A 144179-nucleotide genomic window follows, 5' to 3' on the forward strand; every position below is an offset into this window, starting at 1 on the left:
GTCACTCCGAATGCACACTTTTTTGGATTTAATCAGAGCTTGAACTTTTCCATTTTGTCAAGTATAGGACCTAACTCTTGAATATGCGTTGATCTTTTCATAGTCTTCACTAAGGTGTCATCAACATAATCTTCCATATTCTTATGCATCATGTCATGAAAGATAGTTGTAACTGCTCTTTGATAGGACGCCCCTACATTCTTTAACCCAAATGGCATAACGTTCCAGCAAAAGGTTCCCCATGCACAAGTGAAAGCTGTCTTTTCTTGATCTCTAGGAGTGATTTTAATTTGATTGTAGCCGGAAAATCTGTCCATTAGTGAGTAAATCTCATACTTAGCTGTCATGTCGACTATCATATCAATAGTTGGCAATGGAAAGTCATCTTTTGGACATGCTTTATTGAGATCTCTAAAATATGTACAAACTCTGATAGATTTATTTACCTTCGACACAGGTACTATGTTGGAAATCCATTCAACATAATCTATTGCTTTGATAAATCCAGCTTTGAGTAGTTTCTCTAGTTCAGCTTTGACCAATAGTGCGACATGCGGGTGCATCTTACAGAGTTTTTGTTTGACTGGTTTTACTCCTGGTGTGATTGAGAGATGGTACATAATGAGATCAGGATCCAAGCCTGGCATATCAGAGTATGTCCATGCAAAATTTATTTTCTTCTCTAAGAATAGCTGAGTGAAATCCTTCAATTCCTCTACCGATAGTGATTGAGCTACGTGAATAATTTGTGGTGTCTCTTGATTCCCGATATTCACTGGCTGAGTTGGCTCGATCAATATGGGAGACCGCTCCTGAAAATGACTGGGCAGTATACCAAGTATCTCACCTTCAGGCACCTCTGAGAGGTTTTCACCTTTAGGTACGTCCTTTATTTTCTCTTTTTTAGATTCTGACATCGCCACAATATGGTTTTCTCCATCAGATCTTTTATTTTTATTTTTCTTGTTTTTGCGACTAAGATACTTGATATCCTCTTCAGTCATATTTTCACTCCATTCACTGGTGGAAGAGTTCATAGGTTCGACTGCATTGAGATAATAGGATAATGTATAGTCATTGGCAAAAGTAGGTATATCCATGGGTTGATTATGTAAAGTACAGTCAATCAATTTGGGATGTATTAAGGACAAATTTTGGATAGGTTCAAGAGCATTCACGGTATTGTTATCACAACTATGGATCGAAAAGTTGAGTTCCAGAATGATACCTTGCGTAAGTGTCTCAAGACTAGGAAGAGTCGGATCATGATTATTAAAGTTCACGTTAATATTTAATCAATCTAATCCAATAGACATACTTGTAACATCATTTACTACACCAGACTGGACGTCATATCATGGTTTAACAACAATAAGACTAGTAGGCAACTTTTCATTGTTTGTATTAGATGATTCAGAATTTGAGGCTGAGTGGATATCATCATGAACAAGACTGTCATCAGAGTTATCGGGTGAAGTTTCCAAGTCTCTTTCAGGTGATTTAGTAAGAATATGTATGGTATCAATACTAACATCTTTAATGCTACAAATTCCTTCATATTGTAGTTCATTTGTCATTTGTATCTGACACACCTGTTGACATGATCTCAATGTTTCTGTGATTTTTTGTCGTCTACTCCATTCAGCTTCTTCTGGACTGATAACTGGTTCTTGTTCTGCAGCTTCTAACTCTTCCTGTGTAGTGCTATAACTGATTTGTTCTCTTTTAGGATAAGGACACATAGATGAGAAGCTTTCTGGTATTGTTCCTTCTTTCAATGCTTGTTCATAATTGGTTGCCTCTTTTGTCTAATTTCTTGTATTTCCCTCTCTAGTTTTATGCGCATCAGCTCTTGAGTATCATCAATGACACCACTAGATTCTTCTGGAGTTTCTGTAGTGGATGTGTTTGAAAGATAGTCAGGACACCATTCATACTCGTTTGAATTAGTCTCCGAATCATCTACTTGTTGCCTGCCGGTATATGTGACTGGAACTTTTAATGGTGCAAACAATTCTCTGATTCTCACAACTTCATCTCTTATATCCTTAGGAACCTCAACTTCTTGTATTATTGTAGCTGATACTGTCGAAGCTTGAGCACTGACTATTTCTTCTTTCTTGACCATTGATCCTCTTTCTCTTTTCTACACTCTACTTTTTGTTTGTTTAGTGTTTGCTTCATGTAATGTTAAAGGTGATATCTTTTTCAAGCCTTTAGACTTAGAAACATGTTTTTGTTCTGATGTCTTTTTAGGATTATATCCCAGTCCAGCCTTATCAAGTGTGGATTTGGTTTGTAGTTGAATTGCTCCAGTAATACCTTCTTTTTGTTTTCCCAAAGAACCAGTACTTGAGTAGCCCATGCGCTGAATCATTTTGTAACCACGACCATATTGGTTTGAGGAAATCTCACAATGTCGTACCTCCTCATTTGGACTATCTTCCTTAAATAGCCAGTTAAGCACAACATCCTCTTCTATTTCATCCACCAAGGAGGTAGAAGACTGTATGAAGAGACCATCATATATAGTATTCGGAGCCAAAGTTTGTGTCCTCATAGCCTCTGATGGCTTGCCCAACTGTTTTGGCGATGGAGGGAGAGAAACCATTGATAGTACCGGTTCTATCTTGTAGCCATCCATGTCGGTATCTGTAATCTTCAGTATCTTTTCTAAGTCTTTCATCAATGTTTCTGGATCTTCATTTGGAGAGGCTGCCCTATTATGAGGCACAAAAGTATCTGCACCTTTTGTTAATGCATTACATATGACATTTGTATCACCAGGAATATTGACTTCAACTCTATTATAAGGAAACTTTAAGCATTGGTGATATGTTGATGGTACTGCCTTCATTTCATGAATCCATGGCCTGGCCAGTAATATATTGTATGACAATGGAATATCGAGAACCTGGAAAAGGACATCTCTCTCTACCGGTCCCACTTTGATTGGTAATTATACCAAACCTTTGGAGGTCCTCTCTTCTTCATCATAGGCTTTAATTGTTCTTTTCTTGCATGGATCAATGACATTTTTAGAGAATCCTAGTTGTGTAAGCAGATGATAAGTACATATATTCAACCCCGCACCTCCATCTATCAAAACATGTTTAACTCTGTGTTTGTGGATCATGGCTTCAATATGCAATGGTCTCTTAGTAGTGCATTCGGAGTGACATCTGGTAAACTACTTGGCTACATCATTTCAAAGAAGGGCATCGAAGTTGATCCTGAGAAGGTCCAAGCTATAATGGAAATGCCACCTCCAAAGAACATCAGTCAAATGAGAAGTCTATACGGACATCTCCAATCCATTAGAAGATTCATTTCTCAACTAGCAGACAAGGCTCAACCTTTTACAAAAGTATTGAGAAAAGGAATAATATACAACTGGGATCAACAGTGTGAACAACATCTTCAACAGATAAAAGAGTACCTATCTAACCCACCGATATTGATGCCACCTATTCAAGGTGAGCCACTAATCTTATATATATCAGCAATTGATTCATCACTGGGGGCACTTTTGGCGCAACAAGATGGCAACAAAAAGGAAAGAGCTATTTATTACATCAGCAGGACATTGGTGTCTTATGAAATGAGCTATAGTATAATAGAAAAAGCATGCTTGGCATTAGTCTTTGCATCACAGAAACTGAGGCACTATATGCCCGCACATTCAGTCAAGTTGGTGGCCAAAATTGATCCACTCAAGTATCTTCTTAATAAAGCAACACTCACCAGACGATTGACAAAGTGGGTAATGATCCTTACAGAGTTTGACATTGAATATGTGGAACACAAAGCCATAAAAGGATAGGTAATTGCTGATCAACTTGTTGAAGCTCCACTTGAGGATACTCAACCACTACACATTGAGTTCCCAAATGAATCAATAATGCATCTTACTCAACAACCCTGGAAGATGTTCTTTCATGGTTCCTTTACTCAAAATGGTTCAGGTGCTGACATACTATTCATTACTCCTCATAAGTACTCAATTCCAAAGTCTTATAAGATTCTATTCCCTTGCACAAACAACATTGCAGAATATGAAGCTTTGGTGAATGGAATAAAACTGGCCATTGAATGGAAGGTTGCTGAATTACATATTTATGGAGATTCTTAGCTGGTCATCAATCAAATCAACGATACATATCAGACTTGAGATGAGAAATTGATGCCTTACAAGAGGATGGTAGATGATTTCAAGAAGTATTTTGCTTTTGTATCATTCCAACAAATTCCTAGATCAACGAATAGAGCAGCAGATGCTATGGCTACCTTGGCATCTATACTTGAGCTACAGAAGTCCAATTTTTGTTTTGATTTCCTGGTGGAAGAGTTATATTACCCTGCTTATGATTCTCCTGAGACCCAAATAGTTTGTTCTATTATTGGGCACGACTCATCCCGATACAGCCACATCTATTCCTATCTATGTGATCAAATTATCCCTGAAAACCTTACTCGTAACGAGAAAAGAAACCTAACTCGAAACGCTTCGCGGTATGTTATCATAGCTAACGATTTATTTAGACGAGGTTTGGATGGTACTTTGCTTAGATGTCTAGAAACTGAAGAATCTAAACAGGCATTATCGGAAGTCCATGAACGTATTTGTGGATCTCATTTGAATGGTTTTACTTTAGCTCAGAAACTATTACGAGCTGGCTACTACTGGCCAGATATGGAAAAAGGCCATTAAATTTGCTAAGACTTGTGAGAAATGTCAGCTTCATGGAAATCTCATACATGCCCCGGCAAGGGACCTCATACCATTTATAACACACTGGTTTGTGAGTTTTCTAGCAACCTAACTGGTTTTTGCAGAACAATTGTTGAAGATTACGCTTGCCAAAGCTTCATTTCATCAAAACAACATGACTATTAACACATCTGTTTTGCAGGTTGCCTAAAGAAAATCAATAAGACTTTATGTATTCTTAAATTTTCTAGGCACACTTATTTTGCTAATGGTAAATGAACATCTTGTTTTCTATGCTTGAGAAGTTGTCTAAAAGGTAGGAGAGTATGCTCTTGTCCATTTGGACAATCAGAAATCCCGACCCTTGAAGCGCTTCTATGTTTGAGATTTGATTACCTTTAGAGGGCTTGTCATAGTGGGAAATAATAATCACCTTGTGAGAACGACGCAAGTGAGTACAGATAGACCTAAGCTTTCTGACTCACTCTAAAAAATAGGTCTCTCGGGATTAAAGTCTCGGAGGATGGGATTATTTGAGTTTTCTCTTTTGAGATCTCTCATATCGTACATTTAGTAGGGCCTCGTGGTCTCAATCATGCTTGCGTGACTACTTCTTGTTTCAGTACCTTGTTGGGCTATAGGCCTCAATCAAGCTTGCGCGACTGCAAGGGGTAATTTCAAATGGAAACCCTTACTACAAACCCTAAGATAGAAGCTACCCGATTCATCTCCAAAAGGGGGACAATCTTTGTACAAGAGAGATAGTAACTCTTCCAAGACACTTGCCATATCATGCCCCCATTAGTGTTTGGAGTCGAATAATATGGCGTACATAGATATCCAACATTTGTAACAAGTATCCAAATCCACACAACCCAATGTGACCTCTATGTGCGTTGGATAACTCACGCACCAATCTCATCGTCGACGGATATGTACATCGAAATTGAATATCAGGCAACTGAATCTGCAAAATCGAACACAAAACTCATCAGTACGTGATCAAATTTGCGCTAAGAATGTGTTAAACATGCTAAAGAATCCAAAATTACAACATCAAAAAACCAAAATTGCTCTTTGGACATTTAAAACTACTTGTTGTTTTCCATACGAGTTACCACAGTCAAGAAGCAACTCGTACGAGCAAACGTTACGACCTGAATGAGTACACACTCTGATACGACAAATAGTAACATGTCGCACGATTATTAGTCTTTGAAGAACACTCTTGTACAATACCAGGGTGGACCCCATATGACAAACCCTATATGACTATATGACAAACCACAAATTCCCAGATACTCGTACAAGAAACATTAAGGAACCACACGATTAAACGACACAACACGACTTCAAACAAAATTCAAAATAAAAAATTCAACAAAAATTTAAAAAATTAGAAATTCACATGGCTTAAGATCGATCACTTACTGCTGGGGGATAGTTCCACGATTGATTATGTCATCTTTGGCACTCGAATCGATGCTCTTGAATAGGAATTGTCATTTTTCTTCGCAAGAGATTTTTCAAATTTTTAAACTTTGAGAGGCAAAAATGAATTGACAATGACACATTGAACCCCTTATATAGCCCAAACCCTAATTTTCAAACTTGCTCTGATGGAGATTAAATTTTTACCCTTGCCTAAATCAACTGTCCCGAGTCCATTTTTGGGATCATAATCGAAATTTGACGTCAATTTTCTAGTCAAAATTTCACGATGTTGACCACTTAGCACTTTCATCCTCAAGTCAATTTTCGAATCATTTTGCGCTCAATTGAACTCTGATCTCAAAATTAATTCTTACCTCAATCTTCGTGCTCAAATAATTATCATCGCTAATTTTTTTTTATCTTCTCAAAATGCCTAAAAATCGTTGTACCCTCGCTATATTTCGATTTTGCTCCCAAGGGGGCATACTCGTTACATATTTTTAGTGATTATCATTATTATTCAAAGTCGAGAATTTTTTTCAAATCTTCATAAAGTCGAGCAAAAATCTTTTCAATCAAAGAAAATCAACCAAACCTTGTTACTAGGGGCATCTTAACTAAATCACGTTATATTAAGTTGAGATTCTTCGATGTCAAATAAAGCAATCTCTAGGGGCATATCAATTTTTGTCCTTATCTGAATCAATATTTAAATCGATGTTCAATTTCATCACATCTAATCAAGTTGGACATTTTCTCTTGCTAATCAGTTCTTGTTCAATAAAGTTCGGAATCGGTTTTATCTCTCTCTCCGTCGATTCTTGTTCAATCAAGTTCGGAATCGATTTCGCTTTGCTTCGCTCTATCTAGTTCAATCAAGTTCTATATCGATACTTGTTTCTTGATCAATCAAGTTCAAGAATGGTATCTCGCTCTATATCGGTCCTAGTTCAATCAAGTTCAGTATCGGTATCGCTTTAATCAGCCTGTTCAGTTTCATTGCTTCAAATCAAGTTGAACATCTCGATCTTCATCGGTTTTTGATCCATCAAGGTTTTTTCTAAATAAAAATCTTGAGTAAATTAAATAAATGTGCATGGAATCAACTAATTTTATCTCAAGTGCATGGAATCAACTAAATTTATCTCCAATGCAAACTCAGACTTATAATCTGAACGCATTAAATCAAGCTATAATTAGAATCTATCTCAAGATTAACAGAATCTGATCTCTCAATTATTTCAATTAACCTGGATTGTGCTTTTTCTTGAGGAAATTCAACCACTCATTGTTAATCGATCTTGACCGTCAGTCTTTCTTTTGAGTCTATAAATTCAGCCCTTCATCTCTCATTCAAGACACCCTAGAGATTTATTGTTATTATGCAGTTTTTGCCTTCCAGAGTTAGAAGAAAATCACCATCATACCTCAAAAAGGGGGCTCATAAGAAATATTCTTCAATTTGAAACAATTGGCTTGATGAAGATCATTGGTGACAAAATCAGGTTTAAAAATCCCAATTATAATTTTGAAAATACAATGGTGTAAATTGGGTTTATAACCCCGAGTTACACTTAGGAAAAAATGGATTTATAAAATATGTTGGTGTAGTTCAAGTCTACAAATCTGAATTACACCTTTATGGCATTTCAAGAGCTTGGTGTAGTTCGGGGTTGTAACCCCAAACAACATCATTTTAAGATGTTGCAATGTGTTTGGTGTAACTCAACATTACAACCTTGATTTACACCAAAAGATAAGGGCCTAGTGTAATTCAAGATTGTAACCTTGATTTACAACATTTAAAATGATTGACAAATCATGGAGCTCTATGTAGTTCAAATTCACAACTCTGAAAAGACACCATTTAAAAATTAAATAGTGATTTGGCGTGGTTTGAAGTTATGGCTCCGAACTACACCACAACGTTGGCAATATTTTGCAATGTGGTGGTGTCATTTGGAGTTATAACTTTGAACAAAACCTTACTATAGTGTTTGTTTTTAATGGTATCGTTTGGAGTTACAACTTTGAATGACATTGCTTTGGTGGTTCAAAGAAAAAGTATGCAAAGGTATTAAGTTCATAGTAAATAACAAGGATGTAATTCGAGCTTATAATTCCGAACCACACCATTTGAAAATGAAACACAAATACAACAATTTTGTTCAGACTTATGAGCCCAAACAACATCGTTTAGGGAAGATCATGCAAACAAAAAATTGAAATAATACATGGTCGATACAAACTCAAAAACCCTAAGCAATAAAAACTAGGACACAAATACATACATTGTTTTCAAAACATAAATGAAAACAAATGAAAAGAAGGAAAAACATCTTACCCAAACTAACAAGCCAAAAATTGGTTTGAAAGAATGATTTTGTCTTCCGCCAAATCATAGGGGCTAGTGTATTCTTTGGCAAGGAGGCACGAATGAAGAAGAGAGAAGAAAAAATGAAAATAAAAGATAAAAATGGAGAAGAAAGACTCTGATTGAAATACAATCACTTAACAATTAATGCAATCGTGCCACATACATGTGCATTTTGGTGTTATAAACCCGAAATACCCTAAGATGTGTATTTTGGGTTTATAACCCTAAAATGCAACTTAGACACAAACAAATGCAAAATCAGAGTTAAACTCTGAAATTTTACTTGAAAAATAAAAAACTAACTTTTCAAAGAGAACTTAGTCAATTTTAAGAATTGATGACCTAGACTCAAATCAATATGTTTTCATGAGGATCAAAATGTAGGCAAGAGGAGTGAAAATTTACCTCGATTTACAATATTAGAGCACATTGGCTACAAATTTGGACAAAAAATTGTAGGGGTTATCCCATGTTTGTGCCATAGATGAAAATAGGGATAACATAATGTAAGGGTGGTCCCAAGTGAAGTGTTGGGTGTAAATTTTGTAAATTGATGAAGGTTCACATAATGTGTGTTTCACGACAACACTTGGGATAATATCTCTTAGAAGGCAAGATATGATCCCTCCTAACTATAAGGGAAGGCTCCCCCTTTTTACTGCAATTCCTTTCTATTTTATCTACCTGCTAACTGTACACTAATCCAAGGTACAATAACAACTTAGTTCTTTTTTTCAGAACTAGTTCTATCTAATTCTCTTTTAAGAACATATTTCCCTTAACTTAAACAACTCCAAACTTGCAGTAATATTAAAAGTAATTTAACTAGAAAGTAAAGTGTTTGTGAAAGAACAAAGTCTTTTGTTACTTCCCCTTTTCTTAAAATGACCCAAGGATGGGAATTATGCACACCTAAGAACTCAAAGATTCTTTTGTATATTGAACTCCTATCAATCGCTATAACCCAAATATGTTGTCAGCTCAAAGACTTACCAATATATTAACAAATCTTCTACTCTAACCAGATAATCCATATAGCACAAAGACTCTACTTTTTATTTTTTAGATAAAGATTCTAGAGATAACTTGTAAAATCTCAAATACTTAAAGTAATCTTCTCTCAACCAATTTCAAATTCTTGAATTTTCAAAGTAACTCAAAGATTACTTGCAAAGACTCAAAAACTCTTCAATATCTAGCACCAAAACTATATCAAACTTTAATAATTCAAGAAAATATTATACCAATGACATAAGAACATGCATACTGCACATAATATTGAACTCAAAGCAAAGTTTGAATACCAAGATTACCTCCTTCTCGATTAAATTGCAAATTTACAACATGAACATCAAGTCTTGATTTGTTCTTCACTTTGGCAAGGTTTTGTTGCATAGAAAACGATGGGAAAAAGATCCTTATTACAATAGTAAACCTCATATATATAGAAGAGGGATGCAATATGAACATAGGAAACTATAACTAATTCTAATACTAATTCAAAAGAAGAGTTTGATTTGACTTAGGACTTGTACACTCAATAGGTGCACATGAGGAACTGCAAAATGGCACATGAGGTGTTGATTGACATTATCAAATGGAAATGGAAAAACATGAAAATGAATAACCTTAAGTTGAATCTCTCTTTTAGAATTCCTTGAACTTCTATAGAGCATTCTTCATTTGAACTCCATCGGGTCCCTGGGTGTTGCCAATGATGACCTTGACCCTAGTAATGAAATCTTCTAAGTCGGTGCAACATTTCTTGTGTCTTTTCAGAAGTGAATCCAGAAAATTCAAGATCAAGTAATCTATCAATCGAGGGTAAAGAGAAGTCCTCCCTGTCAATCTCAATAGTAACAAGCAAGCTAAATTCTTTGATGATTTCATCCACATCAAGTACTTTTTCATTCTCATCGAGGAAAGCACATGGAATTTCAAAGACTTTAGCAATGATCTCTTTCTTCTTATCTACACATTCTTTCTGGGCCTTTCTCATATCCTTGACTAGGAGCTCTAGGATATTCATTTGATGCTCTAATGCCTCTCACTGCAATATACACATTCACCACAAAGGGATAATGCCATTTTGGATGAGATCATCCAGATTATAGTTTTCAAACTTCAACCAGGCTTCAAAATCCTTTTCTTGTGTTTCAAGTTCCTTGGAGAAATACTCTATGTCGCTATCCACCTTTGTTCTCATGACATCGATATTGCTAACAATGGTGCAGGTTGAACTTAGGAGCCGCGTACCTCAACTCAACATTCTATCCATCAATTCGCCTACAAATCTACTTCATGATGCTGCTTGCTCAGCTCTTTTCACAACTTGTTTGTCAAAAGATGAAACCATTGGTTCAACAACTTCCGAGGACTTAGTCACTTTGATAAGAATTGAGGTGAGCTGCTCAATTCATTCCTTGAGTTCATCCTTTTTTTTCTTTATATTCATCATATATGGATATTAGGCCCTCCAAGGCTGACTGAGCATCCTGTGCAGCAGAATCACGAGTTTTCTTTCCCAAATCAATCCTCTAGATGACATAGTCTGAATCCAGGATCTCACTAATAACTGAATCTAAAGGGGGAATAGAAAATCCAACATACTTATTCCTATTTTTGTCAACCTTTACCCTCAAAAAAGTTTTAGCTTTCTTGACAATCTTGGGTTTGACAGGGCCAAGTTGGCTGGAATCAAAATATTTAGGAAAAAACTTCATGCTTCTTTCTCTTAGGTGCATTAGAAAACAACCAAGGTGGTAAAACTCAATGATCATCCTATCCTACTACCACATCCTACAAGGGATTGATAGAATACTGAACGATGGTGGTTATGATAAGAGATGCCATTGTAACAACATAGGTAAGATTTTTAAGATATAATTCATTAGATCTAGGAACAAACTCATTCATGAACTTCTCAAAATCATCTAACATAGTTGTTGACACTTCAAAAAATGTGGGAAAAGTGGAGAAAAAATTCTCAATATTGTCTTGAGGAGTATCTAGGGCAGAATCACTAGCACTCGTAGAAGATACATGGATAACATTTGTGGGGGAAATACAAGTGACCACACCTGCCACTTGTTCATCTAGTACTTCAGACTCTTGTGTCTCATGAACATTAGAGGCCGATGGCTCTCCTTGGTCTTTACCTTTCTTAGTTCCAACTATGAATTTCAGTTTGGGAGCCTTGGTTGGGGTGGCAAGATCCCGCTTGTTCTTAGTTCTAATTTATGATCTTCTTCCCATTGGGCCAGTAGTGTCATCATCAGAACTAGAGGAGAAGGGTTTGAATGGAATACCTTTGCTTGAAAGTCACACATTTGTATTAATAAGAATACTTTGAAACTGATCTTTGATTGAAGTGAATTCCTTATGTGACCATTGGATGAGATGTAAAGGAGTAGATGAAACTTTGTTATCTACATAGACAAGGTTTAAGACATTACTATTCTCCTTTAGGTCATTTGGAGTGTCAACAAGGTCAAACTCCCCGATTTGATCAATTGTCAACCAACAATAGTTAAGCTTTTTGATATCATGATCCGACCTGCAATCAGCCCAAACATCTTCAATTCGATGCACATGAACATATGCCTTCTTCAACTTATTTCTCATTCCTCCGTAATCGAAGTCCTTCCTAGCCTCAAAGAACCTCATAGTAACTCTTCTTATTTCCTCTTCCATTGCACTGAATTTGAAGATGGATTTGATAGAATATCTACCAATGGTGAAAGCGAATTTCAAACTTGTTTTATGAGAACTAGATTGGGCCTCATGTACTGCTACCACATGATGAGCTAGCTCCATTAACACAATTTTGTCAGAGGGATATCTAGGGAGCATGAAGGGCTTGCCATTGAAACAACCAACCCTGAGATATGTATAGGTTAGAAATTGCACGAACATGCATCCATATTGGTTCACCACCACCCAAGCATGATCAAATACTCTCTTATTATACAAATTCTTATTCAACATAGCCATGTAATATATGAAGAAAACATCATTCACTCTCCATAAATGATTGTGGCTATTTTTTAGTATCAACTATGAGTGATACTCATGTACTACAACTTGCCTTCTATCATCTGATGTAGATGGACCTAGAAAATGTCTCATTGAGGTTGCAACATATACCAAGTATGAGGTCATGTAGAAATTTAGTATGGCAGGCACCTTGGTGAGTTGCTCACAAATGGCATCACTAATTTGTTTTACCCATAATATCTTCTCCTTTTTTTACCCGATCACATGGATATATTGATACATCCATTTATAGTAGGTGTTGGAGGTGGGAATAACTTTCACCCTTCTCGAAAGTCATCAAATCATTGACTTTTTCAGTGAAGTCACTTCTTGGAAGAGTCTCTAGTCATCTAATAATGGTAGGCCTTGGGGTCTTATCCAATTATCATTCATATTCCACCTACACTTGTTAGAATTTCTATCAAAGTAGGCTATAGTTGATTGCATTGTAATATCAGAATACTTCTCAATATTGGGACACTTGAAGATACTGTCAAAGAAATCTTCATCAAGTCTGATCAACTTCTTTCCAATTTCATCTTTTACACTTTTACTAATTGGATGAAAATGGTTTTCAACTACCATCACGAACTCGGGGTCCTGAGCGAACATGAGGAAAGAAACCACTAGGTGGATGCTATTGTTGATGATCGATTCCATTTGGATGTAGGAAGAAGGTTGCTCAACCCTCTTTAGAAACTCAGATAGGTCAACATGACTTATTTTTGTATCTCTTATGTGATCTATGTTTGATGTGACTAAAGAAGGCAGGATGATCGGATGGGGGTCTTTCTTATTGAACTTCATTGCCCTATTGATTGGGGAAGCTTATGTCTTTTGTTTGATACTAACACCGAGAGAAGGATAATCATCGGTATTACAGTGGTACAACTGATCAATCATTTTGATAATCTGAATTGAACAATCTTTAAGAAATGATGCATTTGTAGCCATTAGGGTTTCCAAAAACCCTCTTTATAACTTGATATGTTTGAGTTAAATCAATTTACGTGCGTGATAAGTGATATTTGAGTTTATAAGCTCAAAATATCATTTATGAAAAAGTGTGATGATCAGGTGTAATTTGGGTTTATAGACCCGAATTATGCTTGAGGAAATGCAAAAAACCTCGTGTACTTTGGGTTTATAAGCCCAAAATACACATGAGAAAAGAATAGAAAACAAGGTGTAAGGCAGGGTAGTAAACGTGCCGCACAACTTGATAGATCTACAAATTGATTTCAAGAGGTTTACAACCCCGCCTTATTCCTGGGGGGAAAATCATAAATATTGGTGTATGGCAGGGTCGTAGACCCGCTATACGCCATACTTTACTGCATGGTAGACCTACGACCCTTCCAAGCACCAAACACTTGGTATATATTTTTGAGTATGACGTTGCACATGGTGTGGGGCGGGGTCCCAAACCTGCCATGCATCATCGTAGTATGTGGTGTGTAGCAGGCCTACGACCTTGCCCCACACCACTAAGACAAATTAGTGCAATTAAAATAAAAGGTATACTTGGTGCGGGGTGAGATCATAGATCCGCCACACACCATAGTGAATTGTGATGTGTGGCGGGCCTAGGGCCTCACTCGACACCACAAAAAGGGAAGTGCAATAAATCAAACCAACTATGTTGCCCGGGACCATTGAACCATACGACATCACAAATGTGGTGTCATTTAGGCTGATGATCCCGAGCAACATCACATGAAGGGATGCTAACACTTCATTCAAATCGAACGATAAAAAGTATGCATTTAAAAATAAAAAGAGTATTGAAAACCTAAATAACTGGAAGTAGAAATACATACTTGAATGGGAATTCAAACAAATCCTTCAATTTTGACTTCAAACAAGTTCAAACAGATAAAATGCAAACTGAAATGATGAAAAAGACTTAAAATCAAAAGAGAAAGACTCTTATTTGAATAACACAAAAAAGACATTTAATAACTTGGAGTGCCATAAATAGGTGTGAATCGGGTTTATAAACCCAATTTGCACTTGCTAAGGTGTAAATTGGGTTTATAAACCTGATTTGCACCTAAAAAACCATACTTGGTGTAAAACGGGTTTACAAATCCAATTTGCACCTAAATTTCACACAAGTTAAAAAGGGACAATCAAGGGAAAAACATGCTTACGATGATGACGACATCTTGTAAAGCATTTATAAAGCTTTAGGACCACAAATGGGCAAAAAATTTGTGGGGTACCCTCAATTTTCACAATGCAAAAATTGAGGATAACATGAAGTTAGTGGTTTTATTAACAATCAAGATGTTGAAGCCCTAATTTCCCACACCGTATAATTGTTGATTGTACAAGTTTGAGAATTTTTAATAAGACATGCCATTAAATTTGGAGACATTAATCAAGGTACTTTTGAACAATTAAATTAATTGAATGTTAAGTATCTTCAAATTTCTACCTCTATATTTATGATTTTTGTTTTCATACATTATAAATGGCAATATGAAAACTGTAAACTTCCTTGCAAATATGTGCAAACTATTGTTAAAAAATAGAAATCAAATTAAAAAACCAACAACAAACTAAGTTTATAGTGAGTAGCTAGTTTAATGTTCTTTACCAGTGAATACATGACAACTATTTGGTAAAATTCTTACATTATTGAGTGGGTAGAAAAAGTGTGGAAAATTTTATTAGCAAATTGTCATGTGGAATTACAAATTGCATATCAATTGTTAATTGATTTTATTATCATTAACAATTGTATAAAAGACATTAATAGCACAGATCAATTCCATTAGTGTTGCCTTCCTTCATTGTTTGATCTTACACTTTTGTATGAGCTTCATTACTCATTGTTCTAAATCCAATAGCCTAGTGAGAAGAAATTATAGACTCATGACTTCCGATGAGTTAAACATTGAGGGTGTTGAGCTTGAGTTGGTTACTTATTCCCTAGGACCTTGGGCGAATCCTCTTCTCTTAATCCAACACCTACCATGCCTAACATTGTTGAGAATCCTATTTTTCATGCTTCTCATGATGATGATGACTCTTTAACTCACGTGTTTATTGTGAAGCTAGGGAATATTGACAAGAAATTGGAATATCTTCAACAATTTATGAGTTTAGAGAACTTGGGTGGAGAGGCAATACCCTTGTTTGAAGGTTTAAGGAAGTTGATTCAAAATGATTAGCATGACATGGATGTTTCACATGGTATAGCTCACATATCTGATGAAAACACTATGAAGTTGGTTATTTGTATTGAAGTAATTTGACATTCCATTCCTCCAAACCAAGTTGAGATTTCAATGGCTACACTTACATTTCTATATAATGCACCTAAATACATATATTCCATCATGGCTATCGCTACATAAAATGGTAATGCTACACTTGCTAATAGTGGGGTGAACCTATCAATCAATATGCTTACATTCTAGCTTCAATCGATCCCCCATTTATTTCTCAACCATCTCCCCCACCTACCTAGCACAATGTTCCACCTACCTATCATACTACACATTCAAACTCTCCATCACAATCCGACCTTTCTCAATCCAATTCATTGACCAAAGCTATGATAAACCATTTTGTTGAAAAATGTTTCATCTTTATAAAAACAATTGGCTACTGTAACCCATTCCAAATTCAACATCCCCACATATCATCGTTTAGGGAAATATAATGGACATGGTGACTCCCACACTAATGTGAAAACATTTTTCCAATTTGTGTAGTGACTTCTTCTATGATAAAAACTCCTTGCAAAACTCTTCCCTTGTTCTTTAAAGGATGAAGCTTTGGAATGATTTTTCTCCTTGCCTAGTTATTGAACTCACTCTTTTCAACAAATAGCTAATGCGTTCATTAAACGCTTTGAAAATAATATTGGACTACAAGTTACTTTTATTGATTTAGTGCATTGTAAATAAGGTGTTAAGGATACAGTAGCTGATTTCATTGATAGATATAAATATTTGTGTTCACAAATTGCTTATCTTGTGCCTATAAGTGATGTTCAAAGGATTTTTCATTAATAATTTGCAAATACATAATAGAGATAACTTCTTGTTTTTTGAATTCGTATCTTTCACACGATTGTGTACAACACTTAATAATTATTAGATTCAAGTGAGTCAATATGAAGCCTCTTCATCTTTGACTTCAGTTGATAGGAATGGGGATTCTCATGAAAAATTCAAAACTTCAGAAAACATAACAAGAACTTTATCAAGATTAATGATAATAGTTCTTCCAATCACATTGATTCCCAAGTTGTAGCCACAACCCCCCTTGTTGTAGCTCACTTTTCTTCAAAATTCAAACATCACAAACTAACTCTTCTCTGAGTATTTGCAAGCAACATTCTTAAATTGGCTAATAAGAATGTGACAAAGCTTCCTCATGTCTGTCCTATAGATACTTCCAAGCCTTTTCCACCTTCTTTTGATTCAAAAGCCTTTTGTCAATACCATTTTCAACCCAAGCATGCCACAAAGAAATGTATATCTTTGAAACATGAAATCCAAGACCTTATTGGTTCTAATGCTATAGTGGTGGATGGTGTGAATGATAAAGGAAATAAATATGTGGCACCTCATTAAAATTTGCAAACCTTTACCAATCATTTGCCTTCCCATTCTACCAATGTTGTTGAGCATAATGATAGAGGCTTTATAGCTACTATTGATATATCTAGTGAAGCCAATAATGTTGTGAACTTAATTGAGTGACCTAAACCTAAGTGCGAACCTTGCATTACCTTTGACTCAAGAGATATCATAAAAGAACCCGATGGTACATTATACATTATTGTGAAGATTAAAGGCAAGCTTTCATGTGGAATGCTCATTGATCTGGTATGTATGGTGAATGCTATCACAAAAGAACATCACTACACATAAAAAATTCATCGAGATACATATGATAAATATGATATTGTGCTTAATATGCATGATGGTTTCACTTGTCCCACTATAAGTTCCATCACCCTTCCTATCAAAGTTGGTTCTAAGTGATTACCTTTGCCATTATCCCTACCTTCGACCAATTTTGTGTGAAGTTGGGACATCCTTAGCTTACTTCCATGAGAGCAATTACTGAGCTACCATTTATAATTTTTTGAAATTCCCTCACAATGGGCAAGTTATAATGATCAATCATAGTATTTATCAACCCTTATCTAATCGCGAGAACTTCACCCTTGATTGCTTTTTGCCTCAAAAAACTCAACCTTTGAAACCTAGTCCAGATGTCATCTTCCTTTCCTATCAACAGTTTAAAGCCAACAAAATAAATGCTTTAAGTAAAACGTTAGGGTTCACCTTGACTACTCTCCCTAAGGATCCCTTGTTGTCCATGGACATGGAAGTAGTTCATCTTGCTCCACATCTTGGACCTAGGCTCCTTCCTACTCCTTTAATTCCTTTTATATATGTTGTGGTTCCACCTCCCAAATCCTATAAAGGACAAAGAGAAAAACACCCATCATCTTCTACATGTCAACCTAGTGTGGTTCATTGTGTTTTTTGAGAAAAGGAAGCAAAGGAACCAATTTTGAGTGATACCCAACCTTCTTCTACACAAGATTAGAGTTGTAACAAATAAAATCATAGTACAACAGAATGCCTACAAAGGCGTTGTGCCAACGCTCGTGAGATTGCTTCTAAAAATGATTCTTCTCCTAAGTAGTCCAATGTTGATTTGATCCCAACTTCCCAACCTTCACCTAATCCCAAAGAGGAGATTTATCTTGACCACCCTTGCCAAAGGTTGAAGTCATCGATGCAAAATTATTCTCCTTCTTATTCTCCTCCCCTCGCATGAGATATTCCATTCAATTCATTTCTTTCGCTTAGAAAATTGAAGTGTGAGCTAATCTAGAATCCAAAGATACATAAACCAAGTAAAATAGATTCGTCAATAGTTTTAGATTTATAGTCTTCTCCTAGAAAACAACAAGCTACACAAATTTGATTAGGAGCCAAAACTATAAACCTGGTTAGCAAGAAAGATATCAATGAAATTTGCATAAACTTGAATAATTATGTTGAAATAGAGAATACATGCTCATAAGTGTGAACCAATTACAAAAAAAGAAATAACAATTGTGAAAGTATACTTATTAGTTATGTAGCAAACCCTATCAATTGCATTGATAGAGAACAATTATGCATGAATAGTACTTGCACACCAAACATAAGATCCATAAATATAGGCATATAAATGAAGGTCAATAACACAATAACAAAGATCAACTGTGTAGGAATATGAAATCAATTACACAATAAGATGATACATATGCTTAAAAATAGGTGTCAATTACGCCAAAATTGTGAATGATTGTGTTAAAATAGGGAATAGCTGCGTTAGTCCATACTTGTAGGTTTAAAAAATGCTAAATTCTCACATAAATGTTAGTAGATTGGGATGTGGGTCTCACCATGCATGCAAGAATGTGGATAAAAAATAAAACTAGATGCAAATTATTAAAGGATTTAATGACAAAACCCTTCACAATCACGAAAAATTCTAATATAAAAATGAAGCATGTAAAGTGAATGCATGAACAATGAATATAACCAAATTATACCTTCACATAAAACAACTTGCTTATATCCATTACTTCTTTAATCTCTCTTTGAATGATAATACTTTTGCTCTCAAATATTTGCGCAAGCACATGTAGCAATATGATTATATGAAAACTCAAATATTTGTTTCAAGAATGATGATGAATGAAGATTGAGTTTTTAGATTTTTGTTGATATCAACCAATGGTGAAGTTTGATTGAGACAGATTTGAAGATCAATGGTCAAGAGTTGATGAGAGGAATTGAAGGCTAAAGATAGGAGTTAACTGATTGCTTATTTTAGTGAACTAATTGCATGAAATAATAATTGATGAGAGAAATGAGAGTGATTGTTAGTTGACCTAAAGAAGTGGACATGAATGAGAGATAAAAATAGAATTAAACAAATAAATTATTTATTTCCATGTGCATAATGGAAAAATAAATTAAATAATTTTTATTTTTATTTAAAAAAAAATTATATTTAAGAAAAGGACTAATCAAATAAATTAAAACAATTTTTTTATTTATAGAAGAGTAGCTAGCTAATTAAATAATTAAAATTAATTATTTAATTATAGTAAATTAAAAGAATAAGTAGAAAGTAAATTAATTAATTAATTAAAAATTATTTAATTAAAGTGCAAGTGTGAAAATTAATAAATAATTAAATAATAAAAAATATTTAATCAATATAGAAGAAATGAATAATTAGTGACATAATTAAATAATTACCAAATATTTAATTAAAGTGAAAATGGAGGAAAAATTTGAATTTCACTGATGAAAGAAAAAATGATGTTAGCTTAATTAAATAATAAAATTATTTAAATGATTTTAAAAGAAGAAATAATGTAAAATTATGTGGGAATGCATTAGCCATTTTTTAGTGTATACACGAGCCATAATAACAAAATAAATAAATAAGAGAGGATCATATGACTAAGAGATACATGAACATGACGCTCAAATGATATATTTTCCTTGCCACTCTTGACAAATAGTGTTTTTACGTCTAGTTTCACGATTCCTTAGAATCTAAAATCTAACTCTTTCACTCATTTGTTGTACCTAATCTTCTTTATGGACTAAAAATTGGGTGCCTTACTTTACAAAAGCCAACCAAAAGTGGATTTAAAGAGTGCTCACTTATGTGTCATGAGAGATCTTCATGTTAATAGATTACTTCTTGGAGACATCATTCTTCCAAAATATGATACTACCCCATTTTTTCAAACACGTGGTCATTTCTTTTGGCTAACTTCTTTAGATAGTAATGTTAGGAAATTAAATCCTCTATGATCTACTTTAGTTAGTGGGTTGAGTCTTCTTGGCCTTGGCCTTGGCCTTGTCCTTTGCATAGTTTTTCAATCGATACACGAAATATTTCTACAAAGAAGATAAACATGGCATTATAGATGAGATTTATAGAGCCTACACACGGTTTGAATTATTAGAGAATATATAAGCTCTTTCTTCAAAAGCTTCAATATCAATACAATAGATATCTTCACTTTGAGGATGAGATCATCCAACCTCTAGTTTACACTAAGTTCCAATTGTCTTGCAATTTGAGGGCACCTTTGACATAGTTTAGAGTTTGTTCACATCTCTTCACATCTATATTGATCACTTAATTTATTAGTTACAATATATTTGATTGTTTGATGGAACCTAAGATTGAGGATGGTTTTATTTGTAGATGCTTTCTCTACTATGAGATTATGGTATATGAGGATCAAAGATGCTTGGATCTTTTCTTTTGAGAGATCTTTGATCTTCACCAATGTCTAGCTAGAGACTCTTCTTTGACAATTCTCTACATTTGAAGGATTACTTCTTTCATTCACCTTATTCCTTTTTTAATATTGAGTAGGAACTAATCATGACATGATTAAAGATATGACAAGATCTCAAGGGGCTGAAGGGTACGATTTTTTTCTTATACTTTTTCTTTAATGCTCACTCCTTTATATTATTGCCATATGGGTTTGCTAGAAGTGCTTACACTCTATTTTCCTTATATTTCATTATAGTTATAGAGCCCCATTTTTGTCTTTTATGAATATTAATATCATTATCATCATTCCAAGATCAAATCTACCTTTACATTTAAAAATATTGTAAGTACACTATTATAATGATGAAACTAAAATATCCATTTAGTTTTGTACCCATCTTGTTGGGTACATCTCAGTGCAATAGCATATCAATAAGTGACACTCTTTATATTAAGCTTGGCTCATGACTTGATTGCTACCCAACATTAGTTCACTCCAATTTGTACTTACTTCTATACATTCACTACCTATTCATTTCCATCTCATTCCCAATCATCATATTCCCATACATTCACCTGTCGCTTCAAGATTATTGCCTTACCCCTCCAATTCATTTCCAAGTGACACATGATTAACCTAGTTCAATCCCAAGGAGTGCAAGACTAACCTTGAAATTCAAATATTCAAATTTAAGTTTCAACTTCCCCACTCTCTTCTACTAGTTGTTATGAGACAACATAGCATACACTTGTGCAACATGTTGGTATGCTGTGTTATTTAAGACATTTAATGTGCAATTATTTCATGAAGATACCACATGTTGGAATCATTAGAGCACACTTTGATTTTTGAATGATGACAAATAATTAGATTTATATCATAATTATCACATCAGCCATTTGCATGTCAATTTAAGATCTTCAATATCACTCGTTACCATTAATTTGACTTATGGATAGGGTTTGACCTAGGAGAACTTGTTCACCTATTAAGTTGACAAGATCCTCAATAGTGTCTCTAGACAAAACCTAGATGGATATTAAGAAAACAAAGGCAAATGGTTTTCTAGGTGCACATATTATTAGTTCAATTACATGGGGCACGTATCAATTCCACATGGTAGATTATGTTCACGATAGTCAAGATCGAAATCATGACACTCAAGAAGGATCTTACCATTTTCTATACCAATTTACATTCTAAGATAGTCATCAAACCAATGTTGTTAATTTTCTAGAAGTGGTGAATCAATTGAACACATCATCAACATTGTTCTTCTAATTTATTTTCGAAACTGAACACCTAAATCTTTGTTCAATTATCAGTTTAGACTATATTATTTAAATTCATTCATATACTTATTGATTGCATTTATGACTAAAATTTGATGGTCAACTTTATCTATTAAACCAATATTTTGCAACAACTATCCATTCATAATTACCTTTCAAATATGAAAATATATTTTCCTAAAATTTTAATTGTATTCATGAAAAATATACCCAATACGGCCACATGACCATCAAATTTAGTGCGTGATTGCATTTATTTATTTAACTAGACCAGGTAAGGTAATTTAAAGTATTACTTTTCCTTTCAACGGCTGATACAATTCTGAAGTGACGGAATGCAATGAGAATTAAGGAAGGGACTGATAAATTGGAAATAAAATGATAATTATTACCTATGTATTTTGTGAGTAATTTGGTCAACAGGCTGTGGATATTGTTCAGACGCCCCTCCGTTGGAAGGAGAAGTGGAAAGAGAAAGCATGGCGAGCATGACGTTGACTGCTAACAGAAGTTGGGTGTGCAAATTCTCAGTAATCTCCAATCAGAACAATGGCCACCTTCAACACAGGAGGAGAAAAATCAAGTTTGCAGTGGAGGCAACAAGCATTAACTCTTCCAGGGAGGGTGAGCTGGAACGTCCACGCTGGACTGGAGACACGCCCACCTCTCGTTTGGTGGCAGCCCTCATCGCTATTCCCTCGATATATAATCTCATGAAGTGGGGTGCCAGACAGGTCCTCATCAGGTCCGTATGCATCTGCATTAATCTCTATCACTCTACTGGATTTTTACGCTAGCCGAACTGCAGCTCTTGAATTTTGTATCAAATTCATTAGCTATGTGAATATAGAATAGAAAATTAAGATCATAAGATTTTCACAGTGTGCAGTGTAACATGCAAGCTATTCGGAAAAAAACCGTGTAAGTATTTTTAACATCAAAGTTTTGGATCATTCAGAATGATAAACTACAAAATTCCCAATTCGACTCTCATAGAATACCTCAAATAATCTATATTTTAAGATGTGCAACGGCTAGTCGCATCTTGAAAATGGTACATCGACATTCCGCTTTTGCAGCTATCTGATATGTGCCTCCTCTATACCGGGTTCAATCCTCCACTCATTAGACTTCCTATCGGAAATTTTATTTATATGACGAAATCTTTCAAGTTGTAGCATTCTTTTCACTTTGCATTTAGCTCTACAGCATTGCTTGAGCTCAATATTGTTAGGAATGTGAAGTCCAACGGATACATGAATCATATTCTTCATCTCATATTCTTCATCTCTTCGTTTCATAACTGAATATGTTTGTATAAATAGCTGAGTGCAGTCTATGTATGGTGTATTGAGATATTGATTAATAGAGAAAATTCTCTGCTTAAGAATGAATGTAGCTTTTATGGTGAACCACTGTAAATCTTGTTGTCTCGTGTCTTTTGTTTGTGTTATTTTCTTTGCTATTTTGTGTTGTTTATAAGTTTTTCTCTACTTGTTTAAATTAACAAATATAAAAGGGACGGATGGTTTGCTCCAACTCTTTTCCCCCTTTAATGGTGAATGGTGAACTCGTGCTCATCATCTCCTAGAGATGCAGAGATTCAACCGTTATGATTGAAACTTGCCATCTAGGCTATGCATTCTTCTGCCAGGAAGGTTATTTCTGGTGCAAGGGAGGGCAGAGAAAAGATATTAAATTTGTCAGCCTATCAACTCTTGCTTCACAAGACGTTTTGGTAGAAGAAGAGGACAATATAGAGACAAACTTACAATTAAAAACTAGAAGAGGACATCAGGCATAGGAGTGGGAAGGAAGGAAAAGGACATAGGATACTTGAAGAATCTGATGCAGGGGCATCCACGTGGAGGAGTGGAAGCTTCAAATTTGAAATTTCAAACTTTCTTTCAGCAGGTGTTAGATTTTGATGTTTATGCTTTGACCAGCTCTTTAAGGTTCCTAATTTGTAGTCGCGGGGAGTTTAAAAATAGAACCATATGCTGCCGTAATCCACCATTGTTGCAGGTCTATGATTAGACCCAAATATGACTGGAATGATGTAATAAGAAGCCAATAGGCTTGGCATGTTGTTATGTAATCATATTGCAAGTTTCAATAAATTTTTCATTTTCCCTAGTTTTGCTTGCTTAATTTTGATGTTGAAATCATCTTATTTGCCGTAGCAAATCAGATTGCTTTGAGTATTTGAAGTGTGTTTTAGGTGGTTATTGAGGGGGTTTTCATCCCCTTACATCAAAATCTTGCATGGCGTCTATTGGAGCTTGTAATGTCCTCATTTTCGTGAGCATCAGAGTTCGAAGGATTAGCCTATCATTTGACTCTCATAGGCTAGTATGGTGGATTAGAGGGTCTAGTTTGGGCGTTATGGAGAGGGTTCAGTTGGAATTGAGAAATAATGATTAATGATGGAGTTATAATGTTATAATTATTATTAAAGTTATACTTTAATAATAATTAAGTATTAAGTGCATATCATTGATAAATTAAGTGCATCTCATTGATAAATTAAGTGGACTTTATTTAAAAGGGAGATTTAAATGTTTTAAAAGTATACTTTATAATAAGTGATAAAGTGTTATTTAAAGGGGAGATATAAGTGTTTAATAAAATATACTTTATACTTTAATGTTGTGCACCAAAAGGAGGGAAAAAAGAAATGAAATTAAAGTAAATTAAAGGAGATGAAGACAAATGCAAATTAAACATTATAAAAGGGGATTTGGATTTCATTTCATTCATTCTGGAATCATTTCAACATTTGTCTATTCTGAAGAAGCTCTGGCTTTGAAGAAAAACCTAGGGTTTCGCTGTAAATTCAACCTTGGAAAATGTAGCCTCTCTTCCATTGTGCTGGTGGCTTCACAGGGAGGTCACATTTGAGTTTTATTGGAGGAAATATCAATTGTTTCACAAGGGGTTTTGAAGTTTATTCTTGGCAGATAAGATAAATATTTATTGAATACATTTAATGCTGCTTTGTGCTTGCTTCAACATTGGAGTCTTCTTATGCTACATTATTTAGGTGGAGACATTAATAAGTATAGCAGATCGATAATGGATTATCAGTCATCTACTCTGCTGTTTCATTTCCAAAATTTTGGTAATCTTGTTATCTTCTAAATTCCGGGTATGCTTTGGTATTGTAAAGGCTTTAAAGAGATAATCAATAGATTAAAGGTTGCATTTTAACTGTTTGACAAATTATCCATTGCTGTTGACGAAGATTTCAGTCTTGAATATGCATGCCAAGTGTTTGTAATAATGTCCCTTTGCTGTAGATGAATATTGTAGTCCTTAGGATGCATGGTAAATGTTTGTAGAATTGCTTTAGTGCTGTAGCTGCATACGCATCATCATTCTCAATCATATGCTTGCACTTCAAGTTCATTTAGTAGCTGTAATCTATTTCCGGTCATCTCAAATATATTTTCAAGTTATATCAGCATATCAAATCACATTCAAAAACCAAAAAAACAAATAAACAAACAATCAGGATCAAGACCAGATTGTTGGCAAAGTGTTTGACAATATTCCTTGAGCCTTTAATCAGCAAGTTGAGGCCAGATTAGTCAAGGGATACTACAGAGCTCTATTTTACATGCCTCAAATTGCAAAAAAATATTAGGTCCTCTCCCACTTTGTTGTCGTTGCCTTGCTCTACCCACCATTTATAACTGATCTAAGAGAGTCTAAGTGCGTATTTCCTTAGTCAAATTTTGCTTGAAGGTTGCCTTTTTCCACCCCACATTCCGAGCATAAGCTGATGTTCTAAAAAACCAAATATTTCTAAGCCACTGTTAATTTTCTAGAGTTTCAACTAAGTTAGGTGCAAAAGTTGCAAAGTTTGTGGGTTCAAAGGAAAGTGTCAAAAAACAAGACATTGCAAAGTTTGTGATTTTATGAACTTTGCAAAATTTGACAAAGTTCAAAATGTCACAAAAAGTATGACAAACTGAACAAGGAAAGTGAAATAAGTTTTTTGAAGGTTTGAAGAGTTGCATGGTTCATGATATCACAGAGTTTGCAATTTTGTGAAATTTGCAAAAGTGCGACGTTGTTCGCTAGTTTGCAAAAAGTGCAATGATGAGAACAAAGAAAGGAAGATACAATAAATAAAGTGATAAAGTTTCTCATGTCGCAAAGTTTGCGAGTTCACATACTTTGTAAAAATGTGACAGGCTTTTTAGTTTACCAAAAGTTCATGTGTTGAATAAAACACAAAGAGAAGGGACGAGAATGAAAGAAAAGAAGAAGAAAGGGAGTAAGTTCTAAAGTCACAGAGTTTGTGAATTTGTGAAGTTTGGGAAATTGCAAGTCTTGACTCCCGCGTTTTTCAGTGTTTGTTTTGCCAACATTTTTGCTTGTCTAGTAGTGCTATTAATGATCCAATTTAATCCTATAACTTCCAAATAGGATTTTTCTTGCCTGTAAGTGGCTATTCAATCCAAAGATGTACATTTCCTTGCACTATTAGTAGTGAAGAAGAAGAAGATGACTCACACAACCATTAATGTAGCAATCAGATTTTCAAGTCCCGATGCCTCTTAAACAACCTCCTAGTCATTGTTTTAATGGATTTCTTGAGAATTTTCTTGGCTTGCATGATAAGATTTGGTGGTTGCTGGTGTGAGAAGATAAAATGTGATTTTCTCTAACAAAATATTGCAATGGCCAAATCAGAATCATGATTTCCCTATGAAGAGTTCACATTTCCACCTCTAGGTCATTTTTTTGGCGATTCATCTTGTGACTTTTGATTGACCCATGTTACACATGTAGAGAGGTTGCTTTTGTAGTCTCTTCTATATAAGAGATGAATTTCCTCATTCGTAGAGGTTGAAATCATGAGGAATCAAAAAATTTGTATTGTACATTAGAGCTATTTTTGTAGCAAATACAACAAATTCAATATTTTCTATACAATTTGTAATGATACAAACTTTTGTTGATTTATATGAATGTGTAATGTCCCCTTTTGTAAATGCCCTTGTTTTTGCCCTAAAATCACAATTTCCAAGTAAAACAAGAAAAGGGAGGACATTACCTTAATCATACGATATACATAATTTATTGATGGAATTCAACCGTAGGGAAGCTAGGGTAAGGTGACTTGATAGGGTGTCTTAGAGATCCTATACCCTAGGCCCAAGAGTGGATATACCATCCCTCTTGGCCTCATGTGGGCCGTGCCATCCATATGAGGTGGTGTACCTAGTGAGGTGCCCTATGCATGTTCCCCCTCATCTTGCTATCCATTTCCCACTTCCTATGATTGAACTTCTTGGTGTGTTAATTGACCATGATAGAGGGATGAGGTGTAATCACAACAGGGTGCCTTGGAAGCCCATCTCTTCTAAGCCCAAAGGCAGTACCCTTTGTACCCCCTTGGCCTCATGGGACCATTTGGTCACCACCATGAGGTGCCGTACCTAGAAGAGTACCCCCATCACCATACCCCTCTTGTAATCCCTCATTTCATTTATATTTACTTTGTCATGTATAGAAATCTCATACCAAACGATTGTATTGAATCGAACTGCTGTGCATTTAATTATTAATATTCAATCTAATTTGTCATATTCGATGATATTTGTACGATTGATTGTTTGATTCAATGAATTACTTTGATTGGATGATTTTTGAGTTATTGGTGAGTGATGACTAAGTGATTGTTGATTAGATGATTTATGAGTGAGTGAATGATCCTTGAATGCTTGAAATGATCTCTCCTTTATACTTTATTGGGGGAAGAATCACCATCTTTCATAGGAATTGAGGCACCACCTTTCATAAGAATAGAGTCACCACTTTTCATTGCTGCCTTTGAGAATAATATATTATTCTCCAAATTGGTCTCCCTTCCCTCTCTTCCTCAAATGAACCTTCTTCCCTTTATATTTTCCCATGCGAGGGATAGGAGGTCACATCTCTTCATCATGCCTGCCCTTTGGCAAGAGACACAACCTACCACAATATCCACCCTTTGAAATAGTACAACCCTTCATAATCCTTGCCCTTTGGAAGAGTCACTTCCTTATCTACTTCCCATTCCTTTCTTCTTCCATTAATCCTTCCTTGATTCACATGCTTCCTTCATTTCTTCCCTCCTCCTTATCCCATTTCAAATGATCTCTTCCACCTCTTATATCTCATTTTTGAGAGAGTCACAACTCTTCATTCCATGCCTTTTGACCATTCATTAACTTAATTACATTTTAATTATATTATATTATATTTTTATTTAAAATGTAACATTATTATTTATTATTAAACCCTATTTCAAAATGGGGGCATTATAGAATGATGGTTTGATTTGCATTGTTGTCTTTGTTGTTGTATTGTTTATTCTTGAAGAGAAGTACACCTACAAAGAGGGTAGAAATCTTTGCTTGTACATTTGTTATAAAATTTGCTCTTATAGTTAGTGTATCTTCAAGGAAGGTGAGAAATTCTTTAAGGAAGCAAGTGGGATTTCTAGTAATAGGAAAGTGATTATTAAGTAGTGTTGGATGATGACAACAATTAAGGATAAAACAAATCTTATCCTTATTTTTTAGAAAACAACAATAAAGGATAAAACAAATCTTATCAGTATTTTTATTGCTTAGAGAAAACAATTACAATCTTCACAACTATTGTTATCATAATTGCAATAACTTTGCCTTTAAGGCAACAACAATATTGAGAGAATCTTTAAGATAACAACCACCATCAAACTTAGAAAAAATGTAATGTCCTTTAATTGGGAATGCCCTAATTTTGCCATAATTCTCAATTTCCAAATAAACAAGCGGGGTTAGAAAATACCTTTCACCTGATTGAAACCCTGCAAGCAGATTAGAAGCCATTTACAGCAATAGTTTCAATAAACAGATTATCATGATTAAGCATTATTAAATTCATGGCAGAATTATCAATTCAATCATAAAGCATTTAAATATATTTGGAAGGCTCAACCATAGGAGAGCATAGGAGAAAATGACTTCGATGGGGTGTCCCAAATCCTCTACCCTAGGCCTAAAAGCGGATATACCATCCCTTTTGGCCTCATGTGGCCCATGTCATCCATATGAGGTGGTCTACCCAGTGAGTTGTCCACTTTCTGTGCCCCCTCATCTTATCAACCATTTCTCTCTCCCTATGATTGGACTTCTTGTGTTGATTCACCATGATAGAGAGATGAGGTTAGAACAGGGTGCCCCAAAAGCCCATCTCTCCCAAGCCCAAAGGCAGTACCTTCTGTACCCCCTTGGCCTCATGGGACTATCTGGTCCCCACCTTGAGGTGGCATACCCAGGAGAGTGCCCCATCACCGTATCCCTGTTGCAATCCTTATATCCTCTACCGTGGCTGGTAACAGTATCATGCATATATTTTACATATAATAAATTAATAAATAAATTGCAGAAATTCATAAACCAGATACAGTTAATGTTTACTGTGATATATATATCAGCAGTGTATTTTTCAACCATTAGTGTGCAGAGGTATATTTATTAATGCAGTATTAATTCTGTTGTGCACAAGGAAATTCATACCAAACAGTAATACTCAATCAAACTGCTGAATGTTTAATGTCTTATCAAATATCAAGTGATTGGTTAGATGATGCCCTTGGAGTGGTCAAATGAGTTGTATGTATATACCTCCAATGGTTATGGGAAGTCATATCTCTTCCTGCGGTTGCATCTGCTTGTGGGGGAGGTGACTCTTCCTTGTTTGACTGCTGCCCTTTGGTAATCAATCACTTACCTTTTGTAATTAATGAAACGTCCTTTAGCCTTATGCTAACCCTTGATTGCTGTGTGCGTGTTTAGGAATCATTGCTGCTCTGCAGTAATTTGATGTGTCTTTTTATATTCCTTCTTGTTTCTAAATCATCCTATGCACCAGCCTTATATATATGCCTTTTGTTTAGGTACGAGTCGGCCCTTAAATGATTTATCTTAAGGCTAGGTCAGCCCTAATTTAAACTCTTATATTTTTGGTCTTATCAAAACCCTAGGTCGGCTTCTTGAATAAAATGATCCAGGTCGACCTTCTTTTGATGGTCTAAAATTATTTCTCATTTATCCTATTTCTTCCTAGTCGACTCTGGCTTAGTGTTGTGTTATTTATCTATAAAACCCTAACCTTGGACGGGGCATGACAAAAGCCCAATTTTTTCCTTTCAAGAAAATAGAAATTATCTCTTAAAGGAAAAAAAAAACATTTTTCTAAAATAAATGATAAAACAAATCTTATCCTTATCTTTAGAAACACATTTTTTTCCCGAAGAGATCATTTTTATTTTCTTGAAAGGAAAGAATTATCTTTTTCTAAGTTTGATGGTGGTTGTTATCTTGAAAATATTCTATATATCTTTGTTGCCTTGAAGGCAAAGTTATTGTAAGTGTAATAGCAACGACTGAGAAGATTTTGTAATTGTTTTCTTTAAGCAATAAGAATATTGATACCTTGCCCAATGGATGTTTCCTTAGCATATTGTTAAGGTTTTACTAGGTAAATTTGTGTCTTGTGTGTTATTTTGTTTTTCTATTTTACTTTCTTTGTTACTGTTGTGACGTTTTCACACATCGCCCCATTGCAAATGGGGACCCATGTTTTTTGCTCGTTTTGTTCGTTTTCGCTTTGCTTTTTTAGGGTTTTGTTAGTTTGTTAGTTGTCTGGATTTAGGGTCAAGCCTTAGGGTTTTAATTACCGTATTTTCAGGCCAGAATCCAGTCAGTTTTGAGAGCTTTTTGAATTTCCTTTTCTAGAATGCAAATTTTGAATGAAATGAATTCGCCAGAATGGTCTATTTTCAATTGGAATGTTGATGCAGAGCTTAAATTTGTCTAAGTGTTGAAGATGAAATGCGAATTTTTGTCCAATTGAATATTTTGACCAAATTTTGACTTTTTTGATATTTGATCCTGGGCATTGGAAATGATTTGTTTTTGCCTTGTGAAGTGATAAAATGTGTAAAATCATGATATTTTGGCCTGTATGAGCAAAATCGCTCCTGTCCCTCAGTGAAGGACGGGAGCTCGTTTTCAAATATTTTACTATTCCTGCAGGGTCAAGATGAATTACGAATTGGAAGTGATGGAGAAAGGCGAGATCTTTCCATTGAATATAAATTGAAGATTTTCATGAGCACAGAAATGCCTCCAGGGGAAAAATCGCTCCTGTCCCTCAGTGGAGGACCGGAGCTACAAATCCAATATTGCTTTGTCCTTGCAGGATTTTAACGTCTTGACGATGTGAAAAGGTCCAAAGAGGTACATTTTATCAAATGAATATAACTTGAAGTGCTGTCGGGGAGATCAATAGGATAGCAAGTCCGGCCTGAGTGAGGTCCTGATCCTGAAATTTGGCTAAGTCTGGAATGCCCTGATCCTGAATTTGACTAAGTCTGGAAACTGAAAAAACCTCCAAAAACTAGATTTTGCAATATAACTCCTGGAGGTCTGAAACCACTCTCAAACATCCTGAAAGTATATATGGAATATAACTTAAAGTATAAGAAAGAAGAAACATAGAAGGAAATGTCACTTATACTTAAATGTTATATTCCATTAAAATTGTCCTGATTGAGAGTGCGAAAAGTCAAATTTCGCTCGTGTCCTTCTCCAAGGGTCCAGAGCGAAAAGCGCTCCTGTCCCTCTCCAAGGGACCAAGGCGAATCGCTCGTGTCCCTCACCAAGGGTCCAGAGCGAAAATGCTTAGTTGAGCCATTCCTGACCTTGTTTGGACGAATCGAGACATCAAAGGCATGGTGAAGGACGAAATGAGCATGATAGAACATCCAGACTTGATCAAAAACAATGAAATGATGAAGTTTTGCCTAGAGGGTCAAATTCGCTCCTGTCCCTCACTGAAGGACCAGAGCGAAATTCTTCATAAGGTACGATCTGGGCAAAGATCAAGCAAATTTTATGTTCGAAGGCAAGAAAGGAGGTCAATCGAACCCGTTGAAGACAAATTGAAGATTATCAAACGTCAACAAAGGACCAAAATGCTTAAGTTCGCTCCTGTCCCTCAGGAAGGGACCAGAGCGATTTTTGTTGTAGATGATTTTCTCGCCAAATTTAAACCGATCTCAAGGCATGAATGAATGAAAGGAGGCATTGCGAATCCGTTGAATATAATTTTCGAAGGTGATGAAGTGAAATGAGGCCCACAAGAGCAAAATCGCTCCTGTCCCTCTCCAAGGGACCAGGGCGAGGTACCTTGTAGCTCTCGTCCCTCTCCCAGGGACCAGAGCGATTTCCTTCATTAGACAGAATCCAGGCAAATGTCAAGACAAGTGTACGTTCAAAAGCAAGGAAGAACATGAGATGGACGCATTGAATACAAAATGAAGATTTTTTGGACGTCCACAAAGGTCCTAAATGTCTAGTTCGCTCCTGTCCCTCTCCAAGGGACCAGAGCGATTTTTGTTATAGATGATTTTCTCGCCAAGTTACGACCGATTCCAAGGCATGGATGAATGGAAGGACGCATTATGAACCCGTTGAATATAAATCTGGAAGCTAGCAAAGTGAAGTGAAGCATACAAAGCCAAGATCGCTCCTGTCCCTCTCCAAGGGACCAGGGCGATATGATGATTATATTGCCGTCCCTCCAAGATCAGGACACTCCAAGGCGAAGAACAAGGTACCAAGGACGTTTCGAAGCATCTCCATCAAGCACAAAGTTACAAGGATCGCCACATTGAGGGATTTGCTCTAAAATATCCTAATTCGCTCCTGTCCTTTGGACAAGGACCAAAGCGATTTTTACTAAAACACTCATGTTCCGTCAAAACCAAGACATGTCAAAGATGGCGAAATTGCTAACTTGAAGAGGAAATCACGTCCAAGACTTGAAGGGTGGCGAAGTTGATAAGAGGAACGTTCTTTTGAAGATCACATCAAGACTATCGAATTTCAAATTTTGCCTAGGCGATTTTATTCATTTTGCATTTTAGAGTTAAGCTCTCAAGTAAGGTATGGCAAGATCTCTTGTTTTAATTTCGAATTTTGATTGTCATTGCCTTAATGTTGAAATTTTGTTTTGCCTTAGCTCAGTTGTTTTTAGGAAATGATTAATAAAGGACTTATCATTAAGTTTCCTAAAATTTGCTCTCTAATTTATGTTATGTATTGCAAAATCATGTTACTAATTTTGAAATGTTGTGTAGGCATCAAATGGAGGTCTCTTCAAGGAAAATCAAGCCGGATCCAGGACGGTCTTCGCCAGGACGGTCTTCGCCAGAACGATCAAGCCAGGACATGGGCGACCCCTTTCAATCCAGCGTTCCAAGGCGAGGTACATCATCTTCTTGCACATCAAGGACGCAAGGAGTTAGAACAAGGGCTCGTTGAAGAAGCAAAATAGTTCTAGATGAGTTAATTAAAGATAGCCTCTCAACGACATCAAATTGAATATCTAGCAAGCTTCAAGTGTCAGATGAGGTGGCGTCCTAGTCATCATTTCTCCAATCAGTGAAGTCCATCTCAGCATTCAATGTACTTAACTCATGGAAGGTGGCACAAACTCAGATGTACCTACCCCGGCTATCCATTGGTCGATTTTTCTAAAAGGGACATGTGTCCAAGCAATACAATTTTATCATTGGTCAAGCATTAAATGTTATGTAATGGTTGTAACAAACCCTAATTAGGGTTTTCATTGTAAAATCTTGGCCATTGATCTTGAATTGATCTAAGCCATCAAATTGTATTGTGGGCACTATATAAGCCCAGGCATTTCATTTTGTAAGAGTTAGATAGAATGATTAGAGAGGGTTGTAAATAGTTGGAAGAGTTAGAATATAGTTGATAGAATAGCAATTAGAGTAGAATAGGAGGACAAGGCAAGAAATTGTTGCCATTGATTGTAAACAAACTCCATTTTCATTGAAGTAATGGTGAAATATGTCGTTTTTCTTGCAATTTGCATGGTTTCTTGTTGAGTCTTCAATCTTAGATGGTAGATGATTAGATGAATGAAGGAAATGTGATTGATTGATGGTGGAATTCGTATATCCATACTACTAGCAGTTTGTTGATTGCAGACTTGCCTTGCGTAGTCAACTGGAATCATTCAGCCTAAGCTCAATTTCAATTTGTTGCCTCTTCATTGATATGCATCAACTTGGATGGTATCTATGCCTGCGGTGATAATTTGAACATCATAAAGCTCCCCTTAGAAGATTGCACTAGTCTTGTGTAGATGTTCCATTGATGTCAAAACAAGATCTAGTTAGAGTTTCATCAAAAGTCAAGTCATTGCTCCTACATTCTTAGTATTAGGATTAGATCCTCTCTTCGCCCTTCCTTTTTCCATTTTTTTTAATCTAAGTTAGTAAGAGCCTGTGTCCAGCAAAGCAGATCGGAAGTTCAATGTAAGTCCCCTTGTGATTCCAGCAAATCACATCATACCACGAAGAGCTTATCCACATGTAGAGACCCTACCAAAAAGAACCTTGGAGTCTACCTAACTGATCCTTTATGCGAATCTTCAGCAGTTAGAGACTATTTTCTCAAGAGAGGATAAGATGCCTTTAGGTATTTTATTCTGTGTATGATTGTGTACAAAATACACGTCAACAGTTACTTATTTGTAACTAACTTGTGCTACAATATTTAATTTTATAGGTTTATGCTTTCGCTTCCGCAACAAGTAGAACTTTGTAGTTAAATTACATTTGTAGGTTCATGTTATTGAAGACAATAGCAATCACTATAAGGCAATGATTTATTTTTTGAACCACTTGAAGAGTGTTGTCCTCATTTTTGTTTCCAAAAATGAAGGACCACTACGGTGAAATTTTTATTAAAAAATGAAAAATTTTACTCTATGGCACACTTCCCGAGGCAGAATTTCGACTAATCCTTGGACTGGCTTAATCCTCAGTTCATTCTCGAACTACGTTTCGAATTTCGTCCAATTCTGGGTTCGTTTGCTATGCCTTTCCTTCAATTTCGGGTTTTAAAACCCAGACTGCAGGTGGAGAATTTTCTTCAAATTGCAAGTTTTAATGATATTCATTGTTTTGGTCTTTGTAGGGGAATTTTTGACCAATTACATGTGCACTTTTATTTTAAATATGTCACTTGTAAATTATTTTAAGTTTGCCCTTTGATGTTTTTATCTTTTTATTGTTTTTTGGTCATTTTTAGTTAAAATAGGGATTTTTTGGCTCAACTGCAAGTAAACTTGCAGTTTGGTCAAAAAAACCCTACTTTAATGGTTTTTACATGTAATAGGGATTTTAAATCCCCATTACATATGCGCAAGTGTTTCTAACTTGTTGTAGGGATTTTATTTCCCTTTTACAAGTATTTTTAAACTTGCCATTTGTCCTAAAAAACCCGATTTTGGCTTGGTAAGTGAAAGAGTGAATTTTTAAACTTGCCATTTGTCTTAAAAAACCCGATTTTGGCTTGGTAAGTGAAAAAGTGAATTTTTAAACTTGCCATTTGTCTTAAAAAACCCGATTTTGGCATGTAAGTGGAAAAAGTGAAAATAAAACTTGTTATTTTCTCTCTAAAACCCGATTTGCTTCATTTTGGGCAATTTGAACTTGTCATGTGTCTTCTAAAACCCGATTTGCATGGAAAATGGATTTGTTGAAGATGTCAAAGCGATTTTTTGGGGAGATTTGCTGGAGATGCAAGGCGTTTAGGATTCTATCCTATTCTCATGCTTTCACAAACACATTTTTCGCCATTTAGAGTTTATTGTTGCTGGTTTTTGGTGCCAAATCAGCAAAACGTGGTTCTTTTAACCCACATTTTGGGCGTTTTTTACTCCATAAATCGTTTTGCCCTTTCCTACTTAGGCGTGGAGGGTGAGAGGATTTTCGCACCATTTAATGATGCCGTTGGAGTTTATAATGGTGGCCACGTGATTCCCTTTGGCCACGTTTTCAACCTTTGGCAACGTTTTCAAACATTTGGCATCATTGCTTCTTCTTCTACCTTAGGCGTTTTGCTCTAATAAACTTGGATGCACACTCTCATTGGCATTTTGGTCCTCCAAGTTTAAGATTGCTGCTATATTTGGGGCATTTTTACAAAAAACGTGATAAGGGTTTGACATTCTGGATTGCTCCTTTTCACCGGTTTTGCTTCTTCATTTCAAGAATTGTTGCATCATTGGAGAAGCATTTTGCATTTTTAAGAAAGGTATGTTCTCTTTCCTTTCTTCCCTTCATTTTATTATTTTCTTGTTTTCTTTATTTTTCGTTATTAGTTGCATTTTTGGCATGTGATGTTCTTCCCCTATAAATTGGTTTTTGTGAAAGAAATCTTCCCCTTAATATGCAATTGTTGAATTGCATTGTTCTTCCCAAAATTCCCTCCTAACTTGTATTCGGGATTTTTAATCTCGATTACAAGTTTGCTGGAAATTCTTGATCTTCCCCTACGGTTAAGGAACTTAATCATTTTTGGTTAAAATTCCAAGTTGGAAATTGTGAAATACCCCTCCTTTGCAAATTCGGGTTTTAAAAACTGGATTACATGTTGAAGAGTTCTTCCCATTTTCATAAAAATGACTTTCTCGGATATTCCCGTTTCTATCCATTTACGTTCCCCATATCCGTACTTTCCATTTCCATCATTTCCTGCAAGTCAAAATCTCATTTTTCGTCCATTTCTCCATTTTCAAATTTACAAGTGTACTTGTATTCGGGTTTTAAAACCCCGATTGCATGTATGTCCTTTCCAACTTGTATACTTGCGAAAATTCTCCCAAGATCCGAAATTGGTCAAAGTCAAGATTTTCCCATTTCTACATATCTCCCCTCTTCCTCTCACAAAACCGTGAAATTCAGAAATCAAAGTTTTACCCATTTGAAGAAGGAAGAATGATATTTGCAGCTGACTATGATGTTGCCTTAACTCTTTTAAGTCTTCATCACAGCATTCCAGGTTCACAATCAATGTCAGATTTGCCGGCATCTCCAACTCCAAAGAAAATGAAATACAAATCTGACAAATACCAGAATGAGGTTGCACCTTCCCAGGTTTCTTCTCCTTTGGATTGCATCAGGGACACGGAAATAGGGCACGTTGATATGGCAGAATTCATCAACAGGGTAGAAGATCCACAGGATAACAACTTGCAGCGGCTGTTGGACAGCCATATCCATCATGCATCTTCCTTCCTAGTGGCTGCCCTAGAACCTGAGTTCGTTCTTGCATGCGCCCATCATTTTGACAAAGAGTCAAGAGTCATTAAAAATGATGATGGTGAAGCAATAATTCGTCTTGATGCGGATACAATCGAGAAGGTCTTCAAAATACCTCCTGCACCTGTTTATATGGAAATCACCAAAGAAAGTGCAGCAGAGTACTATGTGAAAAGGGAAAAAGATTGCAAGCGACACATCAATAGGTGGATCCAAGAGCCACGTCCTTCCTTCTCAAGATGGGCAAAGTTGTACCGTTGTGATTTCAAGTGGGAGATAGGAGACACCATCACTCTTCTCAGTAGGATGTTGGGCCTTGAGCACTCCAATGTCTTTGAGCCATGGATGTATCAATTCATTATGTTCATACGGCAGTCGCATCACATTTCATGGGGTGAAATCATCAGTGATGCTTTGTGCGAACAACTTGCAGCAGTTCCTACCACTATGACCTTCTTCATGAATTCTTATTTGGTATATTTAGCAGCGTCACTTAGACACTTTCCAGGTCTTTCTACCAAGGGTGATCGCTCGCTTATACCAGTTTGGGAATATTATGACCAGTTGCCATTGAAACCTAGCAGACTGCATTTCAGAAGAGTCCAAGATGCATTCTTCGGATATTTCATGTGTCAGTTTGACGTGGATCTCAGAAACAAAAGAGTATCAGATGAGGCATGGGTCAAGGTGTCTGAGTATGGGTGTTTGTTCCTGCAATTTCCCACCTTCACCTATATGAGGATTGGATGCTATGATGGTTAGCCATACATGCTTCCAAGATACCCAACCGATAAGATAATTTTTATGGAGTTGGGAAGACAGATCATGGCTGTTCATACTTTTCAGTCTGCTAGACACAAGGTTGGAATGGGGATCTCTAGCACAAACCCATTGAAAATTGGTCGATACTCCCTTGTCACATCTGTGAAGGCTAAGGCCATGGAGGCTGAATTGCAGGAAATCAAGCTTAAGAGGTTCAAACCTAGAGCTGATTTTGATTATAGAGGTATGAAGGAGAAGATCAAGAAATCCTTTGTGCATGTTCATCGCATTGAAGACATCTGGGTAGATCTCCGCACGGAAGCCGAAGTTCTGAAGATGGATTACTGCAGGCTCACTGTTGAGCAAATTGTTGACTTGAACTTGGCGGATATCCCACAAGGGATGATCGATGACGGGGTTATACTTGATCCTGAATACACTTCACGAAGGGTTGAGGAAGCTCCACTTCCTTTGATCCAATGGTCACACAAGGAGTGCGTCTCCATCCTTAACAGATTTCAGCCTATCTTGGCCAACACTAACGCATGGCTGAAAAGTAATGCTGTTAGACTTATCAAAATCAAGGTTGGTAAAGAAGATGATTCTATAGGGCCTCTTGGACGGAAGTCTGAGATTCAGATTGATAACAAGGAGGGTGCTTCATCTTCGGGCACAAGGATCAAGTTACGAGTTAGTCGTGCGGTAGTGCTTCCTCCTGAGGAGACGACTACTCGTGGGAAGGAGAAATCACGGTTCCATGTTCAAGTGATCGATCTGGATAATCCAGAAGAGGGGCAGCAATCTGACGATGCGCCTAAGTCTCCAGTTTCAGACTCGCCTCACGAGGTCATTCCTCTAGTTTCCATTGAGACGCCTCTTTCTCCTCCTGATTTGCTCGTAGATGAGTCTCCTCAGAATGCAGTTCCCATTTCAGCATACGAGCCTTCTCCTGATCGAAAACGAGAAAGTGTGTTGAAAGTTCCTGAAGATAATCCCACTTGCATTCAGTTATCAGAAATTGATACTTCCACTTCTGGTTTTGAAGAATTCATGAGGCAATCTTCATGTCCATTGGTAACTGAGCAAACCGTGGTCGCTATTCAAACAGATATTCCTCCCAGGGTGACCACGGTAATTCAAACAGAAACTGCTTCTCCTTTGCCTACGGCTGCTACTGGAAGTGAGTTGATGACTTTGCCTCCATGGCTTAGTTCTTTCACCCCGAAAAGGAAGAAGCAAGAGATCTTACCTGATGCCTTTGACTACCAGCAACTCAAACAGTCCAGATCCAAAGTTGCTAAGAAGGCAAAAACTATCTCTAGGGTAACTGTTGATAGCAACAAGATGAAAGTAGCTGAAATTGTGGAACCTATTGCAGATAAACCACTTGATGAAATGTCAGCTGCTGATTATAAGGTTACAAGGGTAGAATTGGGCAAGCAAACACATGAGGTCATTAAACATGATGCTCAGTTTTCTGTTGCTTCACTAGTGCAAAGGTGTGATGATCTTCTTGCAAAGAAAGACAAGCTAGAAGAAGAAAACCGATAGCTCATGGCAGCCATTCATAAAATCACAAAACCTGCTACTGAAGGGAGTAACTCCATAGGTTCTTCTGGTTCCCAAGAATCGATTCGTGGAGTGGAAAGGGCTGCTCAGAAAGTACAAGCACTGAATTCCTGGGTTGATCAGCTTCATGATCAATGTGTACAAGTGGTAAAAGACATTTTTCAAATAATGTTTAAGTTGGAAACCATTGAGGAGAAACTGGATCAAACTTCTGACACTTTCAAAAAGAATCTGGAAAGTGTGAGAAAAGTCTGGCAATCTGGCGTACCATGCCCCAACAGCAGCTGAGTATTTTGCAGGAGCACGCCATCATCTCTTCCAGGGTCATGTACTTGGAATTTGAAGAACTCATGGAAAACAAGACCCTTGTTCTTAAATCCCTCATTGAGGAGATCAGTGATGCAAGGAGATTCCGGGATGAAGTCTGTCGAGGTATTGTCTCACATTGTGAAAGGGCCTCTTGCAATATAGTAAGTCAGGATGGAGAGTTAATTCCAGAAGAAGAGGTTCTTGCTGATTTACAGATGAGGATTCATAATGAATGGAGGAGCGAACAATTCTCGGCAGCTTCAATTCAAACATTGATGAAACACCAAGCCTTTTTGCATGAGATCCAATCTATCCTGGATAAAGACAATTCCGCGCTCCTCCGCTGTCACGACACTATTGTGAAGACTATGGTTGTTGCTAAGAACACCCATGAACCGAATCCCGAGGAACTAAAAGCGAGCATCCGAAAATTTCAAGGATTCGTGTCTTCACAAAATGCAACTTAAGTGTTTTTCAACACTTAGTTGAATTTTCCCTCTTTTGTAATCTTTAGTTGTAATTTTGTTTTGACAAGTTACATGTAAAAGTAATTTTTCTAAAATGCAAGTTTCACATTACTTGCACTTTTGTAATTACATGTAAGGCAACTACAAGTTGTGTCCGATTAGGACTGTAGTTGGAATAAGTCTTAGTTAGTTAGAGTAACTCTTAGTTAGTTAATAAAGTCTCAGTTATTTATTGAATGAGTCTTGGTGGTTGAGAGAATCTCTCAAGTTAGTTAGGATCCTCCCACCTTTTTCTCAAGGCTCCTCTTCTATAAATACTTGAGAGGTCCATTGTAAATATATTTTTTGGGAAAGCAAGCAAAAACTCTACCAAATTTACAGCAAGAAGTCTTTGAGCTTATGTATGTGAATTGAAGGTTTTGAAGAATAAGAAAGAAGGATTACTCAAGTTTTGAGTCTTTGAGGTACATGTTTGAGTTTGAATCTTTTTATTTCTTCTATGCAAAGTGTTTCTAAAGGAGCTTAGTCCAATCTGATTTGAAGTCTTTGAGTTGCAAGTAGAGAAGATTAATTAAAATAGGAAACTCTCTTGAAGGAGCAGCAAGTCTTTGAGCTTGCGTCTATTCTTGAGGAAAAATTACTGTTTGGTAAGAAATAGCAGCAAGTCTTTGAGCTTGCATTAGTTCTTGTCTTTGTGTTAAAAGAATAGATTATTTCAGTCTTTGAGTTGTTATTTTTTATTCGTTGTAAAATTTAGTATAGCAAAGGGTAGATAGGACTTCCAATAGTCAAGTCTTTGAGCTTGATATTGCTGTCCCGTCCTGAAGGAAGTGACGGAAGTCTTTGCTCTTTCAGGAAACTTCATTTCCTTTCTCTTATTTCACTTGAAAGTGGTTATTGCTGTTATTCAATCGCTATCCTTTTCTGTGAAGAGAAAAGGATATTGTCTTTCTTGAAAAAAGAAGAAAGATTGCTGTTCCATCCCATTTTATTTTCCAAGTTGTAGTTAGATAGGGGGAGCCTTCTCTTAATTAGGAGAGTTTTTACTCGTGTGCTGTGGTTGAAACCACAATTTTGTATATTTCCCCAAGTGTACAAAATTTTCAACCAACAAAGAGTTGTGGTTATGACATATTAGTAGAAATATTTGATGACTCTGTTTTCCCAAAGTAGGCATTGGCTAGTCAGAGAATTCCTTCTATTCCACTTATCCATTTAAGAATGAAAAAATCATTAGATGATTAATTTATTTTTGTAATTTATCATATTCATACAGCATTAAGGGTACAAGGAATATATTAATGATGTGGGGAATCCTGTGAGTCCTTGCCATGTTTGTATGTATACGCTATTTGCTGTACATTGTGATAAGCCTATTTTACCCAGATAGAATCTGGCATGTTAATAGGGCTACACCCTAGGTCATGCAGAACCTAAAGTGTAGGAGAGAATAGTTCATTCTTTCATTCGTTGGCCATCTTCTCAACAACTTTGAGTATAGTAACTGTTGCTACCACAATAGTGTGTCCCACTTCTTTGACATCTTTATTTTTTCCAAAAATCACATATTTTTTAGAAAAGTTAATGATTTAAGCCTTGAGGGGTTCTATTAAAGGGTTTTTAGTTGAAGAGGATTAGATTAGACTTCCTTAGATCAAAACCCCTTGGATAGAACCCTTCTAGTCTTAAATCATACCCACAATAGAGTCTCCTCTACACCTAAAATGCTAACAAAAAACCACTTTTGCTTTACCTTTTGGGGGATCAAATGAAGTCATTAGAAATTTTGTTTCGTAAGTATGTAGCCTTTATTATAAGCTTTCCAAAAAGCATAATTTTGAATATATTCAATTTGATTATTATATTTATTTTTTATTTCTTTTGAATATAGGTTTTTCATTGAACATCAATGTCTTTGTTTTACACGTGGAAAAATAGAAAAATAGAGAAAAAATTCTGAAATGTATTGGTACACTAGGTATTAACGTCCATATTTCAACAAAGAAAAGAAGTTAATTTGGATATATACAAAAACAATATCTGCTGTCAAATAAACCTATGTACAAATTATAATTAATCTTACTTCAAAACCCCTCGTTCATGGGATTCAACGGGTTGCTCTAGCTGCTGATCCCAAGAGGGGAGTAAAGTGAAAAGAGCCACAGGGATGTTTAAAGGTCAACTTCGATGGGGCATGAAGAGACAATCTGGGAGAATGTGGAGCAAGCTGTGTGATAAGAGATCACATGGGTAACATCTTGGTGAAAAAAGCAAAGTATTTGAGGAGAGGAATGAATAATGAAGTCGAGTTTTAGGCAACCCTAGTTGGTCTGCAATGTGCTTGAGAGGTAAACGTGAGGAAAATATATTTGGAAGGGGGCTCACTTTTGACAATAAATGCAATTAGACAAAATTGGACGCCAAATTGGAAGCTCCATAAGTGGCTCCTGTTGATTGAAGAAATCATTCAAACATTGGAGGAGTTTAGAATTTCCCACATGCAGAAGGAGGTGAATGAGGTGGTAGATGAGTTGGCCAAAGAGGCGTTAGAGGTTGGTGTGGTGATGCAATGATGAAAGTAATTTGGGGGGAGATATTTTTGTAGTGTGAGGTAGATGGAGTCCTATTTAGTATCATTGGAAAATAAGTCGAGCTAGTGATTTGATAGGTGATTAATGACAGAGTTTTCGAGAGCTAAGTGTGCAAATTAGTGATTTGCATCTATGTGAAGGCCCAGGTGGAAGCCACAAACCCCATTGAAAAATGGAATGAAGGATGGATACACCAGCCAGGCTAACTAGCCAACGACGATAAATGGCATTTCTAAGTGAGGTGACAGAGAAGAGGTTGAGGTGTCTGTTTAAAACCAATCATAGGCTTGGCAAGGAGTTCTTGAGAGCCAATAAGGGGTTTAGAATGAATTCTGATATTTCCTTTATGTTTTTGGCTTTAGTTCTCAATGTGTGGGAGACGAAAGAAATGGCGGAAGCTCTTTGCAATAAATTGTTATGGAAAAGATTGCTGGGAAAGCCAGAGGATGTGTTAAACAATGTAGTACAAGGGTCGGGGATTATGTTGCCGAGGGATTTTTATATCATTTAGAAGTGTGAACGAGAGGTGGACAAATTTTCGCTCACCTTTGCATCAAACCTTGCTAAGTTGCCAAAATTTTGGGGAGTAGCGGAGGAGGGGGTCCTCTTCTTGAAGAGAATCTTGGAATTGGTTCCTGATGATGGGTTGGGGTGGATACAGGCATTCATTAAAGAAGGATACCTTGCAGAATTTGGTGGCACAGAGGACTAGGTGACAATTGGTGAGGGGCTAGAGCTAGAGGAGGGATTGGCGGCTACAAACAATAGCGAATGTGGGCCAGAATGCCCTTGGAAGGCTAGGAAGACCAGGTGGACTGGCAGAGTGAGCATGATGAGGGGTATCATAATGGGGTAAAGCTTTTAGTCAGTTACTGGTATGTTGCCCATTTTCACATGCAAAGGGGCTAAGCTATGGTTTATTTGGATAGGCTTGTAATATCCTAAACCCCATTTTGGTTGTATACAAATTGTTTATAATGTTACTGTCCATAGCCAATAGTTTAGATGTACTAGCAAGACACCATTTTTGTGCATTTGGGTGTCTGTCTATTAAAATAATGGAGTTCATGCTACTAGTTTTGGTGTCTGTGTTGGCATTAGATAATGTACTTTTTTCGATATTAATATAAAGGGTGCAACCCCTTTAGCCTGTGTTTTATCAATAAAAAAAATTTAAAAAAAAATAAAAAAATTCAAAGTATGGCAACAAAAAACTATGAAAATATGTTTGCGCACTAGGTATTAGTGTTACAAATCTATGTTTAAGAATATCTAATTTTATACTTTATTGTAAAAAAGTAAAAAAAAAAAAACGTTTATAGCCTACATAAAAATCTCAAAAAATCTCTAATTGACATTATCTTAATATTTTAAATGGTTTAGTTGCTATGGTTAATAATGTTAGTTGAAAATTTTGTACACTTGAGGAAATATACAAAATTGTGGTTTCAACCACAACGTGTGAGTAAAACTCTCTTAATTAAGGGAAGGCTTCCCCTATTTAACTACAACTTTGAAAATAAAATAGGATGGGACAACAATATTTCTTCTTCTTTCAAGAAAGACAATATCCTTTTCTCTTCACAGAAAAGTGACAGCGATTCCGATATAAAACAACAATAACAACTTTCAAAATGAAATGAAGTTTCCTGAAAGCTCAAAGACTTTCGTCACTTCCTTCGGGACGGGACAACAATATCAAGCTCAAAGACTTGATTATATGAAGTCCTATCTACCCTTTTCTATACTAATTTGATTAAGAACAAATTATAACAGCACAAAGACTGAAATATCTCATCCTTTCTACATAAAACAATGGGAAGTAGTATAAGCTCAAAGACTCACAACTATTTCTCATAAAATCTACTTCTAAATTTTGTTACGAACAAGTGTAAGAACAAAGTCTTACAACTTTTTCCTAATAGAACTTCTACTTTAACTAAATTAATCTTCAATACTTGCAGCTCAAAGACTGCAAATCAGATTCGATTAAGTTCTCAAAGAAACACTTGCAAGAAAGGAAATATGGGACATAAACTCAAGAATGTAGCACAAAGACTCAAAGCTTGAGCAATTTTCTTCTATTCCTTTCAATTCTTCAATTTACACATAAAAGCTCAAAGACTTCTTTGCTGCAAATTTGGCAGAGTTTTTGCTTGCTTTCAAACAAATAAAAATTACAATAGACCCGTCAAGTATTTATAGAAGAGGAGCCTTGAGAAAATGGTGGGAGGATCCTAACTAAGTATGGACTAATGCAGCTATTCTCTATTTGTTGGTTGAAAATTTTGTACACTTGGGTAAATATACAAAATTGTGGTTTCAACCACAGTGTGTGAGTAAAACTCTCCTAATTAAGGGAAGGCTCCCCCTATCTAACTTCAATTTTAAAAATAAAATAGGATGGGATAGCAATCTTTCTTCTTCTTTCAAGAAAGACAATATTCTTTTCTCTTCACAGAAAAGTGATAGCGATTTGATATAAAACAGCAGTAACAACTTTCGAAATGAAATGAGAGAAAGGAAATGAATTTTCCTGAAAGCTCAAAGACTTCCGTCACTTCCTTCGGGACGGGACAACAATATCAAGCTCAAAGACTTGATTATGTGAAGTCCTATTACCCTTTTCTATACTAATTCTATCAAGAACAAATTATAACAGCTCAAAGACTGAGATATCTTATTCTTTTCTACTTTAAACAATGGGAAATAGTATAAGCTCAAAGACTCACAACTATTTCTCATAAAATCTACTTCTAAATTCTGTTACGAACAAGTGTAAGAACAAAGTCTTACAACTTTTTCCCAATAGAACTTCTACTTTAACTAAATTAATCTTCAATACTTGCAGCTCAAAGACTGCAAATTAGATTCGATTAAGTTCTCAAAGAAACACTTGCAAGAAAGGAAATATGGGACATAAACTCAAGAATGTAGCACAAAGACTCAAAGCTTGAGCAATTTTCTTCTATTCCTTTCAATTCTTCAATTTACACATAAAAGCTCAAAGACTTCTTTGCTGCAAATTTGACAGAGTTTTTGCTTGCTTTCAAAAAAATAAAAATTACAATAGACCCATCAAGTATTTATAGAAGAGGAGCCTTGAGAAAAAGATGGGAGGATCCTAACTAACTTGAGAAATTCTCTCAACCACCAAGACTTATTCAATAACTAACTATGACTTATTCCAACTACAGTCCTAACTGAACACAACTTGTAGTTGTCTTACATGTAATACAAAAGTGCAAGTAAAGACTTTACTTGCAATTTACAAAAGGCTTTTACATGTAACTTGTCAAAAGAAAAACTACAACTAAAAGATTACAAATCTGGAAAAATACAACTTAGTGTTGAAAAACACTTAAGCTGCAACACGTGAAGACATGAATCCTTCAAACTTCTGGATGATCATTCGTAGTTCATCAGGATCCGGTTCATGGGTGTTTTTGGCAACAACCATGGTCTTCACAATGGTATCATGGCATCGGAGGAGCGTAGAGTTGTTCTTCTCCAAGATGGACTGAATTTCATGCAAAAAGATTTGGTGTTTCATAAAAATTTGAATTGAAGCAGCTGAGAATTGTTCGCTCCTCCATTCATTATGAATCCTCATCTGTAAATCTGCAAGAACTTCTTCCTCTGGTATCAGCTCTCCATCTTGAATTATTATGTTGCAAGAGGCCTTTTCACAATGAGAAACAATATCTTGGAAAACTTCACCCCGTAATCTCATTGCATCACCAATCTCCTCAATGAGAGATTTAAGAACAAGGGCCTTATTTTCCAGAAGCTCTTCAAATTCCAAGTACATGACCCTAGAAGGGATAATGGCATGCTCTTGTAGAACACTCAACTGTTGTTGGGGCATGGTGTGCCAGATTGTCAAACTACCTTCAACACTTTCCAGATTCTTCTTAAAAGCGTCGGAGGTATGACTTAATTTATCTTCAATAGTATCCAACTTAGACATCATCTGAAAAATGTCTTTCAACACTTGTGCACATAGATCATGAAGCTGATCAACCCGGGAATCCAATGCTTGTACTTTCTGAGAAGCCCTTTCAACACTACGAATTGATTCTCGTGCCTCGGTAGAACTTGAAGGATTACTCACCTCACTAGTATGTTTTGTGATTTTACGAACAGCTGCAACAAGTTGTTGGTTGTCCTCTTGTAGCTTGTCTTTCTTAGCTAAAAGTTCATCGCACCACTGTACTAGTGAAGCTACAGAAAACTGAGCATCATGTTTAATCACCTCATGCGTTTGCTTACCCAATTCGATCCTTGTAACTTTGTAATCAGCAGTTGACATTTCTTCAAGTGGCTTATTTGCAAGGGGTTCAACAATTTCAACTACCTTCATCTTGTTGCTGTGAACAATTACTCTGGAGATAGTCTTGGCCTTTTTAGCAACCTTGGGTCTATACTGTTTAAGTTGCTGATAATCAAAGGCATCAGGTGAGATTTATTGCTTCTTCCTTTTTGGGGTAAAAGAACTAAGCCACGGAGGTAAAGTCATCAACTCTCCTTCAGTAACAGGTGCAAGCAAAGGAGAAGCAGTTTCTGTTTGAACAACTGTTGTCATCCAAGGAGGAGTGTCTATTTGGATGGCGACCACGGTTTTCTCAGTGACCAATGGGCATGAAGATTGCCTCATAAATTCTTCAAAGCCAGAAGTGGAGGTATCAATCTCTGACAACTGGATAAATGCAGGAGTATTTACAGGAACTTCTAGCACACTCTCTTGTTGATGATCAGGGGGCGGCTCATATGCTGAAATAGGAACGACATTTTGAGGAGACTGTTCCACCATTATGTCAGGAGGAGAAAGGGGCGTCTCAATGGAAACTGAGGAAGGGATCTCACGAGCTGAGTCCAAAGTTGGAGACTTAGGAGCATCATCAGATTGCTGCCCTTCTTCTGGATTATCAAGATCGATCACCTGAACATTAAACCGTGACTTTTCCTTCCTACGAATTGTCGCCTCCTCAGGAGGAAGCACTACTGCCCGACTAACTCGTAATTTGATCCTGGTGCCAGAAGATGATGCACCTTCCTTGTTGTCAACCTGAATCTCAAACTTACGTCCAAGAGGCCCCGTAGAATCATCTTCTTTCCCAACCTTGATTTTGATGAGTCTAACACCATTACTTTTCAGCCAAGCGTTGGTGTTAGCCAAGATAGGCTGAAATCTCTCAAGAATGGATATGCACTCCTTGTATGACCATTGGATTAAAGGAAGTGGAGCTTCCTCAACTCTTCGTGAAATATATTTAGGATCAAGTACATGCCCATCGCCAATCATCCCTTGTGGAATATCCACCACATTCAAATCAACAACTTGCTCAATAGTGAGCTTGTAGTAATCCATCTTCAGAATTTCCACTTCTGTATGAAGATCTACCTAGATATCCTCAATACGATGCACGTACACGAAGGATTTTTTGATCTTTTCCTTCATACCCTGGTAATCAAAATCAACTCTGGACTTAAACCTTTTGAGCTTAATTTCCTGCATCTCAGTCTCCATAGCCTTGGCTTTGACGGATGTGACAAGAGAATACTGGCCAATTTTCAATGAGTTTGTTGTAGAAATCCCCATTCCAACCTTATGTCTGACAGACTGATGAGCGTGGACAACCATGATCTGTCTTCCCAACTCCATAAGAATGATCTTATCAGTTGGGTATCTAGGGAGCATGTATGGCTGTCCACTATAGCATCCGACTCTCATATAGGTAAAGGTCGGGAATTGAAGAAACAAGCATCCATACTCATTAACTCTTTCCCATGCCTCATCTGATACCCTTTTGTTCTTCAGAGTTTTGTCAAACTGACACATGAAGTAACCGAAAAATACATCTTGAACTCTTCTAAAATGCAATCTGCTGGGTCTCAAAGGCAGCTGATCATAGTATTCCCATACCGATATAAGTGAGCGGTCACCTTTGGTAGAAGGACTAGGGAAATGTCTGAGTGACGCTGCCAAATACACTAAGTATGAATTCATATAGAAAGTCATGGTGGAAGGGACTGCTGCAAGTTGTTCGCACAAGGCATCGCTGATGACTTCTCCCCATGATATATGATGGGACTGCCTTATGAACATAACGAACTGGTACATCCAGGGCTCAAAAACATTAGAATGTTCAAGACCCATTATCCTGCTGAGGAGAGTAATGATGTCCCCAATCTCCCATTTGAAGTCACAGTGGTACAACTTAGCCCACCTTGAGAAGGCGGCTCACGGCTCATGAATCCACTTGTTAATATGATGTTTATAGTCCTTTTCCCTTTTTACATAGTACTCAACTGCACTATCTTTGGAGAGTTCCATATAAACAGGTGCAGGTGGTATTCAGAAGACTTTCTCAATTGTGTCTGCGTCAAGGCGGATTATTGCTTCACCATCATCATTTTTAATGGTTCTTGTCTCCTTGTCAAAGTGATGGGCACAAGCGAGAACAAATTCAGGTTCTAGGGTAGGCAATGGAAAAGAAGATGCATGATGGATATGGCTGTCCAATAGCTGCTGCATATTGCTATCCTGCGGATCCTCTACCCTTTTGACAAATTCCGACATGTCTACATTTCCTATTTCTGTATCTTTTACGCGATCCAAAGGAGAAGAGACTTGAGAAGGTGAAACCTCATTTTGGTACTTATCATATTTATACTTCATCTTCGGAATTGGAGATGACGACAAATCTGACATTGAAGGACAACCTGGTATACTGCGATGAAGACTTTAAAGTGTTAAGGCAACATCATAATCAACTGCAACTAACATTTTTCCTTCTTCAAATGGGAAGAACTCCGACCCTTGCACTTCACGATTTTGTGAGAGAAAGAAGGGAAATAAATGGGAAATGCCAGGAATCTCGACTTTGACCAATTTCGGATCTTGGGGAAAATTTTACAAGTATACAAGTTTGGAAGAGCGCACATGCAATCGGATTTTTAAAACCCGAATGCAAGTATACTTGTAAAATGGTAAATGGAGAAATGGGTGAAAAATGGGAATTAGACTTGCGGGAAATGACGTGAACGGAAAGTACGGATATAGGCGTTATGGGTGGATAAAAATGGAAAGATTTTGGGAATGACATTTTTCATGAAAATGGAAAGAAATTTGAACATGCAATCCGGTTCTAAAAACCTGATTTTGGAAGGATGGGCATTTTTCATCTTTGCAACTTGGAATTTCAACAAAAGATGGTTAAAAAGTTTTAACCGTAAGGGAAGAACAATGATTTTCATCCAACTTGTAGTCGGGATTTAAAATCCCGAATACAAGTAAAGAGGAAAAATGGGGAAGAACAATGCAATTGACAAATTGCTTTTCAAAGGGGAAAATCTCTCTCACAAAACCGATTTTTGGGAAAAAACATATTTACAAATTTACAACTAAAAAGAAAAATAAGAAAACAAGAAAATATGAAAATGAAACAAGAAAAGAAAAGAAATCATAGCTTGCTCCAATCTGAAAATGCTTCTTCAACAAGATGATTAATCTTTGAAAGAAGGAAGAATAGCTCTTAAATAGAGATTAACCGCAATTGAAAACCCTTGCCACGTTTTACCAAAATGCCTAGGGTAGAAAAACGTGGTATCAAATGCAAGTTAAATGGCACAAGAAGTGGCCAAATCTCCCTCTAACTTCAACGCCTAGGCAAGAGAGGCAAAAACGATTTAGGAGATTGCTGCTTTGTGGAGTAAAAATCCCCCAAAATGTGGATTCAAGGAACCACGTGGTAGGCGTTGAAGTAGAAAAACAGCAAACAAAAACCCCCAAATGGCGTGAAAGATGTTTGCAATTGCATGAAGATAGGAAAGAATAAAAAACGCCTCTCCTTCCTAAAAAATCTCCATGAATTTTGCTTGAAATCTTCATCAAAAACGTTTCTCCTTGCTGGTCGGGTTTTTTGGAGGAAATAGCAAGTTCGATTTTGCATGCATTTGTGAAAATCGGGTTTCTTGGATGAAATAGCAAGTTTAAAATTGCACTTTTTCATCAATAAGGCAAAATCGGGTTTTAAAAATGCAATTACAAGTTTAAAATCCTCCAAATTGCACTTTATAAAGAAAATCGAGTTTTTTGTACAAAATAGCAAGTTTTAAATGTCACTTTATTTCACTTCTAGGCAAAATCGGGTTTTGAAGAGAGATTTGCAAGTTACATTTTACTTGTAAAGGGAAAATAAAATCCCTACAACAAGTTTTAATAACTTGCACATATGTAATAGAGATTAAAAATCCCTATTACAAGCAAAAGACATTAAAATAGGGGTTTTTCAAAAGAATTACAAGTTAACTTGTAATTTATCCAAAAAATCCCTATTATAACTTAAAAAACCAAAAAAGCAACAAGGGGGAAATAAAAAGCAAATTACAAGTTCTTATTTTTCAATAAAGTGCACTTGTAATTAGCTAAAAATTTCCCTACAAAGACCAAAACAAAGGAAATCATTAAAACTTGCAATTCAAGGAAAATTTCCCACCCGTAGTGAGGGAGACAAAACCCGAAATTGAAGGAAAGACATTGCAAACGAACCCAGAATGCGACGAAATTCGAAACGAGGTTCGAGGATGGACTGAGGATTAAGCTTGTCCAAGGATTAGGCAAAATTCTGCCTTGGGAAGCGTGCCATAGAGTAAAATTTTCATTTTTTGACAAAAATTTCATGTAATGCTCCTTCATTTTTGAAAACAAAAATGAGGACAATAAATAAAAAGTGGAAAATCTGACTAAATTTACTGATTGCAATGTCCAACTTTGGCCAAAAAGTGGGACAGACTATCTGTGGGCTGACCCAAATTCGTAACTTCTTAGAAGTTCGGATGTAGGTTGGAGAGTAAACAGATTGGTGAATTTGCTAGGAACATGTTGCTAAATCTTTGGGCAATCCATTGATTGTTACATACTTGAGAGTCTAGATCGAACAATTGTGTAAATAAATGATTAAATGTTTTGATTATCTTAGTGATAAATCCACTCATAGAAATCCAAAACAAGGCAATGCAAATGAATGCCATAATTTAGAACACCAGAAGTTTGTAGATGATCTGATAAAACAAAGGGATAAAAGAGAAGCAGGTGCTTGTTTTAATGAAACATATATGGCTCAATTGAAGTTAACTAATATCACCTGCTAAAGAAGGGGAATGTCTTTATCAGTTCAAAGGTAATACTGCTTGTGCTGATGAGGAAGAATACGAAGAAGCTGATGGTGGTCAGTCATAAGTTTAATAAGATAGAAAAAATCAGAATCAAGACCTTGCCCAAGAGACAACCAACCTGAGGTTTGAATTGGCTAGAATAGAAGTTGAGAAGGCAATAGATGATATTGGGAGAAGAATTAAACCTAAGAAACATTTATCCACTAGATAATAAAAGAGTTGAAAATCTTGGCAAGAAGAGAAACAATTATAAAGATATTAGAAAAATAGTATACAAGCTCCTGCAAGACCTCTAAACTTGGACAATTGGACTTTATAGGGATCCTTAAATACCCTAAATTTATTCCAGCTGAGGTCAGGTCCAAGCTTGTCAAATTTCAAGGAAAGAATGCTACTTTTGGTGAGAATTATTTAAGGGCTTTCAATAACCCAGTGAACCACGGGGACGCGTCCCCCCCCTTTTTGGGCGCGTCCCCCCGTCAGAAACGTCTCGGGGACGGGGGGACGGGGACGTGACGTCCCCCGCCGTCCCGCCACCGCCACCCAAACGCCGCCGGGACGCGGAGACGTCCCCGCGTCTCCCAGGGAGACGTGGAGACGTGGAGACGTCTCCTTGGGAGACGTTTGGGCGTCTCCCTATCCTTCAAGAGACGTGCAGACGTCTCTCCAAGGACGGGGAGACGCCCAGACGTCTCCTGTCGCCCCCACTTATATGCAATGTTTAAAATTAAAATTTTTTAAAAAAGTGAGTTTTTAAGTTTTTTGAGGGTTAAGGGGTAACTCTAATTGGACGTGGGCCAATAGAAAAATAACACCCGACGCCTTTAGAAAATAATAAAAGTATTTTTGGCCTCGCGGGGCGCTGCCCCTCGACCCCGCCCTGTATCGCGACAGGGAACGCGCAAGGGGCGCTGCCCCTTGACCCCAACTTGGGGGCGCTGCCCCCAAACCCCCGTTGAAAAATATAGGGGGAAACCGCGCCGATAGAAGTAGGGAAAATCTAACCTCCAAGTTTGATTAGGCTCCATATAACAACACAACTTAGAAATCTTGGTATTTAGATTTAGTATTTCAAATTTCCTATAGTCTCATTTCAAATGTAATTCTTACACTGTAATACTGTCATACATCTTTTCAAAACTAGTTTTTCAAGTACTATATGTATATGTACAAGTATATGAGCACCACCACCCCGCCACCCCCCCCGCCGCCGTCCCCCCGCCGTCCCCAAATTTAGGCCCTTGGTCCCCCCGTCCCGGAAACGCGTCCCCCCCGTCCCCCCGTCCCCCCGTCCCCAACGCCCGTGGAACACTGCAATAACCTAACAAATGATTATGAAATAGAAGATGAGGATGTTCTCATGAAGCTATGTGTTCAATCTTTGGATGATATAGCTAGAAAATGGTACAAAAGTCTGCTAGATGCAAGCATAGAATTCTGTGCAGACTTCCAAAGAGATTAGAGAATAGTATGTTGATAAGAGAGGCCCCAATTTCCTTATTACCGAGTTTACAAATATTGCCAAGGGCAAATGAATGAATGCTTGATTTCAATACAAGATTTGCCAAACTTGTGGCAAATATCCTTGCATACATGACCAAATAAGTCTGTGTGCTCGATCTTATACTAATGCTTATGATGCCAAGATAGGATACCTGCTAAGAGATAAATAACCTCACACATTGAGGGAGGCCTACAAGATTGCTGCAAATATAGAAATTAATGAAAGAGTGGCATGCAAGATACACAAGAGGAGTGATATTAGGATTTGCGTCATGACAAAGGATAGAGTAACAAAGCTCATTGTAATGTCCGCAATTTGAACAAAATTGATTTGAAACCTTTTAGCTCAATTCCCGAGTTCCCATTGGCTAATTGGTAAGGGAAAGGGGACAACAAAGTACTTGGAGTACACATGTTCGACATTTAAGGATTTCTATTTATGGCAATGAGCCTAGTTGGTAGAATGGATCACAATGACACTTTCTAAAGTGTTTTTGACTCCTGGGGTGTTCTCTAAACTTCTTGGAGAGTATGCCTCTTTTAGTAAGTTACAGGGTTGGCTTCAATCATCATCCTATTGTTTCAGTTTCATCATGGCATGGTCAGTACTGAATTCTAATGTCATTGCAGTGCTTTCCATAACTTGGGTGAAATATTTTAATTATTCACTTAAGTTTCTAATGTTTTATTATTAATTTGATGACTTTAGTGTGAAGTTACATGGACACAAATATAGATACAAATATGGATACGAATCGGATATGGATACAAGTATTTTTGAAGATCCCCAATATGGTTATACTTAACACAGTTTTGTAAGTTACTAGAGGAGATTTTCATTACTTTATAAGCAACATAGACACATAATTGCTGCATAAATAATTATAACTTGATTTAACAATTTACAATGTGCAAAAAATAGTAGAGTTGCATAAAAAAGGGGTCGCTGAAATAGAAAAGTATTTCATTTGTCTTCCTCATGTGGTGTAGGTTTTGTTTATACCAAAAAAAAAAAATTGCATCATTGAAGTTTTTTTTTAAATTAAGTTTAGGAAGATTTACGTCAATTTTTTTTAAAATCAAATCACACAATACCTGACATGGCTGGAAAATCAAGGTTTTTTGGGCATGTGTGGGTACAGTGTCCAGCATGTATTTGTGTTGTATTAGATATGGGGATGCATGCACTTGGGGAGGGATAGAGGAATATCCGGCTACTTTGCTTTAGTGTAATATCATTTTTTAAAAGGTGTTTATATTCCTCAAAGTGGTTGCCTAGGAGAAATAAGGGACCTTTACACATAAAACGTTTATGAATCTTTTAAAAGGTCATTTTAGTGGGGTAGTGAATTATTTTATCATTTCAAATTGGTTACTTTCCCTCCGAAAGCTATATAAGAAGGTTGTAGGGGCTCATTTGCACATATGTTGATGAATGCTATTGTTATGCTGCCGGAATGAACTTGTGTTCTTCCACAATCTTCTGAGGATGAAAACTTTCACAAGATTTCTAGTTTCAGGTTTGAAAGATAATCCCTAGTTAGACTGGTGTAATTTCATTTCAGAGATCCACCATTGTACTTCAAATAGAGTTTTTAGTTGTTTGGATTTCAACCATGGATGTTTTTGACATATTTTAAGGTTGCAGATTGGTGAAGATTTGCAATGATATTTGGTTGAAGTTTGTTGTTGAATCAGGGCAATTGAAGAAAGTTTTGTTGGCCATACCCTTCTTCCCACACTAGGCCATACACTTGCTAGTTGCAAATCTAGGGTATCATTTTCTGTGTCGATTCTTATTACAATTTGGAATTACTTTTGATATCATTTGTAGGCCATACTATTGAAGACTGCTATAATCTCATCAGGCTGGCCATATCTCTCCATTTGGCTGGGCTGTACTATTGCCAAGTGGGTGTGTGGCTTTTTCATGCTAAGTACCTATTGTTGGGTGCTCTCTTCACTTGCTAGGGAGGTACCTAGGTCATGATTGAAATTTTTTAAGTCATGACCAGGTGGAGAAATGCTTGAGGAGTGATAATTGATGAAATCGTTGGGTTCGTACAACCCTCGTACTTGTTGTTGATTGCTGTTTACTACTTTCAGACCTGCAATTTTATCCTCTATGATGTTATGATGTTATTTGGATGAGTGTGGATCTGTTTGCTGAAGGGATTATATTTCATTTTGATGGAGAAGTCATCTCATATGAAGTTTGCTGCCCTTTTATAGCTGCTGTACCTGCTGTACAAGCAAGGGTTAATCTTGTAACAAGCTCCAGCAATTTTGATTTCTATATTATACTGTTAAACCTCACCATATTTCATGTTTGGGAATCATTTGAAGTGATTCTGGGAGTGTTTCAAGGGAATATCTGTTTGGGTACGTGTGTGAGGTGTGTTGGTGAGGCTTTGGGGATGATTATCTTGCTGTTTTCATAGCTGTATCATCATGTCTATTGCATTTCAGACCTGCACTAGCTTCGCTTTTCATCTATTCAAGATTTATCATTGTCTTTATATAGCCGTCTTGTTGGATATTGATTATTTGGCACTTTGAGGGGGATTTTTCTTATATCAACTCTTCAAATCATTAGAACTATCTTGTATCAGCACTTTATTACAGTAGATATTCATTATTTGTTGCATATAGACTAATCTATTGTTTTGGATGGTCATACTGCCGAAGGATTTCTTTTTATGCACTTCATTTTGTAACACTGGATGGTAGTACTGCCAGCGATTTTGCTTAAGTTGATTGTTGACACTTACCCCATTGAACAAGTGGTTTTATTGTATTGCCTACCACCAGACAAGTGGAAGGAGCTTGTATTTACTTTTAGTTGTTTAGGCTTTCCCACTGAGAAGTGGATGTGCCCTTAAGCTTTCCCATGGAAGTGGAAGTGCCATGCAGTTTTGCTGAATAAGCATGCATTTATTGCAATGCATCCCATTGAATAAGTGGTATTGGCTGGGTTGCCGCCTGATGCTTATCCTCTCTGCAGTTTGCTTTCAGTTATTTGTGCTCTTGAACATTTTATCCTCTCACTTTGCTGTGTCCAGGATTTGGGTGATCAGAAAGTGGAAAGGAAGTTGTTATGCATTTACAGTTGAAGCTAACATATTTTCAAAATAAATTGAGGGTGGTTATTACACCACCATCAAAAGACAAGCTAGACCAGGTGATGCATGTTTTAAAAGAATTGAGCTACGAGATGGTTTAAAATGAAAAGAGGATGTCCAATGATAGGCATGTCCAATGATAGGCATAATCATGGCAAGCAAGAGAGAATGCCAAAGTGTTTTGATCAGCCTGTAATACGACTTGGTAGAATGGAAGGCTTGTACAACAGAATTATAAAGGGACAACAAATAAAGAAACACCGGACCCTTTGAAAATTGTAGGTGTTGACAATATAGAAGACAGCCCATGGTGTATGGCCTACCAAAAACCCCATCCTCCTCTACAATGTGCTATAGCATTCCCAATTTCAGGTTATGAAGAGACTTGTGGTGAATGCAATGATACAAATCATGGCTCAGAGAAGGATTTACCTGTACATTTGTTATAAGATTTGTTGTTTTAGTTAGTTCATCTTCAAGGAAGGTGAGAAATCTTTCTAGGAAGCAAGTGGGGTTTACAATATTAGGAAAGTGATTATTAAGTAGAACTTTTTAGTCGAATTATATTTGTAGATTCATGTTAGTAAGGCAATGACAGTCACTATGAGGTAATCCTTTATTTTTTGAACCAATATAAGAGTTGTGGTCAAGACATTTTGATAGAAATATTTGATGATCTCTATTTTCCCAATGTAGGCATTGGCCCATCAGAGAAATTTCTCCCACCCCACTCATTCATTTAAGAATGAAAAATCATTAGATGAATAATTTATTTACGTAATTTATGATATTCATACCTGAGCATTAAGGGTACAAGGATAATATTGATAGTGTGGGGAATTTTGTAAGTCCTTGCCATGTTTGTATGAAACATTATTTTCTATACATTGTGATAAGCCCATTGTATCCATATGGCATTTGGTGTGTTGATAGGGCTAGCATTTGGCGTGTTAATAGGGCTACCCCGTAGGTCTTACAGAGCCTAAAGTGTAGGAGAGAATGACTTATTCTCTCATTTGTTGGCCATTCTCCCAATAAATTTGAGCATATAATTTCACTTCTTAGAAATTACTGGATGAAGGTTGGAGAACCAACAACATGGAGGAGTTGGAGAGATTATTTTGTGTTTTCCTTCCAATTTTTCTACTCCAAGAAACTTGCCACCCATAGTTTCTTTGGCAGTCATATATGTAAGATCTGGCTATAGAGGTAAATGTCCAAGATCAATAAAGGCTAAATGAAAGCACAAAGAACTCTTAAGACCAAAATAATAGAATAAATTGTATTTCAATTAAAGATTTCAATAGAATGAGATACAAGAGTACATGAGGTGTTTATATATAGGATAGATCACTAAGAGATGTGAATGTACATTGTACAACCAACATGGGATAAAGAAGATGTAGTCACATTACCACCTCCACCAAACTAGGAAAGTGCAATTCACATGATGCAAGTACAACTTATCCAAGAAGATACTTGCCTAAGGAAAGCTTATCCTATCCTAGGTGCATATAATGCTATAAAGTAAAAAAACTACATGCAAGAATATGAAATAATGCACGAACACCCCACATAAGCACAACTTAGGTGGGTGTTAAATAGGTCCTAACAAATGAGAGGTCATGTTTAGCACCCATATATAAAATGATCCCCCACAAAAAGAGGAGAAAACTATTAGGACAAAACTCCTCAAAGAAGGTCTAGGAGATCCTCCTAAAAAAATGTCTTGCATCCACAAGAAAGCTCACAAATGATGAAACTTGCTTTTAGTTTAGGGTTTGGTGAAGATGTCTACAAGGTTATCTATTGTAGGATAATACCACAATCGATGACCTACTCTTGTATAAGATCCCCAATGTAGTGCATATGGATCTTGATGTGCTTGGTTTGCTAATGATGAACCAAGTTCTTCTAGATCTGAATGACACTCTAGTTACCACAAAAAAAATTGATGGCCTTTGAAAGGGAATGCAAACTTTGTAAGAATATTCTAAAGCCAAAGAGCCTTACTGGCAGCATAACAACTCCTTGATAATCAACCTTAGTTGAAGAAAGAGCAATAGCATTTTGCTTCGTGCTTTGGCAAAAAATGGGACTAAAATTAAAATCGAAAATTATATCCAAATGTGGACTTATGATCATGAAGATTGCCAACTCAATTAGAATTTGTGTGAAGATTGCCTACTCAATTAGAATTTGTGTATCCAACCAAGTCTGAAACTGTATCTGTTGCATAGTGAATCTTATAGCTTTGGGTGCCTTGTTTATAATGCAAGATATGTTTGCAACTTTCTATTGAAACTCCTACTGTTTTTGCATAAAGTGTGAAACCATGCCAATTTCATATGAGATGTCTAGGCAATTGTGAATCAGATATATGACTCTACCAACAAATTGATGATAGGATTTGGAACTAACAAGCGGAGTGGAACACAACCTCAAGCTTGACTCGAATAGAAAAGGGGTTAGTGCAAGCTTATAATTTGCCATATGAAACTAAGCTAGAAGATCAAGAGCATACTTGAGACGAGCAAGAGTAATCTTGAAAGAAGATTGAGTGATCCCGGTCCTAAGAAAGTAGTGCAATAAACCCAAGTTTGCCATGTCAAACCTATCCTGCAAAGTAGATTTGATTCTACCAATAATGGATGATGAGCTCCTTATAATGATCAAGTCATCAACATAGAGAACTTGAAGCAAAAGAGAGTCATCTTGTCTTAAGATGTAGACAATAGGATTTAAATGGAATTTGAAAATCCTACCAAGAGAAGAAAGGAGTACATCTTGGCATATGGATATTGAGGGGCTTGTTTGAGGCTATAGATAAATGTCCTCAATCAATAAACTAATGAGGAATCCTATATGGTTCCTTCTTGTTCTATGCAAATCTTCTCTTGAAGATCCTCATGAAGAAATGCACTCCTCATATCCCTTTGATGTACAACCCAACCAACAGCTATATGCTATAGCAAGATTCAAGTGAATGAAGTTCATCTTAGTAATGGGGGAAAAGGTCTTAGTGTAATCAATGCTAGGAGCTTATGAGAAATGTTTGGCTACAAGCTATGTTGCCCCATCCCAGATGGGGACCCCCTACTTTTTAGGCCCTCTCGGTCGTTTGGTTTTGGTTTCTTGGGTCTTTTGGTGGTAGTCTCGTCAGTCTCTCCGCTTTGATAGCGTTTGGGGATCAAATTGATTAAGTTTGCTTTTCGTTTGGATGATTTTGGCCAAGTCTAGGGCTCGTTTTGTTAATTTTGGGGTTTTTGCCTTTAATTCTAGATTTTAGGGGTTTCTGTTAGGGTTTTGGAAAAACTGAATGTGAAACTAGAATCAGGACCTTTCAAGGAACCTCCCAGTAAAATTTGAGCAAAATTGGAGCAACTTTCTATTTTTAGAAAGTTCCTATTTTTTAGGGATTTTACTGGGTCCCAGAATGTCTTCATTTGACAAAATCAAACTCACTATTTTTAGTAAGTCATCCTGCATCCTGTTCTGGCTCTAACTCTGACATTTTGAAAAGTTTCTATTTTTGGAAAGTTCATTTGTGACAAGTCCCTGCAAGCAGACGATGAAGATTGAACATTCACGATTATTTCTAAATCCAGAAGATTTGAAAAAAAGACAGAGTGAGCAAAATTTGGCTAAGTGTGGATATCCAATCTAGGAATAGAAAGCTTGAAGATCATCCAAGTCCAAAAAATTCACCTCCACTCCTGAAGTGGCATCCTGAATTTGAAAATATCCAAATTGGCTAAGTCAGGACAAGGCTAAGGAAATTCCTTTGTCAAAGTAAAAAATTGTTAGAATCTATCACTAGGGCGCTAAATGAGAAAGATCAAGGAAGAAATGAAAATATGAAAATTCCATCTCCATAAGAAAATGGCGCCCAACACCGGGCCATGGCACCAAATAGAGAGAGGCTTGGAGAACAAGAAAAATGTAAAATTCCTTGTTCACATGCAAATTGCGCCCTATAGGCAAGTCTGGTGCTAAAGTCACTTGCTCATGGAAAACATGAAAGAGAGAGGAGTGAGGCGCCAAACAAGGGTGATGAAGGAAAATTACAAAGTGTTGAATTTCCTTCCCCAGAGCAAAACATCGCCCAAGGAAAGGGTGGGGCTCTGAATTCACTTTGTCTTGGAAAATGCAACATGATTGAAATTCCATGCCCAAGTCCAAATAGTGCCCAAGGAAGAGATAGGGCGCCAAATCAAGGTGCTGGTGAAAAATCAAGAAATTCAGTGAATCCCTAGCCAAGTGAAATATCCGCCCTAGGAAGCAGTAGGGCGCTAAACTTCAATGGTCATGGAAAATGGTGCAAAATGCAAAATTCCTTCTCCCTAGGCAAAATGCGCCCATGTCTTGGTCAAAGCACTAAAGAAAGGTTATCATGGAAAACCCAAGGAATTGTGAATTCCAAGCCAAGGAGGATTTAGCGCCCAAACACAAGGAGGGGCACCAAAACCAATAAGACATGGAAAACATAGCAAATTCAAAATTCCTCCCTAAGTCAAAGTAGCGCCCAAAGGCTTAGAGGGGCCCTAAAATGGTGAGTGCATGGAAAATTCGAAATTGATCAAATTGAAATTTGAAATTCCTCCATTAGAAATGAATTCCTCACCCAAGTCAGGAATGAAGAAGAATTTCCCAAGGTGAAAGGGAATTTGAAGGTTAAGAATGGAGTAGAAAAGCAGAAATCCCCTCGAGAAAAAATTTAAATTTTCCATTTTTAGATACCAACCTTCGTCAGAATTTGAAATTTTTTGCAGATTTGGACTCATGAGAGATTCCTCTCTCTCTTGGACCCGAGTCCTAAATTTCAGGAAAATTCCTAAAAAATAGGGAATGGTTGAAAAGTGTGGAAAATTCCCTCCAAGACAGGAAAAGTCAAGACAAGTGGATAAATAAGGAGAATCTTGAAAGAATCTTCCAATTTCTCTCTGAAATTTGAAAAATGGAAAGTAATGAGTTGGCAAGGAATATTCTAAGTATGATGCATGATTTAATGCATTAAGAGAAGTTTCCAAATTTGAACTCAATTACAAGGGAAATTCCATTTGCATGGCGTGGTGAATGGGAAAGTATGATGCATAATGAATGCAATTGCCAAATTAGATGCCTCCCAACTTAGCAGCACATAAGGGAAATTCTATATAAGCGTGAGGATGCACTTCATTTCTCACGTGCAGGATTTAAGAAAGAAGAGTTGGAGAGAAGGAGAGTCATACTTAGAGAAATTTTCATCATTTTCAGGAAGCTTTTCCAGAATGGTAGACTTAAGCAAGGCGACTATCGTCACCAAGTAGGCACAGATAAAGGCAAAGCTGAAGGGATTCCTTCCGGAATCCAAGATGGTGTCCAGGTGGAAGGAGATCAGCGATACAAATTTGGGAACCTTCAACTTGGCGGCTTTCAGGATTAGAATGTTCGGAACAATAGGACACAGTCCATCTTCCATAGCTGCCAAGATAGTCAGAAGTGGAATTGTTGCAGTAGCTGGTTTTCCTCCTGCTATCCAGTGCCCAGACTTGATTCTTGAATGTGCAAAAGACACAATCCAGAGCGGAGGACAATTTCAACATTAGGTGGCAAGCTGTTAGCCACCTTGACTCCAGAAACAATTGGTGAAGCCTTTGGAATTCCTTCACATCATTCGATGACTTATCGAAGCATGAATGGCACAAAGCCGATATATGATGCAGGTCCTGATAGATGTGCGGAAACCATCAACAAACATTGGTTGCTGAAGCCTAGACAACACATCTCCAAAATGCTGAAGACGCTCACTATCTTCAAATTCAAGCAGGAATATGTGGACCTGATAATGATGCTGAGTAGAATAATGGGGTGTTCACATACCATCAACTTTGAGCCATGGATGTTCTTCTACATCGATGAGGTTATGAATTCCAATGGGTTGGTGGATTGGGCTAGACTAATCAGCCACTATGTTCATGAGCAGCTAAAAGATTTGAAAGAAAAGAAGTCCCAGTCTTTCTGCATGAGCTCCTACGTAATTTTCATGCTTGCAAGGATGGGAGGCTTTGATGGTCTTCCTGGAAAGGGAGTTATGGGCTGCGGACCAGCACAACTGAAAGTTCATGAGAATTATCCTCAGCTGCACCTCCACAATACTGATTCTTTCAAGTTGGCGAATGACACTTTCACCATGTACCTGACCAAACTCATGCAGAATGAGCTCCACACTGAAGAGCACACGGTTATACTGAGAGGCGGGGGGGGGGGGGTGAATCAGTATAACAACAAATTTCACCAACTTAAACTTTTTCAACTTCAATTACATGTATATAACTTATCTTCTAAACATATTCATTGCTGATCAACATTCACATGTAATATAACTATTATGAACAAAATAGAACACAAGATATATACGTGGAAACCCTTACAGGAGAAAACCATGGTAAATCAATGCTTTTATATATTTCTTCTTCTACAATATTTCGTAGGCACCAACCTACTAGAGGCACCAACCCCTAACTCTGTTTGTGAGCACCAACCCACTGGAAGCACCAACTCCCAAATCTGTTTTTGTGAGCACCAACCCACTAGAAGCACCAACTCCCACTTCTGAAATTGTGAGCACCAACCCACTGGAAGCACCAACTCCCACTTCAGAATTCGTGAGCACCAACCTACTTCACATAAATCTGATTTTCCACCTTTACAATGTTGCTGTACCAACTGATGATGGACACTATAATCTCTTTCTTTTTTCTCCTCTTTCTTCATTAAATCTGCGCATACTTTTTCAAATCTGCACATACATATATTATTGCTCAGAAATCTGTAACAGTATCTTTTATAATGCTGATCACAGTTTTATTACAAAGAGATCACACTCTCTGTCTTCAAAAACTGAACCTTAACTCCTCTGCAAGTCTGCTCAATAGAAATCTATAATCTCAGAATTATTCTCTCACTCACTAGATCAGTTCTTCTCTTTATGGTATTATATCTTTCAAATGCCCTTTCACAAGAGTTGCGATCTTATTTCATGAATAGTCACCACCATTTGTTAATAATAATTTTTAAGTGAATCGATTCTTGTCTTTGATGAATGGTTTGCTGACTTTTCCTTAACTAATTCATGATATTAATCTTGAGCCTTTGACCATTGTTCGCCTCTTAACAAACATTCATATATTTACTTTTATTATTGCTGACTAATCGTTATCCCCTTTATTATCAACGTAGTCTTCCTTATCAACCAAATTCGCTGCTTATTATATCATATGAGGTCATGATTATATTTCTTGATATTACTTTAATTATAATTGTTGCAATCGCTGTATACAATGATTTGTTCATACTCCAAAACATTCGCTGTCTTTATTCAAACAACCCAATCCTTTATAAAGTCGCTGTATAATGTATTATTGCAATCGCTAACGAATCACTGCTCTATACAAAGTCGACCTTGTAATTTGTCCATCGTATTAACAAATCATGTCTTTTTATGATGTCTTCATTAATGATTGAATGCATAGGTTCCATACTGTCGTGTTTGTAAAACTGACTTCGTAATTTTCTTTTGTCGAATCGCTTCATTTCTCTTACTAAATCTGTTGTTGTATTTTTTAATCAAATTGCACTAAATGATGAAGTTGCTGTCCATGATTGTTATCGCTGTACTGCTTTTGTATTATCAACTTCCCAATGTATCGAGCTGATTCTCCAATATTATCATAATCTGAATAGTCGCTGTATATATTTTAAATGTAATCGCTATTTTGATTAATGAATGTCTTTGTTAACTTAGCAACCAACCAAATACTGTTTGCATCCTTGTCCATGCCAATAAGTTTTTCATGTCTATGGTATTCTTATGATTCTTCCTTATTAATCTATTCCTCCAAGTCACAAATCACTGTTCAAACATTTCCTTTGTAAGTCGATAACTCTCTTAGCTAACTTTCTTAACACCTGTATCATATGTGCCTTTACATCTGTTCATACGTGTCTCTTAAATGAGACATCTTGTCTTTCATAAAGTTATGCCTTAAACAAGTGTTTAATATAGTTGACCGCTGCCTTGAATGAACTGCCACCTTAATGTTTATATCGACCACCTCTGCTACACAGTCGACCATCACATGGAATCGGCTACCATTTCTTTATCTTTTAATCAAACAAATTTTTATCGCTGTGTATTATATCTGTATTTTATCGCTGACTTGTATATGTGAATCGCATATTGTTCTTTTACTGCACTTTAAAAATCGTGAGTTATCTGGAAACATATATTGGTTACGTTGGTCATTAAAACAGCTAATCGGGTCTTGCTTTCTGTTCTCTTTCTTGACCACGTTGTTCTGATCATAATCGTTGCAAATATCATTGATTCCTTCATTATACAAGGTTGTTGTGGTTCAGGCAAGTATTGGAAGCCACAGAGAACAACTTATCCATGGAAACCTTACTCGTTCAATGGTTTTTGTCACTATTTGTAATATCTTTACAGATTTGTTAACCTTTCCAAACTGCTGTGCATACGTGGTATCAAGTATAGCAGTTTGCCTTTGCCAAGTAATGTTTGCATGCTGTTCATGATGTTGGTATTACATTTGTTTGTATACCACTACTGAAGATATCGATCACATAGAACTTATGTGACACATGTTAACGTGTCTTTAACCATTTTACTAAGTCAGCCACATAAATGAATTTCTGCAGATTTAACATTATAATTCTTATTCTTATTTTTTTGCTGCCTGTATGATTGCTACACATAGTGCCGTTATTTGTTCTGTCAGTCATATCATTACTGGAGAATATGATTAGAGCATCAGAAGTTTTGTATCGACACTACATACTTTGTGTGAATGAATTCATGTCGTCACAATGATCGTTTAGTTGTCTACATAACTTCCCCTTTCAAACGGATCGTTTGCCTTGACAAACATATCTCTGAAGATCTCGTCTTCTTTCACGTTATGTCAGTTCCTTTGCCTGTAGTTATGTCTTGCTGTGTATGTACAGTATTATATATCAGAATATACAGTATATATTCTCAGTCACCGTGCTTGTAGCCATTTACTGAGACAATATATATATCAGTTTGTTGTGTAGTGGTTCATTGTCTTTGTAAACAGATCGCTGCATTGATCACTGTATACCCACATCTTGTATATGGAGTTCATCTTCTATACTGATCACTAATCTGATTATGGAGATGTCTTCTTCATATAAATCACAAATATCCAATTCCTTAACCATGACCTTTGACATTGATGATAGTCTTCTTGCATCTTTGACATCAATGACAATATTTCCATCACACAGGAGTGTCACTATAGGCTAGGGCATTGGCTTAGCAATTTGGAGCCACGTTCCTGCAATTTCCAAAATTCACATATATCAGGACACAAGGCTTCGCCTTCCAGCCATACAAACTGCCACGGTATCCATCTGATAAGCTTATAATGTTAGAACTTATGAGGCAGTTGACAACTTATGATCAAATTCAGAAGAAGAAAAAGAAGCTGTCTCTTGAATTCCCAATTGTCCTTGGAGACTATGTGGAGGTATGCCTGAACTTGGCAGCAGCTGAGAAGGTGGCTGAAGAATTGGCATTTTATTGCATGGCATATTACACCACCAGGTCTCACTATGATCCATATCGCAAGATCAGGAGGGTTGCTGGAGTAAAATTCTTACACAAGTTTCACCTACAAGACTAGTGGGAAGATGCAAGGGACAAATTTGATGTCAGAAGGAAGATGTTTTCCAGGCTGCCCTTGCAAACAATCTAAATAGGTGAAGTGATGCAGGTGCCGGATCAGGTGAAGGAAGATTCGGACTTGGTGCAACTAGAATTCGAAAAAGTGAAAGATCAACCTATACAACTTCTAGATTGGTCAGAGCCGGGAATTCATGACCTTTTATGTTTTGGCTAGACCGGTTCTAAAATTTACTAAACACTAGGTTGATTGACATATAAGAAGGTTGAAAGAGGGAAATGTCTGCTTGACTTTCCAATTGATGGGAAATCTTGATTCCCGCACAGGCCCAAGGTGAAGAAGGAGAAGTTTGGCTTGATAAAGGGAAGAGTGCTCCAAAGAGGCCAAGGACAGAAAGGAAGAAGGATATTCAGCAGGAAACCCAACAGGAAGTTCACCAAGAAATTCATCAGGAAGTTCAGCAAGGGGTATAGTAGGAAGAACCACCGCAAAAGAGAGCGAGGATGCAGTCACCGGCTAGTTCTTCCAGTGTGCAGGAGCTAGAAATGTTTTCGTAGGAAAATCTTGTAAATCCACCTTGACAGTGCTCTAGCACAAAATATTCTCAGTGTTAGTGCTTCGCATAGACCAAATCAGCCGAGAAGTCAAAGGCAGGAAATTCCTCCTCGTCAGGAAGAAACTCGCCAGGATAGTTTCGTAGAAGCCATCTTTGGTGAGATGGAGGAAGTATCACAGGAGCAAGAGCAGGTGGAAATCCATAGTCACTCCATTCCCGCTCCTGATTGGCTGATGGATAGGTTGAGGGAGCCCGAAAAGGAGATTGATCCCCCATAGGTGTTAGAAGAGTTAAAAAAAATGGATCAGCCAACAGAGAGGAAGGCTCCCCAGAAATTTTCCAAGGTCGTGAGGGATGAATCTGGATCCCGAACCTTGCATATAGTTGATCCTGCAGTAGATAACGATAGGAACAAGATTATGCCGGAGGATTATGTTATTAGACAAGTTGATTTAGGATGCGCTTCCACTGGACAGGTAATTGAAGACTTCAAAGGATCTTCCTTGGCCATGACAGAAAAGATGTAGAAAACAAAGGCCAAATGTAAAAGGCTGAAGGAGGAAAATAGGGCCTTGTGTGAATATGTCAGAAGTCTCAAGCGACCGCTCAGAGAAGAAAATCCCTCATTCATTCCTCCTTCCTCTCTCCCTAAGGAAGTCGTTGATGACATAGAAGTAATCAGGGCGATGGCCCAGTGTTCTAGGGAATGGGTGGAAGATGTATTTATTGTGGCTGGAAAGTTCATTGAAGATTTGGCTCAGCTTCATACCAGACTTGTGGCCCTTCTGAATAGATTGGAGATAGCAGAAGGTTTGTGGGAAGATGTTCACATTTATCAAGACTTAACTATTCCGCGACTCAGGGCTCTAATGAAGATTCTGAAGAAAACACTGATTGATGGAAAAGTAATCCAAGAGAATGAAATTTATGACTTTTCCCGATGGTTTTGCATCGTTTGCTCAGGAAAGAATACCTTTGAAAAGTTTAGCATGGAGTCTTTAGCTTTGAAAGACTCAATTAGAAGGGTTCAAGAGGAAGTGATCAATGTGATGGAAGCACTGTTCGCAAAGAGGCTGAATGAGGATGTAGTAACGGTGAATTCCTTGAAATCCCAGTTACATGAGTTCTTCTTCGTAGGTTCCTTTTCTAAGGAACATTTTCAGAATGTTTCCTCATTTTCCAACACAATGAAGAAGGCACAGGAAATGATTGTGGAATGGGAGAACTTTTCCAAGAGCGAGGAAGAAATCACCTTGATGGAGTTTGACATTGAAAGCATGCCAAGTGTCTCCATAGGAGAGCTGGAAGCCGTCAACGGTAAATTCATTGCGTATGCAATTAATGAATGAGATAATGGTCATCCATTCTTGGACGAGATTCTTTTGACTTAGTAGTGGCGACACATTTACAGCTGGGGTATTTTGACTTAGTGGCGACTCGGTCAATGCATGTTGAATGCATGAAGAATCTTCTTTGCATGCAGTCGCCATATTAATGGTTTTATGATAGATTCTTTTTGCATGCAGCCGTCGCATGAAGAATGATAGGCATTTATGGTTGCATGAGGACTATCCATAGTATTTTGGGCAAATTGGATGTAATGGGGTGCATTTAATGCACAAATGGATGCCATTTTTGGGTTTATTTGAATTTATTGTATGTGGGCTTAGTGGGCATTAATTATGGATTCCCACCTTGTTGCATCTTGAGTGGAGAATCTTTTAGGGAGAAACCCTAATTAGGGTTTGCATGTTTTCATGGCCCAAGACCTATATAAAGGGGTGACCCCCTCATTTGTAAAGAGAGGAGAGATTGTTGTCAGAGATTGTTGCTAAGAGTTTTTGAAGCAAACACTTAATACATTGTTCAATTGTTGGTGTGTTCTTGTGTTGTTTTGAAGCTCGCATGGTCTCACTCTCTTCGTATAGATTAGATTTGCTTCCGTGTTGTTAGATGAACTGGATTTGATATGATTACTTGCTGCAAAGTCCGTGCTCATGCTTTTGGTGTGCAGCTGATTGTTGCATACTGTGCAAAGTTAGCCTGAGCCTCCGTTATATGTGTATGCTTAATTTCGATTATCAGTGAAGATTGTTTGATTTGATGGTCTCCATTGGTGATTTGAAAAACCTCTACACATCCTTTAAAGATTGCATCGCCTTTATGTAGTTGTGCTCTGTTGGCAAAGCGAAGCGTGGTTTGATTTTGCATGAGTGATCCCGTCTCCTTGTTCGTAGGATTAGATTAGTCTTAGCCTAGTTATCTAAACCCTTCACTCATTTAATTTCCGCATATTTCAAACCCAAAAAATCCAAAAAAAAAGAGCCTTCATTGTAAATCATTCATGTAGAAATCCTTGAACGCGCAAGTTTGTTAAGATCTTCAATGAGCATACGTAAGGCCCCTTGGGTTAATAGCAAACCCATCAACTAACTAAGTCACGTCCACGCGCAAAAGGAACCTTGAGATTAGCCGTTTGATCTTTCTTTGCTATCTTAGCATACGGTTTGATTTTAAACAAGAGAGAGTGAAGTGACTGTTGGAAACTTTATTCTATGTTCGGCGTAGTCCTGAAAAACACATCAACACTACCAAGAGAAGAAAGGAGTACATCTTGGCTTATGAAGATTGAGGGGCTTGTTTGAGGCTATAGATAGATGTCCTCAATCAATAAACTAATGAGGAATCCTATATGGTTCCTTCTTGTTCCATGCGAATCTTCTCTTGAAGATCCTCATTAAGAAATGCACTCCTCACATCCCTTTGATGTACAACCCAACGAATAGCTATATGCTATAGCAAGATTCAAGTGAATGGAGTTCATCTTAGCAATGGGGGAAAAGGTCACAGTGTAATCAATGCTAGGAGCTTATGAGAAACGTTTGGCCACAAGCTATGTTTTGAACTTATCAATAGTTTCATTTGTCGTATATTTAGTTTTACAAATCGACTTACACCAAACCATTTTTCTTCACTTAGGAATAGTAATTAGGTCCCAATTGTTGTTCCTCATCAAGGAATTGTATTCTTCCTCCAATGCAAAATCCTACTTGACAACACTTGATGTTCCGTGAAATGATTGTGGATTTGAAGGGGAGGCAATGTAAGCATGTGGAAGATCCTTATATTGTGATCTTATTCTTCAAGTATCTAAAGGATATCCAACAAATGTGCCTGCTAACTAAAGTGTTGAATGAGTCCAATGAGGCAATGAAGAAGATAGGGATGAAGGAGGAGAGTCCTCAACCTTTGAATGTGAGCTTTGTGAAGATGGAGGTGAAGCCTCATGATCAAACTTGTGAGTTTGAGGTGCTAGAAGAGAACAGTCCAAATCACCATCATCGGGGCTTTTGTTAAAGTAAACACTCCTATCAATGAAAAGTTCAGGTGTTTCAGGATCCATGAGCTGATACCCCTTGACACCGTCAAGGTATCCAACAAAGATAGAAGGCTGACTTTGAGGTTCCAAAATCTTGCATTTTTTTTTATGGAATATGTGCCCATGCAGGGAGCCATAACCTCAAAACTGCTGCACAACTGGTTCCTACCACATCAAGCTTCAAAAAGAGTGACACCTTTCAAAGCCTTAGGGGGAATTTGTTGTCATATTGTTGTCATATTGTTGCCATTGATGTCAAGAAGAAATGGCACATTGCTGTCATTGATGTCAAAGGAAAGATTTGATGAAAGATGAAATCGTTATAGACCAAAGGCTATAATCGCATCATCAAAAAGACAATAAAGCTGGTTGACTTCATGTATAACTCCTATGAAAAGTCGCCAATGTCTTTCAAGATATGGAGCGGTGAAATCTAAGTCTTTGTTTATTGGTGAAGTCAAAATAAAGTTAAAGTGTTATATGGCTGACCCATTCAAGGATAGCCACAATTGTATTGGTGCACAAAAGAAGATTTAAATATTCTCAAATTTGGCCGACATCACCTAACATTGGCACCTATGATTAAGGCAAGTATAAATGTGTTAACTGCCATATTAAGGTATATATTTCTAACATGAAGAAGATAGATTATTTAAGGCAGCAATTAAAGCTACAAGGCAGCAATTAGAGAAATAATAATAAGTGATTAGAGAAATAAGAAGCAGCATTTAAAGTATATGAGAAGGCAGTAAATAATGTTAAAAGGTGCAGCAATTATATTTGGTTAAGAAGAGGTAGTGAATACAATTATTAAAAGACAGCAGCAATTCATAGAAGTCATTCATATATCTTAGCAATGGTGATTAAAAGAATAAGTCTAGGCGTCGATTAGCATAATGAAAGGTCATGTTCATTCAAATTGATATCTCTTTTCAAAGAGATACCTCTCTTTATAAGAGGTATGATAGGTATATAATTGAAGTTGAGTGAAGGCAAGTAAGGTAAGCAAAAAAATATTTTTTTTTCTGATTTTTAACAGCAGAGCAAAAGTAAATATGAAGAATATTGCAGACTTATGAAGGGTCACCTCTCTTGATGAAAATGTATATTGGAGTAGTATAAAAAGAGATGAGTGAGATGTGTGAAAAGTAGGAGTTAAATGTAATAACTAATATCTTTCGAAGTAGTGAGCAGATTTATGAAGACTTTTTGAGCAGATTTATGAAGACTCTATGAGCATATTTGTGAAGACTTTATGAGGCAGAATTGAGCAGACTTATGAGGCAGATTTGAGTAGATTTAGAAAACATATGTGAGAGATCTATAATGGATATATATGTGAAAAGAATCAAAAGATAAGGAGAATATATGGAAAGAATATGCAAGTGTGTGTGAAGATACAAGTATATTTATATTATTGTTAATGAGAAGAGGAGAATTGTAGAGTGAATATATGAAGGAGATCGTAATGTCCATTGTCCATTGACGAAGCAACATTCAAAAGGTGTAACCTTGTTTTGGAAGTTTGTGCTTCCTAAAGGAGAGATTTGTGTCTCTTGCTAAGTTGGTGCTTATTAGTGGGGGTCGGTGCCTATGAACTGTTGTCTCCAGTGGATTGGTGCCTACAAATCATTTAAGAGGGGATTGGTGTCTCCAGTGGGTTGGTTCCTACTGATCATTTAAGAGGGGATTGGTGTCTCCTATGGGTTGGTGCCTACGAAGTTTGTAAAAGAGTTTTATATAAGCAATATTTTGTCATGGCTTTCTCTTGTACGAGTTTCGACAAAAATCATGTGTTCTTGTTATTGATATTGTGCAATTGATGTTATTGTGATTGTTAAGTATAAAAAATAAAAATTGTATTATATTAATTCACCCCCCTCTCAGTATAGTTGTGTGCTCATCATAATTCTAGTTTTAACGTGAACAACACAATTAATGGCCTAGATCTACAACTTAGGAGTGAGAGAATGAATGAAAATCATGCAACTAGTTGTCTCCTCCAAGGACTTGTTCTTTTGTTTTGCAACATTGTTTTGTTGTGGTGTATATGCAATTGTATGTTGAAGATTGGTCCCCACAAAAGTACAAAATTGCTCAAATCTCTGATTCATATATTCTTGGCCATTATTTGTATAGAGAATATTGACATATGTTGTCCTCATTTTTGTTTTGAAAAATGGACTATTACATACAATTTTTGTCAAAAAAATGAAAATTTTACTCTATGGCACGCTTCCTGAGGCATAATTTCACCTTACCCCTATACTAGACTAATCCTCAGTCCATCCTCAAACCACATTTCAAATTTCATCGCATTTTGGGTTCGTTTGCTATGTCTTTCCTTCAATTTCGGGTTTTTTTTTCCTAACTGCAAGTGGGAAATTTTCCTTAAGTTGCAAGTTTTATGATTTCCTTTTGTTTTAGTGTTGTAGGGAAATTTTTAGTTAATTACAAGTGCACTTTATGAAAAATAGAACTTGTAACTTGTTTTTTATTTCCCCCTTGTTGCTTTTTGTCTTTTAAGTCATTGTAGGAACTTTTTGGGCATATTACAAGTGAACTCTAAATTATAAAGTTAAAATAAAACTTGTAATTCTTTTAAAAAGTTCCACTTAAGTGATTTTAAGTTATGGTAGGGGTTTTTCTCCTCCATTACAAGTTTTATAAAGTCACTTTAAGTTGTAATAGGGATTTTATTTCCCTATTACAAGTTTTATTTTTAAGTTGTTTTTGTGACTTGTAAAAGGAATATTATTTTTCCTTTATTGGTCTTTTGTTGAGTTGTTTAAAACTTGTAATGGGAGTTTTATTTCCCTATTACAAGTATTTTAAACTTGTAGTTTGCTCTCACAAACCCGATTTTGCCTTTATGCATGAAAAGTGAACATTTTTAAACTTGCAAATGTGTTTGAGAAACCCGATTTCATGTGTTCTTTGCAATTTTAAACTTGTTGTTCTTTCCCAAAAACCCGACCAGCAATATTGGAGGATTTTGTTGAAGATTTCTAACGATTTTTATGGAGAAATTCAAGGAGGAGGAAGGCGTTTTGATTTCATGCCTATTTTCATGCATTTTGAAACTCCCTCCATGCCATTTGGAAGACATTATCGCTGCTTTTATGGCGTGTTAACAGCAAAAATGTGTTTGAAAATACCACGATTTTCCTTTGAAATGAGCCATGAATCCTCTTCCTTCTTAGTCGTTTTTTCTTATTATACCTAGGCGTGGGGTTTGGATGAAGATTTGACCAATTCTCATGCCATTTTGATAGCCGTTTTTGCTGCATATGGCGTTTTCTTAAAAATGTGGCTAGGGTTTGAATCTTCTTCTTTTGTCTATATAAGAGATTCTTTCTCTTCATGATAGTTGTTAGTTTTGTTTTTCTCTTTCCTAAAATCGGTTTTGTGAGAGATTTTTCCCCTTTGTTCCAAGTTTGCAAAGCAATTTGCAAATTGCATTGTTTTTCCCCATTTTCCCTTTTTGCTTGCATTCGGGATTTAAAAACCCGATTGCAAGTAAGATGAAAATAATTGATCTACCCCTTTGGTTGAAAAATCTTAACCATCTTTTGGTGAAATTCCAAGTTTCAAAGTTGGAAAAAGCTTGTCTTTCCAAAATCGGGTTTTTAAAACTTGATTACAAGTAAAAGTTCTTCCCATTTTTCATATGGTCAACATGGAAAAGTTCTTCAAAAATGCATTCATAACCATCCGCACTTGTTGTTTTTGGTCATAAGCTTCATTTCCCTCATATCAAGATCCCTATTCCCACCATTTCATCCACCCATTTCACACCTTCATTCATTTTTCCCATTTAAAGTCTTCACTTGCAGTTAGCCATCCAGAACCGAATTTGGTCCAAAATGCACCCAAAAAACACTTGAAAATGAGTTTTAAAGGTCCAATTACAAGTGCAAACTTGTGTTTACCCATTACGCATATGGAGTTGCATGTTTGTTCCCCACAATTGCAAGTTAATGCTCTTGCTTTTCCCACACATGTAATGCAGCTTCCAAAACCCGAAATTCACTTGTGAGCCCATTTTTGCATCAGTTTATCCCTTCCCATGTCAGTTCGGTTTGCACACACGATCTACCAAATCAATGGATTAAGGCATGGGCCTTATTTTGCAAGCAAATTTCAAGATTTGAGGATGATACAAAGAAGAGATACAACAACAATTCATGGTTTTGAGTATAGAATGCTTTCAAGACAAAGATGGTCATGACATAAAAAGAGAAAGGCATCCCTTTCCCTCTTGAAAAGCTAGTACTACCCCGAGCAAGAAGATAAGGATGCAAGTTCCCGTTCCGGTTCAAGATGTCTTTACCAATCCAGAATACTTCAAGTTCTAGCATCCAGAAGCGACATGAAGATCATCACAGGCAAAGGATGATGCAGTTAGAGTTGTGTCTTTAGACACATGGAATAGTTTTAGTTATGCATTAGTAATATTGTTTTGACAAGTTACATGTAAAAAAAAAACTTTGTAATTGCAAGTTAACTCATTACTTGCACTTTTGTAATTACATGTAAAGCAACTACAAGTTGTGTTCAATTAGGACTGTAGTTGGAATAAGTCATAGTTAGCTATTGAATAAGTCTTGGTGGTTGAGAGAATTTCTCAAGTTAGTTGGGATCCTCCCACCTTTTTCTCATGACTCCTCTCTTATAAATACTTGAGGGGGTCTATTGTAATTTTTATCTTTTGGCAATGCAACAAAATTCTGCCAGTTTGTATGTGCACTCTAAGACTTTGAGCTTACATGTAAATCAGATTGCTTTCAATAAAAGAGGCAAGTTGTGTTGACACTTTGTGCCAATTCAAGTTGTTATGTGAGAACATTTTCTGGAGTTGATTGTGAGTTTTGTTTTATTGTGAAAGAGGGATTTAAATTCAATCTTGCAAACTTTGAGCTGCTAATTGTATTTAGAGTTATATGTCTAGTTTTCAGGTTTGGTCTTGCAGACTTTGAGCTGCTTATCATATCTGAAACCATAGAAACGAGACTCGCCCAGACTCGGCGAGTCCGAGTACGAGTCAGGCCCGGCGAGTCCCAGGGGCTCGGAGTCGGACTCGTCCGAGTCTACTCGCCAGACTCGCCGAGTTGGCGAGTTTGGCCCAAACTCGCCAAACTCGGCGAGTTCCGAGCCCCAAACTCGGCCAGCGTCAAGCCAAACAAAAAAACACACAAAAAATTTATTTTGCAATGTTTTTTAAGTCCGTTTTTTTTTTATAATTATCTTCTATCCCTAAAAGTGACTTTCATTTCATTCACTTGCAAAAAAGAGAGGAGTAAAGTGAGTTGGGAAGAAAAACAAGGGTGCATAGAAGAAAAATCAGCAAGGAGGAAGCTCAAGTTTTCTTCAATTTGTCACATTGGAGCTGCATTGTGTTTCGATTTGGTGCATCAAGAGTTGGATAGGAAGACTTTGCAGTTCGTTTCAAGCTTGTTGTAAGAGGTACGATTGTTTTTTTGAAGATTAGTTTGTTTCTTGTATGCAAAAATTACATTTTCTACTCATTTTTTTTGAAAGTTTTACATTTTCTTTCAAAATCTTTTGTATGTTTGTATGTAGTATGTAGTTGTAGTGTTGTACTATGTAGGGTTTGTAAATTTCTTTTTTTTAAAAGTAGGGTTTGACAAACCCTACTTTAGTTTTTTTGAATGTATGTAATATGTATTAATTTTATTTTGTATTTGTAATGTTTTATTGCAGTAAAATTCACTTTATTATTTGCCTCAACTTCAAGTTTCACAAAACTATCCTAAAATGTCTACTTCAGCTTCTAGACCCCCCTTTAGAAAGGACCCTGCTTGGAAATATCATGAGGATTTTCCAGGGCAAGGAAAGGGGCAAACAAAATGTATGTTTTGCAAAACAATATTCCATGGAGGTATATATATGCTGAAATATCATATTGCTGGTGTGCGTGGACATGATGCCGAACCATGCCTAAAAGCAGTCCCTGAGGCCGTACGTGAATGTTATGTAATGGTTGAAGAGATTGAAAGGAAAAAGAAACAAAAGGAGGATCGAGCGGCCATTGGGAGAGAGATAGTTTTAGGAAGAGGGACACAGTTAGGTTGTGTTGGAGGCCCTTCTTCCTTACCTCCATATTGTCCCACTCAGTTTGCTACTACTGGTGCTTCAGTTTCTGCTTCTGCTTCTATAAGTGGCAATGCCACCGCCACTTCTCATGCTCCTAGCACTAGTAGTTGTAGTGGGAGTGCTACCATTGGACCTAGGATTCGTAAATCTAGGTTGGATTCTGTAATGTCCCCACTCTAGCAGATTGACCAAGTATATGTGCGTTAGCCTAGCTCTACATGGTCCCGAGGGCTAACGAAGGGTTTAAAGGGATCCTGGAGTGTTTTGGCCTAGTCATTTCCAGTTTGGGCCAAAACGAAGTTGATTTACTTAGTTTCAGGCATACTTACTATTTTTAGTAAGTCAACAGGACACAACGGGGGCTAGTTTTGGTGATTGGATTTGATACTCCTTGGCGAGAGCTTTCCGACGAGCTGTCACTCACGCTATTCGGAGTCCAATTGCTAATATATTTTAATGCCTGAAGTTTTATTAAAGTAACATTTAATTTAATTGTAAACTATTAAAGTGTTACTTTAATATTTATTTTATGGAGATATGTGTAAATCAAAGGGGCAACCAAAGGAGACATAAGTGAATATTTTAATATGTTTTATATTGAACATGTTTTATCCCACATTGCTTGAGTGAGTTGGGTCGCCCCTTGGAGAAAGAATAAAAGGGAGCTTTTGTGGCTTCATTGGGCATGTGGAATATGAGAAGAATTTGGTGTGTGAGTTGCAGATCCGTTCTTGGCATTAGAGGACGTCTATCCTCTCTTGTGACATTCTAGACGTCATTCCCTTGGGGTTTGGCCTTTGGAATCCTTTGCTATCAGCTTCATTTACAGGCAGATTGGGTGTTTTTCCAGCTACAAGTAGCAGCATTATTTGGTTGCATTTCCAGCTCCAGGCCGCGACACTATTCACGCGGGTACTATTCACGTGACACTATTCACGTGGGTACTATTCACGCGACACTATTCACGCGACACTATTCACGCGGGTACTATTCACGTGGCACTATTCACGCGGGTACTATTCACCTGGCACTATTCACTTGGCACTATTCACTTGGCACTATTCATGCAGCACTATTCATGTTACTGTAGCAGCAGAATTAGAAACTTTGGTGGGAACATTATGTCAAAATGCTGGAGTATTTAGTGAGTTGAAAATAACCTGCTATGTATTTGATTTTTGTTAATTCTGGAAATAATATTATAACAGCAGTAGTTCAATTTCCAGCTTGCCTATTATTGTAAATTCTTTTTAGTCATGTTATGTGGTTTCATACCTGTGCAAAGACTTAAAAACAAAAAAAAACATTGAAACATTAAACGGAGGAATAAGGAGTTGGCTGCAAACTGTTTGACTAAATTCCTATCAGCAGTGGGGTTAGTTTTTGGGCATTCTAGGGTGCCCACTACAGTGGTATCAGAGCAGAAGATTCTGCCATCTTGTGGGAAACTTTCACCAAAACATATTGCAGAAATAAAAGAAGTCCAGAATGTATGATTGAGCATGCGACAGGGGCATTATAATTTTCGCAATACCAGGGCCAGACAAAATAGAAATCCGGATAATCAGAGTGAGCAGTCTAGTTCATCCGTGCGGGTGGACATAGAATCCAGTCATACAGACATAGAGGAAATATTCTTCGATCAGGACAGCAGTATGGGTGATCGAGATGAGAGGAATATCGTTCCAGATCAGGGGGAGGTAATGTTCAGACAGTTGCTGGGTACGTTAGAGCAAGGGCAGCGTATGCAGCAGGAGCAGAATAGGCGAATGGACATGATGTTGTAGCTTATGGCTAGACAGATGGGCGTTAATATTAATCCAAGTGAGGCCAACAATGGAAACAATAACAATGGGGGAAACCATAACAATAGGGGCAATGATAATAATGGAGGCCGAGGCAACAACAATGGCCCTGAGAATAACATTAATGGTAATAATGGACATGGCAACAATGGAATTGAGGCAGATAACTTTAGACACATTGCACACCCAGCTCGAACAGCGAGCTCGAGACCTCTTCTACCCACCTTTCCACCTAGGGATCCGGTTCAACCAGTGAACGAACCGCAGATTACTGAGTTACAGGGTCAGTTCAGGAGGGACTGGGAGGCCAGTGGACCCGAGTTTCAGGCAGATATTTCCCTTAGAGATTATATGGACTTGAGGATGAGACATATGCCTAGAGCAAGAGGGAGGAATCAGAATTTTGAGCTGAGGAAGAAAGTTGGAAAACTTTCCTTGCCTTATTATGATGCTTCAGGGAAGATGACTGCACGAGCTTGGGTGCAGAAGGTAGATACATACTTGTAGCTAAATCCTATGCCTGAGGATGAGGCTATCAAGTATGCGGCTATGCATTTGGACGGCGTTGCGCATGAATGGTGGCATCATGGCATGGTGACTCTGGGGCATAATTAGATTACATCCTATGAGGAATTCACAGAAAGATTGATTGAGAGACTTGACACTAAGGATCCCGAGTTACATTTCAAGGAGCTAGCACAGTTAAAACAGTCAGGGTCAGTGGATGCTTACATCGCCGAGTTTCAGCGTTTGTCTGTACTTGTTACTGATATCTCTCCTAGGAGATTGGTGGTGTTATTTTGTGATGGGCTTGCTGATCCATTACGTGGTTGGGTGAAGGGACATGATCCACTCACCTTAGCAGAAGCAACTAAAAAGGCACGAGATTTAGCTCCTTCGGTATACAAAGGAAAATACCATTCAACAGATTCTTCCTACCGCAAGGACAAAGACAAAAAACCATTTCAGAAAGAGTATAACAAACCCAAAGAAGGATCAAAAGGACTAGACAGTGAAACCTTGAATGAACTTCGAAAGAAGAAACTGTGCTTCCAGTGTAGAGAGCCTTGGGACTTATCTCATAAATGCCCTCTCAAGGCTAAGGCAAATCAAATGGAGTATTTTTCAGCAGAGGAGTCAGAGTCAGAGGGGGAGGATCAGCACTCCGATTCAGATGAGGGTAACATGATAGAGGAGAGCAGCATTCCTAAGGATGATAGATCGTTGGCACGCTTGACAGGGGCCCAAAAGGCAATCACATTTAAGGTCAGGGGTACTATCCAGGGGCAGAAAGTGATATCTCTCATTGACACTGGGGCTACACATAACTTTATAGATACACAGTTGGTAGCCAGGAGAGGTTTACAGACAGAGGAGCATGATGGTTTTAGGGTCATGGTGGCTAATGGCCAAAAGCTATTATGTACTCAGAAGGTTTCAAATCTTCACATTAGATTTGGAGATGGCTATGAGTTGGAGGATGATTTCTACGTTGTGGACATGGGAGATTACGACGTCATCCTTGGTATGACATGGATGGCATCGCTGGTTGAGTTCACTTTCAACCTAGCGAAGTTGGAAATGAGGTTTCAGCATGAGGGTAGGACTGTTGTTCTTAGGGGACTTTCAGATGGGAGTTGCAGGGTAGTCTCTTTGAAGAGAATGGAGAGACTTTTTTGACATAATGACATAGAGTGGGCAACAGAGTGCTTAGTTATGCCAACTTCACCGGAGCCTCGGGTGAAGAGTCATCCATCAGATATACAGGAGATTCTTGACAGGCATGCCAAGGTATTCAGTGATATTCCTCACGGGGTTCCTCCTGACAGGGGTGCAGAGCATGTTATTGAGCTCGAGGAGGGAGCCAAACCAGTGATGATCACTCCCTATCGTCATCCTAAGAAACATAAAGATGAGATAGAGAAGGCAATTAAGGAGTTGTTGGAAATGGGGCACATCAGGCCTAGCAAAAGCCCCTTTGCTTCAGCTGTAGTTTTGGTAAAGAAGAAGGATGGGACAATGCGCATGTGCATCGATTACAGGGCACTGAATAAGAAAACAATTAAAAACAGGTATCCCATTCCTAGGATTGATGAGTTGATTGATGAGTTGCATGGGGCATGCTTCTTCACCAAAATTGATTTGCGATCCGGATACCATCAGATCAGGATGAGAGCAGAGGACATTGAGAAAACAGCCTTCCGATGTCACTATGGCCACTTTGAGTTTATGGTTATGCCATTTGGACTAACCAATGCACCCGCTACATTTCAGAGTTGTATGAACCAGGTATTCAGGGAGCAGTTGAGGAGATTTGTCTTGATCTTCTTTGATGACATCTTGGTCTTCAGTAAGACCTGGGAGGAACATTCACAGCATTTGGAGGAGGTATTATCTATCCTAGAGAGAGAGTCTTTATATGCCAAGGAGTCTAAGTGTGAGTTTGGTATGACAGAATTACTATACCTTGGGCATATTATTAGTGCAGATGGAGTTCGAGTAGACCCTGAAAAGATTAGAGCTATAGTAGATTGGCCTACTCCCACGAACCTCACACAACTTAAGGGGTTCTTTGGTTTATGCGGGTTTTACAGGAGGTTTGTTAAGGGGTTTTCACAGACTGCAGCACCTTTGACAGACCTCACTAAAAAGGGAGCCTTCGTATGGACAGAAGCAGCGCAGCGATGTTTTGACCACTTCAAACAAGTGATGTCATCTTGTCCGGTTTTAGCTCTACCAGATTTCACGAAGCCATTTGAACTTCAGTGTGATGCTTCAGGTGATGGGATAGGGGCAGTATTGATGTAGGAGAAACATCCCATTGCATTCGAGAGTAGGAAGCTCCGAGGTGTTGAGAGGAGCTATTCTATCTATGACAGGGAGATGTTGGCCATAATGCATGCATTGGCCAAATTCCGATCATACTTAGTAGGCAGACGGTTTGTGATCAAAACTGATCACAATAGCATAAAATATTTCATGAGCCAGCGTGATCTTAATGACCGGCAACATAAATGGGTTACTAAATTGCAGGCTTATGACTTTGACATAGAGTTTGTCAAAGGTAAGAAAAACGTGGTGGCTGATGCCTTATCTCGGAGACCTCACTTATGTGCTCTGGCAGAGATTTCAGGAGATTGGAGAGATCAGATTATAGCAGAGTATGTCGGAGATGCTTGGGCTTCTGGATTGATTTCAGGTACTATACAGGATGATCGCTATGAGGTGATAGATGGATTGATCAGAGTTCAGGACAGGGTTTATTTGATTCCGTCATCACATTTGAGAGAGGTGATACTAAAGGCATTTCATGATGCACCCACAGCTGGGCATCCGGGGATCTTCAAGACCTACAGGCAGATCCGAGAGCGGTTCTCATGGAGAGGGCTCAAGGATGATGTTCAGAGGTATGTCAGGGAGTGTGCGGTTTGTCAACAGAATAAGGGAGAGCACACATTTCCTGCAGGTTTATTACAGCCCTTGCCCATTCCTGATAGGAAATGGGAAAGTATTTCGATGGACTTCATCATTGGGTTGCCACGAGTGCAGGGAAGGGATTGCATCTATGTGGTGGTGGACCGCTTGACGAAGTTCGCTCACTTCTTTGCTATTCCGTCCATTTACACAGCAGCACAGGTGGCAGATCTTTTCTTTAGAGAGATATTCAGGTTACATGGGTTGCCCAGATTCATTGTCAGTGATTGGGATAGTAAGTTTATGAGTGTTTTTTGGCAGGAGTTGTTTAGGTTGTGTGGTACAGATCTTACACCTAGCACTAGTTATCATCCGTAGACAGATGGGCAAACAGAGATTGTGAATAAATGAGTGGAGGGATATTTGAGGAACTATGTAACTGCACAACAAAAAGCTTGGGTCAAATGGTTGCATATGGGAGAGTATTGTTATAACACCACTTATCATATGTCCATCAGGATGACTCCTTTCATGGCACTCTATGGTTATGATGCACCTAGCTTCATGGATTTAGTTTTGGGGGACAACAGAGTGCCCAAAGCCAAAAACTTATTGCAGGATAGTCAGGACATCCTGAAAGTGCTCAAGGAGAATATAGAGCAGGCCCAGAATCAACAGAAATTGTACGCTGATCAGCACCGAATAGAGCGCAGTTTCGAGGTAGGGGATATGGTTTACTTGAGGCTACAACCATATAAACAGTTATCACTCAAGAAGAGCGGAGCTGAAAAGTTGAAGCCTAGATTTTATGGTCCCTACAGGGTGATTCGCAGAGTGGGCGAAGTCGCCTATGAGCTTGAGCTTCCAGAGGGCAGTCGGGTGCACAATGTATTTCATGTGTCTAGGCTTAAGAAAGCTATTGGTCAGAGTGTAGTACCTTCTGCAGATTTACCTCCTTTGGATGAGGAGGGGAAGCTCGTGTTAGTACCTGAGGCTATTCTGGACACCAGAGAGAGGAAACTCAGAAACAGGATAGTGAAGGAGTATTTGGTCAGATGGAGAGACCTGCCGGAGGAAGATGCTACATGGGAGAATGAGCAGGTGATACAGCAGGCTGGACTGAGATTGCTTGAGGACAAGCAATTTCAAGGGGGGCGGATTGTAATGTCCCCACTCTAGCAGATTGACCAAGTATATGTGCGTTAGCCTAGCTCTACATGGTCCCGAGGGCTAACGAAGGGTTTAAAGGGATCCTAGAGTGTTTTGGCCTAGTCATTTCCAGTTTGGGCCAAAACGAAGTTGATTTACTTAGTTTCAGGCATACTTACTATTTTTAGTAAGTCAGCAGGACACAACGGGGGCTAGTTTTGGTGATTGGATTTGATACTCCTTGGCGAGAGCTTTCCGACGAGCTGTCACTCACGTTATTCGGAGTCCGATTGCTAATATATTTTAATGCCTGAAGTTTTATTAAAGTAACATTTAATTTAATTGTAAAATATTAAAGTGTTACTTTAATATTTATTTTATGGAGATATGTGTAAATCAAAGGGGCAACCAAAGGAGACATAAGTGAATATTTTAATATGTTTTATATTGAACATGTTTTATCCCACATTGCTTGAGTGAGTTGGGTCGCCCCTTGGAGAAAGAATAAAAGGGAGCTTTTGTGGCTTCATTGGGCATGTGGAATATGAGAAGAATTTGGTGTGTGAGTTGCAGATCCGTTCTTGGCATTAGAGGACGTCTATCCTCTCTTGTGACATTCTAGACGTCATTCCCTTGGGGTTTGGCCTTTGGAATCCTTTGCTATCAGCTTCATTTACAGGCAGATTGGGTGCTTTTCCAGCTACAAGCAGCAGCATTATTTGGTTGCATTTCCAGCTCCAGGCCGCGACACTATTCACGTGGGTACTATTCACGCGACACTATTCACGCGGGTACTATTCACGTGGCACTATTCACGCGGGTACTATTCACCTGGCACTATTCACGTGGCACTATTCACCTGGCACTATTCATGCAGCACTATTCATGTTACTGTAGCAGCAGAATTAGAAACTTTGGTGGGAACATTATGTCAAAATGCTGGAGTATTTAGTGAGTTGAAAATAACCTGCTATGTATTTGATTTTTGTTAATTCTGGAAATAATATTATAACAGCAGTAGTTCAATTTCCAGCTTGCCTATTATTGTAAATTCTTTTTAGTCATGTTATGTGGTTTCATACCTGTGCAAAGACTTAAAAACAAAAAAAAACATTGAAACATTAAACGGAGGAATAAGGAGTTGGCTGCAAACTGTTTGACTAAATTCCTATCAGCAGTGGGGTTAGTTTTTGGGCATTCTAGGGTGCCCACTACAGATTCCTTCTTTGTGCCTCGCACTATTCCTGGGTCCCAACCGTCGCTTGAGGGAATGGGTTGGAACAAGGAGGTCCATGATGCTGCTAAAATGGCAGTTGGCAGGTTTTGGAGCTATAGCCGTATTCCATTCTTTGTAGCCAGGTGAATGTTTTACTAACTTTTATGTTTGATAACTTTGATTATTTTAATTTTTATACTTAACTTATCTCATTGAATTTTTATACTTAACTTATCTCATTGAGTTTCTTTGTGACAGGTCTCCTTATTTGCAACAAATGGTTGATGCCATTACCATATGCGGGGCGGGGTTCAAAGCCCCTATTGAGAGTGATTTGAGGGGACCCATTTTGTCTCAAATGGTGGATGATTTGAAGAAGGATTTAGATGAACAACACTAGATATGGAGCACTAAAGGTTGCACCATCATGACTGATGGTTGGACGGATAGGAGAAATAGAACTCTCCTTAATTTTCTTGTTTCTTCCGCAAATGATTGATTAATTTTAGTTTCATATAGTCTTTAATTTTTTATTTTTTATCTAATGGTTTATTGCATGATCATTGACCTAGCTTTATTTTTTTATTTCAGGGGGCACCGTTTTCATCAAGTCCATTGATGCCTCCGCCCATTGCAAGAATGCCACCTACCTATGTGAGCAGATAGAGGAGGTGATTGAAGATGTGGGTGAGGAGAACGTGGTACAGGTGGTGACCGACAATGCAGCAAATTATGTTGCTGCGGGTAAACTTTTGATTACAAACTAATTTTGTTTGCAAATTAATTACTATCTTGTAGTTTGTACCTCCATTAATTACAATTTACAATGCAACAAATTATGTTGCTGCAGGTAGACTATTGATGGAGAGGCACCCATCTATAGTTTGGACTCCATGTGCTGCTCATTGCATTGACCTCATGTTGGAGGATATTGGAAAAATCCCATGGGTCAAGAGATGTGTAGAAAGGGCAAGAGATGTGTAGAAAGGGCAAGAAATGTCTGCAAATTTGTATATAATCATTCATGGGTGTTGGCTCTTATGAGACAATACACAGAGCAAAAGGAGTTAGCTCGTCCAGGAATCACATTATTTGCCACAAAGTTCCTCACATTGCAGTCCATGCTTAGGTCTAAATCTGCCTTGAGACGTATGATTGTTGATGAGGAGTGGTCTTCCTCATCCTATGCTACCACCCCTGCAGGGAAAGATATGGCAGACTGTATTTTTGATGAGCAAGGCTTTTGGGTCCCTTGTGATGAGATAGTGAAGGTAATTTTTTTATAAATTCTACAATTTAACTTCATGTTTTATAACTTATTATATGTATTCTCTTATTTGCTCATTTTTCTGAATTACACAATATTTTCAATTTTGCAGTTTGTTAAGCCCTTGGTGGTTTTGTTGCGAGTTGCGGATGGAGATAAGCCCGCAATGGGCTATATATATGGGGGCATGGATAGGGCGAAGGAGGCCATCAGATTCGTCTATGGAGGAGATGAGAGCAAGTATGGTCCCATTTGGGAGATCATTGATAGGAGATGGCATCATCAGCTTCATAGGCCCATCCATGCGGCAGCCTATTATCTGAATCCGGCATTCCGTTTTATCCCTTCTTTCAAGGCTGATGTGGAGGTCCTTAATGGGCTATATGCAATCATGGAGAAGATGGGACCTGCTGGTACTTCTCAGATAGACCTTTTTCGAGAGCTACAGTTGTTCTCAGATGCACAAGGGAAGACCTTCTCTCGTCTTGTCGCCAAAGACGGTAGGACAACTATGATGCCAGGTAAAAATAAATTGTAAGGCTTAATTTTAGTTTTATTCAATACTATATTGTAACTTGTTAAATGAGTTCATGAGTGAGACTGATTTTATTTATTTTTCTCATTTCAAACTCAGATCATTGGTGGAACTTTTTTGGCCCAGAGACACCAAATATTCAGAAGTTGGCCATTCGCATCTTGAGCCAACCATGCAGCGCATCAGGTTGTGAGCGCAATTGGAGTATGTTTGAGCACATACACTCCAAGAGGCGCAATAGATTATCTGTGGAGAAGATGAATGATCTCGTCTTTGTTCACTACAATCTCCGCCTGAGAATGAGAAAGAATGCAATAGTTGACATGTCTCCTATCATTCTAGATGAGGTTGATCTTGAAGCAGAGTGGGCCAATGAGAATCAGACAGCTCCTGGGACTCCTATAGTTGTATTTAGTGATGATGACATTGATTGGATCGACCAGGTAGATATAGAGGCTGAGGTTGTAGTCATGGCAGAGGAGGAGCAGAGAGCACGAGCAGAGACAGGAAATACTGAGACTGAGAGTGACACAGCTGTTCCTGATGTTGGTGAGCATGACACAGTTGTTCCTGATGTTGGTGAGCATTGCATGGTGTCACGGGGAGCGACTATGGCTGCTGAATCATCCAGGACCTACTTTAATGCCTTCGCACGGGGCCAGGGCGAGAGGGTGCACGACCCGCTGAGCCATAGGCTTGTACACTTGTAGTTGTATTTAGTATTTAGTATTTAGTATTTACCTTTGGTATTTGTATGAAACATTTGATGATGATCATATGATGACACGGATTTTTTATTCCATGAGTTTGTAATATTGTATACATTTGACAATATTTATATATCTATGTTTGTTATTTTCTTCAGCTACAATTTGTGTTTATGCTTATGTGATTGATGTATACTTGTGTATGTAATCAAATGAGCTGAGTTTAATGATGTTTTTGTGTCTTTATGGTGTATTCAATAAAGGGTGTCTGAAACAAGTTTTAAATCTTTAAAAATCTCTAAATTTCTTGAGTTTTTCACTTTCCCGAGTCCAGCCGAGTCTGGAGCCGAGTTTGACGCCGAGTCCTGAGTCTGAGTCCGAGTCGGCCTTGCCAAGTCCGAGTCGAGTTTGAGTCCCGCTTCTTTGTCTGAAACTAGTGTGGAAAGCTAAAGTGGGAAGATAGCTTGTAGACTTTGTGCTACTTCTATTTTTAAGACTTGTGCATGTAAGGTGAAGTGCATCATGTAGTTAGACTTTGAGCTGCTACATATTGTGCTTAATTAGCAAAAAATCATCTAAAAAGGTTGATAGGGGAATAGATAGTTGAAGACTTTGAGCTTTCTTTCTGTTTTCCTGTCCCGGGGAAGTGACGGAGGTCTTTGTGCCTTTATGGAAACTTTGCTTCCCTTTATGTTCCAAAAATCCTACAAAAAAGTCTCATTTCTGTATTTGTTGTTATTTATTTCCAATTGCTATTACTTTTTTGTGAAGAGAAAAGAGTATAGTTTTTCTTGAAAGAAGAAGAAAGACTGTTGTCCCACCCATATTAGATTAGTTTAGTTTGTAGATAGGGGGAGCCTTCCCTAAATTAGGAGAGTATCATACTCACATACTGTGGCTGAAACCACAATTTTGCACATTCCCCAGGTGTACAAAATTTTCAACCAACAACATACGTATCAGATTGTTTCTTATTGCTTCTTAGCAGGAGCCTTGAATTCCTGAAATTTGTCATAGACTTCACACCTTTTTGTTGAAGGAATTAGACCCATGTATATTTGGAAAAGTCATTGATGAATGTGAGAACTTAGTGAGCTTTGTTGAAAGACAAGGATGGGAAAGGATTCATGTGATCATTGTGAATCAATTTGAGAACTTGTGAAGTCCTCCAAGTGTTCTCTTTGTTAAATTTCTCCTTTAGATCTTTGCCCATGGCTCAACCTAGACACACACCATCTGAAAAGTGGATATGAGGAAGATTTGTAACCATATTTTGTGAGTTGAGCTATTGAAGATGGTCATAGTTGAGATGGCCAAACCACTTATGTTATAGTTTTCTCTCTGTGTCAAAATGCAATAGAAGGAGAATCAAACACAAAATGGGAGAATGGATATAGTTGAGACTGATGGTTGGCCTTCTTCATTGCAATCAAGTGATTATCATCAAGATTTTGAATTGTAACCAAATCTGGAGTGAACTCAACCTTCTTGCCATTATTGAGATGAGTGATCTAATGACAAAAAGGTGGCATACAAATCAGGTACACAAAGGACATCCTTAAGTGAACCTCCATTTGTGTCAATCGAATCTTTTCCAACAACATCTATTGTCGTGTCATCACCTATGAGCACATGTGGTATAGAACAAAGCTGCAAAGAAGAAAATTGTCTTTGATTGGAACTCATGTGGTATGAAGTTCCAAAGTCAAGTATTTGCTGCTTAGAAAAGTCAACCAATTCAGCTAGTGCCTCCTTTCCCCTTACCTAATTTTGAAGGAGTAGATGATTCTTGCGGATAGGAAGATGGTAGACTAATGTGATTCTTCTAGAGAAGATATTTCAAATCATAAATCTATTTAGCATGAAAATGATGCTCATCATGGCCAACTTTCTTACAATAGAAACGATTTCGCCTTTCCTTTTTTGAAAAATCCCCTTTCCTAGAAAAGAATTGTGAGTTTTCTTGTGTAGTAGATGAAGATTTTCTCTAATGTTTTATGGTTTGTGCTTAGATGGCTTGTGTTTCTTATCAAGTTTACTAGACCCTTTCCAAGTCTTTGGTTGACCAACCCAAATCTTGTGACTTGGATGACTTGAGAAGACCCATTTCAATTAATTTTTCTTGTTCATGCATTAGCATTTTTTGAAAATGAATCAAATATGGACATAGTATATGACTTTCCCCCCTAGTCAGTTGATAAGTTTGAAAGCAAGAAATGAATGTAACACATTTAAGACCAAATTTGCTTAGTACATATGTCCTTTTTATCAATACCCCAATTTTTGAGTTGTGGTCTTAGATCATTGGATCCAAGTTCATTAGATCATTATCTATTTGAAAGCCCCTAATCTCATTAGTTTGATAGTACAATTTTGCAAGTTTGTCTCATGCCTCCTAAGGTGTTGTACACTTTGTTGTGATGTTTTCACACATCGCCCCATTGCAAATGGGGACCCCCACTTTTTTCTTTTTAGGGTAGTCGTTTTGCTAAGTGTCTCAGTCTTTCGCCTTTTAGTGAGAGGAGGCTAATCTAGTCGGTTAAGATATGATGAGTTAAGGTTGAAGTTGCTAAGGATGTCAAAATTGCAGGATTGTTGTCAAAGATGTCAATATCGTCAAATGTTGTCAAGTTGCAAAATATTTCCCAAAGTACTTGGTCGCTAGGGCTGATTTGCTTAAGTGTTGGAGTTAGATTAAGATGAGACTTGCATGATTAAGTTGTATTAAGTGATCAAGTCACCAGGATCTCAATTGTAAACGTGACTAGGTCCTAGGTTTTTTAGGATAGCATAGGTCAAGATTGAGGCATGGTGGTCAAGATCTACCTTCCAATTATGGAAGACATCCAAATGATGAAGAATGAAGGAGATGAACTCGTGGAAGTTTGGAGAAGAAGATTTAGCTAAGTTAAAATTTTGGTCAAGGCATGGTCTTGGCACTGGCTTGCTCATCAAGCTGTATTTGTGCAAATGAACCCTTGAAATGTGCCTAGGCAAGGGATGATATGAAGGAAAGAAACATCAAATGATCATCTTAATAGACTATTTGTCTAGGAAAAGGTGAAAAGTAAGTCTAGTTTGTGCAAATGCGTCATCATTTTGCACCCTACATCAAGGCTTACTCACCACAAAGTTGCACAAATGGACTTTGAAAAGCTGCCCTACCAAGTAGGAGTTGTGCAAATCAACCTCAATTTGGCACCTAGGTTGTGCAAATGGATATCAAAAATCTGCCCTAGCAAGATCCTTGTGAAAATGCATGGTAGAAATGCGCCCAAGTTGAAGGATTAGAGGATCATAAATCTTGTGCAAACACATGCACAAAAATGCACCCTAGCAACCTAGTTGTGCAATTGACCCTACAAAATGCGCTCAATCAACCAACAACTTTGCAAATGACCATGAAGAATGCACTCTACTTAGGTTTTTGTACAATTGAATGTGAAAATTCTGCCCTAGCAAGAAGTTTGTACAAATGCATGGTGAGAATGTGCCCCCCTGCTTTGAAGAAATTTGTACAAATAAGCATGAGATTTGCGCGCAGCTTGTGCAAATGAAAGGGCAAAATGTGCCCTAGGTTGTGCAAACAAAGGTAGGAAATGTGCCCTAGGTAGATTGTACAAACAAACACTAATTTCATGCCTTCCTTTTGTGCAAATGAAGGATTAAAATGAGCTCAATGATCAGGCCTCACAAACTTAGGAATCACGCTTAAGAGTCTCAAACCTAGGAGAACAACAAAAATCAGAATAATAAATTCAAATCTTAAAAGTTGAAGATTAGACCCAAGTAATGTTGAAATCAGACTTATTTTGGTTTGAATCAGATCTAGAAGGGTGGGATCAGACCTGTGACATCACCATTTTCAAGTTTTGGAAGCATGATAATTGTGGTATTAGTGTTATCTCATGTATAAGTTGAATTATATTTCATTACTCTTAATTCTCAAATATGTTCTTTTCAGATTTGATGCATGGGTAAAGCAAGGAAGTGAGTACATAGAGCATGGGGCTAAGCACCTCACCACTTGAGAGAAAAAACTGTTATTCAAATGAGTCAGATGGAGGAATTCAACAATCATCATGACTTCAAAGTGAAACATGGAGATGGATACCATCAAATGAGGGATGCAAGTCAGCATTGTGAAGAGTTCATCACATTAAAGGCTTCATCATATATCCTTATTATTAGGACTTCAAGTTATCAAGGATTAACATCAAGGGTCGAGAGGGAGGCAAACAACATTAGGATGAAGGTCTTAATCAAGGATGCAACCACCACATGAAGATAAGTTCTACAACAATATGACATTCAATGCTAGCATTACAACATGAGGAGCAAAATGCATTCCAAGCTTTATTGTATCATGGCGACATGAGGAAGTCAGGTTGATCAAGGCAAGATAGGCAAGCAAGGGTAAAGGGTTTACTTGACCAAGATGATGCTTCCCCATCATTATCACACCAAGCTTGGAGATGTTGAGTACCAAGAGATATTGCTCAACTATTTACACATGTGATGAGGTACCAAGTCTACAAAGCAAATCGAGGTGGCATCCTGTTGTGACGTATTCACAAATCGCCCCATTGCAAATGGGGACCCCTGCTTTTTTTTCGCTTTGTGGGGTTTTGCTTTCTGGGTTTTAGAGTTTTGTCTGTTAGCCTTTGCTTTTCGAGTGTCGCCAGGGGGATCACCTAGATAGCAGGCTCTGCTTGAGCTAGGTCAAGTTGGTGAGTGATGAAGTCTAGAATGTCATCCTGATCTTCAAATGCCCTGAAATTTGGCTAAGTCTGGAATGTCCTGATCCTGAAATTTGACTGTTTGGAAAACAGAAGAATCCTCCAAAAACTAGATTTTGCAATATAACTCCTGGAGGTCTGAAACCACTCTCAAACATCCTGACAGTATATATGGAAAATAACTTAAAGTATAAGAAAGAAGAAAGATATAAGGAAATGTCACTTATACTTAAATGTTATATTCCATAAAATGATCCTGATGGAGAGTTCAAAATGTCAAATTTCGCTCCTGACCCTTCCAAAGGGTCCAGAGTGAAATTCCTAAAAACCATTATTTTCTTAGCAAAATCAAGTCAAACTTGGGTTTCTATAACTTGGATGTGAGAGGAGAAGTGTTTTCTTGCCTTTTAAGGTGGATTCAAGTTGAAATGATGGAGGAGTGAGCCTAAAACAAGATTTTCGCTCCTGACCCTACCCATCATTTTCTCCAAAATTTGTGCCAAGCCATGCCTAGACTAAGGTGAGGGATGCCCTTGAGTTGCCCTTGAATTGATTGTTGTCTCCAAAAATGATGATTTTAGGCTAGAGGAAGAAATTCGCTCCTGACCCTTCCAAAGGGTCCAGAGCGAAATCCTCCAAGACTCTCTTTTATCTCAAGTTTATGCTAAGTCAAGTGTGGATCGGAGTAAGTTGAGATTGGAGATGTCCTCAGGAATGACCTTGAGTTGCTAGTAATCAATGAATTGGAAGGAATTAAGCAAAAACAAGAATTTCACTCCTGACCCTTCCAAAGGGTCCAGAGCGAAATTCTTCAAATCCATCATTTTCTCCTTGGATCAAATCAAACTTTTGGTTTTTATGGCATGGATGGGAGTGAGAAGGTGTTTCCTTGCCTTTTGAAGTTGATTGAGGTTGAAAGAACGAAGAAATGAGCTCAAAATGAGAATTTCGCTCCTGACCCTTCCGAAGGGTCTAGAGCGAAATTCTTCATCTACCTATTTCCTCCTTGTGTCAAGTCAAGACTATGTAATGTCCCCTTCTCACTGATGTTCTTTCAGTGGTCCATTAGCCTATTCCTGAGACCCGTAGGCTAGGTGGAATGAGTAATCAGGGTCTAGCATCGATGAAACGAGGACTTACTATTTTTAGTAAGTCAGGGGATGACCGTTCTGGTGCCATTGTCCGACTGAGCACTCCTTGCTTTGCCTCTGGACGCGATGATCATATTTTTCTGAGCATTAATTCTTGACTTACTATTTTTAGTAAGTGGCTAGGTGGCACATTTCTATTTTTGGCAGTAGACAGGGGTCTGAATTCTGTAGCAGTCTGTGGTCGTCTGGGCTCAGTTTCATCTTGGAGGTGATAATAATCAGTGCGGGAGACATTTGCAACATAATTAAATATTATTTCCTTTCCTAAGGTTAATATTTAATTAATCTATTTATTGGCTACTGGTTTATTAAATTTGGGATTAATGCCTGTTTAATCCTAAGTTTGAGCGAAATTCAGTTGTTTTATGGGATGTGAAATATTTTTAAAAGGGATATTATTTCACTTTACATCGCCATTTTGTGCCTAAGTGTCCAACGTGGGTCCTCCCCCTTCTTGGGCGTGAGTTTTGACTTAGGAGAATGGGTGCTACACTTGGGTCCACATGTAAGTGGAAATGAAATTCAAATGCAAGCGTGGAATTTGGAGGGATGTCATTTGAATTTGATGAATGAAGTTATAAATATGAGGCTTGGGTTTCCATTTGGATCATCTTGAAAATCTGTAATGTTATGCTACCGGATTGGCGACAGAACTTGAGGCTTTGGAGTGCGTCTGCCTAGTGCTACCCGGTTTCGTACTTGAAATACAGTACCTAGCTGTGCCTTGTATTCTTCTATCGTTTTCAGAGCTTTGCCATAGACATCTTGGTGTTGCAACGATTCTGGACTTGTTGGTTTTGCCTGTGGCTGGAACACATTTTTGCTCACATCTCTCTGCTGGAGCGTCTGATAGTTATGGGTATTATTCCTATCTTCCTTCCCAGCACTGGCAAATAAGTTTGTAAGTTTTTAGCACGTTTGTTTGAGTATTGATTTAATTATGCAAAATCGAAATTCCTAGTCTAGGCGTGGGTTTTTTGGGTTGCATTGGGATGCGTGCAAAATAAAAAAAGGGTTGTTTGGGGTGTGGCTGTGATTGGTTGTCATTGTATTGGATGTACGGTGGGATTGGGCTTGATTTGAATCAATTCGGGTAAAAATTGAGTGAGTTATGAGTATTTTCATGTTTTCATGGGCTGCTGAAACTGTACTTTCAGCCTGCAGAGCAGTGTAACAGAAAATTACAGTATTGTGTAGAAATCTGCAGTTAATCTTCTCATCTCATCTCCATATTGTAAGGTTGCTTCAGTAGTACTGAGCATCCCATTCTATCTGCTTTTATTTGTAATTCCCACTGCATAAGTGGAAGAGGCTAGCTTGCCGCCTTCTCAGTTTTGTAATTCAGTTTTCTTTGATAAATAGTCCTCCCGCTAAAATATGCGGTAGAGTGATGGTTTAATGTAATGTCCTCCCGCTGAACAAGTGGTCGAGTGATAAGTTCAATGTTTTGGTCCTCCCGCTGAAATATGCGGTAGAGTGATTGTTAATGTAATGTCCTCCCGCTGAAATACGCGGTAGAGTGATTGAACTTCTATTTCTTGTAATCTTTCCCTTGGTCGGTTCACCGCCAAGAAGTTTAGTTTCTATCCTGCTGGATAAGCAGAAGGGGATGGCTTGCCGCCCATGCAGTTGTAATGTTCAGTTTGTTTATTGATGCTGACGATCCCCAGAACACCGTATGCTCTCACCCTCCCAGTCTGGGCTCTCGGTGAACAAAAGGTGGAAGGGTTCCCTTTTAGTTGTTTTGCTTATTACTCTAACCTTAACGGGTTAATTGTTGTGGATGAATTGCTATTGGCCTGAAAAAACAAAAAAAAAAATTAGTGGGATATTACAGTGGTATCAGAGCTGGTTTTCCTACCAGCCTGTGAGAGTCAGTGGGTTCAGAAGTCTCCATGAGTGACAGAGACGTCAGACACTACAACAGAGAACAGAAGAGACAGCAGTTTCAGATTTCTATAGTGCCCGAAGAGGACACATTTTCAGAAGTACTGAGAAACAGAGGGAAGAATTTAGATACCTCAGATTCAGTGGATTCAATGGCAGATAAGACTACAAAAACAAATGAGGCACCCGACAAGAAGGCAGAGAGGCAATTCAATGCCATGATGGACATGATGTCTTTACTGCTGTCAAAGCTCAACCAGAACGTTGTTGGGACCCCTAATCAGCCCAACAATGGACCGGAAGCCAGCACTTCTAACATTCCTGTAAGCAATGGAAATGGGAGCAATAACGGGAGTAACAATGGAGGTTCAGCCCCAAGGCCTTTACAACCTGTCTTTTTGCCCAAAGAAGTACAACAAGTTGAAACAGAGATACCCACAGCTGATGAGATAAGAAATAGCTACATGGAGTATGCTTCCCTTCCTGGTGAGATCCGAGATATCCTAACTCTGGATCAATTCATGAATCAGAAAATGAAAAGAGGACGGAGGAATGACTACAAGTCTGCTGCCCCAAGAGATTTCTAGCAAGCTCTTGGAAGAGTGACCTTAGCACACTTTGATGGGAGCGCTAAGGGTACTGCTAGAGCATGGGTACAGAAGTTGGACAATTACTTGTCCTTGAGACCGATGCCGGAGGAGGATGCCATCAAGTTTGCTACCTTGCACTTGGATGGAGTGGCCCACGAATGGTGGTACCATGGGTTGGTCACCCTTGGTCACAACTTAGTCACCACCTACGCTGATTTTACCAACAAGCTAATTGAGAGATTTGACACCAAGGATCCAGAGGTGAAGTTTAGAGAACTTGCACAACTGAGGCAGCAAGGTTCCTTGGACACTTACGTGACTGAATTCCAAAACCTGTCAGTCATGGTGAGTAGCATCTCAGAGAAGCGACTGGTTGTCCTTTTCACTGAAGGACTTGAAGAACCATTGAGAGGATGGGTCAAAGCTTTTGATCCGCCCACACTGGCAGAAGCTATAAAAAAATCCAGAAGTATGAAGTTGGCTGCCCCTAAGAGTAAAATTCAGTCCAAGCCTTTCCCTTTCAGAAAGGATAAGAAGTTCACTAATCAGACCAAGAGGTTCCCTCTGCGAATGGATGATGGGCTCCGTCAAGAGCTCCGGAGAAAGAATCTATGCTATTCTTGCAGAGAACCTTGGGTTCCCGGGCATAGGTGCCATGGAAAGGGGAATTTACATCAAATGGAAGGCTATTCTGGAGATGGATCAGATTCTGAAATTTCAGAACAGCAGACTGAAGTTGAGGACAGCGAGTATGAAGAGGCTCCTGAAGGGCCCGAATTTGGGTCAGAAGATAGAGGAGTGGTTGCTCAACTCTCGAGCATTCACAAGAATGAGTCTTTCAGAGTTCGGGGTGTGATTGGAGAGCATCGTGTCATAGCTCTCATTGACACAGGTGCAACACACAACTTCATTGATGAAAGAATTGTTGCAAAAAAGGGACTAGTGGCAGAGGAAGTTGAGGGCTTCAAATTCATGGTAGCAGATGGCTCCACTATATCCTGTAATAGAATGATTTCCAACATGTCTCTGAAGTTGGGAAATCATGAAATCAGAGATGATTTCTTTGTGGTAAGCATTGGAGGGACTGATGATGCAGTCCTCAGGATTCAATGGCTGAGATCTCTTGGTGAGATCACACTAAACCTACAAACCATGGAGCTAAAATTCATGTCTGAAGGGAAAAAGGTAGTTTTGAGAGGAATGTTGCATGGGGGACTTAAGGTTGTATGCTTGAAAAGAATGGAAAGGCTGATCCGCCATAATCAGGTGGAGTGGGCAGTGGAGTGTTTGATAATGCCTTCCAATCCATTGGTGGATAAGGGCAATTATTCCTCAGACATTTCAGCAATGGTCAAAGATAAGAGCAATATTGTGGTGATACCTTCAGAACCACAACAAGAGCACAAAAAGTATCCTGAAGACATTCAAGCTTTGATAACTAAGAGAAGCAAGGTGTTCGAAAAGCCACCTCCTGACAGACCTCCTGAAAGAGGTGCTGAACACATTATTGAGCTTGAGGAAGGAGCTAAGCTAGTCATGACTACTCCTTACCGATACCCCAAAAAAGCAGAAAGATGAGATCGAGAAAGCAATTCAGGAATTGCTTGACATGGGTTACGTCCGGCCTAGCAAAAGTCCCTTTGCTTCGGCTGTTGTTCTAGTGAGAAAGAAGGATGGGACCATGCGCATGTGTGTGGATTATAGATCGCTGAATCAAAAGACCATCAAGAATCGGTATCCTATTCCGAGGATTGATGAGCTCATTGATGAGCTACATGGGGCAGTGTTCTTTTCCAAAATTGACCTCAGATCGGGGTACCATCAGATTGGATGAGAGCTTCAGATGTGGAGAAGACTGCTTTCAGGTGCCACTTAGGGCACTTTGAGTTCTTAGTCATACCCTTTGGTTTGACAAATGCTCCTGCTACATTCCAGTCATGCATGAACAGGATCTTCCACGAACAGTTGAGGAAGTTTGTGTTGATATTTTTTGATGACATCCTGATTTTCAGCAGATCATGGAAAGAGCATCTTCAGCAGTTGGATGAAGTGTTGGGCATACTAGAATTTGAATCCCTGTTCGCCAAGGAATCCAAGTGCGAATTTGGGATGGAAGAGTTGCTCTACCTGGGTCACATCATCAGTGCAGGTGGTGTGAAGGTAGACCCTGAAAAGATTAGGGCTATCATTGATTGGCCTACTCCAAAAAACATAACACATCTGAGAGGATTTTTGGGATTGTGTGGATTCTATCGGAGATTTGTAAAGGGATACTCTCAGTTGGCTGCCCCCCTTACAGATCTTACCAAGAAAGGGGCCTTTGAGTGGTCCGAGAAGGCACAGACAACATTTGAGCAGTTTAAGAGGATCATGAGCTCTTGCCCAGTTTTAGCATTGCCCGATTTTACCAGGCCATTTGAACTACAATGTGATGCGTCTGGAGAAGGTGTTGGTACGGTCCTCATGCAGGATAAGCACCCTATAGTTTTTGAGAGCAGAAAGTTGAGAGGTCCTGAGAGACTATACTCCATTTATGACAAGGAAATGCTTGCCATAATGCATGCACTTGCAAAATTCAGACAATATTTGGTGGGAAGTAAGTTCATTGTCAAGACTGGCCACAACAGTCTTAAGCACTTCATGCACCAGAAGGATCTGAATGAGAGACAGCAGAAATGGGTGAGTAAGTTACAAGCTTACGACTTCGATATTGAGTATGTAAAGGGGAAAAACAATGTGGTAGCAGATGCCTTATCACGGAGGCCCCATTTGAGCTCACTCTGCGAGCTTACTGCTGGTTGGAAAGAGTTATTGCTTGCTGATTATGCCAAAAATCAGTTTGCAATCAGTCTTGTAGAGGGTACTTTTCATGATGAAAGGTACAAATTGGTTGAAGGATTGATACTGTACAAGGGAAGAATCTTCATAGTACCTAAATCTAAGTTAAAAGAGAAGATTTTGCAGACCTTCCATGACATTCCCCTTGCTGGTCACCAAGGTTATTTCAAGACATACAGGCAGATCCGGGAGAGATTCTCTTGGAAGGGGCTTAAAAATGATGTTTTGAAGTACATTAAAGAGTGTCATACATGTCAGAAGAACAAGGATGAGCACACTCTACCTGTTGGTTTGTTACAACCCTTGCCTATTCCCAGTCAAAAATGGGAAAGTATTTCCATGGATTTCATCACGGGGTTGCCTCGGGCTCAAGGAAAAGATAGTATTTATGTAGTGGTGGACAGACTTACAAAGTTTGCTCATTTCTTCGCCATTACTAGCTCTTTTACAGCAGCACAAATTGCTGAATTGTTCTTCCGAGAGGTATTCAGATTGCATGGTTTACCGAAGAACATTGTGAGTGATAGGGACAGCAAGTTCCTAAGTGCCTTCTGGCATAAATTTTTTAGATTGTGTGGTACTGTGCTTACTCCAAGCACCAGTTATCACCCCCAAACTGATGGACAAACCGAGATAGTGAATAAGTGGGTGGAAGGTTATCTCAGAAACTATGTCTCGGAACAGCAGAATACTTGGGTGAGGTGGCTTCACCTAGGGGAGTATTGTTACAATTCTTCCTATCACATGTCCATCCGGATGTCACCATTCATGGCACTATATGGTTATGAAGCTCCTAGCTTCACAGACTTGGTAATTGGTGATAGCAGAACCCCTCAGGCGAAAGATATGATGCAGCAAAGTCAAGATATTTTGAGAATCTTGAGGGACAATCTACAACATGCACAGAATCAGCAAAAGTTGTATGCTGATCAGCAGCGTATTGAGCGCACCTTTGAGGTGGGCGACATGGTTTATTTGAGGCTCCAGCCTTATAGGCAGTCTACTCTCAAGAAGAGTGGGGTTGAGAAATTGAAACCTCGATTCTATGGGCCTTTCAGAGTCAGCAGAAGGGTTGGAGAAGTGGCCTATGAGTTGGAATTACTAGCAAGCAGCAGGATCCATAATGTGTTTCATGTGTCTCGCCTTAAGAAGGCTTTGGGACATAATGTAGTTGCTTCAGCTGAGCTACCTCCACTTGATGAGGAGGGAGAGTTGGTTTTGGTTCCAGAAGCTGTCCTTGAATTCAGCGAGTGAACTTTGAGGAGAAGAGTGATCAGGGAATACTTGATCAAATGGAAGAATCTACCAGCAGAGGATGCTACGTGGGAGAATGAGGAGATTCTATTGCATCCAGCCTTACAGTTGCTTGAAGACAAGCAATTTTGGGGAGGGCGGACTGTAATGTCCCCTTCTCACTGATGTTCTTTCAGTGGTCCATTAACCTATTCCTGAGACCCGTAGGCTAGGTGGAATGAGTAATCAGGGTCTAGCATTGATGAAACGAGGACTTACTATTTTTAGTAAGTCAGGGGATGACCGTTCTGGTGCCATTGTCCGACTCAGCACTCCTTGCTTTGCCTCTGGACGCGATGATCATATTTTTCTGAGCATTAATTCTTGACTTACTATTTTTAGTAAGTGGCTAGGTGGCACATTTCTATTTTTGGCAGTAGACAGGGGTTTGAATTCTGCAGCAGTCTGTGGTCGTTTGGGCTCAGTTTCATCTTGGAGGTGATAATAATCAGTGCGGGAGACATTTGCAACATAATTAAATATTATTTCCTTTCCTAAGGTTAATATTTAATTAATCTATTTATTGGCTACTGGTTTATTAAATTTGGGATTAATGCCTGTTTAATCCTAAGTTTGAGCGAAATTCAGTTGTTTTATGGGATGTGAAATATTTTTAAAAGGGATATTATTTCACTTTACATCGCCATTTTGTGCCTAAGTGTCCAACGTGGGTCCTCCCCCTTCTTGGGCGTGAGTTTTGACTTAGGAGAATGGGCGCTACACTTGGGTCCACATGTAAGTGGAAATGAAATTCAAATGCAAGCATGGAATTTGGAGGGATGTCATTTGAATTTGATGAATGAAGTTATAAATATGAGGCTTGGGTTTCCATTTGGATCATCTTGAAAATCTGTAATGTTATGCTACCGAATTGGCGACAGAACTTGAGGCTTCGGAGTGCGTCTCCCTAGTGCTACCCGGTTTCGTACTTGAAATACAGTACCTAGCTGTGCCTTGTATTCTTCTATCGTTTTCAGAGCTTTGCCATAGACATCTTGGTGTTGCAACGATTCTGGACTTGTTGGTTTTGCCTGTGGCTGAAACACATTTTTGCTCACATCTCTCTGCTGGAGCGTCTGATAGTTATGGGTATTATTCCTATCTTCCTTCCCAGCACTGGCAAATAAGTTTGTAAGTTTTTAGCACGTTTGTTTGAGTATTGATTTAATTATGCAAGCGTGGAATTTGGAGGGATGTCATTTGAATTTGATGAATGAAGTTATAAATATGAGGCTTGGGTTTCCATTTGGATCATCTTGAAAATCTGTAATGTTATGCTACCGAATTGGCGACAGAACTTGAGGCTTCGGAGTGCGTCTCCCTAGTGCTACCCGGTTTCGTACTTGAAATACAGTACCTAGCTGTGCCTTGTATTCTTCTATTGTTTTCAGAGCTTTGCCATAGACATCTTGGTGTTGCAACGATTCTGGACTTGTTGGTTTTGCCTGTGGCTGAAACACATTTTTGCTCACATCTCTCTGTTGGAGGGTCTGATAGTTATGGGTATTATTCCTATCTTCCTTCCCAGCACTGGCAAATAAGTTTGTAAGTTTTTAGCACGTTTGTTTGAGTATTGATTTAATTATGCAAAATCGAAATTCCTAGTCTAGGTGTGGGTTTTTTAGGTTGCATTGGGATGCGTGCAAAATAAAAAAAGGGTTGTTTGGGGTGTGGCTGTGATTGGTTGTCATTTTATTGGATGTACGGTGGGATTGGGCTTGATTTGAATCAATTCGGGTAAAAATTGAGTGAGTTATGAGTATTTTCATGTTTTCATGGGCTGCTGAAACTGTACTTTCAGCCTGCAGAGTAGTGTAACAGAAAATTACAGTATTGTGTAGAAATCTGCAGTTAATCTTCTCATCTCTTCTCCATATTGTAAGGTTGTTTCAGTAGTACTGAGCATCCCATTCTATCTACTTTTATTTGTAATTCCCACTGCATAAGTGCAAGAGGCTGGCTTGCCGCCTTCTCAGTTTTGTAATTCAGTTTTCTTTGATAAATAGTCCTCCCGCTGAAATATGCGGTAGAGTGATGGTTTAATGTAATGTCCTCCTGTTGAATAAGTGGTCGAGTGATAAGTTCAATGTTTTGGTCCTCCCGCTGAAATATGCGGTAGAGTGATTGAACTTCTATTTCTTGTAATCTTTCCCTTGGTCGGTTCACCGCCAAGAAGTTTAGTTTCTATCCTGCTGGATAAGCAGAAGGGGATGGCTTGCCGCCCATGCAGTTGTAATGTTCAGTTTGTTTATTGATGCTGACGATCCCCGGAACACCGTATGCTCTCACCCTCCCAGTCTGGGCTCTCAGTGAACAAAAGGTGGAAGGGTTCCCTTTTAGTTGTTTTGCTTATTACTCTAACCTTAACGGGTTAATTGTTGTGGATGAATTGCTATTGGCCTGAAAAAACAAAAAAAAAATTAGTGGGATATTACAGACTAGGAGTCCTAAGGTGTAATTGAGGTTGAAATGATGTTACTTTGCCCTGCAAGATGAATTGAAGTGAAGAAAATGAAGAGTTGTGACCTAAAAGGTGAATTTCGCTCCTGACCCTTCCAGAGGGTCCAGAGCGAAATTCCCAATTTCACTCAAATTGCGAAGGGTCCAGAGCGAAATTCCCAATTTCACTCAAATTGCTCATGATAGAGGTCAAGGCATGGATCCCTGGGCTCTGGAGGAAGGAAAACTAGTGTGTGCTCGCCTTGGAAGGTATTTTGGAGAGGAAACATGATAGATTTTGTCCTAAAAAGTGAATTTCGCTCTTGACCCTTCCAAAGGGTCCAGAGCGAAATTCTTAAAAACCTCTCTTTTGCCCCAAATTTGCATCAAGATTGGTGTTGGTTGAGAATGAGGGCGTCCTTGGGCATGTATCTAAGCAAGTACGGTTGCAAAGTGAGAACAATTTGAGCCAGGAATGCAAATTTCGCTCCTGACCCTTCCAGAGGGTCCAGGGCGAAATCCTTATAGGGCCTGTCCCTGGGGAGAATATTGAGCAAGATTCATTTTAACATCTTCTTGTTGATGATTTAAGGTAGAAAATGCTATGTTGAAATAAATTTATTATGTGTCCTTAATCATCTTTTGGTTTGTCTTGCAGATGAAAGAAGACCAGGCCAAGGCAAGGACAACCTCCTCCAGTCCAACATCATCAAGGACGACCTCCTCCAGTCCAACATTAACAAGGACGACCTTCTCCAGTCTAGCATCATCAGGGACGACATCTTCTAGTCCAGCATTCCAAGGAAAGGTACACCATCCATCCTGCACATCAAAGACAAAGGAGGTCAGAGCAAGGGTCCATTGGAGAAGCAGACAGTTTCAAAAGAGTTAACTAAAGTTAGCTTCCCAGCATCATTAAATTGAATATCTACCAAGTTGCAAGTGTCAGACAAGGTGGCATCCCAGTCATCACTCCTCCAGTCGGATTTGTCCACCTCAGCGTATCCAGATTCAATGTACCTGACTCATCAAAGATGGCACTAACTTCGATGTACCTACCCCGGTTATCCATTGGTCGAATATTCCAGAGAAGACATGTGTCCAAATAATGCAATTATTTCATTGGCTAGAATTGAGTTTGTTGTAACAAACCCTAATTAGGGTTTTCATTGTAAAATCTCGGCCATTGATCTCAAATTGATCTGAGCCATTGAATTGTATTGAGGGCACTATATAAGCCCTGGCTCCTCATTTGTAAAGGCTAATGGTTAGCTAATAGACAATAGTTAGTTAGTAGTTAGAAGGTGAATAGTTAGAAATAGTGAATAGTCAGTTAATAGTATAGCAATTAGAGTAGAATAGAAAGAGAAGGCAAAGATTGTTGCCAAGATGTTGTTGTAAAAGGCTTGTAAAACTTCATTGAAGAAATAGTGAAATCTATGGGTCGATTCAACAATTTGCATGGTCTCTATACTTTTTAGATTTGATTTCATGTTATTAGATGAGTGGAAGAAATGTGTTTGATTGATGGTGAAATTTGTATATCCATACTACTAGCAGTTTGTTGATTGCAGACTTGCCTTGTGTAGTCAACTGGAATCATTCAGCTTAAGCTTAATTTCAATTGTCGCTTCTTCACTGATATGCATCAACCTGATGGTGTCTATGCCTCTAGCGTTGATCTGAACATCATAAAGCTTTCCTCCGAAGATCGCACTAATCTTGTGGAGATGGTCCTGGGATGTCAAAACAAGACTTAGTTAGAATTTCATCAAAGATCATTCATTGCTCCTACATTCTTAGTGTCAAAATTAGATCCTTTCCTCGCCCTCATCCTTTTTTCCTTTTTTTCAAAAAATCTAGGGTAGTGAAATCCTGTGTTCCAGCAATATTCAAAACAAATCAGACGTTTAGTCATCAAGTGTAAGTACCCTTGTGATTCCAGCAAAATCACATCATACCACAAAGAGCTTATCCACGAGTAGAGAACCTACATACAAGAACCTTGGAGTTGCCTCGACTGATCCTTCGGCGAGATCTTCAGTAGTCGGGAAACTTTGCTCAAGAGAGGATAAGGTACCTTTAGGTATTTTATTTTGTGTTCGCATGTGCATGAAAGCACATCAACACATCCTTGTCATGACCAACCAACCAGAGGACTCCAAGTCAGCACATCCAAGTTCAATGCATCTGACTCATTCAAAGGAGGCCCAAAATTCAAGATACCTGTTGATTTGTTTTTATGCACATACGAACATAGAATAAAATACCAAAGCATTTTACCCTCTCTTGAACAAAATCATTGTGTATGCGAAGATTACTAGATCATATGATGATTCCAAGGTTTCTACAATCAGTTCTTGACATGTGGGTAACTCAATGGTTGATGTGATATTGTTGTTTTCACTTGGGGACTTATGTAATTGTTCAGTTTGGGAAAATATTTCATGGATTTGGAATTGGAAAAGGCTATGCTGATGACTTAAGATTTTGCAATTCAGCTCTTGATATAATCTAACAAGATTTCTAAAAAAAGGGACAAAAAAAGGAATAGGGTTTAGGAATTTTATTAAGAAGTTTAGAATGCAAGAAAAGGGTGAATAATTCACTGAAATCCTACTAGGCAAGGTCTCACCATCAAATCGAACAATTTGACACAAGCTCAGTGCAATCATCTAAGGTATATTTCAAAGATGTTCAAATCATTACCATCAAAAATTGATACCATTCAAGTTAATGCATAAGAATGAACGTATAACAAGTGAAGTTCATATAAAATTCTAGTTGACCATGCAAGGCACTCTTACAATCAACAAGAGGCTAGTGGTATGGACTAAATGGATTCCACACAAATGCATTCAACAAATTTTTTCATTCAATCTAAAATACTTGAAAGTAAATTCTAACCTAAAATTCTAATCTAACTTGGAGGCAATGAGAACCACAAATGCATGCATCACTTAAACAAAATCACCATCAATGGAACAATGACTTGTATTCAAATTTGCAGCATATAATCGACAATTCTAAAAAATGTCTCCCTTGCAAATGAGAGGCAATGGGGTTTATATAGAGCCTCAAAAGAAATGAATGGCCAAGATTTATTCAAAATCAAGGGCCAAGATCATGCCAACATAGCCCTAAAGTTGTCCTAATTAGTGTTTACATAAAAAATGGAGCCACCAACATGTGATCCAATGGAATAGCGCCTAATCATCAAGTAAAGAATCTTCTAGAATATTCTAGCCTGCATCCCTCTCTCTCATAGCATATTCCAATAATCTAGCCAATATAGAATCTAACTCCTCCATGGTAATGTTGGGCAAAGTATCTTGCTACACATCAATCACATCCAACGCATCGGAAGAAGCATCTAAAGTATTCTCCCAATCTGGCATGAGCTTCTGCGAATTGTGGACATGAATCAGCAAGGAAACCAAATCATCTACTTGATTCTTCTTCAAAGAATCCAATTGACTGAAGTACATGAACTTCAATTTATCTCTCAATTTTTTTAAGTGTAGACCGCTGGCAACACTGACCTCTACCCCCAATAATTCTTCAATAGATGTAGGGATTCTTGATTGTATTTCCTGAATCGATTCTTCCATCTCTGCACATTCCCTTCGTGCATATTCATAAGTGGATTTCCTCATGGCCAATGAGCAATACCAACCATGGAAATCATATCTATCTCCATCATGCACAACTTTCTCCTGAATCAATGTGGACATTGGAATTTTCTTCAACACTTTGAGGTTAGGAATAGTCTTCTCCAGAATAGGCTACAATTCATCCCAAACTCCCTCCAAATACTGTATCCTGAATATGAGCGCCATTGTCCTATCAAATGCCTAGACAAACTGAGTAAGGAAATCATCCACTTGCCTCTTTACATCTTCAATCCATTTTCCCAACTCCGTAAGTGTATCTCTTGCTGCCCCATGATCAACATGAAGTCCACGATAAACTGCAATAGTGGAGACAAAGGTGGGATTCTCACGCCTTATCCCTACAATATACTCTCTTAGCTTGATATTCTCTTCTTTGTACATTTCTTTTTTCTCAATCTCCCTGTCTAACCTCACATTGATTACTCTGATAGTATCACCGAGTTCCTAGAACTCTTGTTCTTTTGTAGTCTGTCCAAGGGCAACTAAAGTGATCTGGAAATCCATAGGAGTAGCCACATCCATAGTTACATGACCAATTGGGACAACCACCCGTGCAATTCGCATTTCTGTCTCATCTCTAGCTATATTCGAAAGTATCTTAGCCTTCTTAGGTTCTTTCTCCTTATTACTCCTGGCTAAGTAGTCATCATTATCATCAATAGGCTGGGCCTCTACCATCTTACTTTTCTCCATGCTCCTCATCAACCAATCGTGAATGGTGGACATTTCCATTCCATCATCAAGACACATTACCCGATCAAGTTCCCTCAATGCCGAGATAACATCATCATCATCCTCCTTGTCCTTAGTTAAATTATAAACATTATTACCCAAGCTAACCTCCAACAGGATAGTAGGAGATCCCGACTATTCATCATCTTCATTAGGTGGCGCGGATTGCGCTATGGCACGTAACTCCTGAGTATTATCCAGTAAAATCACTTTGTTGGAACACTGTTCAAATTCTTTGTTCAGCTTTGGCTTGGCAATCTCCTTGATCGATGAGAAACTAAGGGGAGACAAAGGAGTGCTAGGCTTTTGTTTCTTCTTCTTTTTCTCTTGACTAACTATCTCCTTCCCCTTTGTCTTGGATTCTCCAGGTACACTTTTCCTATGTTTAGGAGCTTGACTCTCCTCATCTGCATGAATCCTCACATCACTAACTGTTCTCTGATCATCCTCAAGAGAGGATTCCACCTGTTTCATCTTCTCATGTGTGAAGACAACGCCCATATCTATCAATCTATTCATTTGCTTGTCTACCCACTCTCTAGAGAAATACATGACATCTCTCATAAGCACATTCAAATCTGTCACTTCTGGCTCTGACCAACTAGGCAATAGGATAGATTTCTTCATTTGATTTTCATACCGCGGATGAGTCTGATCACTATCATCCAATATCTGATCAAGAATGAGAAAGAGTTCACATCTCATAAAATCCACGTACATCATGGACTACATTCTTCTCTTCACTGCTTGCTCATCCATCAGGTTAGCCCAGTAATCTTCAATGTCAGCCTTGTGTATGAATTCGTCTCCTCTGATCCTTTCAACATTCTTTTGCGGATCAAATTTGTCTCTTTCTTATATGTTCCAAGGCAATAGAATGCAAGCTCATCAATCACTGTGCTAGCGGCAGCGGTGGATTGGCACACTTCCAAAGTTTTTCCCACAGCAATAGGAAAAGTCGTCCCTATTCTATGCTTCTCCTTCTGGATGAAATCAAATTCGAGAAGCTATCTCACCCAAGGTTGAAAAACTTGGACTTAGCAATGACTCGACAAGCCCATATTTTTTTAAAAACTCAGGACTCGCCAAAACTCAGGGAAAAACTCGGCAATACCTGACAACTTTATCTAACATTTGAAAATACATTTATTTTTTAAATATTATTCAAAAATACACATTTACACCAAATTTGTATAACATATATTGATTTCCATCATATATAAATCAAAGTTTGAGTTAAATACATAGCATAAACCAAAAAACAAGTGCAACATATGAATAAGAGTTCAATACATATCAATGTATCATAGTGACATAGAGTCATAGAGCCATAGACCACAAAACAACAACCTCTGAAATTTTGATTACATATCAAGTTCAAGTTTTAGTTCAATGAAAATGAGAAATCATAAATTGCGCCTACGACTAAAGCTCAAAACAGATTGTTGTTGCTGGGGTGGTGCTAAAGTAGTGGGAACATCCTCAACAAGTGCCTCCACCGCATGATCAACTTCATGCTCTCCCTCCTCACATGCTGCCACTTCCGCATCCCATTCCTCTCCTGCCCTCTCCAACTCACTTAGCTGCTCATCTGTAAGGAATGGATCCAAATCAGTATCAACCTCATCAAGAGCAGCAACCCATTCTGCTGCATATGGATCAATGTCATCCAAATCAAGTGCTTCATGTGAATCTTGCCCTTGCATCTTCTTCTCATGCAATCGAATGTTGTATCGCACATAAACAAGATCATTCAAGCATTGTTGAGTCAACCTATTGCGCTTTTTTGTGTGGATGGCCTCAAAAACACTCCAGTTGCACTCACAACCAGAAGCACTACAAGGCTGCGATAATATGCAGATGGCAAGCTTTTGAAGATTAGGCGCTATGGCACCATAATCTTCCCACCACAAATCTGCAAAGATAAAAAATGTCATTTATAACTTATAAAGATTTTAATAATCTTAAAGAGAGAAATAAATGGTAAAATAAATTTAAACATATGTTTTTTTTACCTGGTCGTAAGGTGTCTCTCCTACGTTTGCAATCAGGTGAAGAAAACAATGGCCCTGTGGCCTTCTTATAGCTTTGCAACTCATCAAGTATCAGGTCTCGAAGGTTTTCATCATCAACTAATCTTCGAATGCATGTGTCAAGGCCAATTCTAACCTCTGCATCTGCTCTGAAACTCGGGGAGTAAAAAAATTGGGATTCAAGAAGTAGGCAGCATCATGAATGTGTTGGTGGAGTTGATGGTACCACCTTCGATCAATTATGTGCCATATGGGTTCATACTTGGTCTTGTTTGATGCATACAAGTGTTGAATCGCCTCTTTGGCCTTATCCATGGCCTCCTACAGATACCCCATGGAGTTATGATCCCCATCCACCATTCGTAGCACCCTCACCAACGGTTTCGACACCTAGATATTAAAAAATTTACCATATCAGCAGATTGAAATATTAGAAAATTAAATAATAAATCATCAATTAAAGTTTCAAAACTTACATTGATGATCTCCTCCACCATCTTGGCAAAATTAGAATAAAGAATGGCAACCACAACCTTCTCTGCTTCAGGCTTTGTAGCATAAGGACTCTCCAACCATCTTTCACTTATGAACATCCGCTTCAAGTTGGGTAATGTAGCAAGTATGCTTTGCAAGGTGAGGAAATTGGTAGCAAAGCGTGTGACCCCCGATCACACAAGATCCTTACCATCAGTGTGCTCTCTCATAAGATTCAGGACCCATGTGTGATTGTAGATGTATTTGGTGATATTCCTTCCATCTTCAACCACTTTCTTTACCCAGCTTAGTTTCCCTATGTCCTCAAGGAGCAAGTCAAGACAATGGGCAGCACAAGGGCTCCAAAATAATGTCGGATGTCTAGCCATTAGAAGTTTGTCGGCTGCCACATATGCATCTGCGTTATCAGTCACAACCTGTATGACATTCTGCACTCCCACGTCCATCACCACCTCATCCAACATGTTGCACAAGATCTTTGCATTCTTCACTTCATTGGAGGCATCAATTGATTTTAAAAGTACTAACTATCCCCCTGAAGCAGCTAGAAAGTTGATGAGTGTCCTATTCCTACCATCCGTCCACCCATCAGAAAGAATGGTCTAGCCTTTCTTTTCCCAAATACTCCTTTGCTTTTTCACAAGTGCATGAGTGTTTTGGACCTCATCTTGCAATAATGGTCCACTAATCTCATAACGACTTGGGGACTTGAACCCCTTACCTGCCACAGTCAATGCGGTGACCAATTGTTCCCAAGATGGACTAGAAACAACATTGAACGGAATATCGTTGTAGATCCAAAATCTAGCACATGCCATCTTTGCTTGTTGGTGAGCCTCTTTATTCCATGCAGTACCTAGCAATTCAGGTTGTGCACCAGGAGTGTTACGTGGAACAAAGTAGTTTTCCATATGGCTGCCCACACTTCCCATTCCTCATATTCGTGGCCCAAGGGAAGAACTAGATGCCCCCACATCTGTATGTGACCCTATAGAACTCAAATCTACCCTTGGGGCTGCCATTGCATCTATTGTTCTCTTTTTTGTTGCCTTCCTTTGATCATATGCTTCAAGCGTTGCTATTGCATCCCTTGTAGCCTCTTCAGGACATTTCTTACATTTTCTGGTATCTCGACCTTCAATCCGTGCAAGGTGATATTTGAACCTATTAATGCCACCTTTTATAATCTTAGTGCAATGGTTACATATGACATCTCCTCGTTTTGGACCTGGTGTCCCATGTTTCCAACAAGGGTCTCTCTTTTTGCCACCAACTTTAACTGTAGAACTAGAAGCCATTATCTTTCAAAAAAATTTGGAAAAGAACTTAGCAAAAGAGAGAGATGACATTTAGAGAAGTAGAACAATAACACTGTTATTCAGTAACCAGTTATTACATTCCTATAAATCCTATCAATTAACTATTAAGTTTATCACTATCATATTTTAAAAATAACAGTCACTATTATTTAACAGTGATAATAATTAATAAGTTTATACTTTATGTTGTTATTTAAAAATAACAGTCACTGTTATTTAACAGTGATAATAAGTTTATCATCACTGTTATTAAAAAATAACAGTGATAATAAACTTATTACCACTGTTATTTAAAAATAACCGTGATATAAATTGTTAATAAAATTATTAATAATTTATCACTGTTATTAAAAAATAACAGTGGTAATAAGTTTATTAGCACTGTTATTTTTTAATAACGATAATAAACTTATTACCATTGTTATTTTAAAATAACAGTGATAAATTATTAATAAATTATTAAGTATTAACAATTTATCACTGTTATTTTTAAATAACAGTGGTAATAAGTTTATTATCATTGTTATTTAAAAATAACAGTATAATAAACACTTAGAGTAACTATTAAACACTTAGAAGATAAAAATTTAAAAATGATAGAATCATATTAAAAAAAATCAGAATCGTATTGAAAAAAAAAGTTTAAATGAGGAATTTTTTTGTAAAACCTGCAAGCGTGCTCCAAAACGTCTGGATTTCACATGCAAGCCCACAATTTGTGCCCTAGTTGCGTTGGTTTTTGCGTCTGATTCTCAGTCGCGTCGTTTTTTTGCAACCCGTCGCGGTGTGCAAAATGAATGAATCGCGTTGAGTTTTTATTTTATGTAAAACCTAAAGGTTTTTTTTACTTCGTTTGACTTTTTTATTTTTTCTGCTGGTTTTTTGGTCATTTACTGGCTAGTTTCGACGGTTTTTATGCGGTTAAATCGCCGTGATTTTTTCATATACCCGTCGCCAAGTATACTCGCAAGTGACTTGCATGCGGCTAGGGCATGCGATTCTCGCGAGTTTTTCCCAAACTTGCAAAGTTTTACAAGCTTGGTCTCACCACCTCGAGTAGGATCATTCTGTTTGTAGGATACCTAGGAAGCTTGTATGGCTCAGATCTGAATCCCTGAATCCTTATGTATGTGAAAGTGGGAAACTGTACGTACCACGATCCATATTGTTTTATCAATTCCGTTGCCTCCTTGGACAACTTCTTGTGGATTCCGCCTTGAACATCCTTGTAATAGACATGGTGAATGCATCATTCACCCTCCCGTAATCCTCAACTCTATGCATGTCTAGCTGTGGATAACATTCATAACTTCTATATTGTCCTTGTCCATTCCCGACTTCACCCTTGCATATCAATCCTTTGTATGTAACAAATCTAGCAAGTATATACACAAGGTAAGAAGTCATGGCGAATGACTTAGTTCTTTCCACATTTCTCAATTGAAAATCTAGATTGCTGCTAATGATTTCAACCAATTGATCATCGTTCCTCGTACAATCCCGGATAAAATAAAACATCCATCCTTCAAATAAGGCACCTTGTGGCATCCTCATCACTCGATTCAATAGGAATACCAAATCGCTATATTCCCCTTTCAAATTTGTGCACATCAGTGTCTTAGGAGCCTTGGAATGGTGAGGCCTCAGCTCAATCATCCACTCTTTACTCACTACGGTCTTGCATGCATCCGCCTTCAACTTATACGTCGCTTCATACTCATCCTTCGTTCTATCCTTCATGTCTGCACTTCGGGAAATTCCAAATGCTTTGGCAATCGCATCTTCAACAAGGTAGGTAATGGTTACCCCTTTGAGAGTCTGAATCGTTCTGGAGAGAGGATCATAGTGTCTTGCGCATTACTGAATTAACTTGTTGCACTATATGGATTGTGGAAATCCAGCGGCATGATAAATACAACTCCTCATGATGTTTGCATAGGTGGGAGAGGGAATTTGGTTCCTTGTTCTGAACATCCTCTACCGTATTTGCTCCATATTCAGGAAATGCATGTTTGTTATCCTTCCATCGAGAGACAATTTGGAATCCGGATAAAATCCATCTTAGACCATCTTCAATTGCTCCTTTCGAACTCCAATCCTGGATTTAGACATGGTACCTGTATGAAGCTAGAAGTCAATAACTTCGGAAAAAATTATCTTGATAACTATTTTCAGAATTGAATTAGTTCTTATTTCTAATGATTTAGACAAGTATTAGGATTGGAAATCAGAAATTTTATCTATATTCCTAACAAATTCTGAAAATAGAATGTAAATATGACAAGAACAGGGTATAAAACCCTTATAAAACCCTAAAAACTCCCATTTTCAGACTTAGATAAGGTCTGATATGAAAAACTGAAGTCTGAAGACACTCTTTATACTTAAAAAAATTATTGAAATAAAGCTCAAAGAGTATATCAAATTCTGGAAATGCCTTGGAAAGGTGTGAAAAGTCTGATTTTTCACTCTAAAATGTCTAAAGACGCCCTTCCAAACTCACCAATGGCTGCCAAAAGGTCTGAAGACAACCTGCAACACTCAAAATCAGTCACCTAACAAGGTTGCAGCCATGTATAAACACTTGCAATTGATGGAATTTTACCTCCAAAGTCAAAGTTGTCAAATCTGAACACAAATAATGGGCTGGTAAAAAAGATTTTAAGTCTGAAGATAGGTCTGAGAATGGAGTTTCAGACCTGGCCAGCACCCTAGGAAATGATAACACAGTCAGAAAATGATCATAAAATGCCCCAAAATGCCTCCTTAATGAAATCGCACAAGTATGGAAGGCTGGAAATGGAACTAAAAGTCTGAAGACAAACTGAAAGTGGAGTTTCAGATCTGCAACAACTCTGAAAATGCTTCAAGAATGCTCCCAAAATGGTCTTCAATCAAAATTGCCGAAGTGGGACTGAGCTGGAAATGAAAGGGTTAAGTCTGAAAACTGATTTTCCAGCCAACCATGGAAGTCAAAGTAGCTCCAGCAATGGTGGATTATGCAGGTCTGAGAAAAACAACAGCCTCCCAACAGCAATGGCGCCCAACAATTGCAAGGAAATCACTCCAAAAATGGAGGAATTCATCTTCAAAACAAAATCGCCAAGCTCCCAAGGACAGCGCCACCTAGCAAAGTCGCCCAATGTGGTCAAAATGACCACCAAACTCGCTATAATCTGCCCTTCAATGGCAGCGCCCAGGTGTATTTGGACAAATAAACCTGTAACTTGCAGCGTCAATCCTCCAATGGTGTCCAATAGACACTTCTCCAAAATCACCCAACTGAAAAACAACTCCCCAATCAGCCACTTAGCTGTTTTTACTCAGTCACATCAGCAAATATAATAATATTATATTGTTGGGCAAGCATATTTATTCTTGTTTTTACCTTTTTGTTTCACCACACAAGCAATGTGGGATTAAAAACTTGCTTTTATACTTGCCTAGGAAAATCGATTTGCTTCTAGAAAATGTTTAATAATTAAATGACCATTGCAAATCATTAAATAATTGTTTTTGATTTTTAAATAATCGTTGGTCATCACAAAAACAATTAAATTTGGGCCCATTCACATTAAAATCTTTTAAAATTTACCAAAATTGGGCACGCCCCATATTAGGATGAAAAAAATCCAAATAAAACTCATTAAAAAATGTCATAATTGTTCTTTGGGGGAAAATCGACCTTCTTTGGGATAAAATTCCCAATCAAAAATCATCAAATTTGTCAAAAAAACATCTTTGGGGAAAATTGATTTCCATCTGGACTAAAAAATTCACTTCATTTTCATTACTTAGTCCAAAAATTTATCTTGGGGGAAAATCGACCCCTATCGGGATAATTATCCAGATCAAAATTCATCAAAACTCGCTCTTGGGAAAATTCGCCATTCATCAGGACAATCATTCGTATAAAAATTCATTAAATTTGATCACAAATTGTCCTGGTGGAAAATCGGTCTTCATCAGGAACTCAAATTTCATCTATATCAAAGTCATTTGCATTCCCAGGGGAAAAACGTTGGTCATCAAGATAACTTCCCACACTTAGTCAAAAATTTACTCCTGGTGGAAAATCGCTCTCTATTTGGGACTTGAATGGGGAAAAATAGGGTCCATTGGAAATTTGGGGGAAATTCACCTCCCATCAAGATTTTGAGTGGGGGAAATCATGGGTCATCGGAAATGTGGGGGGAAAGAACCTCTCATCAAGAATTTTTACCCTTTAGATCACTAAAACATGGATTTTCATCAGAAATTTAATGATTTTTTCCACTCAAAATCATCTGAACACTTCAAATTTCATCGTTACGGATCAAGACTTAGCCAAATTCATCTAAATTTGAGCGGGACAAAAGGAATTCCATCGGGATAAAGTGCAAATTGAACTTGAATAACCTCCTAGGAGTGACAAAACAATCCCTAAGGACCTTTTAACACTTAGGCATAAAAATATCACCGACTCGGACATTTAAAACTCATCCACGCTCAAAGGGTCTACACTTAGACAAAATTAGGATCACTTAGATGGCTAACCCTTTACACACTTGATCCTATTCAGAATTTCAAAAACCCTAATAGCAATTAGGCATGATCACATTTCAAAACTCGAGACTCGAACACTGGAAGCTCAAAATTGTCGATTACTACCAAAACCCTAAACTAACAAGATGCGAAAAGCAGGAAAGAGGGGGTCCTCGTTTGCAATGGGGCGATGTGTGAAAAGGACACAACAATATCTAACCTCAGTTTTTTTTGGTACACAATCAATGTTGGACCTAAATGTAATTTTCTCATTGGCCAAAAGGGAGTTGTTGTAACAAACCCTAATTAGAGTTTCCATCTTGTACTCTCAGCCATTGATTGTGAATCAATCTGAGCCACCCATTGTAATGAGCTCTCTATAAAAGGGTCAAATCTCTCACTTATAAGGGTGAATAGATAATAGTTAGCAGCTAGACACTAACAAACATTAGATAGCAAGTAGTAAGAGTAGAAGTTAGAGTAGGAGGAGAAGGCAAGGATTGTTGCCAAGATCTTGTTGTAAGAGACATTGTTTTCATTGAAGTTATGGTGAATTCTCTATGTTAATTTAACATGTTGCACGGTCTCTACTTCTCATTCGCTCTAAAGTTAGTTAGATGAATGGAAGATATAATTGTTGATGAATGGTGTACCTAATGTTCATACTACTTGTAATTTGTTGATTGCAAATTATAGTGCGTAGTTAACTGAATTTGTGTGAAAGTTAAACTTCTATCACTTCATGCTCATTGTTTGTGTGGTTGATGTGCATTGGTGATATGCAAATTATTCGTTCATCCTTAGGAGGTTGTGCTAGTTTTGTGTAGTTGTTCCTTGATGGCGAAACAAATCTTGGTTTGGTCACATCCAATTAACAATCCGTTCTTGCATTCTTAGGATTAGATTAGCTTTCTTAACCCTTAATTCCTTTTGCTATTTGTTTTTTCAAATCAAGTCTTCATGTTCCAGCAATGTTCATGTTCAATGTCAATCTCCTTGTTATTCCAGCATTATCATATCAACCATTGAGCTATCTACACTTCAAGACCTGACAATAGAAACCTTGGAGTCATCTCGGTTGATCACATAATTTAGCATCTAAGGAGATTTTGATCAAGAGAGGATAGAGTGCCATTGATATTTTATTCTGTGTTGCATAGTGCATAAAAACACATCAACACACGTTTTAATGTAAAAATGAAAATCAAGAGAAACAAATGTATATAAATTGTGAAGTGCTTAGGATGTTTAATGAACCATAACATCTTTTCTTTAGGATCTATTGGTTTTACAAAACATTCAATATAGAATGGGTATACTTTGCACTGATAAAAAGTAAAACATTTCAGATGTTTTAATTCCAAGTTGAATGGTTGTATGGGGTTAAATGAGGGATCTTAGGATGACCCATCCACCCCCCACCAATTACTCAATCAAAGAACCTCCGACAAATTTGACTGTGGCACTTTATATTTAATGCATTTATTGTTGCCACTTGTTGAAAGTGCAAAGTGGACTTGATTTCAATGCTTGTACCAAATAGCCAAAATAGGCTACAATGCTGAAAGTGCGAAATGGATTTGATTTTAATGCTTTTACAAATACCAAAAAAAGGCTAAAGTGTTGAAATTACAATATTAGATTAGAATGATTATAATCTAATAACCATGAAGTACATGAAGAAATGTGCATTTTTTTAAAAAATGCATATGGAAAGGAGTTTGTATGAGCCCATATGAGGCTTTAGAAGGTCGCAAAATGGGCATTGTGCAACAACACTTGTTTTACCTTTTTCGTGGTTTTTTCACACAACTTGGAGTTGTGGCAAGGGGTGCATGCGATATGTTACCTGATGTAGTTGATACCTCCATTAAGCTTCTTTGAGCATAAGAGGCGAATTGCATTCTTTGATATCATGTTCCATTACAACATATTTCCAAGCATGGTCACAACTTTTACAAGATGGCTTCCACTAGTTGATGGGGCTTGATTTGGAGTTTGATGCCATCATGTCTAACCTGCAACATGCTTAAATAAAAAAAAATGTGTTTAAAAAAATGAATTGAATATGAAAAAAAATAAAAATGATAAGAATATGAAAAATAAAATAAAATAAAATACTCACATATAAATTGCATTTCAAACATAAATAAATAATAACAATGTCATTAATTAATTCAACCAAAATAACATTATTTTGAGTCCAAAGCATAAATTTCACACCAGCAATTTCTTTAATTTTTTTAGCGTAAACTACAATATTTTTTTCATAAATTGAATTCAATGCATGCAAATTTGTAAATAATATTTACAAACTTAATATTAACATTTTAGAATAGATTTACATAATTGGATGAAAAGGAAGAGAAAAAATAAAAAATCAATGAACCTAGGAATCTAAATTCTTCATTACACTCTAGTTCACTCAAGGATGCTCAAAGGATGCAAAAATTCCGTGTGAGGAAGATGTGTGGGCATGGGGATTTAAAACTTTAAACAGATGTTTTCTCAGCAATTTTTCTGCCTAATTGCTATGCTTTTTCGATGTCCACTTGTGAATCCTGTGTCTGGTGATATTTGGCATCCGATTTGTTGAGAACTCATGTGGGTTTGGCACCAAAACTCACCAGAAACGTTTTAGTAGATACCTGCGAGTGAACATGGTGAATACTCACCCAACAAAGTACTTGGCAACTTGGCAAGTTTGTAAACTATGGGTTGAAGTACTAAAATTAGGCAAAGGAATATCATCCCTTTACATATATTCATATGAGATTTGTTTTCTATAATTTGTACAACATATATGTAAATAAGAACATAAACATAGGGATTGCATATATGTAAAGGGATCAAATGATCAGCATATCTTTGACTGAAATAAGTGTCACAATCCTCCACAGTGCTCCTTGCCATGTTCTCTGCAACGATCATTTCCTCCATATGGTTGCTGACTGTATTAGGATCTCCCCTCTTGGCTGCTTTCAAAGCATCCTATAGGTACTTTTGGCAATCTTGGATCCACCTGATTCGATCCTTTAGTTTTTTATCCTCAGTCAGCAAAGCTGGTATCCCCTTTTCCTCATCAAATACAAAATAACCCGACTCTTCAATCATTTCTTTTGCATATTTCCTGTGATCCTCTATCTGACTTTCAATATTTCTTATCACTGTGGCATCGGAGCTGCTCCTTTTTTGCACTTCATCAAGCTTTTCTTTCAACCAACCCTCTAACCTTTCATGCTCTGTGATGGCAACTCGGTTCTTTGACCAAGTAGTCCAACACTTGTCTATCCATGTCATCATAACAGTGTATCCCTTTTGGACGAGTGTTGACATTATATCAAATTTGATATTAGCCAATTGATCTTGTAGTTGCTGGTTCTCCACTTTCAGTTTGCTATACTTGTCCTTTGGTTGGGAACTTTCTCCTTGAGTGAGCATGGGTGTTGCTCCCGTAGTATTGAGCATGTCTCTCAAGGACTCAATCTCCTTAACCAGTTTACTGTTTTTAAGTTTATATGCGTCCCTTTCTTTCATAACTAACTAGATTTGAGCCTTATTAAATTTGGCTATATTTATGCCCAGGTCAACTATGATCACAGGGTCTATCTCACCTGTTTGCCCTCTCGGGTAAACGGTTAAATGCAGAAAGTAAATGCACAGAACATAATGGAAATACATTAAATAACCAGTCTCTATATTAATTCAACAGTCCATGTACGATGCGGTGCTTTGCACATTGGTGAGGATGGCAGTCCTCAATTGTGGCATAGAGTCTAGAAGGTCTTTTACCTTTATCGGCACCTCTATCTGCAAGATTTGCCCAATGATGTTATTTTCCGCTTCCGTACGGGATGATGTACTCGCCACCTCGTTCTCCCGTCGTTCGGTCGTCATCCCACGTTCAATATTGGCCTTTGCCTCCCGTAATCTCTCCTTCTCCGTACGGGGGTCGGGATAAGTGGCTTTTTTCGTCTGGGCGCGGGTGATCGCCAGTACTTCTTTCTCACCAGTCTTCTCAGCCTTCTCAATGTTGAGGAGATTAACCCCTGCCTGCGGGCAATTTGCGTCCTCATGGTCGCCTGGCCCACACCAACGACAGAGGTGCTGAGGGGTGGCTTCCTTCGTGCAATCACGAGCGAAGTGCCCCCACTGATTACAGGCCCTACATTGGATAATTGGCCGGCCCTTGGCGTCATACTGGATACGACTTCCGTTATTGGTATTGTTGCTATTCCTTTCGCTGCTGCGTCTGTTGTCCCGGTATCCTCCAGATGATGTCGTTGTGTTAGTATGTTGACCGGTACCCGCTGGTGCGGATGTTGTGGCCTGCTCCGTGAACAGCACCTGGTTCATTTGCGTACTTCGGGTTTTCATGTTGTATGGGCACTTCTTGGTGGAGTGTCCCATCACTTGGCAAATCTCGCAGAATGCCTTCTTTTGGCAAGTACCCTTTGTGTGCCCTTCCTCTTTGCACTCAGTGCACCATATGTCCCCTTCGTTCCGACTAGTGCTTCTCATTATTTTGAATTCCTTTCTCATTCGCTCCATGTCTTTCTGGAGCGCTTGCACCCGTTTGCCAGCCTCGTCGTCGCTGCTGCTTTCCTGTGAAGAGTCATCGTCCTCGGATGAGGATTTATTACTTTTCTTCTTCTTTGATGTTTTGTGTTCGCTCTCCAGGTCCATCGCCCTATTATAAGCGTCGTCATATGACGTCGGGGGTACAATTTTCATCTTCCTCCGTAGGGAGGATTTCAACCCTTCAACGAACCATCGTTTCTTCAATCCATCTGCGGGTTGGCTTTCCATTTTACCCAAGAGTTCTTTCAGCCTCCGACTGTATGCCCGTACTATCTCCCTGGTACCTTGTTTGGTACTATATATCTCCATTACAATTTCATTGTCATCACGGAGCAACCGAAACTCCCCCGTGAATTCCTTCTGTAGATTGGCCCACGTGGCCACTTTTTGCTTGTCCACATCGGATTACCAATCTATGGCAACTCCTCATAACGTGGCTGGGAACTGCTGTACCCAGTCATCCTGGTCTGTTACTCCGTTGGCGGACCAAATGGTTTCACATGTACGACAGTGTCGTAAGGGGTCTTCCTTGCCCTCCCCTGTGAACTTTGGCAATTTTTGTTTACTCGCCATCCCTCCGCTGGGTCTCGCTCCTCTAATTCCTTGTGTGCTTGTACTTGGCGATCCTCCGCCTCCTGCAACTGAACCTCCACTCGTGGGTCCTCCGGAAAAAGTTGCTGACACCGAACCAAACAAATTGCCTCCCGTACGGTACCCTTGTGCTCCCTCGGCACCTTCGGTCGTACCGTCACCTTCCGGTGTCGCCCTCCAGTTGGTTGTCTCCCTCCGGTTGTCCTCTGAAATGGACAAATTCTTTAGCAAGTCTCTGGTAGCGTCGATCAGGTTTAGACTTCGCCTTGTTTGTTCCACCAACTCTTCGCGGCTTCTTACCCTACGGTGGTATTCTGGAATTGTAGAGTTCTCCTTTGGCACCCTCCGTGACTCCTTCTGGCAGCCCTACAACAGTGTAGACAGTGTAGTTCTCTCCGTCTATCTCTGCCTCCGCAACCTCCGTGACACCTCCTGGGTTCCCTTCAGGCAACCCCTCGGCCGGTCGTCCCTCGGCAAGCTGCCTTAGCGTACGCCTTCGTTCTATCTACTGTCTGAGATTCAACGCGGTTTGTGCCACTTCCCATTCGTCACTCTGTATCTTTTTATTTTTGTCCTTATTTAGTCTATTGGGCATAAGTCAAGGGTTCAATTTCCCCTTCGCCTCTTGTTCCATGTGCGCGTCGTCGGTCTCTGGGTTCATCTCACCGACGGGTAGGCCCATCGCGTTCATGCGCCATCCGCGTCTTCCGTTCCCGAGTACGTCTAGGCAACGGCGCCAAATGTTTTGCCCTCTCGGTAAACGGTTAAATGCAGAAAGTAAATGCACAGAACATAATGGAAATACATTAAATAACCAGTCTCTATATTAATTCAACAGTCCATGTACATCAAGTGCTTATAACATTACATTTGACACGACTATCATGATCCTACTTCCAAGAAAAGGTACACAATATATAATACCCAAAGGGGTGCGACACAATCGTCGCGACTCCAACTACCTACCTGTCGGCTAACTAACTGACCGCTGTAACTCATTATTACTGACGACAACATAAACATAATATAGCAACATAACATAATGATTATTCCCGGCAACATCACCCACTTTGAAAGTCATCACATGCCTGAATGCCTTCTCAGTGTCAACAATCATGAGCTTTTTGTTTGGCGGATAAAGTGCCCAAATCAAGAGTGAATTTTCATCTGGGTTATATCTAGACCCAGTAAAGATTTGAGTGACATTTGCAGGGCTCAATTTATTTTTTGCACCACTGTTGGGAAGGAAACTGTCAAATACCAGTGCAGATTTCAGGTCCCACCCGGGGAAGATCAGAACACCTGCATCTTCTAAAATTTTTCTCCCCTTTTCAGGAGTCATGGTCTCCATCTCATGATCAATATCCATCTTTAAAGTCTTCAATAATTGACCTTCATTGTTGTCTATGATGGTGTCAACTATTTCTCTTAAGGCCTTTCCTTTCAATTTATACAAAAAGGATTTAAATTTTGAAGTCTAAATGAATTGATCGTCAGAAATAGACAAATTACATTCCAATTGTCTAGTGTCTTCCTCAGCAAGCTCTCCAACTTCCTGATCCCTTCTTACTGGCTGATATGCCTCAATTCTGGCAATTGGAATTCTATTTGGTTCACAAGGTGGAGCTTCTTCATCAGATGACTCCTCACTAGCAGAGGAGAGGATTTGTGTGTATTGCATCTCCTTCATTCTTGCCTCGATGTCCATGTTATATCTTTCTATAGCTCTGATTGCATCCTTTTCATCTAGATTTCTTATTACATCTTCCTTCAAGTAGGGTTTGTGGTTGTATCCACTTAGCTTCTGCATTCTCTTGACATGGTCAATGAATCCTTCTAGATCAAATTTTGTTCTTGGTGTTGCTCTGTTCATGTTATAATGCATCAATCTGCCCAAAATCTGGTCATATCCTTCTTTGGCAAGTACAATGAAATCACCAAAACACAAAGTGGCTGGCATAAAAGACTGCTTTTCATAAGATCTCAAATGCATAACATTAGAAAAATCCAATTGCCTCACTATCTCAAGATAGGCAATTCTATCTGGAACAGTTTTAGGCAATATGAAAGGGGTATCCTCAAACCCATAAACTCTGATTATCGTGGCATCTGAATAGCAATACCAATCTCCCCAATTATGTTCCACAGTCTCGGGGCCACCATAATCCTTTGGTCTCAAAAATCTCTTAATCACTTCTAATAAAGAATGGTCACATGGATGATTGAACATTTTAAAAATAGTTTTCACAAAGTATGCATAGTTTGACCTAGCAAACCTGCTGTCCCAAATAGATGTCCACAATTGGACTGGTAGAGGCTCACCTTCCTGATCATGCTGTCTTATTTTCAATTTATCTAGCCACATACCCTTCTCATGTCCATAGTATAGGATCATATGCATGAGAACTGAATAATGCTTGAAATACATTTTGGAAGAGTTCTTCTTGGCTGCCACAAGGGCTAAGTCAATTAGCCAGTGAATTAAGGTTGCATAATCAAAATTTCTAGGGTTGTGGCTTTGGACATCCGCAACAACTACCATAGGTTCAATTGACATAAACTCGGGGACCTCAACCCCTAGCACTTGTCCTGCAGAGTAATATGTATATTTGAAATAGTTCTCAAATTAATTTACATTGAATGGTGGTCCCTCATCATCCTCCAGGGGCACTGAATTTCTATCTATCCTAGGTCTGTACAGTGGCATTCTCCAACCCTTGTAGGTAGTATCTAACCTCCAATATTCTTTGTTTTGATCCTGATATACAATCTAATAGTCACATACATCTTCAAACCCAAAAACTTCCTCAATTACACCCTTTGATAAGTGCACAAATGGTTTTCCTTGCAGGTCACATATGGCCTTGAGGTCTGGGTTATAATGTTTGGCCAAGAGCTTGACTAAGTCCACATTTACAAACACGTTTGGAACCACTATCTTCCCTAAGTTCATTCTCCAAGGGTTACATAGGGGCTGATGTCTGGTTCTCCTATAGTAGTGGAAGAAAAACAATTCATAGCTCCGAATGTCAATCCACACATCCCCTACATCCTGGCATTTGTCCTCAAATTTACTGGCACTAGGGTCTAGTTGGACTGATCTTCTAGCCTTTACTCCTGAACCGGGCAGTTGGTCAATTAAATCTTGACATAAACTCCTCTCTTCAATCGCCTCTTCCAATTCAATTACTTTTGGTTGCTTCAAAGATTTTTCTTTTTGTGTTTTTTGCTTCTTACATTTCGTTCTACTAGTTTCCCCCTTTTGCCTCTTTCCCTTGGATGTTGCAGGGCTATCCATTCTTCTAAGTGACAAAATGCAATTTGAAATGAATTTCACAGAGTTACAAAAAAACCACAATTGCGTACTTGTTACTGCCTGAGTATTCTGGTTTGTTATCTTGACTTCACTGCTTGTGATACCTTGCTAGTATGCTTCCGACTGAAATGTCTGTAATAAATTTTTACAGAGCGCTCCTATTGTGCAACATTAATGTCATCTATGACGATTAATGCTTCAATGAATTTCGAAATTTGAACTATCAGACTGATGTGACAACTTTTATCGGTGTAACGCCATTTGTTCGCACATCGCCGAGACCTGAGTAATATGTTGTCGATGGGGGATGTCATTTGGTCGTCTTCCTTTGGTTTGGGTTGACAATTAGCAATCTTGCCGATTCGCTTGGTGACCTTTCAATTTGGTATTTTTTTTCATCGGGGAAACTCTCTTCGATCCCTTCTATCTCTTGGATTTCCTCCCCTGATGGTAATCGCTGGGAGTTACAACGATCAAACATCATCGGTGGGACAATAGTTGTTGGAGTCACAAAAGAAACCTTTGTGCGAAGGCTATTATCTTGCCGATAGAGTCTTTCATTATTTTCCTTATTGGTATGACTCTTGGAGTCGAGCTGACTCTAAATGTTTCTTCCTGATTTGAGCAAGTTTGGCCGACGAAGACAATCTTTCGTTTTACCGTTTTTTGGGTGACGCCGATGCATTTGCCATCTTCCTTTGTCGGGGTGACTTACTCAGTCGGCCTGTCTCTCATGGTTTCATTCCGATGGTATCGGTCTTGCCTATTCACCTGGTTTGTCTTCGCTATTCGTATCGGAGTGACCCAACCTGATACGCCTTCATGTACCTTTGTTGGTATGACTTTCACCTTGGGGCTGACTTCTGGGATCTCACCCCGGCTTTATAACTCCTGTCGATGTCAAACTCATCGGCTAGACTCTTCCCGACAGTCTTCACCTGTGGATGTGTATCGGCATGACATATGAAATCGGGTTGACTGCTCCATGCTCATTCCGACAAGGGTTATCACACCAATACCATCTGTTTATCGGTATATCTCTTTCTGATGACAGTGCAAGTTCTTTTTTCACAACAGGATCTCCTATCGGTGTAACACGATGATGTCTTCCCGAAAGGTGCCTGTGATGCCAATTTGAAGAGTAGTAGTCTGATCGGTATGACTTAGTGGGGTCTTGCCGATTTATTTGTTTTGAGGTGTTTTGCTAAAATTGAATGTTGGGCTTTATTCATTAGACAAGTTAGTTGTATTTTGACAACTTTAAATGTATTTAGGCAGTACTACTGAGGTTTATGGGGACCAAAATGCATAATAATGGGGATTCTAAGCCTATATGACAGCCTTACATAGGAAGATCACTTCATTTTTTCTATGTGCTAACAACTTCAATTACAATGTTTAAGGGCACCAACCCTAAGGAGCCACCAAACCCCTATTCTGAGAGCACCAACTCTATCAAGTACAATTTCAATCACTTATGCATCAATTGCATTTACAAGATAAGTAGGGCACCAACTCTACCAAATACAACTTCAATAATCTGTTCACCAATTGCATTTACAGAATAAACTGATTCCGAACTTTCTTACAGCATATGTCAGACTGAAAAATAACTATGTGACTTCAATCTGAAAATGGATCTGGGCCTTAATCAATTCCAAACCAAAACACAACGGTTCAATCAAAGTGTCCACAAAGAATATCCTTCCAAGAATTTTTTGCAACTACAGTCAAAGTATATTAGAATTTGAAGTCTGAAAAATGTGCCTTTAAATCTCTGTCATGTACAGATTACAAGTTCCGAATATCCCTTATAAAGAAATGTGATCTGATAAACAATAGACTGTTATAACACTAAACTGTTATACTTGATCACCATATACCTATTTCTGCTTAACAGAATAGACTCTTCAATTTGATTAACCTTGTCCCTGTTTGACCTCCAACACTGATTAAGAATCACGCATACCATTGCTATCACTTTGACATTCTTTTTGGTCACTTTCTAAAATGTTCTCTCATTGATTTAATAAACTGTTATCAGCACAACGTAACTCTAACAATATATCAGGCTCTTCAATCTAAACCTTTTTCAAAAAAGACTAATTTTACACTGTGGTCTCATTTGCTTTATACAAGTCCTTTGAACAGCTTGAAACAGTTCGAAGTGGTTAGAATTGGTTCCAAAATGGTTACAGTAGTTAAGATATTTGTTTGTCACGTAATACCAGTATGAAGATTAACGTGTTTGTGAAGCCTTAGAGATTTGACAATATAGTTAATGATTTGTTACATAACAACCAAATCATAAGACTTATAAATGTCAAATGTTATTGTACCCAACTCCCGTTTGCAATATATGCCTCAATACCATGTGATGTCACTGATATCAATCTGGAAAATACAACGCAAAGAGAATGTGCATACCACACATATCAATCTGAAGAATGCTGTGCTTCCAGTGTGAGCAAAACAAAACTTTTCTTTATGCCGTGCTTTGATCAAGTGTTCTCACTTCCTCACGCTTTCAAATGCAAAGGTGATCAATGATCTTCGATTCATAATCTGTTCACTGTTTCGATTCTTTTCTGCCATTGTTGTTACATAAACTGAATCATATTTTATTCCTTTTGCAGGTGTAAACACGGCCATGTATCTGTGGTTGATATTCATTCAAATACACATTTTCTCTTGAATACAAAGTGTATAAAGGATAGATTTCATTCCAAAATCTGAGCATAACAGTATGACTAGTAAAAGTACTGTGTATGCATTCATGTATAATTTTGAAAATGTTATAATTGATCTGAAAACATATGTATGGTTTGTAACATATTGATATCAATGAAAAGCTGTGGTCAACAATCTCCCCCTTTGGCATTGGTGTCAAAATCAAAACTATGACCAAATACATCTGCAAAACTCAGATGAACTGTGACTGATAAGAAACAATCGTCAACACCTATATAGAAACACTGAACACATTAACACCTTTGTTGAAAAAATTTCGTTGCGCCAAAAGCTCAAACTATCAATGCCCGATACAAATGTCAGATTTAACCTGACCCACGAGAGGCAGTTAAGCCATGTCACGAGCCCCCAAGGAGGTGCTGACCACCAAGTCAACAATCTCCCCTTTAGCACCGATTGAGCCTTCAACACCCCCTAGAGGGAGACTCGAACCCGTGACCAAAGACTCTGATACGAATTGTTGGAATCGTTTGCCGTTGCACTAAAAGCTTGAACTATCAACAGCCGATACAAACACTAGATTTAACCCGACCCACGAGAGGTGGTTAAGCCATGTCACAAGTCCCCAAGGAGATGCTGACCACCAAGTCAATACATTTCTTGTCTAAATACTACCATAGAGGAAAGATAAAGGGCGTCACTTTCTTGAAAATTTACCTAGATTCTTTGCATTCAAGCATGGAGTACTTGAGGGCTAGAAGAAGAAAAGTATTAATGTCTTCCTTCAACCCGAGTCCATTTTTAAGGATAGAATTTCTGGAATTATCTCACGATTCTCACCAAGGAAAGGATCCCTACATGTCAATGGGTCATGGCCTTTTATTAGCTGGGCTTTACCATCACACACATTTGTAGTCAAATAGTGACAATGTATTATGTTGTTACATGTTCAATAAAAAATTGTGTGATTTTTGAAAATTGTGTTGAAAGCATACGGTCCATTGATAACAACACACTATATATAAAGTAGGTGCCTTGTTAACTTTTTGAACTGGTCTGCAGTCAATGCACTTTTGAACTGCACACGTGTGAGATTTAAGTTGGGCATCTTTGTTCAGGGCTTTTTTTCAAAATAATTACCCAACCCACCACCAACTTCTATCACCACTAACTAAGCACTGCCATCATAAAATGCAATGAGAATACAGCTTCCATATATATCTTCAACAGCTGCCAACAAGCTAGAATCGTCTTCGACCTCTGAACCAATAACATATTATTAGCAAACACCATGCTATGAGCCATTGGCCTTTAAAATGGTCTGATGTATCAGAACTTGTACAAAGAATCCTTCCATCTATTCTGGTTTGCCCTTAAAGGGACCAAGCTACCTATGTGATTCATGCACAAGATGAACAAAAAGTCCTTATATTAAACTTCATGGTTAAGCTTATTACATACTTCTGGATTTGATTTTATGTGCTTTAAATTGAATGTAACATACGGGCAGGGTAATTGAATTGTAACCTTTTTCTTGATTTTGCATCTGTGAGTCTCGTTGTGTTTTTGTTTTCATATACAGGCACTAGGTTGCATTTGTTTCAACTTCTGCTCACTCTCTAAAAACTTAAAAATTTAAGCCGTGCCACAGTTTCACCGTTTCTTATGAATACACTACAAGTACAATCTATCATACGCTCCCAACAGTCTTTCAGATGAAAATTCAACATAGTAAAATATTTGTTGATTCTGTTCACACAGAATGTTTTGAAATTCAAATTGGACTTTATTTTTTGTATGCACAAGCAGTCTATTTTGTACACATCACACTTCCATTGGAGGTTGAACTATGTATAAAATTTGATATGTACATGAAACTACTAAAAATGTCCCGAGGAGCTCCAAATTTGATATGGAACAAGGATGATTGAGCTTTAGTTGGTATCTACTTAAGACGGTAATTTAAACTGACAGAATGAATTATTGCAGTACAGCTGAGAAAAATGGGATAGCATGGAGAGACATGGCAAAGGAGATTCTAGCTTCAGAATGTTACAAGGAGAAGGATGCCGTCGAGAATCCATCTGTCATTTACCCAGAATGTAAGATTTACATTATTTGACATACATTTGTGGATCATTCTGATTACCAAGATTTCCAGATAGCCAGCATGGAAGAAAATTTTCATTACTTTTTTCAGAACATATGCTCAAGTGGATTGTCTCACCTAGTTCGTTTGTTCAACATTTCTTTTAACTAGATTATCTGAAGCCATTCCACGCATACACGCAAGGCAACTTATCTTGGGAGGTAATGCAGCCCGAAGTCTTGAATCATTATCTTTCAAAGATAAAAAATGAAGAAATGCAATGTACTTTTGGTTTGGATATTGTCAACAGTGACAATTTAATCACATTATGCAGGCATCCTGTGATAGCAGGCAGCAGCAGAGGTAGAAGCGGCAACCATGTCTGTATGTAGGCGTGCAATACCATCTGCTGCATCTCTAGAGGAGGCAACTAAAGTTATGCGAGGAAACTGGCTTCAGGCAATTGAAGATCATCATAATCAAAATTCAGGTGGCCTTGCTGTATCTGACATTCTAGATATTGGCTGCTCATGTGGAGTCAGTACAAGGTTTCTAGCAGATAAATTTCCTTGTGCTAATGTTACAGTGAGTATCACTATTGCACCTGATTTAAAGTTTAAAATGTCATGGGCGGCAGAATTTTGTTTATGTGTTTCAGCTTTATTTGATAGGGACTGGATCTTTCTCCATACTTCCTTGCGGTTGCTGAATACAAGGAAAAATTAAGACCTTCAAGAGCTAAACCCATCAAGTGGCTTCATGCAAATGGTGAAGAAACTGGTCTGCTTTCTTCGACGTTTGACATCATTTCTCTTGCCTTTGTGGTGAGTTATCATAAACAATGTTAAAGTTTTGAAACTGATTTCTCTCTCTAGTGACTTGCATGACTCTTCTGATTGCTGATATTGAAGATCCATGAGTGCCCCCAATATGCAATTAGAGGTTTGCTTAAGGAAGCTTACCGACTTCTTAGGCCTGGAGGCACTGTGGCCCTCACAGACAACTCGGTAAGTAACCATGTCAGCTTCATTATTTTTCAACTCCATGATTCCTTATAATTTTTGTATTCGTTTGTTTATGCGAGACTGAGTGTCTGACTACCTTTTATGTCTTTGTATTTTTCGTGCTTATTTGATTCACAGCCCAAATCTAAGGTCATACAGGTAAGAGCCTCTTTTATCTTTTATGCTACAGTAGTATGATTTGCCCCAGATACCAGAATTTTGTATTATAAATGGTCACAGTTTTCATGAATATGTATTGATTGCGACTCTTTCTTTAATATTCTACAGAATCTATCACCTGTACTTTTTACTTTGATGAAAAGCACAGAGCCCCATTTAGATGAATACTACTTATTGGACTTGGAGAAGGCAATGCAGGAAACTGGTTTTGTGAATGTTCGGTCTATTCTTACAGACCCAAGACACAGAACAGTAACAGGTTCTATACCCAGGCTATAATAATCCAATTCTTTTGTTCTCTTTTCCATGCTAAAATAACAAAACACAGCTGTTGAGAGAACAGTTTGCCCTAACAATATTCTTTTGTACATTACCAATTCATCTTGAATGGTTCTTCGTTCACAGCTTGCAAGAATTGCTACTTGTGAATAAGCATACTTTTGTTAAAAAGACAAAGTGTTTTATTGTAAAGCACATTAATTTTCAATTCCACAACTTTTTTTTTTATGTAGTCTATTGAGTAAATATCACTAAGAGGTTCAACATCCAGTTTGGATTATCCAATTTAATTTTTCTTCTCATTTTCTTCTTCTGGAAATAGGAGTCTTTGGTAAGGTAAAATAGCTTTGATTAATACATAAGAAAGTGAGAATCTTACTAATACTCAGATGAAACTCTTCCACTAATATTTCAAGTCATACTGATTCTCAACTTTTGTACGAGTATTACTCCATCTATATAACATTTGCACCATTTATTTGAAAGACATAATTTGAGGTAGGTTTCCTATAAAAGGATCACTGACATAGTCAATAATACAATAATTAATTAAATTTTGTTCTTGGCGAAAGAATATTAGAGACTATAATTAATGATAATTTTATTGTATATTTATCTAATGATTATAAATATTTTGCAAAAATGTAGAAGTAACACCTTTTGTATATGTATTATCTAGTCTAAATATGTTGAGTTAAATCAAACTTATTATAAAGTAAGATTGATCTTTTTATATGATAGATTTAGTATTTAAATAAATATTAGTTGTAATAATAACTGGTTCGATCATATTGTCTTTCTTACAATATTACACATGTATGTATGATTTGAAAAATATAATCAACCTACTAAACATTTAGTAATTTAAGATTTATAAGAAATTCTCAATGTAATGGTAATAGAAGATGAAGAACCTAAGGATCCACTTGATGAAGAACACGAAATGGTGGTGGACAAATTTTATGAACACCAAATAAAATTTTGAGGTGATATATAAGTTCAAATGAGCATATTCCTAGAGCTCTTTTGGAGGTGATTCTATCATCCCATAATGTGTCGAGCAATTTCTCATGTGCATTCCTCTTATTTTTGTCTACTAGTTTCTAAACAACAATTGTCATGCTTTTGTTACTTGTTTATGGTTGTCCATTGACTTGGGGGTAGTAATTAGAGGATGTACAATGCAATATGATTTTACAATTTTCTTAGGCACACCAAACTTGACCAAATCTTTTCTTTAATGAAGTTACATACCACGTTAGAAGTAGTCTATTTCACTAGGATAGATTGAATCCACTTAGTGAAGTAAGTTTTGGTTGTCAATATGTTTATGTAAAAAGTGCTCAAATGAAGTTTGAGTGGTCCTATTAAATCCAAACCCCATTGTTGAAAATGTTTTCAATGATTATTGGCCTTAATGGTGAAGTAGTGTATTTTGGTCTTTTTGACAAATTGTTTACAAGCTTCACATATTGTGGCCTATTCATGGGCATATTTGAACATGACAAGCCAACGATAGTAAGCTCTTAGGATATTGAAGGCTTTCATAAAGGAAGAGAAGTATCCACAAGATATGTTGAGAAAAGTTTCAAGTATTTTCTTGTATTGCTTCTTATTGACGCATTATAAGAATGTATGATCTAGATCTTTCTTGTACAAGTATTTTTTTAGATGTTACATCCCACCACCTTAAGCTTGATTTCTCTTTTCACATTAGAAATAAGGTATGGAAAACTCTTCATAGCTGAGAAAATAATCTATATTAGAATATCTCTTATTCGTTAACTTGATTAAGAGTACTAGTGGGAACCTCTTCGATTCATTTGCTTCCTTCTCCATCTAATTCTTTGTGATGAGTTTGTAGACACATTGTCCTCTCATGAGCTTAGTAGGTTTTGTTGGGATTCAATCTTGTAATGTCAACTTTATTGAGTCCCTATTTATTTGTCTATTTAGGCTTCCTCTCTGCTTTTAGTCTATAACCAATCTAAGAAACCTTTGTTTCATTCTAATTTTTTTTCTAAGTGTTATCATTTGAGTGTCCTAGTGTAAAAAATTACAAATTTTGAAAATTCTATGTTTGGGACATTTTATGGGTGTTCTTTGTGTTTTTCCAGAGTTAGATCATTGGCCTTTCCCTTACCTTCCTACCATCCACTCGAGCCTTGACATCCCAAACTAATGCATTAGAAACTTTTTATCGCCAAAATATAAGACTTGAGTCTACTTTGATGTGATTTCGTCTGCATCCTCAATCTCCAATTCTAAAAAATTCCACTAAAATGACTTACACTTTTTCTTTCACTAGGTCATCATGCTTTCCCTACCCCAAGTACCCCTTCTATCTTAACACCATCGGCTTAGTCTCCATAATGAAAATTTTCTTGTCTTTTAGATTTGAGAGTTGACCCATCCCTAATTGACATACCTCATTTGGTTCCTCCCCAAGTATCAACTCTCAATTAGTTATCACTAAGCACTTTGTCAAAGTTGGGGTTTCAAAATTACCTCTTTCCTCATGCCATTTGCCTTAAGTATGAAGTTTCCCTTTTACCTATTAACCCATCAGAATTTTCTTTCCTTGAGTATCTTTCCTCGATTCCCTCAACTCTCCAAAATTTTGTTGATTTCTTTGCATTTCCCTTTAGAGTTAGAATTTTTTCCTTCCCTTTCCTATTAGTACTTATCAGGAGGTATTCCTAACTCTTTCTCCCTAATACTTTGAAAACTATCTTCTTTTGGGATTGCAAGTTCATACTTTCTCCATTCCACATAGTATAATGGCATGCATTCCCCACCACCTCTAACTCTCAATGCTTGAACCAAAGGCATGCAATATGGATTCTTCCCAACTATTTATAGTTCAAAATTCCTACCATTCTTTGGTGTAAGTTTCACTTATCCCTTTACATATAGTCCAAAAGTCTTGTTACCCTAATTCTTAGAATAGTAGTCTTGCCACCCATAATTCATTGTCGACATAATGTGGTGTATTTGCATGTTGTTTCAAGTAGTAATGGTGGAACCAACCTAGATTAATCATTAATGTCCACTACTAGACATGATTGGATCATGCCATGACAATTTTTTTTGTTTTGCATGCATGGATTAGAAGAGGAGAAAAAGAAAATAGCATGCCCTAGTCAATGTAGCCATTGGTATTTTTAGAATTCAATATGTTCTTGCCATTTCTAGATCATGTCTATAGCATATTTCCTAGACTTTCCCAAGCCATTTCACTCAAGATCTAGAGGCACCATCAATATTGTATTGATTTGCATGTTTGAGTAGAATACTCCATGATTCTTATAGGGGCTTCAACACATTTCTTGATGGTTTTTGTACTAGATTTTAAATGCAAAATATGATGCATGGATGATGGTGGGTAGGGGATGATGGGTTTTCACATGTCATCTAAGTTTTTGTCATTTAGAGGTTTCCTTAAGTGAGCTAGGTACCAAAATGATGGGTTTACATATACCAATTTGTTGTTCTTTCATAGGGTTGTTCTTTGAACCAATTTTTAGGTCTAGTAAAATTTGTAGAGTGTTCTAGAGCAACAAACTTTGAATGCCTAATCTACAAATGAAGGGATATGCTTTATAATATTACATGAAATATTTTGTAATAACATTCTTGTAATTGTATGTCTCAATGGTTGTTTGTTAAGGTCTATGGAAATATTATAATTATAGTTATGTATTTCCCCTTAACACATTTATTGACATGAATGTAATAAGGTTCATTGCTTGTGTGATGACACCTAATATATTGCAAATGCCTTTGTAATAATTGTTCCTTTATTTCATGTTGATATTTGTAGTTTTGGTTATGGCTTATGAAGTATGTTGCCTGAAATGTAAATGTGTTTGTATATGAATGCAATGTAGTTTTTGTTGATTCTATATAATTTTTATCTCCTTCCTCTTTGTTTCTTATGATTTTTTTGTCTAATGGAGTAGGCAGTTGTTCCCATTGGTGAGGGATCACACATCCATCTTTCAATCAACATATGTTTTAGTTAGCTATAGGAGTACCTATTAGGAATATACTAGTTCATGTATGGTGTTCATGATTTAGTTATTAACTATGAAAATAGTTCAAGCAAACCTAACATTCCTATCTTTAGGGAATTTGAACATGCATAACTGCACCTCACCACTACATAAAAACTATTAAATTAAATTCTTTAGGATAATCACAAAGCTAAAATCTATAGGTGCATGTGAAAAGTGTGTTATCATCTATATAGAGGTATTAAGTAGCTGGTTGATCTTGATCCAGTGACAATTATAAAGATCAAGTGTACATGTATAGTTATTTATTTTATATGATTTAAATACATAATAAGGTATACCTTTGGGAATACTCTCTCAGGTTTAAGTTGAGCACAAAGTGTATGGGAGAGTATCCACTCTTGTTCATAGGCCTTAAACCCTCTTTAGTTTGTTGATGAACTTGAACCCCTATTTTACATTCTTGATGACATATTTTTGGCCTTGAAGGTAAGATGAAGTTCTAAGATGCTGGATTTGTGCCTTTACGACCTAGATTGTTTCATATTAAGATCATATTCTTGGACCTTGGCTATCCAAGTCCCTCTTTTGTTTTTGATTAAAGGAAAAACAAGTTTTGAAGGAACTCGAAACCCTTTACAATCAGATTTTGAAAGGATCTGGAACCCTCTACAAGAAAGTTGTCTAAACAAAATGAACATGAAGGCACAAACAACCTAGGACAAAAGCCTGTAAAAAGAACAACATACAGTCAACCACACAACTGCAAAGAGGACAACTTATAGCCAGCCTGCAACCAACCCCCGCACAAGAGTCATCAAGATTTACTTTTACACAGTGTTCCATGGGTGTTGGGGACGGGGGGATGCGAGGACGGGACGGGGGGACCAAGGGCCTAAGTTTGGGGACGGTGGGGGGATGGCAGGGGGACGACGGGGTGGTGGTGCTGATATAGTTATACATATACATATAGTACTTGAAAAACTAGTTTTGAAAAGATGTATGACAGTATTACAGTATGAGAATTACATTTCAAATGAGACTATAGGAAATTTGAAATACTAAATCTAAATACCAAGATTTAGATTTCTAAGTTGTGTTGTTAAATGGAGCCTAATTAGATTCGGAGGTTAGATTTTCCCTACTTCTATTGGTGCGGTTTCCCCCTATATTTTTCAATGGGGGTTTGGGGGCAGCGCCCCTTGCATGTTCCCTGTCGCGATACAGGGCAGGGTCGAGGGGCAGCGCCCCGCGAGGCCAAAAATACTTTTATTATTTTCTACAGGCGTCGGGTGTTATTTTTCTATTGGCCCACGTCCAATTAGAGTTACCCCTTAACCCTCAAAAAACTTAAAAAGTGACTTTTTTTTAAATTTTAATTTTAAACATTGCATATACATGGGGGCGACAGGAGACGTATGGGCGTCTCCCCATCCCTGGAGAGATGTCTGCACGTCTCTCGAATGACGGGGAGACGCCCAAACATCTCCCAAGGAGACGTGGAGGCATCTCCATGTCTCTTTGGGAGACACCCAGACATCTTCCAAGGAGATGTCTCCACGTCTCCCTGGGAGACGTGGAGACGTCTCTGCGTCCCGGTGGCGCTTGGGTGGTGGTGGCAGGACGGCGGGGGACGTTGCGTCCCTGTCCCCCCGTCCCCGAGACGTTTCTGACGAGGGGACGCGCCCAAAAAGGGAGGACGCGTCCCCGTGGAACACTGCTTTTACAGGTACTCTTGTGGGAGCGGAGAGTCATGTCAAAAGGAGGCTTAGAGAATTTTGCTTTCTTTCCCTTAATAGAAATCCAACCCTCTTTAACGTGTGTTTCCATGTTATGCTAGTCCATCCCACCATTATTCTGTGAAAGAAAGCCAACAACCTCATTTCCAGAGTTATCAACTGAAATCTGCCATGTCGGCATCGCCATATCAAAAAGGCCACCAGAATCCGAAGCGCCAATGCCAGAATTAACCTCCTGAAGCCCAATCATTCTCACATTAGGGGTTTCAGTTGGAGACTCAAGCACAGTATCAACCAGAGTGGAGGCCTCAAGAGCTTGTGGTTCCCTCGCAACCACCTCAGAAAAGCTTCTAGGTTTATCAGATTTCTTCTCAACCGTGTAATGTTGATGAGAAGTGTCTTTTCCACCAAGTAGTTGACATAGCCTTTTTTTCAAAGCCACATTGTGCAGCCGCATGACCAGTTTTGAAACACCTTCTGCATCGAAGGAGAATCCATTCATAGTCCAAAGATTGGACCCAAGACCCCTTAGAAGATTTAAGAAAAATCTCAGCAGACAACCCTTTTGAAATATCCAAATCAACCAATATACGAGTAAAGGTGGAGTGGAGAACATCAAAGGATTCATCATCCATGATAAAAAAAAATATCCAAGGGCTTGACCCACTTCCTCTAAAACAGAATCATTCCAAAGATGAAGGGGAAGATTAGGTAACCTAACCCAAGTTGGAATCTTATTAAACGTTTCAGTCGAGGGTTTGAAATCAGAATGCCAAGGCTTAATCATTAACAAAAATTTGTCCTCCCAGCTAACAAGTCCCTCTTTTGTTAGAACACATCTCTTATTAGATTAGGATGGCCTTGATAGTAGTATCAATAACACAAAAGATAGAATGTGAATTACAATATAGAATCTAAATTGGCTAACTAATTTTATACGTGCAAAGGCATGCTTCTCAACTTGTGAATAGCTAAGTTAATGATTCTTAATTGTAATGGTAGACTCATGGATTCAAAAGTGCACTCAAACCCCTTCATCATTATGTTATACAAGGATGCCAAAATTGTTTGATCAAATGCATATAGCAATATATTTTATTCTTTTGTGAAAAATATGGAATACATTTGATATAATTGCTTTGATTCCCAAAAAATATTTCTTAACTTGATCATAATTTAAGCAACATGTTGTGTAATATAAAAATTACACCTTGTATAATTCATCGTAGCAAATGGTGCCTTCCTCCACGTCATTGAAGTTTGTGTACCACCACTTTTATCTTCTTGCCCACCTAGACTGCTTTGTCAACTCCAGATCGGAATCCTACCAACTCTGTCGACTTGCCATCCTCCAGACATTAGCGCGACACACTAGCGTCCCACGATTCTGGCAGTCCATAGGTGGTCGTTTGGGCATTACGCCTACGCCTAGAAGGAATTGTAACACTTCTCCATGTGCCCATTGACGTCGGTTTTACTTCCAAAGCCTATATCTCTCTTGTTTGAAGGATTTTTTGAGGATCTTTTTGGCATTTTAATCACTTCTTGCAGGTTGGAGCTTTTAGCAATCTTCTTGAACAATACTTACAAGTTATCACAAGACCACCATTGTTGCAACCTTTTGAAGAACTCAAGGTTTTGTCTTCATGAGTGTTGAGGGGAGTTTCTCTTACTCTTCTTGATTCATTTGTGCATCTATAATCTCTCATCTTCAATCTATTTACTATTTTAATCGTATCTCTTTTATCTTTATCATTTTGATTTTTCCCTATTGCTACTATCTGGGTTGCCTGTGGAGGTGGAAACACCAAAATGGGGTCTGACTAAGGCAGACTCCAAAACACAACCCCCAAAATTTTATCTTTTTTTTGTGTGTAGGCTTACAGTGGTGAAAAAGCTATGGTCTTGCGGGAGGCTTCAATCGTGGACTGGTTGTGAGCTTCTATCATTTTCCTTCATTTTGTTCTTTTATTTCGTATTATGCAATATCTTGTTTATTTTATTTTGTCGCATTGATTAGTTGATAGTTTAATCATTTCTGTCACTATCATACGGTTTATGTACTGTGTTTGTACAGGATGACAACGTGTTGTGCCGGTGTCCTGGTTCTTCATGCTCATCCTAAAAACAAAGACTAAGTAGAGTCATTCGACAATTTCATTTATTGTTCGATAGCCTGCATTTTATCCCCTGGCTCACCCTTAGTGCCAGTTTGAGTGAGGTAGCGGCGGATTTATTTGTTCTCTAGGATTTATCATCTTAGAGGTAACAAATCTCCTCCTCTACAATTTGGTAAGTTCCAAAAACTTAAATACAAATATTCATAGGAAATTAACTTGGCCAAAGAAGGCTTGTACACTAGATTTATTAGTGGGAAATTAAAGTTGTTGAATAGCCTTAACCCTTTCTAGATCGATCCTAATTCTTTCCTTTAAGATGATATGTGCCAAAAACTTTCTTTTTGTAACTCTAAAGATAGATTTTTTGGGTTAAGTGAGATACCCTAATCATATGTATTTAATATTAGTTCTAATGACCAATATGGCCTTTTCTCTTTTCTATGAAAAGATTGTGAAATCATTTAAGCATATCATAATAATCTCATTTTTAAGAACTAAAGGTTAAATACATTTCTGTTTGAAATGTTGCTCCTACTTTTATGAAACTAAAAGATATCTTGTGATAAGTAAAGTGATCCAAGGAGTTGTAAAGATTATTTTATGTTGATCTTTATGTGGTATCAACTTAGTTATACCCTAAGAAACCATCTAACATAGACATTATTTCTAATCTTGAAATAGTGTGAAGGATGTCATCCATGACTAGAAATGGGTAATTCTCTTTAAAAGAACACTAATTCAAAATTTGAAAATTAATAGATATTCTAATATCTTTATTTATCTTTCCTAGTGACATGATATTGGCAATCCTTCGCGATATACAAAGACTAATTTCACCACATGTATCTAGCTTGCAATCATTCATATTTTTTTGTCAAAATAACATTTGTCAATTCATTTATTGGTTGCTCTGTACCTGGGTTTGCCTTTCCAAAAGGTTCTTGACACTTGAAAACCTTGAATCCATTTGAATCAAATGAAATCTATATTAATTTAATCAAATACAAGATGTAAAGAACACAAGGTTACAGACAAAAATCTGTCTCCCATGTACTAGGCAACCCATCTAGAGCAATGAGTGTTAGCTCTTTGCTCTGGATATCATATCCAAGTGTTGCCAGTTCATCCCTTAGGGTTTTAATTAAATAAAAATGATTTATTCAATTAAATGATGTGAAGGGCTTAAGTGAATTTAAATAAATAAATTGAATAATTTATTTAATCAAATAGAGGAATATAGATGATTTAATTAAATTAGATTTAATTAAATAGAGGAATGAGAATAAAAAAACATTAACATACATATATAAATAAAATTATATGGAATCCATGTACACGTAAAAAAGAAGATTCAAGATAAGATATACATGATTGAATCCACAATTAACATTTAATGTAAAAAAAATTGAAAAAATAAAGTTTAATATAATATACTTGAAAATAAATGATTGTGGTCAATTAATGATTAATAAAATAATTCCCAGCTATGCGCCATTTGGTTCCTTAGTTGTCTCAGGACGAGATTAAACATATTGATGCTTGTGGTTTATGTCACCTCTTATACATGCCAAATATTACACATAATAGGGGTTTGTTGACTGCATTAGCTGAGAGATGGCATAGCGAGCACAACACGTTTCACTTACACACTGGTGAGATTAGTGTGACGCTCGAGGATGTATACATGATCCTTCACATCCCTGTTACTGGCGAGATCGTCCAGTATGATTACCAGGATTTAAATAATTGGTATCTAAACATGTGGATATATATATATATACATATACATACATATATATATATATATATATACATACATATATATACATATATATATATATTATATGTATATATATATATGTATGTATATGTATATATATATATATATATCCACATGTTTAGATACCAATTATTTAAATTCAAAATCACTTCCTTCAACTTATAAATTCATAAGTTTTTTTTTCCAAAAAATGAATGGTCTTTTGGTCATTATCAAATACATATCAATGGTAAGCAATATCTAGCACACTTTACCTAAATATTATCTCAACTTCATATTGAACTTGATTAAATTCTAGGTGTGGAATGAGAAGAAAAGTAGCTATAGCTAGCCATCCATCTTAGTATTTTTATCTATCAGAATAATTTTGATTGTAAAGACATGGGAATGCTCTATACATTAACTCATTTGGGTGCATTTTCCGACGAACTATGGGATTTCTTTTGTTTTGTCGGATCTTAGGAGACAATTTGTGTCAAATTTATTTTGTTTTTTTAAATCTTGCCCGACATTTGTCAAAATTTCGACGAAACCAATTATCATCGGAATTCTGACAGATGACTGTCGAAATTCTGACGAAAAAACAGAAAAGTGAAGAAGTAAAAAATAAATAAAACCCTTAGGGTTAGTCGAGTAAATAATATAAAAAATCACACGGACAATGTTTTTCGTACTCGCGACATTGTTTTGATTGGTTTGTGAAGGTTAAAGACCGAATTTTCCATAGCTCGATTTTTTTGCCTATGAAGAAAAATCATGTCAGATAATATCAACGAAGAACAAAATAAGGAGACAACTGCAAGATTTTGGCCTAGCTTGAAAAGAAAAGGTGATGGGAAATGTTACTGTTCCTGCAAAAATTGTAAGGGCTTAAAGACTAGAAGACTTTTAATCACAACAACTGAGAAACATTGTAGGCATCATGGTCACATTGAAGGGAGGCATGATTATCATCCATTGGTAATTTGTTCATTATATGTGTTTTTATGTTGATTGCATTTGTAGATTTTTATATCATTTTAACAATTTATATACATAAAAAATCACTTGTTAATGAGATCATGATCATGGTTTATTTATGTTGATCATTTTTATATAGGTGGGGCACCCTAGGGCACATGATATGGACTACCACGACCCAGAGAATGTGGTTTTCCAAGTGGAGGAACATGGAGGTGTGAATATCAAAGCTGGAGATAATGATCCTATGGAAGAAGATGATCATGTGCCAGAAAACACAATTGAAGATGACGGTACAAATATATTGATCCATGACACATTTAGTACTGGTGCAACTGATCATGATGATCAAGATGACTTTGATGTTGTTCATGATTTACCTGTACTCGAGAAGGCATACGAGCCCCTTTACGAAGGCTCCTAGAAAACTCTTTTCTGTGTTGCATTGTTGTTGGTGAACTTGAAGGTTATGAATGGTTTATCCAATAGAACAATCTCATGTGTAATAAGGTATGTCATATGTGCATCTTTTTCATCTATTTTTGTTGTTATTTCATCACTAGTAAATAAAAGGTGAAATATGTACCATTCATATTCTTTATATTAACAAATTATTTTTTTTGTTCTAGATTGATAGGTGATTTTTTGTTACCACCATCAAATATTCTACTTCACTCATATCGAGAATTATCTGCCATTATGAAAGATATTGGAATGAAGTATCAAGCAATAGATGAATGTCCCAATGATCATATTATATATCATAAACAACATGAATTTGCAACAGAATGTCTTGAATGTCATACCAGTAGATATCGAACAGATCAACTAACAAAAAAGGTGCCTCACAAGGTTCTTCGTTATATTCTCATTATTCCACGTTTGCAATGATTATTCAGGTGTGAAAGCTTGGTGCTTATGGATTAACATGCACACAATAGAATTCAAGATGACATTCTTCGAATGCCTACGGATGGTTCTGCATTTATAGACATATAGGAAAAATGGCCACACTTTAAAGAAGAACCTCATAATCTTAGGCTTTCATTGGTAGTAGACGATGTCAATCCATTTGGAGAGCTGAGATCTATTTACTCAGTGTGGCCTGTTTTTGTTATCAACAATAGCATTCCTCCATGGATGTCAATAAAGAGGGAGCACATAATGTTGGCAATGATTGTTCCAGGTATTTTTTTCATTTAATAGTCATGTACATTAAATTATATATTATAGTAAAATGGTTATAATAATTATGTAATGTTTTTGTTCATTCAACTAGGCAAGTACCAAGTTAAAGATATGAATGTATATATCGAGCCTTTTATCGACGAGTTACTGGAGTTATGGAATGGTGTCACTATGTATGACGTCTCAAGACCAATAGGGCAAAGATAATTTCAATTCCATGCAATTCTTGTATGGACAATTCATGATGCCCCAGGGCTAACACATTTTTTTGGTATGTTATAATGTTCAACTTGCGCACTTTAATAATGTTTAATTTTTTAAAGTATAAATCGTGCATTAGTTAAAATAATCCATTCAATATATATAGTTATAAAAATTAACATATTTAACCCAATTATACATGAGCTTGCAGGTCTTCAAACAAAGGGAAAATTTGCATGTCCAGTTTGTGGTCCAAAGATGAAATCGCGTCATTCGACAAGTTTAGGAAAACAGGGGTTTGATGAGTATAGAAAATTCCTCCACAAAAATCATAATTATTGAACTACTAAAAAACATATTTTCAATGGGAAAGAAGAGACTACATCAAAACCACAAAGAATGACACCTCGCCTGTGGAAGCTGGAATATAATAGAATTAATCGTCAAGGTAATGTCATTCAATCTAATTGTTTATCTATCATATATGATATGTTTGGAATTTATATTTTTATATTGTGTTTTGTTTACTCATGTTGTAATTGATGATGATTATTGTTGTTAACTTTTTAAACTTATATGCTTCATGAAGGTCACCAAGGCATTAATTATCACCTTCCAAAGGGACTAAAAAGTTATCCCAGACAATTTAGTAGGTTTCCCTACTATGAGAAACTACAAATTGTGCATTTGTTTGATACTATGCACATTTGAAAGAATATTATAGAGATGTTATGGAAAATATTGGATGGAAGGCGTGACAAACAAAAAATTGTCAAAATTTGTAGTGACATCCAGGAATCCAATGATGCAATGAAAAATATCATCCAATTAACTAGTGATGGAGACCAAATTAATATAAGTTCCCTTCCTTGGTTATTAACGGATTAGAAAAACAATGCTATAAAAGAGGTCATACAAAAAATTCAATTTCCCACAAGATTTGCTGTGAACATAAACAATCTCATAACAAAGAAAAGTGAATTTGGGCCAAGGATGAAAATGCATGATTGGCATACCTTCATTAAGGTAATTCATGTTCTTGTATATTTACTATATATTTGTAGACTACATGTACTTTTCATTGTATTATGTTTAGTACTAGTTTTGGAAAAATAATGAAAATATCTTTTTATAATTGTTGCAGTACGTTCTACCTCTATCTCTCCTAGACCACTTCGACAATAATGTCAAGAAAGTTATATATGATCTTGGAAAATACATGAGGTAAGTAGTGTTATTTGTTCAATTATTTGTATAGATATTATATTTGCCATTTGTTTTACTTTTTATGTAATATATTGTATATTATTTTGTTAATTTTCGTTAATATATTTACATCTTGAATCACTTGTAGATGGTTGTCATCTAAAGAAATTCATAAAGAAGATATTAAATATTGGAAGAGAAAAATTTCTCGTCTAATGTGTGAAATGCAAAAGTGTCTACCTTCAACATTTTTCAATGCACAAGAACACTACCTCATACACCAAGTTGAGGAGATTGAATTGTGTGGACCTATACACACAAGGTCAATGTGGATGGTTGAGAGGCACTTGAAAATTTTTAAGGCTTTGGTTCGACAAAGAGCACATCCTGAGGGTTCTATGGTGGAGAGATATATGGAATACCAGACTATGGTGTACATTACTGAATATCTTCCTAAGTTTGTAGCAAAGATCCATGTAGATCGCATTTGGGATCCCAACTCCATTAACAAATTCGAAGGGGAGTACCTGATGGGGAAAGGTAGATTTAGGAAAGTGAGAGGTAATTATTGGATGTTCATGGACATTAATCTGAATACATTTTACATTTGGTTTTTATATATATTGTAGTGAATTAATTCTTAATCTTCAATATACATCAGTTGTAGATTTCTAGTTATTTTTTATACAGTTGCTCGAGAGTGATTGTTAGATAGCTTAGATAACTAGTGAACAATTGAGAGGGGGGGTGAATCAGTTGTTAACATATTATATAACTTTAAGCCTTAAAACCTTATTACCAACCATCCACAAAAGATAACACCAAGATTTGTACGTGGAAAACCCGGTAAAGGGAAAAACCATGGTGGGAAGCCTACCCACAGTCAAATAATACTTTTACAATAAGTATGTGATTACAAAAGGAGGGGCCTGCACATGCAAGAAGGTCAATAGCCTAGAGCGCACTGCTCATCACAAAAGGAGCCTCACTAACTACAAAATAAATCCAGACTACAATCCGAAAAGAAGAGTGAACTGCAAGAATGGCATTTCCTATGCCTGAGTACAGTTCAAGTTAAACTCAATACCGTAGGTCTTAAACCTCTTCAACCAATCCAATTCAACCACCTATGATTGACCAAAACCTCTACATATGATTACAACCTTATTCGCACACAGATAATCCTATATCACAAAAACCCACAATCTACAAAGAGATCTTACAACATATTTATACCAACCCAGGACCTAAACAATTAGGTCGGCCATCTAAAAGATAATACAATAAATTCATAACATAAACCTGCAATCCTATGATCAACCAAGTCAGCCTAAGACCGAAATAACATAATCCAATCAATAGATCCAACTGGAAATGCATTGGGATCATCCACCAACACGTTACATAAACCGGTCCATAACCTAGTAGAATAAGATGGCATTAGGTCCGGTCCTAAATGCAACACCATTGATCAATAGGAACATGAACAAGATAACCAAAAACATCTCGAAAGCCATCTAGAAGCCACATCAACACCACTTATCAAGTGCATCAAAAGATCTTCAACAAAGCTCTGCTGGTAAAACCCTTACCGGTGACCAAAAGGCTTACTAGAATAAATGATAGCTCCTGAGTCATCAAATCTCAAACCAACTGATTTTGATACACATCTGAATAGTATGAATGATAGATCCAAACCAATTCCACAAATCGAAGCATACCGGAGCATACCAGATCAATATCATAATCCAACCGCTCTACCGGAACCTGTCGAAAATCGGTAAACAACCGA

At 37.7% G+C, this 144179-nt stretch overlaps 2 protein-coding genes across 6 annotated transcripts; both read left to right on the forward strand.

The window, feature by feature from the left end:
• The first annotated feature begins 22506 nt into the window (after positions 1-22506).
• On the forward strand, positions 22507-86823 carry LOC131060564 (uncharacterized). Of its 5 annotated transcripts, none has more exons than XM_057993832.2 (6): positions 22507-22935; positions 84482-84639; positions 84815-84967; positions 85074-85494; positions 85603-86011; positions 86125-86823. In XM_057993832.2, exons 4-6 carry the CDS (start codon positions 85168-85170, stop codon positions 86733-86735), a joined length of 1347 nt encoding a protein of 448 aa, XP_057849815.2. In that variant the 5' UTR covers positions 22507-22935; positions 84482-84639; positions 84815-84967; positions 85074-85167; the 3' UTR covers positions 86736-86823. The 5 variants fall into 5 exon arrangements, with proteins under 5 accessions (XP_057849815.2, XP_059065564.1, XP_057849816.2 ...); XM_059209581.1 differs by having other exon boundaries at positions 86152-86823; XM_057993834.2 differs by lacking the exon at positions 22507-22935 and adding an exon at positions 81477-84366.
• Positions 86824-125730: 38907 nt separating this feature from the next.
• On the forward strand, positions 125731-129457 carry LOC131060566 (uncharacterized). Its single transcript, XM_057993835.2, has 7 exons — positions 125731-127727; positions 127886-127935; positions 128066-128299; positions 128386-128538; positions 128626-128721; positions 128857-128877; positions 129007-129457. The coding sequence occupies exons 1-7, from the start codon at positions 127601-127603 to the stop codon at positions 129175-129177; spliced, it is 852 nt and encodes a 283-aa protein (XP_057849818.1). The 5' UTR covers positions 125731-127600; the 3' UTR covers positions 129178-129457.
• The last annotated feature ends 14722 nt before the right edge of the window (positions 129458-144179 follow it).

The sequence above is a fragment of the Cryptomeria japonica genome, chromosome 8 (genome assembly GCF_030272615.1).
Source record: "Cryptomeria japonica chromosome 8, Sugi_1.0, whole genome shotgun sequence".
Taxonomy (NCBI): Eukaryota; Viridiplantae; Streptophyta; class Pinopsida; order Cupressales; family Cupressaceae; genus Cryptomeria; species Cryptomeria japonica.

Coding starts and splice junctions, on each gene's coding strand:
- LOC131060564 (XM_057993832.2), top strand. CDS start 85,168: ATGGGTCAAGAGATGTGTAGAAAGGGCAAGAGATGTGTAGAAAGGGCA. Junction 85,495..85,602: donor CTTGTGATGAGATAGTGAAG/GTAATTTTTTTA, acceptor TCAATTTTGCAG/TTTGTTAAGCCCTTGGTGGT. Junction 86,012..86,124: donor TAGGACAACTATGATGCCAG/GTAAAAATAAAT, acceptor TTTCAAACTCAG/ATCATTGGTGGAACTTTTTT.
- LOC131060566 (XM_057993835.2), top strand. CDS start 127,601: ATGAATTATTGCAGTACAGCTGAGAAAAATGGGATAGCATGGAGAGAC. Junction 128,300..128,385: donor TTCCTTGTGCTAATGTTACA/GTGAGTATCACT, acceptor TTTATTTGATAG/GGACTGGATCTTTCTCCATA. Junction 128,722..128,856: donor TGGCCCTCACAGACAACTCG/GTAAGTAACCAT, acceptor TTTGATTCACAG/CCCAAATCTAAGGTCATACA.